The sequence below is a fragment of the Nipponia nippon genome, unplaced genomic scaffold (assembly GCF_047370975.1).
Source record: "Nipponia nippon isolate SJK-2023a ecotype South Korea unplaced genomic scaffold, ASM4737097v1 scaffold_2, whole genome shotgun sequence".
NCBI classification, from domain to species: Eukaryota; Metazoa; Chordata; class Aves; order Pelecaniformes; family Threskiornithidae; genus Nipponia; species Nipponia nippon.
The window spans coordinates 22,626,231-22,770,409 of NW_028262336.1; the positions used below are offsets into that span (position 1 = coordinate 22,626,231).

A 144,179-nucleotide genomic window follows, 5' to 3' on the forward strand; every position below is an offset into this window, starting at 1 on the left:
TAATGCTTCCCCTCAGTCCTCTTTCCTCCAGACCGAGCAGGCCCTGCTCTCGTAACCTTTTCTCAGAGGTCTTATTTACTAACTCTTTAATCATTTTTGTTGCTCTCATCTGAACTCCCTCCAGTTTTGCTGTCTGTTTTAAAATGTGGTGCCCCAAAATGAATGCTGTTCTCCAAACGAGGCCTAGCTGATGCTAAGTAGAGCAGAATAATTATCTTGCTTGTTTAACATGAGGTATTCTTCAGCCTCATCTGCCAGAGCTTGGTCCTCTCACCTCTCTGTCCATTTGTTATCCTTTATAACGCCACAGAAAACAGGAACTTTCTAATGCAACATTTTTAGGGCAAAGACAAATAAATTAAATCCCAACATCTTAATTACCCCCTTTCCAAAGGAGAGGCACTCTCCTTCCCATCTGCTTACAACATGGAGGAGCACCCGCCAGCCGAGCTGCCAGGTCCCGGGGAGGTCCAGGCGGCTCTGCGGTCCCTCACCCCCCCAACAGGTGCTCCTCGCCGCCAGGCATCGCACCCCCTTCCCCACGCCTGCCCGGGGGCTGTGACCTCCCACGCCTTCCCCTCGCACGTGCCCCACGTGCCCTCGCGGCCGCCCCTGCAGCCGGGACACTTTCCCCGTGTGCTGCTAATGGAGACCAGTGCTGCCGTGACCCGGGGCTGCGAGAGCCCCCAGCCCCAGCAGGTTTTGCTTGGCGAGGAGGTTTCAGCTGGGATGCCCTTCTCATGCAGGCGTGAGGCTGGCAATTTCACTGTTGTCTCCCCACATTGCCACGCAGTTCAATGTTACTTCTCGGGTAAAACCAAGTGCCGAGCCCAGGATGGCTGCTGCAAGCCCACCTCACGGAGCGGGGTGTGGGCAGTGCTGCCGAGGGCCCACCTTCAGGGGAAAGGCACCCCACCATTTTTGGTGAGGATTCACCATTGCTCTTTCGGCCTGCCAGGAGTCAAGCCTTGCGGCTTGGCCATTGGGTTTTCCCAGTCTGCTGCAGCTCTGGAGACCTGCACAGGCAGCCTCGCATGGATGGGAAGGACGGGTCTGGGGAGGGGGGGATGGCTGCCACCAGCACGCTGGTGACAGCAATAGCAGGGTCAGAGGAGGAAGAGCACATTAATTTTTTCAGTCACACCCAGTGAGTGGAGGATATATTTATCTTAATTCAGAAACGGTTATCAAGGCAAGGGTTTTTATTTTGTTTTTGTGCCAATGCCATGAACAGTTTGCTTGAGCATGATTCCTGATACTTGTTTGGGCACTCAGTGCGGAAGATTTGAGGGGTGAGGCCGCTTTGCAAGGGCTGCCCGGCAGCATGGGAGCTGCTCCGGCAGCGTGGCCTCACAGCTGGTGGCTGGCTGCCCCTGGCAGGCAGGCGGGCGCTCTTGGAAGCTCCCTCACAGATGGCAGCTAAGAGATTATTTCCAAATTCTGTGCCAGCTCACACCAGTGAGAGCTGAGGTGCTGATACCTTCAGAGATACATGATCCAGGGGGAACATAGAGAAATACAGGATATCACTCGTAATAGCAGCCACCACTGTTTTGCATAGAGCCTTTAGCAAAACTTGGGCCTCTTTACATTACAATTTATGCCCATAATACAGGGACAGCAATGCTTTCCAAGGAGTGCCATGTGGCATACTTAAAATGCCTGACAGGCTTTGGAGCTGGATCCAGAGCCCTCTCTTTCAAACATCCCCTTTGACTTTGCAGAGCTTGGAGTTGGCCCTGGAGACCCTCTGACTGGAAGGGCTGCTGAAGATGATTACTTTTTTCGGAGAGCAAGACAATACCTGCTGACAAACTGTTTTGCCTGCGAAGAATCAAAAACTCAGCAAATGAATTCTGCATAAATGTTCCAGTCTCAAACTTCAAGGGAGAATGCAAGTGGTAAAAATACACCCGGGTCCCAGGCTCTGTGTGCAGCAAAGGCGCTGGGCCAGAGCTTCAGCTTTGCTGAGTCCACATTTGTTGAAGAGTGAGAAGCTGGTTATGGCTTCCTAACTCCTTGCCTGGCTGCCAGCCCACAGCCAGGCTGGAGCAGCCAGGGAGCTGCTCTGACATATAGCATCTAGCGGCACCTCTGAGGCCTTAGCCACAATGAATATGGATGGACAGTGGTGTAACCTGGGCACATCCCCTGTGCCCTTCTTTCTCCTTCTCGTCTCTGCCTCCCCTGCTGACATGCCCCTTTGGAGCAAAGGTGGCAAAAGAGCAGCAGCGCGCTCTGAGGGAATGTTTCGATGCTGGCAATCAATCATGAATGCAGGTAGCACAGCTTTTCTCTTTTACCTCAGCACCTCTTAAGTGATGCAGAGAACGTGCCCACAATTTACGAGGCTTGTGCTGAATGCAGCCAGCATCATTGACTGCTACATTTTTCCAGATCGGTGCACCAGTATGCTGCTTAATAGACCTCTGGCATAATGTGCAACAGTACCGAGCTCTGTACCTTAGAGCTAAAAATGAGGAGACAGGAAATGATGAACAGCATAGTTGTTTTTCATGCCGCACAAAGTGAAATTACACAGGAAGTAAGGCACGTCCTGAAGAGACTAGACGCAAGAGGAGTTATCTTTCTCAGTTAAATTAAAAAGAATTATTAAATTCCAGATAGTTAGAGCACATATGGCAGACACTGCACAAGTGCTTTTCTTGCTAAGAAAGTGACCGCATAAGTTACCAACTGACTTTAAAACGACTGAAAAAGTGTAGTTGTAAAAATTGTTACTGCTAATTTACCTTCTGGCAGGAGTGGGAGAAACCAGCTTTCGCTGGGCATATTACTTCATACAGTATTAAAATACTGCGGCTTGTAAAGAGTGCCTGAACATGTGAGGACATGGTGTCTGGGTTGCTCCATGCTTGGCTGATGAACTTGCATGGCCCTCACAAAAGCTTCACATATTGAGCAAAGGACTGTGAAACCCAAACCCAGCTGACTGCATGGTCTGCCGTCTCTTTTGGCTTTGCAAAGGTATGGGACACTGGAGCAAGGTCTCCTCAAACCTGTTCTCAAATCCAGCATCTCTGTGGCATTTCTTGTTAGCCAGGGTCAATACACCTGTCAAAGGAAATCTGTTTCCCAGGGAATTTCTCTTGCTGTCCCAACACTAGCCTTGTTCTGCCTCAATCACAGCGGGTAAGCAGGACCAGAATGGTCCCTCCAAAGCGTTAGAGGGTTTTCAGCACAGCCTACATAGCAAATATCTCTATATCAGATCTTGTACCCAAGGAAAGATTTTTTTTCCATCTTTCTGATTTTATCCCTTTCACTTCTTACCAGCTTGCACATTACTCATATTTAAAGGAAAAGTGCAATTGATTTTAAACTGTCCCACTCTGTATCAAAACCTTTCCATTCATCTCAGCAAATGTTGGCAAGTTGTAAACCTAACTACTAAGGAACAGTCCTATAGAGAGAAGGACTCATCCCATCTCTAAGCTCTGATTCTGGACTTCAGCAATTTTCTCTTTGTGAAGATTTGCCTCCTCCAAGAAATATGTGCATGAGTATTGTAATTGTTTGGGGCTTAGTTGGAACTGATCTCCTGTACAAAACCTTCCTCCACAACCCTAGTTTCTTCATAAAGAGGAAAGAATTGCTGCATTACAGCAGAATAAAATTGTTTGCACAGAGACCTGGCGCAGTATTACTGCCCCACGTGGGCTATTTCATGCAATCAAGCCTTAAGTTAGGACCTAACACCTACGGGTCTTTCAGCTCCCCAGTCCATGGGAAGTTTGGGGGAATTTCTTCATAGACTCCTGCTCTTTCAAACTCACAGCCTTACCACAGATAGTCTGACTCAGTGGAATAGTAGTTAAAAATAAAGGAACGGGGTGTGGACTCATCTGTCTGGTGTCCCAGGCCGGAGAGAGAAGCGGAAAAACCTTATTATTCAGATCAGCAGCGTATAAACTCAGTTCTTTCCTGCTTGTCTTTCATTACTTCTCTGATTGCTGTTTTGAGGGCAATAAGGAAGAATACCACAGCCTAACATTTTGAGTTGATATCAAAAGCTAACCAAGCCAGCTTAGCCTCTTTCTTCCCCACCCTTATAAATGATAGCGATAACCTTTATAGAATAGGATAGGAAGGGATCAAACAGTTGTTATTACACCTTGCTCCTTTGAAATATATACTTCCAGTTGTCCGTATCTACTTTGCTACTGAGCTCCTAATAATGTGATAGGCTATCTATAACCTTTTTTAAAAATGATCTTTAAAGGATGAGTGGGACAGGAAGCCTCTCTGTCTTTTAGAGACCAACCCCAAAAGCAGATCCCTTCTAAATCCAGCTATTCCAGTTAATAGGGCTTGGCACAGCCACTATCCCAGACCTTAAAATGTAATTTATAACAGAACTTTGAATGTTTCCTGGCTCAATGCATTTTTTAATATACTGGATCATTTGCATCAGTGTCTCTGTTCACCTTATATTTCATGAGTAAGTAAATTGTGGAAGGTTAACCTTTTCTATAAAAAAATAGGACTTTATGTAGAAGTCAATATTGGCACAGTCTGTAGAAGAAATGCATCTCAGCTGTCTGGGTGAATGTTTTTTCTGGCCTTCCTTGCAATTCTTTTGGTTACTCGGTTTTTCTTGCCTCCTCCCTTCCTCCCTTCCTCCCTTCCTCCCTTCCTCCCTTCCTCCCTTCCCTCCTTCCTTCCTCTCTCTCTTCCTTCCTCTCTCTCTCCCTTCCTTCCTTCCTTTCTTTCTTCCTTTCTTTCTTCCTTTCTTTCTTCCTTTCTTTCTTCCTTTCTTTTCTTTCTTTCTTTCTTTCTCTTTCTTTCTTTCTTTCTTTCTTTCTTTCTTTCTTTCTTTCTTTCTTTCTTTCTCTTTCTTTCTTTCTTTCTTTTCTTTCTTTCTTTCTTTCTTTTTCTTTGTTTCTTTGTTTCTTTCTTTCTTTCTTTGTTTCTTTCTTTCTTTGTTTCTTTCTTTCTTTGTTTCTTTCTTTCTTTGTTTCTTTCTTTTCTTTCTTTCTCTTTTTCTTTCTTACTTTCTTTCTCTTCTTTCTTCCTTTCTTTCTTTCCCTTCTTTCCTTCTTTCCTTCTTTCCTTCTTTCCTTCTTTGTTTCTTTCTCTTTCTGTCTGTCTTTCTTTCTGTTTTTCTTTCTTTCTTTTTCCCTACAGCTAAAAAAAGAAATTTAATAAACTAACAGTATCAAATTCTTTAAATTGTCAAGTCATACTCTGGCTAGCTTTTCCTCCTATATAGTGCTTCGCGCCATGATGAACATTTATGCTTACGGCACATCCCTTCTTGAGTAATTTATAGCATTTAAAAGCTTAGATGATCTTGTGGGCTTCTTGGTTCCTTGGTGCTTAAGTGGACTCTTGGCTCTGTAGCAGTGATTCCAGATCTAGCAGGCAGCAGTGTGCCACCACAGTGCTTGATTGCTACCATACTCATCCAAGGACATAACTAGCAGTATGAAAGATTTCTCCAAAGACTGATGCACACAATTAACTGAATTACTTCAACAGGGTATAGATAGGATAGATTTAAAGTGGAACCTGTTACTGTGCCAGTGGCTGGATGAGGATCCTGCTGTGCCAGTCGAGGGGGAAGAAAATCCTTCTTTGCCAGTTCTCAATGAAGAAGTTCTTGCTGTGACAGCAGATCTAGCTCACACGCTTGATTTAATGCCCTCAATTACCATATCTTTGTAATTATCATCCATGTCTGATAAGTCTTGTGGAAACTATCAGGTCTTGAGTAGAGGATCTAGGAGTCTTGTAAGAATATAATGTCTTGAATTGATCTTTCTGTTTAATGTTTCATCACTCTGCTAGCGATTGATCATTCTTTGAATAAAACGATAGCATAGCTGTATGCCAACACTTGTGATTCATTTTCACTTAGCTAATCAAAATGTTGTTTCACAAGACCCTGATGATGTTCAGGATGCCTTTTAGGAGGTATTACCTTACTTCAAGCTGGCTGACTCAGATGGTCTATTTCTTATAATGATACCAGACCAAACCCCATGATTTATGAGGCACGTTTTCCTCTAGCAAATAGTTCTTACGGGGGTACAGAACCATTTCATTGCAAAGTTTTTCAACGAGTGAGAAATCAGAGTAAATTTTTTTTTCAGTTGAATGAACTGCAGCATCTTAGCATATCCTGAATCAATAACTGCACGTTTTCTCTTTTTACATGAAACTTAGGGATTAGCAGAAGATTTCTAGCCTGGTGCATACAGATTAACCATTCATTGTTAGCTAGCCAAGCCAAGCATCTGTTTTTGCTCTGTCTCATGCTGAAACTCTAATGCTAAAATTCAGACACTGACTTGTTTTTAGGAGGGCTTCTTTTAGCAATGTGAACAAATTAAAAGAAAATTTTTTGCTTCTTCAGTAGTCATGAACTGTGTTCAAGTTTGTAGCTGAATTTTGAACACACATACCCATCAGCCAGGGATGTGACTCTTACTTTGTTATGAAGAATAGTTACTCTTTTTACTGATGTAATCCCAGGAAGTTAAACAGTGTAATGGAGTTTGATATTTGCTAGAGCAATGAAGTGGTAAGTAAAGATCACCTTTAGGAAGGCTTAAGCACTGAAGTAGGAAGGAGCAGTGGGTCAGGATACTCTAATGTAGTGAAGAGAATCTGTAGTTCTCAGGCTGCAATAGTAAGCAAGTGTTTCATAGGCCTTAGGGACACAGGTGAATTTACCCAGAAAACTAAACACTTTCCTACAGTTTTATGTCCGGTATAATTATGTTCTCAAGTTTTAGCATATTTTTTTATATTCCACGAGCCTCAGTAGCAGTAGCATTGGGAAAATTACACTCTAGCACTGAACACTGTCTGCCTGCAGCAAAGACGAAGTTCATAAAGGACAAAGAAAGCACAGAGCCCCTGTTAACCTTCTGTGAATGAAGTTTTGTTAGCACACTCCGAGAAAGCAAGCTTTTTTCCCCCTAGGTCTTTGTACAGTCTCGTCTGTTTTCTTTTTTAAAGAGAGAAGACACCACTGTAGTAATTTTATAACTATCATCAGCTTCCAAAAGACTGTAGAAGCATCTGGTAAGGCCAGAATTGTGGTTCATGATGTCAGCCACTGCCTTTCATGTTATTTTTTAAGAAGTGAGTTAAACTGCCTCTCGAACACTGACAGGTTAAGAAAAGTCTGAGAACACAAGCCTTTCTCTAAGTCCAGTGATTCACCTGTATTCTTATGAGTGTGATTACAAATATTCTCATCAAGTGTCATGCATATTCCTCCTTCACAGACCAATATGTCAGACTTCTAACCACTTGCTTTTGCTTTCTACAACATTGATGGTCCTTTGAGTTAGTGATGCTTGTGCAATTCCAGATGAGAGCTCCCAGTGCTCACATGGTACCATTTCTTCCTGATTAAGCAGAGCAAGTGAGCACCCGATTGACTTTTGCCATAAATGCTGACATTCTGCAGCCAAGGGGGAGAGGGGAAAAAAAAATCTGTGATAATGCTTAAAGTGCACGGGCCATTTTCAGCAAGGATTTCCATTTCAAGAGATTTGTTAGTGTAGTTTTGGATTAGTGTATGCATCAAAAGTTTTACTTAGGAAGCTTTCCATCCTTTGAGGCACACACATACCAAAGCTCTTTGTTGTTCTGAATCCATATGATCGTATGCTGAATAAGGAATATTTTTAAAAGCTTTATGCAGCCTCACTGTGACACCTCACAAATTTCAGCCAATCTCATTCTCTCTTTTTTTTTTTTTTTTTTTTTTTTGTCATTTCCTAACATAAAACTTTTAGCAAAGACTTTTAGCAATTTACAAGTTCTTCAGTGCCAGGCAACTGAATTGCTGAGATGCTGATTTTTTTTTTTTAAAAAAAAAAGGTATCTTATGCTGATTTTGTTTTAGAAATAGCTGACTAGCTACAATTGAGGTTAATTGTCCTTTATAATGGATACACAGGACAGTACTAATGCTGTATACATAAACTGCAAGTTTATTTGAAAGCAAATTGTGTTAATTGACATTCATTGTGCATCTTTCTGTTGTTTATTGCTAGTTGCTCATGTGAATAGTTTGTTGATATTATAGATAGGACAAACATTTGTTTCAGATAAATAGGATTTTCAGTTGAATAGGTTTTAATTAAATGATCCCCTGTACTCAATTTTGAGACTGTGAAGTACTGTACTGTATGTAGCTAATCCTGTTATCTAGGATCTTAAATTGTTGAATTGCATCTCACACAAATTTGTTTATTTTTGGCAAATAATGTCTAAATTCTCTGCCAGTTGTGCAAGATTTAGGTCTTTCTCCAGAGTAAAACATGAAATTATGATGCTGCAGAGACTGAATTTAAGCAAGAATTATAGGTGGTTGGTTTGCCTCACAGGGCAAACCACTGTTGTATTAAGCACCCATTCACTGCTATATTAAAAGCATAAGTCAGAGTATATACAGCTTCTCTCATACATGGGTCCTGTTCTCCTAGACACTCAGACATTGTCTTTCCTTTCATAGACCTCACTAACCAGCTGTAGGGCCTGGCCAATATAGCCATAGTCTTAATGCTTTTCACAACATATTGTATGGTATTTTGATCCCTTAACTGAGTTCTGCATGTCTACAAATTCAGTCCAAACCAGTCAATTTTCCCTTTTTTTTTTTCTAATGAAGGGAAGACATAGCTGACAAAGTCACTAGTCACACAACCACTTCTAGTAATGATGGCTTTCCCTTCACTCTGAAAGCAAAATGAGAAAGCAACCCCTCCAAAGCCCCAGATGGAAGCCTTTTCTAGGTTACAAAGCACGTTTTGCTTAACAAAGTTAAAATGATCAAAGATTGCTAATACATTTTGTCTAAAAATAAAGCAGAACTAAGAAGACAAGTAGATGTCCTGTAGGCATGGTCATAGCATTAATTGAGTGGCGCAGAGCTATCAGTTACGCTAATAATCTTCCAGCTCCTTCTGATACTTCAGCTGTCTTTAAATAGCCATGTAGCTAGACATATAGGCGAGGTGGTAAAATAAGTATTTACTCTATATTTTTACCACAAAGGTATTTAAAGAGAAATAACTGTTCTTCCAGTAAGTTACGTTTTATTTTAATATGCCAGCACAAAGAATGATGCTAGTCATTCACCTCTTATGTTAGAGATGAGAGCAAACTTAGGAGGCAAAGTAGTTAGGTAATATACAGAGAGATTTCTTTGAAAGCATGCAAGTTCCTCAGTTTTGCTGTATTCATTTTTCTCTAAAGCATATTTTCCCCACATGAGTGGCTTTCTTTTTTCATTTCTTTTACATTTGCACTCTGTAAAGTGTAAGGTTATTGCCAATAGTATTTTAAGAAGTGCTTTTCCTGGAGGATGTTTTTTTGATAGCTAGCAAGGGACTGCTCTCCAATATGATGGTGAACATTTTAGAGAGATTTGTGATATAATGTGTGTCACAGACACAGCTTAACAGGTACCTTGTTTCTTTTCACTGAGAAGTGGCAAAAAGCTGGCTATGGTGATAGTGCCCCTGTACTCGGCACTGGTGAGGCCACACGTCGAGTACTGTGTTCAGTTCTGGGCCCCTCGCTACAAGAAGGACATCGAGGTGCTGGAGCATGTCTAAAGACAGGCAACGAAGTTGCTGAAGGGTCTAGAGAACAAGTCGTACGAGGAGCGGCTGAAGGAGCTGGGGTTGTTTAGTCTGGAGAAGAGGAGGCTGAGGGGAGACCTTATTGCTCTCTACAGCTACCTGAAAGGAGGCTGTAGCGAGGTGGGAGTCGGTCTCTTCTCCCTAGTAACAAGCAATAGGATGAGAGGAAACAGCCTCAAGCTGCGCCAGGGGAAGTTTAGGTTGGATATTAGGAAAAACTTCTTCACCGAAAGGGTAGTCAGGCATTGGAACAGACTGCCCAGGGAAGTGGTTGAGTCTCCATCCCTGGAGGTATTTAAAAGAAGGGTAGACGTGGTGCTCGAGGACGTGGTTTAGTGGTGACTTGGCAGTGCTAGGTTAATGGTTGGACTCGATGATCTTAAGGGTCTTTTCCAACCTTAATGATTTTATGATTCAATGATTTGCACTCAAGGTAGCTATGATTCACAGAGTTTGGCTCCTTCTGCAGGAAAGCTCAGGCTTGAGTATGATTCAGGTTGAAGTCCTCCCACTTCCTCCCTTGGCAATATGGACATGACTGGTAGCCAGACAGTGTCAACCAGCTTGCCCATAATCTGTCAAAACTGCCCTATGGCCTCACGTGCTCTTGACCTGTCTCCATGTCCTAATGCTAGGTTGCACAACATGTCTACACCTTTGATGTTCCACCCTAAAAACCCATGTATGGCACACAACAAGAGAGCCCTTCCATATGTGGAGAACACCTCAAGAAACCATGACTGAGAAAGGGAGACAGGAACTCTGGAAAACCTGGGTTGCACAGCTTCTCTGATGGGAAAGTAATGGGATAGTAGTAAGAGTGCATCTAACCCTCACTCACTGCAGGTATGGAGGAGCCATGGAGGATCAAACTTCAAAATCTCAGATCTCTGAATGCAGATTGTTTGAGAAAGCCCCGGATTTGCCACAGCCCTACATCAGAGCACCAGTGAGTAGGAGGGCATTAATGTAGTTGGTTGGCATGGGGAATGGGCGTTAGGAGGTGAGGACATGTGGGCTCTGCCCAGGGAACACATGCATTGTGGGACACTGTCCAGGGTTAAATTAAACAGCCAAGGTATGTGAACTGATAAGGAACACCACTTGCTCTCCAGCCCTCTTGTCCTTCATTTGTGCATGACTTCCTGGCACAGGCAGATTTTCTATGCTCTTGCTGTCAGCAGACAGATCTCATGCCTAGCAGAGATAACTAGGTGTATCAGACCAAATTCTGCCTAGCCACAAAAAATGAAATTACCATCTCAGATCCCCCTAGCCTGTCATGGACCCCCTCCCACCTATTTCCTCCTTCTAGAGAATTCATATTACCCAAGAAATTCAGGTTCATTGCAATGACTGCTGTTTACTATGCATACATGATGTGACTCTCTAGATTTAACAGCTGTGTTTCCCTGAATGTATTACTATCCCCCATTCCCTTTTGCCATGTGCTTGTAGTGGCATTTCTTGGCCTTTCTGAGACAGGAGTAAATAGAAGGTTTGAGCTAACTTTTGTTGGTCTTCCAGTGAACAGACAAGTCCTTCTTCTAGGACCAGGTAAAATAGAGAGCTTGACAGAATCACTGGCTGGTTGTCAGTCTGTGGCAAGGACACTAACTAGTGCCAGCCCTCTGGCCAGCCCTTAGGACTTTAGAGTCAGACAAGGAGCTACGGGCTGATGGGTTCATCAGGTAAGACAAATACTGGAGACATACAAACTGAATGCTCTATCCAGGCATTTTACAGCCTCTTCCACATTCTCCCCTGAGTTGCAGGGAAAAATCTGCTTGTTGCCTACCAGGAATCAAAGATCAGGGACGTAAGTGAACACCTCATACAGGAGCTCTTAGACCAAAAGAAGATGCTTATACCATCCTATGTAACATATTCCTGGAACTGACCAAAGAGTGCCATTGCACAAAGCAGTAGTACAGCATACACAACAAGCAGACATCCATGTGACGCAAATAGCTTCCTCAGTGGCTGACGTAACTGAAAACCTCAGCTTCGAGCTGTGAAAAAGCAGCAGGATTTGCCATGCTGTTACTAGACGTGATGGAACTACTTCCCTCTGACATGAAAGGCTCAGCCATCTATGATGACATGTTACTCAGTTGCAAAACTGCCATCGAGGCTGTCTTAGGACAGACACCAAGCTGCTAATGTGACCCAAGGCACTGAAAGTCTGTGGCATATCTTCCTTTACACGTTGACTCCACAGATTTGTATGTACATGCATGTGTATATCTGTGGGCAGAAAGAACTGTATTGACCTTGGCTTGATGGAACAGCTAATTTCCAGGGAAAGGGGCAGGTTGTACTCATCCTGTGAACCTAGTGACATCTAGAAACTGGCCTGTCTGGTTCACAGCACCCAAGGTATCCTTTTTTTCTTTCAGTATTGCCTTGTGCCCTCTGCACCAGCCGCCTTTTCTAATGGCTCCACCAGTGTGATGCAGATCCCCTGACAATGCCAGAAATTATTTTAATTGCCACTATCTGGGAGCAAGCGCTATGGTATAAAGGCCACTTTTGTATCATAGCTAGTGAGCTGTGGGCTTTCTCACATCACAGGAGAGACTGGCAACTCAGTGGTAGTATTGGTGAAGTATGGGATGGATAACTCGGTGGTAAGGTGGGTGGAAAATTGGCTGGACAGCTGGGCTCAGAGGGTTGTGCAAACACTGCAAAGTCCAGCTGGCAGCCAGTAATTAGTTGAGTCCCTTGGAGGTCAGTCTCCTCCAGAATTTCCACAGGTATGCCCATGTTCTCCCTTATGCTTCATGTGCTCATTCACACCTCAGTTAAATGAATGCAAAACCCTCCTTGTTGCTAGCCTCTACACTGATGCATTTACGCCCATTGACTGTCAGAAGTTTTGTTAGAAACCCTGGAGAGCAGGATGCTGACTCCCGGGATCTGCAGACTAGTCTGTGTGGATCGCAGAGCTGTGTACTGTAGGAGTGAATCATAGAATCATAGAATGGTTTGGGTTGGAGGGGATCTTAAAGATCATGTAGTTCCAATCCCCCTGCCATGGGCAGAGACACCTTCCACAAGACCAGGCTGCTCAAAGCCCCAAAGGCACTCTGCTACCTTCTTTTGCAGTAGAGCAGCCCTCCTTTAATGTGATGCCAGCTGTGAACAGCAGTCAAATGAGGCTGAGCATGAGGCAATGCTGCTAAAAGCGACGTTAACTTTGACCAGAGGTGGTTCTTCCCTGGGGACGAGGGTGCCCACCACCACCTGAATTTTTCTGTGGGTCACCTAAGTGTGAGTTTCCGGCTTTCTGCCATGGGCAGGCGGCAGCACACGTGCCAGCAGCCAGCCCAGCACCGCAGCCCCGGGGGAAGTCTCTGCACCTGCACCATGGCCTTCTGCGGCAGGGGAAATCCCCACCAGCTAAGGGCTAGCAGGACTAGCCCTGTTAGCTTTGCCTCTACTATTACTGACTGGTTTTGCATCTTTCTGTACGCTTTGTAACTGCAGGGAACAGTGGGCTCTTGGTTATCTCCAAATCAGAGTCTTACAAACGTTATAGTCCTCCTTAATCATAGAGGAAGGTTAATAAAAATGAAAAGGGACATGACACCATCAAGTCACAGAAAGGAACAAAACCTCTGCTGCTTGCTTCTCTTCCCTGTCTTTGGACATTTTAAAGATTCCTCAAAAGTAGCTCAGATGTCCACCAGACTTTCCCCAACAGTTCCTAAAATTATCTTTTATTCAGATTACACAGCACTAAAGCCAGTTGGAGAACTGTTTGTGCTATTACAGTTTAATCCATGATTAGTATGATTAACGAGACCACTGAGAGACGATAGAAGGTTGGGTATGCTTCTTGTAGGAAACACGCATGTTTTTTCTTTGTGGTACTAAATTTCCTCATTCTTTTTCTCAGAATAGCTCGAGACAACGGAAGTTTCTCAGTTTGAGATCTAATCTGCTCTGCCTTCACAGGAAGTTGCAAATGTCTTGAATAATCATAGAATCATAGAATGGTTTGCTTTGGAAGCGACCTTAAAGATCATCTAGTTCCAATCCCCCTGATATGGGCAGAGACACCTTCCACTAGACCAGGCTGCTCAAAGCCTCATCCAGCCTGGCCTTGAACACTTCCAGGGATGGGGCATCCACAGCTTCTCTGGGCAACCTGTTCCAGTGCTTCACCACCCTCACATTAAATAATTCCTTCCTAATATCTAATCTAAATCTACCCTCTTTCAGTTTAAAGCCATTACGCCGTGTCCTATCGCTACGTGCCCTTGTAGAAAGTCCCTCTCCAGCTTTCTTTCTCTCTTGCTTTCAGGTACTGGAAGGCTGCTGTAAGGTCTCCCCAGAGCCTTCTCTTTTCCAGGCTGAATAGCCCCAACTCCCTCAGCCTGTCTTAATAGGAGAGGTGCTCCAGCCCTCTGATCATCTTCGTGTCCCTCCTCTAGACTCACTCCAACAGGTCCATGTCATTCTTATGTTGGGGGCCCCAGAGCTGAACGCAGTACTCCAGGTGGAGTCTCACAAGGGCAGAGTAGAGAGGGCGAATCACCTCCCTTGACCTGCTGGTCACGCTTCTTTTGATGCAGCCCAGGTCATGGTTGGCTTTCTGGGCTGCGAGTGCACATTGCTGAGTCATGTTGAGTTTCTCATCAACCAACACCCCCAAGTCCTTCTCCTCAGGGCTGCTCTCAATCCATTCTCCACCTAGCCTGTATTTATGCTTGGGATTGCCCTGGCCCATGTGCAGGACCTTGCACTTGGTCTTGTTGAACTTCATGAGGTTTGCACGGGCCCACCTCTCCATCCTGTCAAGGTCCCTCTGGATGGCATCCTTTCCCTCCAGTGTGTTGATGGCACCACACAGCTTGGTGTCGTCAGCAAACGTGCTGAGGGTGCACTCAGTCCCACTGTCCATGTCACCGACAAATGTGTTAAACAGCGTTGGTTCCAATACCGACCCCTGAGGAATGCCACTCGTCACTGGCCTCCACTTGGACATTGAGCTGTTGACCACAACTCATTGAGTGTGACCATCCAGCCAATTCCTTATCCACTGAGTGGTCCATCTGTCAAATCCATGTCTCTCCAATTTAGAGACAAGGATGTCATGCGGGACAGTGTCAAATGCTTTGCACAGGTCCAAGTAGATGATGTCAGTTGCTCTTCTTTATCCACCAACACTGTAACCCCATCGTAGAAGGCCACCAGATTTGTCAGGCATGATTTGCCCTTAGTGAAGCCATGTTGGCTGTCACCAATCACCTCCTTATTTTCCATGTGCCTTAGCATAGTTTCCAGGAGAATCTGCTCCATGATCTTGCTGGGCACAGATGTGAGACTGATTGGCCTGTAGTTCCCCAGGTCTTCCTTTTTTCCCTTTTTAAAAATGGGGATTATGTTTCCCCTTTTCCAGTCACTGGGAACTTCACCAGACTGCCACAACTTCTCAAATATGATGGATGGTGGCTTAGCAACTTCATCCTCCAGTTCCCTCAGGATGCGTGGATGCATCTCATCAGGTCCCATGGACTTGTGCACCTTCAGGTTTCTTAGATGGTCTCGAACCTGATCTTCTCCTGTAGTGGCCAGTTCTTCATTCTCCCAGTCTCTGTCTTTGCCTTCTGCGACTTGGGCAGTGTGGCTTTCAGTTGACACGAACAAGCCTTCAGTTGACACATTTTTCTAATAAGAAGCCCTTTGGACAAAGCCTTAGAGACAGGAGTGGTTAAACCACAGCTCATGCCCATAGTTACAAACTAGTTAACCTTACACCTTTATCCTCTTGCCATCAGTCCAAGTTACACAGGGTTTGATTCCTGTAAAATAATAGCAGCTGTTGAGTATTTTGCTCTGTTGAAAGCTTTGCCTGTCTCACTGTAACTAGTTAGGGAGCCCTATTTTCATTTGCAAACCTATGCAAATAAACATTTCTCAGAGTATTTGTATCACAGTCCATCTCTGGTCTCTGTGGTTGTCAGTCCTTGACCCAGCTAACTTATCTGTTTCTTGACAGTCATAATGATATTTAAACTCACCTCAACATATTTTTACAGGTTCAGCAATTTTACAGATATCTAGACAGAAGCAACCTGATGACTAAGCACCTCCGCTGCAAAAGCCAACAGATAAGTCCCTTTTAGAGGAATTCAAGCTGACTGTAGTCCTTCTCTAGAATGAGGAGATGATAGAAGCCAACCCAAATATATTGTGTCAGAAGTTATTAAAGACATATTAAGTAAAGTCAGTACTGCGTGTCATGACACACTACTGGTTAGAAAAGCATTAAGAAACAAATATAGCTGCTTGATATAAGCTCTCACATACTTCATCCGGGCAAGGGATTCTGCATCCCCACCATGCCTGGCAATACGGGGTCATTGCTGCTAAATGATGACGATTGTTGCCAGCATAAAAAGTTAAAACCAGAAGCAAATCTTAGCATCTCCCATTCCTGTTTATTTTTCTAAACAGAGTTTATTTACTCCAAATCTTTGAAATCTAGTTAAGGCAATTTTCTAAAATCACCATTTTTATACTATAGCTTTCAAAGTAGATCTGTGTATTAGGAGTCTGACAGCAGTAGCCATTTGAGGGGTCATAAAAACTACAGAAAGCATTTCCATTGGGAAAAAAAAAAAAGGGAGAAAAGCTTTCCGTTTCCTTTTAGCTTCTCCAGAGATATTCTTTTTGGGGTGGAGCTTTCCATGTTTCATCTCTTCTGAAGGTGATTTTCTTTTAAGCTGTCAGCAATATGTGGAAACTTTTTAACATAAATGCAAAATGCCTTAAATTATGAAAATTGTGTGATTAATTAGTGAGCAAAAAGTTTCTCTATTGATTCGATACACAGATTATTATGCATGATAAAAATACTCTGTGGAGTTGCCATTTACTGTGTGAGTCTTAGAACAGAGCAGTCTTTGAAATGTAATGACCACATTAAAAATCAAGTAGTTTTTAAAGGGCTGAAACACGTGATTCTGTTTATTATTGAAGAAAGTACTCTAAAGGAAGACAGGCAGTTAAAATGTGTATTCCAGTGGAAAATGTACTGGGAAATGACAACAAAATCTCGTATGAAAGATAATAGTGCACAATAAGCATATTAGCTTCTGAGTTTTGTGTACAAACGAATACTTTATTAACAAACTTCACACCACGCACAAAAGGAAAGAGCTTCACAAAAAATGATCATAAAAGTATAGCATTGATACTGTTTTTTTTTTTCTCCAAGCTTGCATTCTCTGTATAATGCTTGGGAAGAATGAGAACAGGTGTGAAAATAACAATAAAGAAATTTCCAGTGCATAAGCCATTCAGATAGCTATGTTTTCTAAAAGATAGTGGGCACAGAGAGCTTGATTCAGATTCACACTACAGTTCTTTCGTACCTCCAGGATAAAGTGTAGGAGGGGACAGTCTACTTTAGAGCCTGTTTTGGAGAAGAATGGTGTGAAACATCTTTAATATTAATGAGAATTACCTTGGTACTTTTCAAAGTAGGATATGAATGTATCCACCTTTTGATTATGATGACATGTCAATGAAAATACATTATGTACAAATATCAGCAAAACACATCTGAAATAACTTTTTACAATATCTACAATATTCACATTTTGGACAGTTCCAGAAATGAACATGTGCAGATTATATACCACTACTTACAACAATTCTCTATTATTACAGAAAATGCATTTGCTATGCAAATATTTATAAATACAGATGTATAAACTTTTTCAGTGTAATGTCTGTGGATTCATTGAAAAGAAAAGTATGACATATTCTTATTATCAGCTAACATTTAGCTATCAAGTGTCCACATATTAAACATTCTAGAGCATCATACATCAGACAGAAGTAGATTTTCGGTGTTGAGAATATTTTGTGTTCTGCTTCTGTGCCATTATACCAGCAAATCTGATGATTGTCTTTTCTGAAAATCTGCAGAAAAGCAGGACTGAATCAGGTTGACTCAGTGATTGTTATTGACTGCACCATGTCAGACAGGGTTTCTGGGTCTGCTTCTTCTTTACCATTGTCTGAATTTTCTGATGAGATGTAACAGCCAGAATCTCTTGGGCAGTCATTTAACTGTGATTTGTCAAAGTCGTGGTGAGGGCTTAAGCTCGGCATCTCCTGACTACCCTCACTTTTCTGCTGTTGTTCAACTAGAAAGAACAGAAAAAGAAAGAAAAAAATTGTCAAAATAAGTATCCTGGGAAAGAGTTTGAGATAGCAACCTGACTGATCTCGAAGAACTGTAGAAACAAAGCTGGTAATATACACATGACTAGATCAATATCTTTTGTCTATCAGAAACAGAAACTTCAGCATCAAAGAACTAAAAATATGATCACATGAGTATAACAACATCTAAGTTGATGTTGAGGTTGGCTTTGATCCTGCAGTATGTTGCTCAGAGATGAATGCCAGAGACTTTGGCCTTATCCTTTAGACTAAGGTCCTTTAGGCTGTCCACAGGTACAATAGTCATCATGCATGGTCACCGTGCCCGCAGTAGAGATGGCAGTTTTTACTCTCCCGTATTCATGTATTCCAGAGCCTGCTCATGCAATTAATCATGTAGCCTACTGCGCCTTGTTTATAACCCATTGCATTATAGATGTTGTGTCTTTTGAATGTAACCCCCACCATTTTACCTACTCTGTGCACTCTGTAGTGAGATATAATGGTCTTCAGAAGTGCTCAGCATAAAGATGTGGTAATCAGGTTTTCTAAAGCACTGAACTTTTCAGTGGGAGTAAGTGGCTGATGGAAATTTCCTAAGCTTAGCTTGATATCCAAAAGGTTATTTTCCAAAACAGAAAGGCCTCAGAGAAAGCTAAGATGCCTAACTCCTGCTGTATGCTTTTTGAACACTGTTCCAAAACTAAGTAGAAGCAAATTATCTTGCAGATAATTTGGCCTTGTTTAGCTGCTGTATGACTAATCTGCTCAAACCCAAAAAACTGCAACTCAACAAAAGTATCAACAGACTTCTCAAAAAAAGCTCAACAAGCTGGTGCCTTGCAGACAGGATATATCTGTATATCATGAATCTAATATATCTTGTGGTTAAAGTGAGTGTTCATATTCTCTGGCTGTGAAATACATATTTTTTCACAGTAAATTTCTTGAGAAAACAAGTTACGAAATAAAATCTTTCCCTTTCTTACTTTTTTTTTTTTTGTTATCGCCCTCCTGTAGCTGTATTTTTACCTCAAACTGTGGCTTGCTTTCCAAACAAAGTATAAGGAACAAATCTCACAGGAAACAGATGGGTTTACCCCAGATTTTAGCCCTTCAGCAAAATGGAACCTTTTTGCTTTTGCAAAGAAAGTTCTCTTATTTCACTTTACTTGTTACTCCATGGTTAAATAATTAGCTTTGAATCTTAGTCAGATTTAAGCTGTCTCAATTCAAGTCCAGGCAGAATGGAAGTTCTAATACATGAAGGATTTCATCCTTCGTCAAAATCTAAATCTAGTTTAGCTCCCAGAATTATAAAATTTCTACAGGGAAAATTCATACTGACATTTGTTTCAATTGTTGGAAGTTATAAGATTTGGTAAGATGAGAAAGATTTTAAATTTGGATTTTTATTTTGTGTTGTATAACAAAGAATAAATTAGAAATGAAAAATTGAAATGTTTCACTCTGAAAATATTGGAAAGGAACAGCAGAAGAGTCAGTACCTTTCTTCATTGCGTGAGATTTCAACGACCTTATTTCACAAAGCATTTTGATATATTGAGAAACATTTTTAGGTCTTGATGGAAGTAGATCTTGTAGATTTGTTTGGACTGATTAATTCTGTTTAATATTTTCTGACTTTCAACTGCCTAATTAAGTTAATACACTAAGCTGATTTTTGAAGAAAAGAATCCAAAGTCTCGACTTAGTAATTTTTTCATTAAGTCTGAGGTTATAGGCATAACCTGATGTATTTAAAAAAAAAAAAAAAAAAAAGATTATTTTAAATACTTTCCAAGGAATAGAAGTCTCACCTTGTTCCCAAATAAATTAATGGTTAATTGCACTTGTGTGAAAGAGTACACCTTTCTGTAACTGTTTGATCTACTTCTCACTTTACAGAACACAGTTTGTCATGTCAAATGTTATCTCCCTTTGCAGGGAAAATATTTGCTCACGTAGGGTCCAATTGATTTCTGATTTAAGTCAGGAAGGAATTACAAAATGCATTACACCAGTGAAGGCATTACTGCTGCTATTAGTAGCAACAGAAGTAGTTTAGCACAAATAACAGCAGATACCCCAGTAAAGCCTTGTCTAAAACTGTGTCATTAGCTCCTTGCACCCATCCCACCGGTGCCAAGACGACCCAGGCCTTGGTCGCTGTGGGCTGACAGAGCTCAGCCGGTGGCTGGGTGAAGTCCTCCTGCACGGCTGCAGGCAGGCCTCCCCTGCCCTCCGCTGTAATCCCCTCATCAGCCTAATGCTGCTCGCTGGTACTTTTATTAGCTTCTCTAGCATCATCTGCTGCCCTGGCAAGCAGTGACCTAAAAAGTGTTAATCCTGTTTACATTTTCAAGGTCAAAGAGGAACCTCCATTCACTTTGTTTGTTTTACAATGGAAAGAAGACCAAGTAACTAGTGGATTAAAAAGAAAATGCAGTTTCAGTCAGTGTATTAGTACCCTGTAACTAGTTATGATAATCTGAGTAGTTCCTATGTGAAAAACAGATTCTAAATTCTTTTGTAGTGATGTCTTTCCCTTGTGTGTTTCAGGGAAAAAGACACAGACAATCCTGGAACTGAGATTTTTTTAAAATCTGAATTTAGGTCAGTTAGGAGAATAAGAAATTTCTATTTAGAAAATATACAGAAATGTACAACTTCTGTCTCTTCCCATAACACTAGAAGAATTTTTTACATGAAAAACTGAAAACCAAAAATGTTCAGGTGTTTGAGACAGTAAAAATATTATATTTTCTATTTTTCATTCTGAGCAGAAAAAGTTGAAGAACACCCCACCCCCCCCATATTTAAGAAGACTGAAAGCAAACTTTGGTGCTTTTTTTTTTTTTCTCTCTTTAAAGCAGCCTTAAATATTATGCAGTAACTACTAAACCACTTGAACAGGATACTGAGTGTTATAAATATATGTAGCATACAACTTTAGATGTTGCTTTATGAGAAAAGAAACTATGCTTTTTTTTTCTTTTTTCTTTTTAGCTTTTGGCTCTTACATTCAGTTCTACTTAATTCCTTCCTCTAACATGTACATGTTCAAGTTCCACATTAGTAAAGGTAAGTTTGCTGTCTTAATCTTCTGGACATCAGAAGAAAGATACAATGCGCATGAAACCGGAATTGATAAAATTAAACTGCCGTTACACATTGCAGAATCATCAGAAGTAACTGTCTTATCAACAAATGGAGGTCCTATCATTTTTCTACAGTAAAGCAGTTTCATATAAGATAAATAGCTTTCAGTCACTGTTGTCTATGATATGGCCAGAAGAGTCCAAGATATGCATCATTTTGACACATATATTCTAATACTACTTTAGACGGTAGGATTATATTGAGACTTCTGAAAAAAACGTGAGGCCTTTAGCCTTGGTAATAGATGTGTAATGCATACTTATCTTCCTCGCTATTTAGATCTTTGAAATGAATATTTGTTATTCAAATACATAGATATGCGTGATACGTGCAGGGATAGATCTCTTTTTTATTTCACCAGCTTTTTTCCCTTTTTTAATGAGTTTAAATTCCTCACTAGGAAAGCACTTTAAGCTTAGGTTTAAGGCAGTTCAGCTCAAGAATGTACAGAGGTCACACTGACTCCTGTGCGGTTATGTCAGTTCAAACCAGATGAGCGGCAGGAAGCTTGGATTTTGTCTTGGGAAAAAAGGGTCACCCAGCAGCAAGCTGTACTTCATGAATGTGTGCTCTGAGAGTTTGCCTTCGTGAGTTTTGCCCAGAAGGAGAACTGGCCTAGGAGCACGATGCTTTGGGCTGAGTCACTTGCGTGCCTTCCTGGAAGGTGCAGCGGTGGTGTACTGAGCAGCACCATACAATAACTAAGTAGAACAAAGTCTGTCTTCAAGGCTGATGTTAGACCTCCTAGGGTACGTATGAAGGTTATGTATCAACCTGTAGTGCCTGAACCAGTTAGACCACCTAAGTGTTAAAATGAAATGAAAACTCACAAAGCATCAAACTCAGAAAGGATCATTTTGAGGCAGTAAATGGAGATACTTCTTGAAAAAGAAGCAGAGAAACCTGAAGTGGTTCTGTACACACATGCAATACTTTGGGGACCCAAAGGAATAAACCTTTTGTGGATATTTACAGACACGCAACTTAAAAAATTGCACTCACTGAAGTCAGTGGCATAGCTTTTCTGGGAGGGATACTGAACTGATGTGAGAAGATAGTCTATGGTGAAAACAGAAACAAGAAGCTTTTTTTTTTCTCTAAAACCTGGAAGCAAACCGATGTGCCTGAAAAAAGGTGAAAAATACTAACACTCATGCAAGGATGAGCTTCCTTGGGAAATCTGGAAATATTATGTCCAGGTCAATGAGTTGTACCACAGTACAGAAGGGGAAATTGTCTTTGAGCACTGTTTGACCTTGACATGATATTGTGTAATCCCACGTACTTAAAGGGACTGCTCAGTGTAAAATGGCACTATTGATGCTAGGTCCTCACATAAGGAATACAACTGAGAACTGAAAGTCACGTCCTCAGCTATCTACTATCTTGCTGTCCAAGTACAATAAATAAGGAACAAACCTTATCTGGTACTGGCAGTGGAATTTAGAGTATTATCTGGCACTTAAATATGAAAAGTAAGCTAAGGAAGTGGATTTGGGGAGATAAGTGTAAAATATTACCCCCAAATTGCCCATATGCACCTTTTTTTTTTCTATAAAATGAACTGTATGCACATATCCAATGAAGTCTAATTCTTCTTCAACTCAGAATAGCTTCGGACTAATGTAACCCACCGAACTTCAGGAATGAACCTCTTGACTTACATCATCTAAGTGAGAAGAGAATCAAGGCTATTTTGCACACACAAAAACGTGTGTCCTGGGAAGCAGTCAAGAAAAAAGTTCCAAACTTCTTTTATTACTTTATTCATTAACCATCCAACAACTGCTTCACTTTAAAAATAGCATCCTACAAGAGCACAGACATCCATCTCCTGTCTAGAAGCCATCTGGGAGCAGAATGGAAAGCTATTAAGAAATACTTTATGAAAAAGAGCTTTTTTTCCTCCCCAGCCATGAATTCATGGAAACCAATCATTTTGTCCCAAATATATAGGTCTGATCAACTTACAGAAAATCTAAAAAGAGATCTGGGAAGGGGGGGAAGGTTGTGAGGAGCTTACAAGATCTTGCCATTCTAGGATAGCCTTGCTATGTGAAGTACTTGAAGATGGTGAATTTGGGCCTGGACTCCCAGGAAAGGTAGAAAGAAGATAGTGCAGTACCAGGAAGCAAAATCTGCTTAAAAAACACTATGTGGTAGCATTTGCTAAATAAAACTTACTTTTTAATTCCTGCTGTAAGATGGGTAAAGTTTTTCCTTTCAAATTCATTCAGGTCTAAATCAAATGTAAGATGAAAAAATTCTCACTGCCAGAAATCCTACGTTTTAGACAGCTTTAAGAAGCATATAATGTGGAAACTATTTCTGCAGGTCTTTTGGTTAGAAAACTCAATAACTGTTTATTTTGCAACATGAATTATACAGTCACAGATATGCAGCATGAAGAAATCACTCAGTATAACATACAGTAAATGTTAAGAAAAAGCCAAGGAAAGAAAAAGACAGTAAAAGTCCTGTAAAAAAATCTGGACATTTCACAACATCAGATATCATAATAAAGAAATATTAAGTCTTGTTTTACTACATTTATAATAGAATCTAGTAAAATGAGGCTATGTTCCAGCACGCTTGGCTGTTCTGAATAATAGCAGAGTCACAAAAACTGAGAAACCCTTGCATTTCAACTCTGGACTGTACCTGAGACTCCATCCATTAATCAAACACGTGCTTCATGGAAGCATGAATGTAATGCAAAGACATGGAAGTCTTCCAAGCTCTGTGAGAAAGATGGGCTTATGTGGGGAAATAACGGAAGACTGGCAAGGAGGATTGTAAACATGCTCAAGTAACTTGCAGTTGGGGTGTCAAAAACCAGATATATCATACTAATTGTTGTTTGGCCTTGTGTGTTGGACAAGTAGAACATCTGTGTTTAGATAACGTAGGCCTGTGATAGACTTAGAGGCACCCTGTCAAACATGCTTGAGATTCCTGCCCTGCCATGGAAAAGAGCACACTGGTAAATTACTCCTGTGTGAACCCCTGAAATACAAGTGAAAACAGCAGGTTTGGTGATCCTCTAGCATGGACCGAGCTCCGTGATGTCTGTGTTGCTGCTTGCGTGCCTCTGCCTGGGTGCTGCTTCAGGGATCCCCTGATTGGCCAGGCAACAAAAATAAATTTACTCTTTGCATTTCATCTGTGGTTTTGTGGTTGTTCCTGTGTTCTCCCTGTGCCAGCTCACACAGCTTAGAACAGTAAATACGGTCTATGGCCTTAGTATATGTTTTCACAAAACTTATAAAAAGAGAGAGCTTTTACCTGGAAAAGTGCTGAACCTGTATCTAGAATACTCTTGGCCAGTAAACAGATTACCTTGTAGCTGTGGGTAATTATGCTGATCACTTCTAAGCAATGCAGAAAATAAATTTTAATTAAAAAATCATTTATGCTGGACTAAGTCATGCCCATTTAGGAAAAAAAAAAAAATTGACCTAGGAAAGTTCAGTTTAGATGCAGAATTCAGTTTCGCAGTGGCACCCAGCTCTTTCAACCCAATTTTCCAATCGGATTGACAGAAGGACAAAGAGGTCAAATGATTCGGACGAAGTCAGACTCATGCTGAGCTTATCCCCAAGATCATCTTGACTCCCTGTCTTTCGTTATAACGACTTAACAGATAGCTTCTACCAATTTTAGTCTTTAGTATCTTCCTTTTTAGAGCAGGTTGTTAAATTCTGTTCTGTCCCTACCAGTCACGTGACAAATGCTATGAACCTTTGGCAACCAGACAAAGCAAGGATTTGATTCAGTCCTGATACAAGACAGTATCCCAAACCAGGAAACTATTTATGCGTGGCTTACCTTAACATATACATGAGTCTTATGAAACTCAACTAGACTTAAATGAATGCTTATAGCTGGCATGGTATATAAATGTATGTCTTTGTGTATAAATGTATGGTATATAAATACATGTCTTGGTTTTGGTCCCTGTGAGTATTCATAAATTCTGGGATTATTATTTTATTGAATTTGAATACTAGAAAGACTGGCTATACCCATCTAAAGTGGATGTGAAGCAAATATTAATTTCATCTGTTGATCTAAGACTACAGTATCATCACTGATTTTGAAGCATGGGCCACTATATAAGATTTAATGTTATTGTTTCCAGAACCATTACAAGAATTTAAACTATTAGACTACCATACAGAAAACATCAGGGACACTGTTTTGCCTGGAGAAGTGACCTAATCCCATGTTGCCAATTAGGAAGAACCCTGTTTGGATAATTAAGGTAAATTTATTAATTTTCAGTGTACGGGACATGTAAGGTCCTTGTTAGGTTTGGTCCTTGCATGTGGAATATTAAGTGTTAAGACACCTTCAGAAAAAGAAAAACTTGGTTTCATCTTCCAAAAAGGTTAGGTGTCTAAGGCTGCTTGCTATGCTTTTTGTTATATAAGGAATACAAATAGTAAACCATATCCTCACTACTTCAGAATAGTTTGACACTCGCGTGGTCTGTTAAAAACCATTATGTTTTGGTTTTGTTTTTTGCACTGATGCAAAACTGCAAAATTACAATCTAGCATTTTTCATTAATTTTTTTTGTGTTAAATATTGATATAGAAAAACGTACTCAATAAATGGTGCAGAAAGTGCAGCAAGGCTAGTTACCAAGAAGTATACACAAATATACACAGTTTAAGGGAAAACTAGGGAAACAAATGTATTTTCAGATTATTTCCAACTAGATCCCTACAATATAATTTTTGGAAAATGTAGCCCTTTTTTCCTGGATTCATGCTTTCAATCACTACTTCTACATAGACAGCCCTTCAAGAGTCCTTTTCTAGCCTGTCATCTCACAAAGCTGTAGACCAGAAAAAACTACTGAACCTGGTGGGCAAAGAAAACCCTTTTAATGCCTTCCCAACATGTTTGCAAGAACCTTACCTTTCCTGGAAGCTGACTAAGAACAGGAAAGACTGCATGTACAGATGGGGTCCCAAAAAAGCCCAAACGTACAGTAAAAAATAATGTCAGCAAAGACACGAAGAGGGATGTTAGAGAACATCTGCAGGGAAAGCTGAAGGATGAGGAAGCCAAAGAGATGCTTAGAAATCCAGAAAGATTTATGTACTGAAGCACATAGGGTATATATGTGCATGCTGGTGTGTGCATACATATGTACATGTGCTGGAGTAAGAATTGGAAAGCTACCTACTGAGGAGATAAAAAGTGGACACCTGACAAGAACTGATAATAAAATATCCCAGGGAGACATTGCTTTTCCAAGTCTCCTTTTCTTTCTTTCAGATGCTTCTCAGTTGCGAGTGCACGTTTGATGAAATGACTGCTCAGCATAGGGGTGAGTATGCACGAATATTAATGAAGAGGAAAATATCTCCTGTTTTGTCTGAGGGTCTAATTAAGTAGGTGCTTAGCTGTAGTTTCTAGGAATTTGACATAAATTATTTAAAATTAGAAATCAGGCTGGAAAAATCATTAAAATATCATGAGAACAGTATTTTCTGTTCTGTATCCTAGCTTTTCCACTCCCAGTGAAAGGAACAAGTGAAGAAAACATAGTGGTCATCAATACACATACATATACACACACGGTATGATTAGCTTTCGGAAGCTCACCAGAAACTTGAGTCAGATTCATTCTGAGAAAAGAATGCAAACCAGCTATTAGCATATATATATATATATATTTTTTTTTTTTTTAACAAAACCTTCCTACAAAACAAAGGATTTAAGTGTGGGATGAATTGAGGGAAGGAAATACTGTATTCTGCAGAATGCTGTTTAAAAAAATTTAAAGAAAATTCTTTACTGCAGCTATTTGAAATAAGCTCTATTTTGGTTAAGATACTAGCGCAGAGTCTGGGAGTTTTTATTTTCTTCTCTTGCACAGACCTTGTGACTTTTGGAAAGTCACTTAACCTCGCTAGGGGTTGGGTCCCCAACCATAAATAGGGTTGTTCTTAAGCAATAGTTGCTACCAATCTCTAGTGTAGGACCTATAAATAAGAAATTTTAAATCGTTCATGTATTGCCAGTATAGTAATCATATACATATCTAGAATAGATGTACGGTTTGCTAGGTGAACAAATCAGAAAACCATCTGAGTCCACGTTTCATATTTAAAAGAAAAATCATTTAATGGATCAGTGTGAGAATCACTATTTCTTTAAATGTGTTTCTTCAGTTAAAACTTTCACGACTCTTAACAAAGCTTAAACACTTACTGTCATAATCCTGTAGATTTTCAATTGCTGATAAAAATCTTGCCCTGTCTTCTGGGTTTGAAATATTTAATTCGATCAGGTGGCTCTCTTGTAGATCCTTTAAGTCCTCTAGAGTTTCATAGCCATTTAGCAAGAGGGTTGAGGCATATTCCTGCATAAAGAAACAAGCAAATCCTCTCATGTAAACAAGCACTATGCTTAGTAGAGGAATAGGCACAATTTCTCTTTTACTTTTTTGTCCGGTTGAAATGGGCTCCATTCTCCAGTCTGATTGACTTGCCTTTGGCACAAAACCAGAGCTGGAGAGCAAGAGACAACAGAGGTGGAGATGTCTGGGGGTCCTCCTGGACATCCCAGCATCTGTGCCTGAGTTGTCTAACAGAGTCCAGCAGCAATTGGACCAGGACAGAGCTCTGCCAGAAATGATTTAATCTGCCGAGAGTCTGGACTTCTGTGGGTCACCCCTTGAGTGCCTCCCATGCTGGGTCCAGGAGGGCTTCTGAGGGAGGGTGTGCTCTGCCTTTGCAGAGAAGGAGCCCTTCAATATCAGCGAGGGTGAGAAGCTGAGGGAGCCCTCAGGCGTGCTGTGTCACACATGGTCCCCCTTGAGCTGTGTGTCGATGCAGTATGAAACTGCGCATACTCCAGGGAAAGGAGTGTTTGCATCAGCACCAAAGCAATAACCGTTATTAAAAATGTTACCTGTAAATCATGACCTAATTACGCTTTGACAGTCGGTTAAGAACTAGGGTTGCAGAGAGGGAGAGAGGTGCAACATGAGCATAGTGCAAAAAGACTATTGCTCCCTAAAGATCACAAGAAATTAGAAACCCAAATTCTAAATGTTGGCATTAGAGTCAGACTGCAGTCCTGTCCCTGAGGTGTCCACAGTCACACACCTCCTACGCTTAGGCACACAACTGCAGTCAGGTTACGGTGACTTGACAAGTAACCACTGTGCCTCTTTGCATGGAGTCTCTTAGCCTAATCAAATGATGTGGTAAAATGCAGTTCTACAAGCCACTCACATCAGATAAAAGACAGACACGAAGCTTTTTTGCTTTGCTGATGTCAAAACAGCTGAAACCTGCCTTTCTACTTCTGCCTGTAAATGACATCCAAACCTGAGCACAGAGAAATGAAATGTCTCAAATACAGATGGGAAATGTGTTGGCTGACCTGCAGGTGGACATAATCCAGGAGCTCTTGCAACGTTTTAGGCTTTGTCCTTTTGCTTCCTCTGTGCGGCTTTATCTTTTTGGGTGCAGCTTCCTCTTCCAAGATAATATCCACATAAATGAACTTGAAGTTTCCTACTTTGTTGTTCAGCATGCCTGTCCATATGCCCATGGGGGTTTTACAGATGATATCTATAATGTCTCCTTTCTAGAAAAATAAAAAAAACCATCTGGTTTGTTATATGTAGCTTTTCCTCTGTGGACCAAAACCAGCACAGACAGCACAGAATCTTAACTAGTCAGTTCAAAGGAACTTTTAAAAATTACTTAGATTTAGCTCCTTTGCTTTTATAAGATCCCAGCAAAATAATTACAGAAAATGGAGTTAGTCCTTATCTCCAAACCTCTGTGATGGAGAGGTGAGCATAAGCAGCCCCTCTCACCATTTTTGTGCTCCACTTGGTCCCTGAAAAGGGATAGGGTTGCATCAGCAATCAACTTCAGCCATGGATAGTGGGCATAGCTTTGGCAAAAAGCGAGGCAACACTGTGAGGTTATTTTCCAAATGTGTGCCAAACTATTTACACAATAATCTTATTATGCAGCAGCTCAAGGGTCTTCAAAAACTGATAGCTGAGCTATGTGAAAGGTGGACTCTTAACCATTTTACAGTAAAAAACACTGGCTGTATTTCTCAAAGGCAATAAAGAACGTTTAACTCCCTTAATATCTTCCTGTCTGTCCTTCCCAAAGTACTGACAAATTTTCCCACTATTATTAACACAATTGACTGAGAAAAGGCACCTTAGCAGACAGATCTACAGGCTTCACTCTCCACACTTGTGCATTCACTCACAAATGTGAGTTCAAAAAAGTGACCACACAGCTACTTCAAGATGGCTTTTTGGTAAAGGTGTTCACAGCCACACTATGGGAACTAAGGTCTCAGCTCAGCAAGACAGTCACTGAGTAATTCTTGTAGTAACAGGCTCCCTTGTAAGTCATACCCCCTACACAGCTTGCTCCCATGGCCTCAGAATTGAGTCCTCTCTGCTGGGCAGGTACCACAGAACTTACAAAAATGTTGAAAGTCCTTTAAAGAATTACCCAACAAATCCCCACGTACACACTTCATTTGGCATTCTGTTACAAAGTTAAAAATCAAACTCAGCTTGTTAAAATATCTGTTAACAACTCCAAGACTGTTGAATCTTTTCTGGTCTGGTCAAGAAACTGCAAGTAAAGTGGTCACTCTAGTTTTGGTACAAACCCAAGTGTGAAATTGACTGTGGTCCAGTGACCTGGTTTTGTTAGAATATGGAGCTCAGAGCTATGAGCATGTTTGAAATGGAAACTAAACAAACATTTGTTTAAAGCTCTATAAGCACAAATATTATTCTACACACTCATGGAGGCTCAGGAACTTCAGACATGGATGCAGATCAAGATTAGACAGTGGCTCTAAGCCAAGCTGCAGATGTACTTTGAATTTAGGTTCAGGGTACTGAAATTTTGTGAGATAAATTTAGGGGATTTCAACCCTAAGTATTAGTTTATAATTCTAAAATACACCACCCCAGTGACTAAAAAAGGAACCTATGTGAGCCAGCAGACATCTGCCATTTTGTGACCAGTTAAACTGTTTTGAAAGAAATGCCCTAGATGTGGGTGGAAGTGGAGGGCAAGTGGTGAAGACTGCAAGCACCGGCAGAGCATTGGCTGTAATGTAGGCCAGAGAGGAGGAGAGGGAGGCTGCAGTGAGATACAGATGAGAATTTTGACAAAAAGAAGAGGCCGTGTAGAAGAAAAGATGCCGAAGTGTGAATATAATCTGGATATGAAGGTGTTTACAAAGACGGAAAAGAAAGAAGTCCAGATTACAGACATGACTAGTCTGAGGGATGATGATATTGAATGTGTCTGTGCACGGAAAGAGAAGAAAAGGGCTGGGCTTTTTTAGTAACGTTCAGCTGGGCCCGCGTCTGGAGCCCCTGCCATGTTGTCAGGGCCAGAGAAAATTCATAGTTCAAAGACAGGCTTAAAGAAAAGCTTAATGGAAAGGCGAACTGTTTTAATTAAAGACTATGGGTGCCACTGAGCTTTTGATATATCCTAGTCGTGACTGAAAAAGCTGGGGAGGCAACTTCGCACGCCATGAGACTCAAGTTTTTCTTACTCCAGAACTAGTATGTGGGAAGCAACATGTATTTTACTCTGAGGAAAGCTGTGGCATCCAGGTAGATACCACGATGAGGTACCTACCTGGAGTCTATGCCTTAAAAAGCCTTTAGCAGCAGTTGGCTTTGCAGCATTGTCTGAACTACGTCCTTATAGAAGCATTGCAAAACTAAATTGGTCTTGCTTTTGGAGTGTAACACATGCTTAACAGTTAAAAATTAATTAATAAACATATTCTTCACATGTAAGAAATACCCCCCTGGCATTCTTACTGGAAAAGAAGAAATCCTGGTGGTTGCCTTACCTTGATTTTCAGAGAGTCGGTGTCATAAGGACTTGGAGTGAAGTCGGTGTGAACTTTGGCTCGACCGCAGAAGGGCCCACTGTAAGGGACTTCTTCATCAAACCGGAGGCTGTCCCTGTTGCTCGTTCCGTCTGAGCAGCTGGTCACCCCACCTTAAAGAGAGTCAAGTTGAGAGATCTCCTGTACCAAATGCCCAGGTATGCAATTCTGCACAGCAGCCAAGAGGAAAGTGTTCAAAAGCACAGAATTAGAGAACGAGTGTACTCTGTGTGGGTTTGACATATTCCAGGAAAAATACATTTAATAAAAAGCATACTACAGAGACCGAAGAAAATAGGTAGGAGATCTTTCATTAACATCTTCCATACAATAATGTTTTTCTGGTGATGATACTAATAGACTACACATTTTACTTACAGACTTTTTGAAATATTACCTCTGCAGATTAATAAAATGTACTCTAAAAGTGCAATTTAGGGAATTAATTCTGCTGAACTTCTCCTGTTTATTCAGAGAAATGAAAACAAGTACTGTAGAAGTTATTTTATTTCATTACAGGGCTAGCTGAAACATCAAAGGAACCTGCATTGCAGAGGGAAATTTTAATCTTATCAACATTTCTGCCTGTCATTTTATCCAAGTTGAGCAATAAAATATCAGCAGAGTAATTCAAGCAATTTTGAGCAAGCTCTGCAATATCCCATCCAAATATGTTTTTAGATAAGAGCAGCAGTGTGTTGAAAGTGAACTCCCATATACAATTTTCACAAATCACATCACAGAAAATGATCATAAAAATGGTTTTGTTTGAGGTGATTGCTTAAGTGCACAGCTCCGTCTCAGGGCCAGATTAACTACTAAGTGCAAATGGTCTGGACTGCATCTCGAGTCCCCACTTAGGGCTCATGTGGTGCTTGCAGTGATGGCACAGCAACGTCATCATGGACAGCTGTGGCCTGCTGCCCAGCAAATGTCCACAGCAGAGCAATGGATAGAGAGGTGGAGGCAAACTCCACTTCTCATCAGAGATTCATCTGCCCTGAAACTGAGAATACCCTGTTGGGGGAGGGTTTTCAGTGGGTTTGCGGAGAAGCAGACTGTGTCTCTCTGCCTCATGACCTGAAGCCGCCGGGTCAGGCCTCATTCACCCATCATCTCAGAGAGACCTCTCACTTTGTCTGCCTCACGTCTGCAGGGTGAAGGATGGACTCACAGCCACTACACCCAGAGAGGATGCTTATGTGGCTGCACCCAGTGATTGCAACCCTATGAGTGCCCGCACCATAGCAGTGGTAACGCCAAAAAACATTTATGGCATATATACCAGCAACATCCCCTGTAATCCATGTTATTTTTTTGCTTCAGTTAATATTTCCACTCTTAGAAACACTCAGCTTATTTCTGAAGAGAGGTATATCTACCCTAGCTGTCACCCATTTAATGAAATGACACCTTTGTCTGCCAGACTGAAGAGCTCTCTACTATCACATTTTTGATCACCAGCTCTGATACCTCAGACTTAAACAATAACAATATTGACCCAGTGACTGAATAAGAAAAATGGATATCTTGGACTTACTAGATGAGCTCTGGCCACTGTTGAGACTATAGAGACTTTCCATAGAGTCACTGGCTTTTAGGGAGACCTTCTCAGTGTGTATTCCACTGCCAGGATCACTGTCATCTTTTCCTTCTTCATTCTTTAATACAAAAAGCAGATGTTAACCACCAAGAGATGTATTTTAGACAAACATTTGTTTTTTTCTTTTAAATCATCATTGGAGATTAACTCATCATTACACTTTATTAAGAACCACTCTGAGAGAAAGCATTTTAGAAGTTGATGCCTGGTACTAAGGATGCCCAGCACCACCCCTACCTAGCACCTTATGATCTTGGAAAAATCCCCTGTCTCCCCTCTGCCCCACTCGCTTCATTCCACTCGTTCTCAAGCAGCTAAACTGACTCTCCATCTCAGAAGACTGCAATATACCACAGCAGTGACAAAGGCTTGTAACGGGAAATTCGCAGGTAGCCAGATAAGGTGTTTTTTCTGGTTGTCTCAGAGGAGGAGACATAAAGTTTAATTCTGGAAGCGCACAGTGGAGTGCTAGCTGATGCAGCTGTATTTTGCACTGAACTTCTGAAAATCATGGGCACCTGGTGGCGGGCTGGCAGCCAAGCCAGGGCGTTCTGGAGACAGCTTGCACACACGTGTGGCATCAGTGTGTTCTAACATCACGCTCACCACATTGCCCGACCTACACATTGGCCTCAAGATCCAGTGCATTTCAGAATTAACAGATGCATGTTTCTCTCAGAAAATCTAATGGTGTATGAAATTGGCCCCTCTATCACAGGTAAGTTAGGAACAATGTAACAACTAAATAAAATAATGCTGAGCTTTCAAAGGAAGGAATTTCTTCAGCAGATTTCATCACATCAATGTGCATGATATTTTGATGCAACTGAAACATCCTGCAGTACTTAGGATGCTACGTTATATTTGGGGAAATATTAATTATTCATCAGTCAGCTGATGAAGTCAAGCAAAGATGACAGTGCATGTATGAAGGAGAGACCCATACAGGTATGTATAAGGTGTAACATTGAAATAAAAGTTTATATTGGATTTCAACAAGGACAGTGCTTGTTACACCCGTCAGCAGCATAACCCATAGATTAATCAGTGGGCCGGTATTGATTGTCATCATCTCCTGCAGGAATGAAGATTATGCTACATGTGTGTCCAACCAGATAATTCATTGAGTTTCTGTCATGTGAATTGTTGCTGTAAATGTGCAGAAGGTAAATACTGAAATTCTGATTTTTCTTTCTTATAATATAAAAATCATGGATTGTAACCTCTTGAATTTTAGCAAAAAATACAAACTAAACTAATGAAATATGAATCCTTGCCCTAGACCTCCAAAAGCTGTCTAAAGGTATCCTGTGAAACACTATTTTCTATTTGTGAAGCTTCTTATTTATTTTCCCTACTTATTTGATATTGACACATGTGTGAGATAGGATGCAGACTAGCTAGATTTTTTAGGATGATTAAGTATGACAAGTCCTTTTTCCTTACTTTTTTTTTTTAAAATTTGGAGCTCACTGAAACAACATATTGAGAAAACAGGGTTTGCACTATGTGAAAAATTATATGGTTTTTATGTTTAATAAAGGTAGGTTCACTAAGATTAGATAAAGTAAAAGCAGATAAGGCATATGAGTTGTCATGCTCTAGGATGCTGGCTGACCTCTACAAAATGGACTTTGGAAATAATTCTTGTATTGAAAGATAAATTCTTCTAATGAAGCATTTCATACAGGTCGAGTATCAGACTGCCGATGGGGTTCATCCAGTACTCCCTTGTGTCCACATCAGGAGATTTTTTTTGTGATGCTTATACAAATGCTCCTTGATGAGAAAGCAAAATACAATTATGTAAAACTCCTGTGGCTATCTTGGGCCCTTCCTGTGTGATGCTTTAATTGTATATGTGCATGTGTGCGTACATTAATATGCGCATGAAAGAAAGGATACATACTAAAAGCTGGTTTAATTCAGTATGTGTTACCATGTTTTTATGGATTGTCATGACTGATGACAGTTGAAACATGAACAGGAAAAATGCATGTAACATTTTTACTTCACATGTATTATCATCAAACATGAGATTCTTAAGCTGTATTTACCATCTCCTCAGAAAGTGCCTTGATGTACTTTTTACCCATCTTTTTCTTCATGGTAAGGGAAATGGCTCTCATCTTCTTACTCAAACTTCCTCCATTATTTGCTGCTTTAGTTTGTACTGCATCTCCAATGTCACTTATAGTCTCCAACTCAGATACCTGATTTGAAATAAAAAAGTAAGCAACAACTTACCATGAAAATGAAATTCAGTGTAGTGGAATAGGAATTACAGAAAAATATTAAGGACACCAATGCAATTAGGATGACAAAAGTCAGTCATAGCCATTTTCCTGGTGAATCATGTACTTAAACAGGTTTGCAGCACACCACTGTATGTGTGAATGACAAAAAGAAAATATATTTTATACTAGAAAATGTTGTTTCCCATTGTTTATTGTCCTCAATCCAAACAAGAATTGAGGGGATTTATGCAGGTTCTTGAAAACAAAAATGACGCATCTGTGGGTTGCATACATGTGCTGGTTACTTTGGGCAGGCACCAACCTCAAGTGCACTTTTGTCTTTTTGAAAAATTGTTTCTAATCTTCCCATCATAGTACCAAAGTTTAGGTGTGATTCTCTTGTTCGTTTTGGCAAGGGCTCAATCACCCAAACAGATCTAGGTACACAGGCAAAGTTCTCATCGGTGAAAAATTTACACAATAGTTTCCCAATGTTTTTGCATAACTGTCATGGGAAAGTGAACTGAAGAAAGTAAAACACTGTGTTATACAGACCTCAGCTGAATCATCTGTCTTTGATATTGAGTGATGCCTGAAACGGTCAAAGCTTCCAAAGCTGCTTGTGCGCTGTAAAAAAGAAGACAAACCTTGACTCACTGATGGTGTTTTGTTCTGTTATTAAGACTTAAATACAACTGTCAAGTCACCTGTTTGTGTTAAAAATTCCTCCCAGATCAGTGGACCATGAACTGCTACATCCAGCCAGAAACACACTAGGAGGTGACTATAGGGAAAAAAATTGTGACTGTACCGCCAGAAGCAGAAAAATGAATAAGAAAAGCAATACTGCTTCAAATACTAACTAGATCATGGATATGATTGAGTTCTTCTACATCAGTTTCACATTAATTATACACAGATATCTATGAGTTACTTCTAGGCAAGATTGCTGTCCGCGAGCTTAGAAAAAAAGGTGTTTCCATAAATATTATATGAGTTATAGAATCGGTTATGGTGGTATCAAATGTGGCAATTTATACAGTTTACTTTTGCAGCTGGAGAGACTGTTTACAGTTCTTTACCAACAGGAATCAGCAAGGACCACTGAGGATTATGAATAAATTTTTTCCAAATGCGTATGTTGTGGAGGGAGTAACAGAATAACCAGGCGGACCCTGTGTTTTTCTTTCCAATCCCCCAATTCGAAAATCTGATTTTTAAACGTACACGGGTACAATTTTTCCCTGTGCCACAGCACATAAGAAAGGCTACATCACCTGAGCTGTGCATTAAGAGACCATGAATGGATTGCTTTTACTTCCTTCTAATTTTCACCCTTTCTGTGTGTGGGTAATTGCCATGGTAAGGAGGGAAGTGGCACAGCAGATTTTTGCAAGAGAGGTCACACAGAAATACCTGCCAGACATGCCCAGGCAGAGTTGTCTGACATTTCACTGCCCATGGTGGCAAACTGCATAAAATTGGCATTGATGACAAGTCAAAGGGCCTCTAAGTGTGGCCCTAATAATAGCCAGAATTCGGACATTTATCAACTCTACAAAGTATTTAAGAGCTTGTTTTTATATCTTCACCAATACTCAAAGCTAAATCCAGAACAACCCTTTTTTTTAAAGTTCTTCACTCTTCCATACTAAGTGAAAGTCTTTTAATGCAGTATTAGATTTCTTAAAGCAGGGTTTACTATTATATACTATGCAATATCAGCTCAGTATATTTCTGAGTATTCAAAATCCCCTCTGGAGGGAAAAAACACGTAAGTGATTTCAGACTACCTGGTTACAGGTTTTCCTGTATTTATTCATCCATTTACCTTGCCCACCTGATTTCAGCCTAACCAGTTCCTTGCTCCATTGCTTGCTTTCCCCCAAGCCACACGAGCCATCTTTTTATCTCCCCACGGGTTTCTAAAGCACCCATCATGCCCCCTTCCCCTGGCATCTCCAGCTACCTCCTTTTGCTCTCCATCCTGGAAATCTCTTGGTGATGGTAAGAGGAGCAGAACTGCCCAAACACTGAGTGCTGCAGGGAACGCTGCCCTTGCTGCGCCCGTCCCCCAGTTCCCTACCCAGGCAGCAGGGTTAGTAACGTTGCGGGAGTGCCGTCCTCTGGAAAGCTGGAAAGCCAAAGACCTGTTTGAGCCAAGACCTAAGTAACAATTTCAGCCGCTGGCAAGTTTCTGAGTGCTGGTACGTCCCCGTATGTGTTCCTCCCACAGTTACCAAGCTGCTGTTTGCTGCTCTGTCTCCTTATGCTCTCCTTTCCTGGCAGCAGTTAATCCTCTGTGGGACTCATCAGTAACAACGTCAGGCTCCTGATGCAACACAGGGTGGTGAGGTGGCATTCAGGCTTCCCAACCGTGATCTTAAGGAAGGAGTTCATCAAAATGATACCAGCTACGCGGAGCACACACATACCTCCCCTGGGTGTTTCCATCCAGGAAGAACCCCATCTTATTCTGTCCCTGCTCATAAATCACAGGGTTACTATCCATATTAGCTCCTCTCTCTCTTATACACAGACACTTTTAAACTAAAAATAGTTTGCAGAGGGAAAAAAAAAAATGACAAAGAAAAGCTACGGGAAACCACGTGCAAATAGTTTGTCTTAGTCTCAATTTGAGAAGATGAAAATCAGCATCCCCTGGAATACAACTGAAAATAAAAGCTCCTTGCTGTGTCATTTCCCTGTTTTCCCACATTTATTTAATAACCAGCTCCCCCCTCCAAAAAAAAAAAAAAAAAAAAAAAGTGGACATAGCAGTGGGAGAGGCCTGAGCACAGCCAGATGGAAGAGGAAAGTGTGCCCACATTTTGGGTCCATGTTCTAACCACTGCAGCTTAAGAGAAAAAGAAGTAATGTAATTTTTTTTTCCACTACATTTCTGGGCACATCTAACCTGAAAAATATTTCCAGCCAAAGGTTATTTGAAGAAGCTGACCCAGATTTCTGAATATTTTTGGACAAGTAAAATGACATTTACTATTCACTGAGGGGAAAAAAAAAAGAAAGAAAAAAATCACACAGCTCTCCTCTTAATTGATTGTAATCTCTCAGAAAATCTCTGTTGGCTAAACATTGTGGTTTATTTGTTTGTTTTTACCCTGTGAAATTGAAAAGGACAATTTGGATTGTACACTTTAATTTCATCTAAAATTCCCATAAAGAACTTTGCTATTAAGTAGATGAACAATATCCTGTGACAAGGGGTTAGCTCAATAGTATGATATAAAAACACAGCCCCAAGGATTATGGTTCTATTAGACAGGATTAACACCTTTCACTTGATTGTCAACCCAGCCAAATGTGCCCTGCAGCATGGAGCAGAAGGGATAGAAAGAGGGAGGCTGGAATCCACAGCAATATTGGGAAAGTATCAAATAGTTTCACACAGCGATCTCTAAACACACACTGACCTTTCTGTTGCATTCAATCACTTCAAGATGTCTAGTAGGAATAACTGTATATTAAAGTGCAGATGTGCTGTAAATACTTTAAAGGGAACAAGAGGAAAAAACATTGTTTATTATTGGTCTTACCTATAAACAGCTTGAGCACAGGGAAATCAGTTATTCTTTTTTGACCCCTGAAACAACCTTATATCCTACATGTGCAGAAGCCTTGGGCTATTTTTTAGTGTACTTCAATGTTGCTTCTTCCCTATTAAATATTAATAAGGGTTACAGGATGAGTTCCACTATTCTAGATAATGGTCTTGTTGCACTGGAGAGCACTAAATAGGGCTGCTTCAGCAATTCTCTAAACTAACTTTTTCCATTAAGTAATCAATAGCTACCACCTTTAAAAAATGTATTCAACCCCATTATACTGATAACAAAAAGCAGATTTAGGAGCTGTGGGCTGCAAAGGGAACAGGACTATTACTTTCAGTAGTGTCAGTCAGTGCATTAGTGTCAGGGAACACCTACTTTGGGAAGATATGCACAGGCCTTATTTCCAGGTGAAGGGAAGCTTTTAAAGTAAATGCAAAGCTACTAGGAGAAAATATGCTATTGACTTTTGCTACCAGGATTCAGCATCCTATAAAGTTAAGTGATTTTTCTGGCTGGATTCATGCAAGAGCTACGCATAGATATGTTAAGCAAATACAAATTTGTTCAGTAAAATCTAATGGAGGCATGGGCAGGGGAGAAACACTTTTATCTTCCCACACAAGGACCGATCAAATAATTTCTGCAAATCAATGCATTAACTTTCATCCCTTCCCCTTCAGTATACCAAATTAGCATAATAGAAAATATCAAAGATATTTTTCAGTATTTTAAATCCTTCTTCCATCTTTTCTTATATCTTCAACTCCCTGAAATCCAGGAACTTTAAATAACCATTTTAGAGTGGTAAGTGCTATGTAATTGCTGTTTATTTTAATTTGGACAGTCTGCAGTTGGTGGTCTGGTTTGTCTGTAAATAGCCTAACATTTTCCCCAGAAAATGGTATGGTATACAACTAGAAAAACAACAAGAAGAGGTTCTGCAATCCGTGTCTTTCTGTTATAAAACATCCTTCCCTTGTACAGCATATCATAGAAGTCAGTTAGTTCTTATGATAAACTAGTCAGAGCTTCTCAGTGTCTAAAGACAACCTTTGAGCCAAAACTGACAGCAGTTATGCCGCTAAATAATCATTATGGGTGATATTCATCTCATATTTTCCTTTGGACAATTCACACTACTCAGAGATCTGGTTCCCTGCTGTGAAAAATTCTGGCCCATTATGTTTTGCTTCAAGTCCTATTCAAAATAACTTTTAAGGCCAGCATGACGCAATGGCTTTGTACAGACCCTATCGCACAAGTAAGTCTCTTCAAATTCCTCCATGCATTTTCATTTTTAGCTTCCATTCACCCTTAGACTACCCAGACCGTGTAAGCTGTACAGGGGCAAATGCGGTCATCGAGAGTAACAAAAAGGGAGCTCAGCATGCTGCCCAATTTCCTTGCCTGCCACAGATACTTCTATTCTTCCCTCTCTCCTTGGAAGAAGCCACAGCAGCTCCCAAGAGGACAGTCTGTGCTTGCTGCTTTGATAGATGGAGATGTGGAGCTCAGGACTTGATTCATTTCTTCTATTCTCTGATGCTCCTAGTCCCTTCAGAAGGAGGAGACTACTCTGAGAATAAAATTAAGAGTTACCAAAGTAGGAATGAATATTGCCACTCTGCTAGCTTATCTTCTTGAATAGATAATCAAAGAAATTGTCTCCTACTTTCCCAGAAGGCAAGATAGCAATTTTTAGCTCTTGGGATGTTCAGTGAAAAAACAACAACATCAACAAAAACCCCCTCACTTCTGTATAAAGAATGAGAATTTGCGTACAAGATTCAGTAACTCTCTGAAGAGTAACAGAGAAGCAAAAAAAGAGAAGACATCATGACCTCCCTACCTCAGGGATTTTTTCCTATTTACACATATAGAACTTCTGACCACTAACCAAGCTATTAATATAACATTATAGCCCACACGAAACATGGCCTAAACCTTGTACTTCGCCAGTCAAAAGCAATTAAAAAGATACAGCTTGTTTTTCCTAACTCAGATAGGGCAATCTACTGAAATGACATTTTTAACTGGCTTAAAAATGACTCTATAAAAGACTGGTTGTTATTGTGGTCTGGTATTCAGTAACTGCATGGAGGTGGGAAGAGAGGGGAGCAAAGTGATCTTTGAACAAAATTGCCATTATCAAGCCTCAGAGCAAACACCCTAATTTTAATGACAGAAAATGGCTGAAGCTGTATAAAATAATGAGTTAATCGTACTTAACACTACTCTGGGTCAACAAACTTTGGTCTCCAAAGTAAACACTGAGCGGCTGTTTTATCCGTACTGCAATCTGGTACCAGCCTCAGTCTCTCAAGCCTGAACCAATGCTGACACGAAACACGTAGTTCCTGATAACCCAGCCTGCACGTCAGAGTTTCCACTAGAAATTCAGTTCTTGAGTGCTTTCAAAGGGCACCTCGCGCAGGGCAGGTGCCAACACGGCTGAGAGTGAGGGGGAAACTACCGTTCATGAAGTTAAACAAGGGCGAGATGGGTTGCAAGGTCTGTAAGTCTTCCTCAGGAAGAGGCAAGCCACGTAGGAAGTCTGAGCAAAAAGGCGATTTCATCTGACAAAAAATGTGCTGTGTTGATTAAACAAGTTTGTGATGAACTAAATAAGGAAGCAATTTAAGAAATGTTGATCTTAACACTATGAAAGTTTTTGCAACTGAGTGTTGCAAAATGTGCAAGGGGGAAGGGATCTGACTCCTCTTCCTTTAAATGCACATTGACCCTGAATTTTGAGCACCATGGTACCTGGCCAGTTACTGAAGAGCACTCTCAGTTCCCAGTGAGAAAAGTCACTCCAAGTGCTCTTCTGGCAGTCTGTCCAATTCTGGGAGTGCGCACACAGGTATTTGCAATAACTATGTAATTAAGACTTTATTATTTATATGACATTTAATTAAAAGTGACTTTCAGTGGCACACAAAACCATGAAAAGAAAATGACTTTAAAAGAAGGTTAAGGATGTGTGACAAACTTAGAGGAGCTATGAAAATGACAGTTAAGGACTTGGCATGATGTTCACTTCTGCCGCCCTGCTATCCCTTTTTACCCTTCATTTACACATGGGCAGAAACATCAAGGGATAAGCCTGGAAATCCACCCTCCACAGAACCCTGACTGCAGTCACGGGGCATGCTGTCTGAGCAAAGACTGGTTAAACACTACGTAAGCTTTGCAGGCTTTGATCTTTAATCACTTAAATACCAACATCTTTCCACTCCTGAAACTTTCTCCTCTCTGAACCAGATGAATTCACAGACGAATTCTCATATTTTAAAAATGAATCACCTTGCTTCAATTAAAGTCCTTTCCCTGCTTACTTGTACAGCATGATTTTATTAATGCTGTGTGTTATCTAGGTCCTGACTTTGCAGGGTTCAGCTGAATTTCTCGTGCAAGAGAAATTACTCACATGCATGTTTGCAGAATGGGCTTTAAGTGAAGATGAATATATATATGCCCAAAGACGAGCCAAGAAGCATGTAGCCCCCAAGGGCTCAGTTTTAAAGGGAGGCTCATGCCTGTCCAGCACACACGGAGTGGGGCAGCTGGCCCGCTCCCCCAGTGGAGGTGGGAATCTCCCACATGCGACTACCATGAATGCTCCCACGCCAGAGCAGAAGTGGCGATAAGGAGCCTACCGCCTTGTCATGCTATACATAGACCGCATGCAGAATAGCGCGAGGAGACACAGCGTGTCCAAGGGCTTTGCTGTTACTTTCGGTGAGCCTGAGAAGCGGCCACAGCTGCCGACTGCAGTACGCTTGCCTGCCAACCCCGGAGCGGAGCAGCAGGGAATAGGCAGAAAATACTCCTGCCTGGTGTGACAGTGTTTTAGTCAGAGCCTTCGTGACTCAACCGTTGTACCACAGCCATACGAGATCCTTTACAGGGGTTATTTCAATGGCAGCGAGAGCCTCCTTGCCTATCTTATGCTTTGTTCATGCATGATGTGGGAGCTGGTCCTGCTCCCAGGGAGTCACTGAGAATGAAAGGCAGCTTCTGCATTCCTTGCTAGGGAGAGGCACGTTTTCAGTGGAAGGTGTTCCTTCAAATGACCTTCCAGAGGGAAACAAGATTAAAAAATAACCTCTAAGTCACGGTTAAATCTGACCATCCCAAAAGCTCGTTTGTTTTTTCTGAAGAGTAAGCAAACTTCAGAAAACCCTTATACAAGTTTTACTGCTGTCCTGCAGTCTTATCCTTGACAACAGGTAATGACCAACAATAAGCTAATTCTAAGAAACTTGGGGGAGGGGGGAGAAAGAGAGTTAGTTTTTATTACTTTTAAATGAGTGTTTGATACATCATGTTGGTTCCCCTGATTAATGTTCACAGCAAACTCAGCCATTGGAGTTGTAATGTTTCTGCAAGCTTCCCTACAGCAAAGCTTAGCCATTAATTCAGTGGCATATGTCAGCTCAGCAGAGCAAGGTCACTCTTCTCTTTCAAGGGGAACCTTTTTAGAAATAATAAAACTGACAGAAAGTTCTTTTTTGCATGCTTTATGTCACCTGAGGTTGAGTGCTGCAGTTAATATCACAGAGCTTATAAACATTCCCATCTTCAGCAGTCTCCAATGCCACTGGGCTCTTGGAACGTCAACTTTTTTGCGTGTGTGTATTAAAGTAATATAGTGACAGCTTTATGTGGGGCAGATATACAGTATGTAATCCTAAATGAGTAAAAAATGAACAAATATTTCTTAGGCTCTTTAGAGGAGAGATTTTGGAAGGCACTAAGAGACTGCTGATAATGCAGTATGCATTTAGGATGGTAGTGCTTAGAGAAAAAGATGTAGGATTAAGGACTTTGTCTCTGTGGATGCTTGCACCTTTAGCTAAAAAGGAAAAAAATCTTAAAATCCTACTGGTCCACCTTGTTTCCATTTCTCTGTTAACTGATACTGCAGGCTGGAAATCTGTATAGGCATGCGATGTAAAGAGAACACAAAGTTAATTGATCTATTTATGGAATAATTTTGAACTTGTAAGTAGATAAAGATGTGTTAGTCATCTGTTATGATAACTAATTGCGACTGGAACTTATTTATCGGGATACAAATATTATGGAGCATGATAAACAAACTAATTAGCTGAAGAATAAGATCCAAACAATAGGCCAATTTTTTCCCCCTCATTATCTCCCTTCAGACATCCTGACTACACTTGATTAATGAATCCATAGTGAGATTAGCTGAAATTGCCTTAATGGAGATGCACTACAGCAGAGAAGCAAAATTCAGTGCAGTATCTATCATCAGTCACTGTGAATTTTAGTGTTTCATCAAATCTATATGTCTGTTTATTTACATTATTTTTATCTTAGAAAACAAACAAACAAAAAAGACTATACTCATTACGGTGAGTTAACTTTTGACTCCTTTAAAATGATGACCAGTGGCACCATTTTTTCCCCTAAGTGTATCCTCCCTTGTCAGAAGGCCAAGTTCCAGTGTTGGCTTACTGCCATCAATGGGCCAAAGTTATCCCTATTGCCCAATTGAAGAAATCACACATGGCATTTCATTGCAGCGTTGCAGGCCGCAAAAACTGGACATGCTTGCACAACATATGCCTGGGAATCTAAAATATGCTCCTTGGAAATATTGAACTCATAAAATAAATTCAATAAGCTTTTGGTTTTGGACCAGTATGGAAGCTGAGAGAAGGTTTCCAGCTCAGCGTTTCCTAGTGATTTAGCACTGCGTAAGAATACTTCTTAGTGCAGAAGTTATGATACGTTAAATTCTGGGGTTTTTTTGTAGCATAAGTTCTATAACTGTAATCCTAGAAAAAAAATCTAGTCATCTGAAGACAAGATAGCATCCTGATTCTGTTCAGGTCACTTTTATACCAGAAATAAACGAGTACAATCAACAGGTCACTGTGAGTACCAGGTACAGCAAATGGTACTAGTCTAGTATAACGTTGTGGTTCAATCCCAGTCGGCAACCAAGCATCACACAGCCACCTGCTCACCCTCCCCCCCCAGTGGGATATGGAAGAGAATTGGGGAAAAAAAAAAAGTAAAACCAATGGGTTGAGATAAATACAGTTTAACAGGACAGCAGAGGAACAGGAAATAAAATAATAATAATAAAAAAAATAATAGTAATAATGATGGGATGTACAAAACAAGTGATGCACAATGCAATTGCTCACCACCCGCTGACCAATGCCCAGCTCATCCCCAAGCAGTGATCGCTGTCCCCCAGCCAGCTCCCCACAGTTTATATACTGGGCATGGCGTCATACGGTATGGAATAGCCCTTGGGCCAGTCTGGGTCAGCTGTCCTGGCTGTGCTCTCTCCCAGCTTCTTGTGCACCTGGCAGAGCATGGGACACTGAAAAGTCCTTGACTAGTGTAAACACTACTCAGCAACAGCTAAAACATCAGTGTGTTATCAACATTATCCTCATACTACATCCAAAACACAGCACTATACCAGCAACTAGGAAGAAAATTAACTCTCTTCCAGCTGACACCAGGACATATGGGCCCATCGATTCCCCTCTCTCCATTCAATTATCTCTGTGGCATGGGAATATTGCAAGCACAGCTCAGTGGAAAACTACAGTTCCATCTCATGAAAAACAAACATGCTAGATGTTTGAAATGTGTTTTCATTCTGACACACAACAAAATAGAGACTAAGCTTTTCACCCCAACCCTGCTCCACAAAAACCACACGTAGTTGAGAGACACTCACCAATGAGATGATGCTACCAAGGCACAGAGAGCAGTGAGGGCTTTGAAGCCCAACTTTTGCCAGCTACAAGGTGTTTAAGCTTTCATGAATGGGTAGGAACATGTCTGCTCTTCCCATTACCTCAAATACTAACCAAAATCCCAAACACATAGTTTTCAAATATTTTACCCATGTAGACACAATTACCAAAGAGACATTAATCAAGCAAATATAAGCTCCATTAGAGACAGAAAGAAAATAATGGAAACACCCCAACAGACAATATCAGAAGAGCCTTGCCAAGTACTTGTGACTAGACCTGACTGCCTGCTCTACCATCATCAGTCATTTCATGCACCCTCTACACAGGCTCTGAGCTGCTCATCCATCAATGAACCGTGTCCCCTTTCTAGCTCTGTGAAACAGTTTTTGGACTTAACATCTGACCTTAAAAAGGAGGCAGACAGACAGAAGTATAGGAGAAAAACAATGCAGCTGTGGCGAGTGAGAGCAATTAATGAGTGGTAAAGCTCAGCATCCATTTTGCACAGGTGAAGGCAGCAGAGAGTCAAGCTGCATGAGCTCATTCAGCTGTCTTGGCCACTTTGTCATCTCATCTTCACACATATGGTTTTGGCTGTGCTGTTACTAAGTGAAGCCGATTTCTTTGTCTCATGGCTGCTTGCTGTCAGTGACAAAGCTCGGTCTCTATCTCAATCACAGTCGCAAAAGGAAGACATGAAACTGCACCATAGTCTTTTCATGCTTTCTGGTTGAACAGCACTCCTCTACTGCTTCTCTTCTCCCTGAAGAAGCCATGAGAACCCCTGCAGAAAAACCTAAAACTGAGTACTCAAGTATTCCAGTAGCTCCATATCTCACTTACCTTTCAACACACCTGAAAGAACAGCAAACCTACCACACCTTCTGAGTGAGGTCAGCATGACCAAGTAGAGGAATTTACAACTTCCTATGGTTCTCAAGGAAGTAACCTGTCAGCATCCCGTGGAAATCAAGGACAGGAGTGTGAGGTTACTTGGTTGTTCTTGTGAAGATTATAAAAGAGATGAAGACATAAAAGGGTGGGAAAGGGACTAAAACTCCATTCAGAAGACATAAAGGTGCAAAACATTAGGTGGATGACTAGATCTTTTTCCCAGAAAAAGCTTCTTGTCATCCTCAATGCTGGGTGGTGTTAGAGATGACAGACACTTTGCTGTTGACATTCAGCTTACCAGAAAGATACCAGTAGATGTTACAACTGGCAACTAAACAGTCTGCGTACTGTACTGCGTACAGGTGAAGTCGTTATCCAGCTTTCTGTGTATCCATGGAATAAACCAAAGAGGTATGGGGAAAAAAGTGGCAGTATGGTGTATAATATGTATAGTTGAAGAAGCAGCTTCCCTGAAGCCGTTCAAAATCTCCAGACTTTTCCCTAGGCTGGAATTTCTGTCTCAAGTTTGGGAAGAACAAAAAAAGGAAAAACATGCTCTTGTGCACACTGTAAGTGCAATAAGATGTAAAAAGCTAGAAAGGTAAGAGCAAGCAAGTATACAGGAGAGATTTCACTGGGGGAAAAAGGTAGGTGGTCATTCATCTTCCTGTGGAATATCAAGACACGTGCACACAGATGCCTTCATCTGGTGTACGAAACAAAGTTTTCCATTAGGATGGTTTAAAGGACATATGACCTGCTAAATATTCGGAGCATATATAATCTGTAGCCTGGTGCCAAGCAGCAAAATGTCTAGAGCAAAACCACTGACATTGCTAATTTGTGGAAGAGAGTATAACTGTTTCTAAGAACTGAAATAACTCTGCTGTCTCTGTTCCAAGGTTTCAGAAGATAAAGGGCTATTGTGATTACAGAGGCCTAGAAGACTTTTTATTTTCTTTCTCTGCAGTGGGTATTGCTGGGGGGTTTCTGCCCACACATTGAGAGGCCGAGTCTTCTGGATAAAGTGTTTGTAGCCACCCACAAATTGCTTATACCAGCTGGCCAGTGATGGCTTTATAATGACTTCAGTCTGGATTTATGCCCTGACACAGATTACTAGAAGAGAGTTGAAACCTACCGAAAACTGTAGGCCACATCCTCTGCCTGTCCTGCCCGCACACAGTTACTGCTTTTTTCCAGCAATGACAGGTATCCTGGCCAATGTTTAATTTGGGGTATTTTGAGTTTCCTAGAAACGCAATGTTGAAGTAAGTCAACTGCTCTATAAAGCTAATTAAAGAATTAGAAGGCAACTAATGCTGATTTATGTCACCTTGGTAGTTGTGCTACAGTATTTATCAGAGAGTAGTTATAAATGATGTGGTTGATAGTCTGGATTCTAAAAATGGCCAGAGAAGGTGGTTCATCTTGAAATGCTCTTGCTTGCTTAGGAAATCAACAGAGAACCAAACTGGGTTTGTTACTCTAAGAAAAATTAATATTAATGTGAAAATATTCCCTTCAGGAAATTTGCTCTGACTTGTTTTAAAATATTCTGCTATTAAGGACTTAAGCCTGGCTAGTGAAGGAAAACTAAGACAGGGAAGAAGTAAGAAATGACCTGAATTTTGCTCAAAGTTGGTCAACATTTAAAAGGTGCTGTAATCAATGGAACACACAAAAGAAGCCAGGACCGGACTAGGCCACAGATGTCATTTTTCCTTTGGCACACGAGCTATTCTAGAGTTGTGTAAGACCTCAACAAGCCTGTGTGCTGATCTGAGCATCAAAATGTGAAGTCTGGACATCCTAATCGGCCTCCTGGCAAGGGGCAGGACAGAGACAGCTGTTCTTTCCCCACAAAGACCCTGGACCCTTACTTGCTGGTGAGAAAACAAAATTCCTCAAATTTCAAGAGCCTGGACCCTTACTTTCTGGTGAGAAAACAAAATTCCTCAAATTTCAAGACCTTACTAGAAGAGATAGGCTAACATATATGTTAAGACGCAAACAACTTTCTGAAACTGCTGTTGAAAAAAAAAAAAAAATTGGTGATGATCAAGAAGCAAGATGATAATATAAATGCAGAAAAAATACCAGAAGTAAGAGGAGCAGTAGTATGATTGTAGAGCCTTCCACTCACACAAGAAAAATAACGCAAGGTTAACTCTAACCTTGTTCTAGTTTTTTATGAAGCCTGAGGGAGACAGGAAACACCTTCTGAAGTGTCACCTGCAATCCCTTTTTTTCCCCCATCTACACATACATGGTTATTACAAGTATCATTTTTTCTTTCTCTGAACTGTCCCTGATAAAGGCCCATAGGTATTTCCACTATAAACCAGGTTCTTAAAACTACTTCCCAGATGTTGTCATCCGTTTCTGCTTATTTAACAGAGTTCAAATGGATTTTGACAAACAGTCTTTCTGCAAGAGGCAACGCAGTAAAGACCTTTAATGACAGAACTATGTGTCATCTTTGCCTATAAGCATAAATTTGCACAGCGGGCAGGACGGTGAAAACAGCTTATCATCAACTCATCACCTCTCATCATTGTTAGAATGAAATGCAAATGGAAACGAACATCACTTCAGTCATGGTTGTGAAAACTAGCATCTGTGACATTAACAGTGGCTCATTTATTATGCACTCAAAATTTCAGGGGGAAAGAAAAGAACATAAAACTTGCTGTTTTCAGAACTCTACCGGTCTTTACCTTTGAAATAAAATTAAAACCCTCAGCTTTCCCCACTCAAGGATAAATCCTAGTTAATATTCATTAACATTGAGCAATCTCTTCACTGCAGATCTTGTCCTCCAGAAGATCTAATTATGTCTTGAATTATTTTTGGTGTTTAGGTTTACTGTACTTATTTTCTATTTTCTTTTCTTTAATAAGTATTCACCATTGGAGAGTCACGAGCCACTGTCTAAGAAAAAAGCAACACAAAAAACTTGCTTATAGCATCTGTCTGCACTACAGGCTCCAAACACTTAGGCAAGCAATAAACTTTTTACTCAGATGACAAATCCCATTGAAATCAATGGGATCACAGCTAATTTATTCATTTAAGTGTTATCAAAATCAGGATCAGGCCTTCTGTGAAGAATATATAAAAAGGGGAAATCCTGGCCTCAAGTCTATGGCAAAAATGTGCATTGATTTCTGTCAAGGCAGGGTTTTTCATTTAAAGCTTATAAAAAGGAAAATTATTGGTATGAAATAGAACAAAGTTGCACATTAGAATATTTCCTCCCATTGGATTTGACACTATTTTCTCATAACCCTGAAAAAAAATAAAAGTTTATCACCTAAGTAAGTGAATATTGATTTAATTAGAAGCTCGGACATATTTTTGCCTAAACAAAATGCACAGGCATTGACCCTGAATTGTCTTACACACCAGAAGTAAGCTGAGTTTCAAGCACCAAGTGCATTTGGAAGCAGAATAAGGAAACAAAAACGTCTCAAACCTTTAGCATAAACATAGATCAACTGTCATATAGAATAATGACACAAGACTTTCTTCAGTCAAGCCAGAAAAAGTGGCACAAAGTAGTCTTTGCTTCAGCTTGAAGTAAAGCCAAGAATCATCAGGCAGTTCTCAAGTTTGCTACGTCCATAGGAATTTGAGAGAGAAAGAAATAGGCTCTACCCAGCACATTATGTCCAGTGACTGGGGAAGACAATGCGGGGATGTTTTACAGATTATTTGCAACTTCCGTTGTCATTTGCTCCTGATCAAATGTGTAAAACAGTGCAAAGTGGAATGCAGAGTAGCTGCGAAATGCTGTACTGGTGTTTCATTTGTATGGTGCCAGGATATGGTGCTGCTTGAAGCATATGAAAAAGAGAAGACTAGATCCTGTGTAATTTCTTAGAATGTTTTTTCTTATCATCTTTCTAAATCTGCTTCATGCCACTCCCCAGATGCACTGACATCTATAACGTCACAAGGGCCAAAGAGGCTAAAATCCAAGTGATTTTAGGGGTCTGTTTCATCCTCTAAGTCAACTGCTCTCCTACCCAGCTCTCCAAGGGGTGGTGGGACAGACTGCACAAACTCATAGCTGAAACACATCTGGTAAACGCATCCTTCCCTCACTTGCTACAGTACTTTCCTGCTCTGCAGCTAAAACTCCAGCAGTGCAGGAGACACATGCTCTCCCTGCAGTGAGCTGATGGAGCTGGGCTGACTCCAGCCATCAGCATGACCACAAACCTCAGGGCTAGGTGCAAGACCTTGTTTGTCTGACCTCACCTGCCCACAAATTATACTGCAGCTCAGAACAGCTATGCCGTGTAAACCAAGGCATGTCTAGTCTGACAGAAAAGAAAGGGGGGCAGGTGAGAACTGGAAGGAAGCGCTGAGAGAGAGCTGCCTCTTGGTGGGTGCCCTGACGGGAGGTGCACAGGCTCTGTTGTGATAGAAAGTCATTTAAAGTCCTGGATAGACAGATAAGTTAGATTAGACAACCTTGAAATAGAGAGCTTAGCCCTTCAATTGGTTGAATTTCTTCAATATTAGGCAGGATATTTTTAAGCCTTAGGACTTTTCCTTTATAGTTCAACTACCTGGGTCCTCAGCTGATGTACAAGGTATAAATGTACAATTCCATGGCAGTACATGCAGCTACAATAATAAACATTGGCAAAAGATCAGAATCCTTCAAGTATGTCTTTTGAAAACATTTCTCTCACATTTTTCTCCCTATTTTCTCTAGGATGACACCAGGTGTAGATTTTTTTTTGCCTAGCAACGAATGTTTGTTTATTTGGTTTACATACAAAACATACAGTAGTTATATGCATATCCATGCATATGCAAAAGCTGCCAGATATGCAAAGAAGTTATTAGCATGACTGCAGCACTACAGAAATCCTTCTGTGTAACGAAACAAACTGCAACACTACTATTTCATGGCAATGGACAAGTATCAACCCTTTCACAGCAGACACTGAGAGTTGTAAGATGCTACTTTTTGTCTGTGCAGCACCTAATGCATCTGCAGAAGTCCCTTAAGCAACACTGTAATCAATAAAGTAAAGTAAATTCATTGCACACAGAGAACTGGCAGTTAGATACTGAAAATCGGTGTTAGTTCTGCATTGGTTGTTGTTGACTTGCCCACCACTACTAGAGGCTTTATACAGGGACAGTGAATTGCCTGGAGAAGGGTTTTAACACCAGCCTTGCATGATATTCCTTCATCTTTATCAAAAGGCACAACTGGATGCTGATATTCTTCACATTAGAAAGTAATAAAAACAGAAGGATTAAAAAGAAAATCCTGGTGAAACACTTGAATTAATGCACAGAAGTTAATCCAATTGTGATAAAGACATCTGGTCACTGTGGGTAAGATTCAGTTACCTAAAAAGATCTTTCTGGTGTCCTTTTTGAGGACCTAAGGTAACAAACCTGGTTTTCATTTAATAGTCCAGACTTTATGGCTCTCCCATAGGTCTTGTGTCAGCCCCATATGGATGTGTTGGAGACACTGGGACATCTAAGATGCCTAAAGGCAAGGTGAGGTAGCCCAAGACCTCCACCGTGACAACGGCATCCTTCTCTGGGAGCATGAGGAGGTACCAAATGTTGCTGTGCAGAGCAGGGGCAGCCAGGAAGTGATCAAGGGAAGTCACTTGTGAAATCCTGTAACTTCTGTCGGGAGGTAAGGACCTGTGCCCCATGTTACATAATTCAGTATTAAGCAACTTTAGTATTTGCGTTACTTCCATGGGGCATATTTCAAAACATGCTACAACAAGCTAAGATTTCCATTCTGTGTGACGTGGGGCTGTCTCCTCTCATGCCCTTTTTGTGAATAGCACATTCAGCAAAAGCATTCTCATTGTGGAAAGTTTATACAATTCTGTGCAAAAGTGGGACTACAGTAGGTGAAGTGTTTCAAAGCACTCTACTGAGGCAGAAAGACATCCTGAGCCACTTCACCAAGACCTTTCCATTTTTGTAAACATTTACAATAAGACAAAATCAGCACAGCAAATTCAGCAGGTTTGGCACTCAGTCAAGTGGTTAGACTCTTTTTATCCCTGCTTTACACATACAGTGAATCAAATCCATGGCCGTGATATATATATATATTTTTTTTTGAGAAGCCACAATGCCAGCATTTTAATAGCATGGAGTGCATTCATGAATGAATAACTAAGTGGGTGGAAAAAAAAATAATAAAAAAAAAATCAGACTGTTGTTAAGGAATGTATTATTCTGGAAGAAGGAGTGACCAAAACTTGCTTTTGAAATTATTTAACAGACAGGAAAGCAAAGCCCATCCACAGAGCCTCTCATGGTCATTTCTTGCTTAACCTATAGTGTAATTAGATATTAATTATACTTCTGCCCTGTCTTTAAAAAACAGTATGATGATTGAACAGAAGAAAATACATATCATACCAACCAGTGAAAGGCTTAAAAACCCACTTAAATCCATGGGAAAATGGGTTTAGAATTGTTTCAAATCCATGGAAAAAACATTCATTTTAATTGTTAATGAGTCATAGTCTAAAACTGCAAGTGCAATACACAAAAGCCAATGATGAGTAAAACCAGAAAACATTCCTGCTGAAATAGTGTCTGCAATAATATTTAGGACCCAGAAATCAAAAAGTGAGGTCTATTCCCAAACAATGAGAAGATGTGTCTGTAAGCCAGAAAACAGTGAGTTACTGAGAGCAGAGATATACTAAAAGGCTTTTCTAATCTCTTATTTAAATTTTCAGCACTGGCAAATTGAAATAGAAATGGATACTGATGTGCTCAGGTCTAGCAGTAGCCATTTCTCTTCAGGCTTACAATACACTTGCAAAGGTCATTCTGCACCCAGTCCAGGGACTGAAAATAAATTTCTAGCACAGGACTCATCCTTATGCATCTTGCAAAACTCTCACTTTCTTTCTTGCAGTTCCAGATTGTGGAAAGTGTCCAGTGTAGCATATTAGGAATTTATTCAGAGTATTTATTTCAGGCTGAAAGTCTAATAATTCCCAGAAAAATAAAGATGACAAACACTGATTGCCAAGCACCCTCTCCTCCTTTGCTTACGATGATGCAGAAGCAAACTTATTAAAATAAGGAACAAATTTAATAGCTTTTCTAATTCCTCACTGATTCTCACACTCTTTTGTGGGGCATCATCAGTTTATCATAGGTGAAAGGGAGGGAGGAGATTTTTGTGAGCCTCTCTGTTCAAAGCCGATGCAGAGCATCTAACAATAGACAAAGTCCAGTAACAGGACTCTCTAGCACAGCTCTAGCAGCTTCACAATGATGGTTCCTTGAATTGGATCATTACTTTTATAAAGTGAGTATATACAAATAAATTCCTGAGATTATACCACTGAGGCACTTGCTAGCATATCAGGAAATCCTGAAGCTAGGATTTAAAAGGAAATCCTCCTTTTAAAAGTTGTTAAGAATTCCTGTAATTATTCATTGAGAATGAAAATGAAACATTCTTACCTTTGGCTTTTGACTTTTCTCCTTATCAGACACGTTAGATGGTTTTCTCTTCAACATTTTTAATTCAGATTTATCCAGCTGATGTGCTACTGCTACCAGCTTGTAACCAAACTAAGTACAATGAAGCGTACTGAACAAGCGTACATCGGTTACGCAGTTCCTTTTTCTATCAGGATGTGACTTCACACCACTGCTTTGTGGCACGGGTGAGCAAGCTGAAATCTTTCTTTGGGGAGGGAGTGAGGAAGGAGGGGAGGAAGTGATGGGGAAAAGAAAGAGAGAGGTGCGCTAAGGAGATGAGTTGAAAATGAGGAAAGGGTTCAGAGTGAGAAATGCTTTAAGATTTATCTCCTTCTGTGTCACCATCAGGCCTCAGTAAGACTTTGGACAACCTCAAGAAAATCATCCTCTTCCTCTCTCATTTTCTCTCACTCAGCCTTGTGGCACTAACTGCACCCTTCATTTCAAGTTCTGCTGGGACTCGAATGTGAAGAAGGTATGCTGCTGTTCGGAAGACCTAGGGATATTATCCCCCAGCAGATTCTCACTGCGCTGTGGTACATGGTCTAGCTGGTCCCTAATGCTTCCCTTTCTCTCTTGGCTCTACAGTAATGCAATAAAAGCAATGAGATTGAAGGCCACTGTTGGCAGAGAAGGGAAGTTTTCTAAAGCCATCTTTTTCTTTTGCATGGTGGAATAATTTTTTGCCATTCATCACAGAATTTGGACTCCCTGAAATAGCACTTTTCAGTCCTCCACTGTCCTTGATTTTGTGACAAAGTCACAGGGAGAAAAAGCAAGTCTAACAGAAGGCTTACAACAAAGACACAGAGGAGAATGACAAAAGTCCTTTATACCCTCTTGAAAAACAGCCCAGAGGCTAAATGAAAGTGGAGGTATTAAGATAGCTTTGAATTTCTGCTTCATTTTGCTTGATATTATTTGCCAAAGTCAAACAAACAAAAGTCTTGAGTATCCTAAGTAAAATTTATTTGTTGTCAATCACAGGCCACAAAACCTGTAGCCATGAAAAATTCCCAACTTTTTGCTGAAAGCAAATTTCAAACCCCAAACTTTTGGGCCACCCACAGAGCTTCAATTAAATCTTAATTTAACATTAATACAAGTGAAAAAGAAATCTATTGCTAAGTAAATTGTGAGAAAAAGGTTCAAGAGTGTCAAGAAAAAACTTTGGTAAAATTTTTTTTTCCAAATTTTGATAACATGTTTTCAAAATTTTTTTTTTCAAGAAAATCTATTCTAAGCAACTTTTCCTCATAAGTTTTGCATAGATAAAAGCTCTTTTAAAAAAGTAAGTCATTGTGGAGGGCTCTTGCACCAAATAAAAATTCAGAAGTCCTTGACAATCCAAATACTCAGTGCCACGGACCTTTCTTTCTCCGTCATTCTTGTAATATGGTTGAACTCAAATTTCAAGGAAAGCTAACACAAGAAACCATCGAAACTGAAAACCAAAAGAACCAATGGTTGAAAGCTGGTAAGAAATGCACAGGTCTTGTTTCTTAGAATTGCCTTTCACAGTCCCATAAACTCTTCCAACTTTTTGAAGCATCTATGAGGAGACAATGCTAGGTAGGCAAGTAATGTCTTGGCTGAATTGCTCTCTTCTTCCTCTGTTATATGAATACTCCAAGGAGGCATAAGACACTGCTCATCAGATGAATTCCCATTTGAGTTTGCTATTTGGACTTCTATTTAAATGTTTAAGAAAAGTTTTGGAGGCCACCTTGGATTCTAATGGGTGGGCAACTGAATGGACTGAGACTGTCTGATGAAAGAATAATTATTGCATGCTAATGGTATAGTGAGGTTTTCCTTTCCAGACCTTCTAAGAACCAGGTTGGTAAGAAGAGGAGGAGGAACTGGGGTTAAGGTGCTGAAATTCTGCCAAATGCAAGATTGTTCTCTAGGTTGTTGGATTGCAGTGGAGTACGTGTTGAACTTCAACCCATTAACCAAGATGTTTCACTTCACATTTTAAGTAGAACTACACTCATCTAGAACAGAGTTGAATTTATTATTATTATTATTAATAATGACACATCAATCAGAGCTCATAATCATGGTTATTTTTAATAATCAATAATTAATTAATAATAATTATAAACTTTGAGAGATATATTTCTTTCATATATCTGATAACAACACCTGAAAAGTCCATTTAAGTTTCTAACCATAAGGAGGTTTTACCATGGATATTTAATTAGCCTTAGTAATTCAGTAGGGCCATATGTTGTTATAAAAGCTGTATGTATGTTTAATAGTAACTAAACCTGATTATTTATCTACATAGATGTACGTTGCAGTATATTGTTTTTCTTTTTAGTCTGATCCAAACGTGAGGATTAAGTCAGACTCTGCTGATCATTAGACTGTGATTTCCTGTCTCAGGCCCCTGTTAAAATCTTCATGATTAATAAAATGGGAACTCATCTGAAGAGTAATATATGAGCTTCCTTTCTGTGGAATATTTATTGTTAAACAGGAAGAAAGAGGCCATTTCAAGAGATATAGTACCCACCCATATCTATTTCCTTTCCTCATCCACATATCAGAAAAATTATAGCAGCTTGAAAGCTGACCTGATTATATTCTTGCCCTTGGAAAGTTGACCCACACTAGTTTTAAAAAGTAACAAAGTGAAGAAAAATCAAACATATATAACATTAAGTTCATTTAATTTAGTTAACCAATACATTTCAAAAGAAGCTCTTTTGAATTAAAAATTAATAAGAAGCTTGGTGCTTATATCCTCTGTATTTGAAGCTAATTTTTCAAAGGGGACTGAATATCTGTGTAAAACTAAAAGAAAAATTCTCATGCTTAGTTTTCTGTTGGACATGACTGCAGGTAACTTATTCCATTTCCTTGCTGGTCTTTGAACCTGATCCAAACCCTGGTGAAATCAATAGAAGTTTTTCAGGTGAATTTTATGGGGCTAGGATTGACTCCTTCATCCTGAAATACCCAGGCAATGTCACTCTTCTCTCTGCAAAGTCCTATGGGGAAAAAGGCTATCCACTTAAAAATAATTAAGATGACCCCATGAGAATGATTCCCACTGTCATTATATTTATAAAAGGCAACATACCTTATAGCTTATTATTATCATTATTCAGTTTTAATGAATGGACCATGATGAATGGTCCTGGGTATTCAAGTGCTTTATGTGCCTCCCTCCCACACAATATTAAGTGCTGCAACAGTGCCATATTCCCTCAGTGGCTCCATCCAGTTACCTTGCCCTGAAAGGGGAGATCACTTCCAGTCTGAACTGCAAGTGTAAACTTATCCTTTCAATACTTGATTATTCTGATAAAACTAAAAAGTAGATTGCAAAGTAGATTGAAGGCCTTATCATACTGGCCACCTGTCAAAAAGCAAATGAAATGAAACTTTTTTCATATTAGCAACTCATTTTTCATTGTCCATGAGACAAATCTGGTCCAAGTTTAACTGGAGACTCAGAGATACCTTGGGACTGTACATTGCTTTCCCTAATGCTAAGCAATCCCAGAGTGTGTTAGTCTGTTTATCTTAATTAAAATAAGACTGGTATTTTGTACAAGAAAGGAATCATGCCTTCAGCCTCTGCTTTTATGGCCATGCCTCTCCCTGTATGATCTAGCTCCCTTAGATATTGCAGAAATCTCAGAATAGCAGGTGGAGCCGAGTGAATAATTTGCAGTGAATAATTTACTTAACAAATTTAAGCTTTATTTCCTCAAGGAATGTTCATGAGCAGAACACAATTTCCTGATATGTATTAATTATGGGCTAGAACATAGCTAGATACTTCCCTCTCCTGGTCTAATCTGAGCCACGGCCAGCCACAGTTACAGTCACTGCTACTCCTCAGCAGAGCTGTCTCCATAAACTTACCACAGCAAAGACTCTACAGAAACTAAAAGGAACAAGTGTGAAAAAGTGAAGTTAAGCCTCCCTCCCCTGCCAACAACCCATGAAAGAAGCCAGATGTTGCAGGCTGGGCTGTCTTTATAACTATTTAAACTAAACACTTTTAATTTTAACTCCAAAGATTGAGGCTGTGATTTTCCATTGGGTTGCTAGGAAATGGAGCTAGATGCTTAAGGTCCCGTCTTTGAAACTCCCACACTCACTGCAAACTCATCACTGCAAGCATCCAGAACTTAGTACTGAAAACTGGTCCAAAATGCTTAGGGGCTTCATGCAACAGGGTGTGTAATTTCCTATTGAATAGGTTCCTATGTGCTTTTTATCAGGAATAAAAAAATCAAGAAGCTACAGAAACTCAGAGTAGATTAAAGAATATTTTAAGCTTACACCCTTGTTTTGGCAGAGGGTTGACACTATATCAAGAAGACTCCTATCCTGTACAAAGTACAATTCTTATGAAGCCTGCACAAACTGGCTATTCAGCAAAGCGAGTAATTAACATCTGAAGTTAGCCTCAAAAACTTCATCTTTGCTAAGTAATTTATGTTGGTGTGATTTTTAATGCCATACATCCACTGAAACGGTATGAGGGAACAACAGAGCAGAGTCTAAGCTTGTTTAAGCAGCCATCAGGGTGCAGAGCAGCAGGAATACCCTCATCATGCAAAGTCCCAGAAATTGTGAATTCGGCCTCTCTCAGACTATTGGGCTTCCTTCGCTTCCTGAAAAAATATTTTCGTGATTCTTCCTTCTCTTATGCTAATCCTTTGCCACTAAGGTCAATGGAGTCACAAAGAAATATGGCAGAGACAGGCTATAGAGCATCACTACCAGAGCTCCTACTGAATTTAAAGATGTGTCTGGTACAAAAAGCAGTTGCTACTCTGTGAGTAAGAAAAAGTGTCTCATTGCCAGGCCCTCAGACTGTGTCCTTGGCATGCTCCCAACACTGCCTGGCCTAAAGGGAAAATGAAGTACCAAGAACTTATCTCAAACTTTGATCCCAACACATTCTCTTGCATTAGCAGTAGATGAACAGATCAGTCATGCCTACACTATGTCAGGTTAGCACTAATGCTAATAAAAATCTATACTATTGTGACAGAAGGATTCTCAAGGAGATTGGCTTTCACCTATTGAAAAAATCCCTTTCTTATTACCTTGAAGAGTAAGAGCCAAAGTTGTACCTATATCTTCTAGGTATTCCTGTTGGGAAAACTCAAAGTCAGCAAGGTTGGTGTCTTGTAAAACACAGCCACAGGCTTATCCAGCATCCGTGTAATAATTTCCAACAGAAATATGTGCGTCACTGGTGGTTTTCCTGTACAATTTATTGTAAGCAGAATACACTTTACTGTCTGTGATGAATAACAGAAAGTAACTGGCAGGAGGATGCTGCTGTGGGTTCAGGCATGTAAGTGAACAGCACGCTGTTTCTCGGAGTGAATGTTAAAATGTAGCTCAAAGCTACATCGCAATGTTCATGCCTAGAACATCTCAATGGATTCTGTTAGTGAACACTGCAATTACTAATCAGCTACAAGGGCATTTTATCCCACATAATTTGCAGGTTTATTTGACTGTTGTTTTAGTTATCCAGCTGAAGCTCAACCTGCCAGAAATGCATTTACAGATAAAGAGTGACAGTTGCCTTGCACATCTATTCAGAAAACCCAAATATGAGATTTTCGATAAAGGGAACTGATATAAAAATAAATTTAGGCTCTCTGTTTTAATCTCATACACAAAACATGACATGCTTCATTCGGCATTTAGAAGACCAGCTTAATACAAAATCACTGGCAGTGCAGCAAGGGATTTTTTCAAGGTATGTACATGATGTCTGCCTGCCTATCTCTTATTAGAATCAAGATCAACAAAAGTAAATTCTGATTAACTCTAATGCGCAGCCTGCTGTCAGGAAACCCTTTGTAGTTTGAGCCGTCTTTTACCAGTAAACATCTCCTGCTGAATTTCTCCACTGATGTCAGAGTGTCAAGTCGCTGTGCCATCACAGCGTTAGGACTCCTGTGCAAATGCTAACACGAAAAGGAATAAAGTGTGGTGCACTGCGTATTCACTTGCAGGGCTTCGATTTCATTTTGCTTCTAGAGGAAAATGGTATTCTTCCTTTCTCCTTGAACATGGTTTCAAGTGGGTGAAAATCAAAATTTGGAAGGGACAGAGAGGGACAAGATGGCTTTATTTGTAACTCGTTTTAAAACTTTCTTTCTACTCATCGAACTGATCTGATATCTGATCGATAGCCAGCAGAAACACAAAAATGCTTCATCATCGACAACAGGTGATTAGTTTCAATCTTACGCTTGATTTTCTTTTCTTAAAACACTCTGTACCAGAGCTGTAGGCTTATCTGTTGCAACAGTGGATTCAGGTGCTAACATTAATGGCAATACTTTCAAAATCAAGCAGGATGTGGGTCAGGCTAGCTCCATCAGCAGACCTGCCATATCACACATACTGGGAATGAGACTTGAGTTGTCGATGTGCTCTCACGCTCACTTCCAGCCTGAACCTTGCTGCTGGGAAGTCTGGCTCCCGCTCTGTACGTGTGTCTGCCAGGTGTAGGTGGTTACACCAATCGGTCAGCCACTTGTTCCAGTGCAGGGGTGACGGAAGGTGGGCAAGCTGCAACCACGCTGAGCTCCCCCATAAAGAAGAGGAGGCACTTTTCTTTCTGGATTTTGGCACCAAGTCCCTCACTGGGGATGACTGGCCAGGTGATTGCTGCACCCTGTGCCGATCATGGTTAGTGCCCTGCTTGCCTCACTTGGGGCTCTATGGGATGTTTTGGGCTGGGGCTAAATGGTCACGATTGAGCAAGTTGCCCCAGGTCAGCTGAGCTTCACTAATGGGGTGGTAACATGCTCTTAGCCCATCACCAAGATGAAGTGAAGCACAGTCACATGAATTTATTTCATTAAGGTTTTAAGATAACATGCTTTATCTCAGGCTGTGGGCTAAAAGCACTCACAGGGACAGTCACGGTACTTAGTAGGTATAAGGTAATTACTTATGTGTCAGTAACTTGTCTTTGGGAGAGAAGGGAATGGGAAGGGGAGGCTGTCTCTGAAACTGTGCTCTGTGGAAGAGGGATGCTTTGCCTCTTCACAAACACCCCACTTTTCTTCAGAATTCCCTCCACCAATCTTGACCTTTTTTCATTGTATTATCAAACTCCTTCCCCTCTCACTTCCCCACAAAGTATACGAGTGTTTGACTCACTCGTTGCATACCGCTTCTCTAGAGAGTCTTTTTTTACCTCTTACTCTCACCTATCCGATCCTTTTTACTTCTTTCACATGTATTATCTTATGTGTTTTCTGTCTCCTTTGCCTTGCTGCTGCCGTGGAAAACAGAGGTTGATGAAAAGGCAACAAAACTTTTCCCTCCAACAGCTCCATGATCTGCTAAAACTTCTACTGAGCTACAGAGAGCAAACTGGAGAGGAGTCTCACTCCAGCAGCAGCAAAACTCTGAAAGCTAGATATAGGCCTCTTAGTTTACAGCAAGTAATTTTTTTAGTATATGTACAAACTGGTGAAGAGAAATGTTGATATTATGCTCCTCTAGTTTGGGAGGTGAAAGTTCACAAAAATCTTTGAAACATCTTTCGGCTCAAACACCCCTATAAACCTAAGTAATAATACCTAAAACTCTAAAAAATAGCACCATCACATACCATATACACACAAACTCATTAGATTAAGAAAACAAATTTTAAAGCCAAGGGAAGGCAGAATTAATGCTATCTGTGATACCTGAATCTCACCCCTATGCATGTATGTTTTATGATGCGGTTTTAATGATGCAGCTTTAATATTTGCCACATTTTCTCTACTGAATGTCTGTCTCGTTCAGTGCAAAGGATGAATCTGAATGGAGGTGTCAGAGCCTGCAAATAAACTGTTTGAACTCCTGCCCTTCTGGTGCCCAAGTTGGTATGTGTATTCTTGCTCATGCAACAACCATCTGATGTGTAAAATAACATACTATCCCCATTTTGCAAATGAAGCCTGAGGCAGACAAGATAAGTGATTTGTCTAATATCACACAAGAGGTCTGTAGAAGGGCAGGGAATTGAATCTGCATTATCTATATCCCTAATCACTGAATCATGATTCAGAGAGTTAAGGAAGCTATGCTGCTATGAAGAACTGGAATAAGGATTTATTTTGTCATTACAGTTCAGTGAAATGCAAAGAAATTTTGTTAAAAATTATTTACTTTGCAGTTGATCGTTAACTGCATGTAATCCTCAGTTTTTGACCCTGTCGTTAGATGAGCAGAAAATTTGAGCAAATATACCTGCAAGTGAAGTTTTGGGAGTTTGCCTTCAAGGCTTTCAGATTAAAAAATCTGAATAATATCTTGCCTATCTTAAAATGGCCACCAGAATTAACTGATTTTGCCCTTTTACACCTGTACACATCTTGCTGTAGGATGTAAGCTGTCATCTGTATTTATCTGAGAACAAGTACTGTCTTGTGAGCTAGCATGGGAGCTAACGCACTAGTCCCCTGTTGCAACTGAGGCCACACATATTGCTGTATTGCCATGCTGATTAATTTTTAGGGGAGTTATGTGGAAGCAAGGATGATCTGTGGGGAAGGAAATCTAGGTATTAAAACACCTACACAATCCAGAACTAAATATAGAAACCCTCAAAATAGCTGCAAAAGTTTCTCTCTCATGATCTTAATCTATCTGAACTCTTGGTTTTCCCATTTCCCACGCACTGTCGTCATTTCTTGTGGTATGCTATCAAACGTAAGTTGTAAGTAGAAGTGAACGAGCAGTTTCATGTCATTTAACCTAATTAATTTGGTCCTTTCACAAAAAATATTCAGCCAGATTTCTTCAAATGGATTGGAGTGTAAGCACTTCCAGCAAGAATTATGTTATGTTCAAGTTTCCAATTTGCTTTCCTTATGTATTAGGGAAGGTGAACTTCTTCAATCAATTAAATGTCTACAGAAAGTCAATCCAGAAATTTCATTAACATAGGTGAATTCCTTTCAAAATAAAGGAGAATACTCAGATACAAATCCTTGTCCAGTTCTTTCTGAAAAGCCCTGGTCTTTGTCTTCTAATGATCTGTTCATATAGCTGAAAGTATTTAAATAACAGAATTAGAGTGTGTCCACTGTGTGTCCATTGTTTCACTTCCAATCTTATTTTTCAGGCCCTATTCTTGTTCATTTTACCCACAGTTATTTTTTCAAATCTCTATGAAAACCCAGTATTCAAATTCAATTTTCAGTTTCTAAAAACAAGTTTGAAATTATGCAAGACATACCCTGCTTTTGGAGAATGTCACAACAGAAGTACTTCTTTTACTGGACTTTGAAACATATTCATTATAATAATGCTGCAGCCCTGGAAATCTTAATGCCGCAGCCCTGGGAATCTTAATGACTTTCTGGCACTGAAAATCCTCACTCTTCCATTTATGCCATTGTTGAGCACTGATATCAAGTGACTTTTTCTACGCTTCTATGTGAGGGAGATGAAAACAGAACTAATTTCTTCTGATTTATGAAAGGCTTATTTCACAAATAGGCTTTACAGGAACACTTTAAAGCATACAAAAATGACTTACCGAAGAGAATAACTAGCTCAATATACACTCACAAAACAAGCAAGCAAACATAATCAGCTCCTGAGCCAGCTCAGAACTCCCAGAAGATTAATGTTCCCCAAAAGAAAAGTCATTTGAATTAGCTAGGGTAGAAGACAAGGAGTATCAGGCATTGTTGTATGCACTGCTACCTACCACCTACCTATTCTTGTCACTTAAAGTTGGTAAGGATCCTTGAGTCATCTTAGGTTGTGTCTTCCTTACCGAGTCCTTAGCCTCAAAATCCTTACCGAATTAGTCATGTGAGTAGCACTTTAATTTCAACTTCATCAGGGACACTGAAGAAATCTGAAGCTAAGCTTGCTTTTTCTCCTGAATAAAGATGAGCACACATGAAAGGTATACTGAGCTAATGCAAGCACAGTGAAGATTAAACATTTTGACTACAAACGGGAAGCTTGTCACCAACTCAACAAGCACAAGATCAGGCCAAAGTTTAGGTTTTGAAAGCGAATCTATGCAGAAGTAAAACTGCATTACTTAGTGTAAGGAGATAAATTGTACTTAAAAAGTTGCAGTCTTGCATAGGCAGATCCCAAGGCATCTGATGGCTTCATTGGTCAAAATGGTCCTGCCAGCACCAGCAGCTAATGCATTAGCACAACACAGGATCAAAACACAGCCTGTATTAGCTGATTCATTCGGCAGGAGCACTGCTCAAGCAGAGTAATGTATACTTTTTTTGCTTTGTATGGTGTATGGGAAGAAATGATAGCTTTTATATATTTTTTTTTAAATACAAAAAAACAAGAAGAAAAATGTCAATTATAAAATACTGGACTGACAGCAGATCCACAGAAGGAGAATATTATCACAGTGTACGTATATAAAGCAGCAGACAGACAATACAATCTATTTCTTTTGGTATGCAAAAGTGCATAATTTTGTCAATTCTGAAGGATGCTAACAAGAAGTCATCCTTTCATCACACAGTTTGTTATCAACAACTGCACTCAGTTTAATTATATTTTGACTCTTAATCATGCTTCATGAAGTAGGTAGCATTCCTTTTTTCTATTAAGAATTCATATGTCATTTACAAAGAATAAGTACATGAAATGCACAATTTTCCCAGCACTTTCAACAATTATATTCCCTGTCATACTACATTCATGACAGTAATCCGAAATAACCTTTCATTTCTCTCTCTAGCTGTAGCTCTGCAGTACCTAAAAGCTATGTCAGAAGCAAACCCATGAAATCTGCTGAGGCGAATTGAAATGTTCTTCTGCAGTTATGTGTAACCATATTAAAGATGTTGTGGTATTTTAAAATATCTTTTGCTGCAAATAAATTCACTTAATTATCATTCTGCCTTATATGTACTAGCAAGTACTAGCAATCCAACTTTACAGAACAGTCCAGCAATGTTTGGAGGGAAAAGTTTGGAACTGTTAAGCTTTTAGTAGAGTTAGGTATATGTGCCTCTACGATTAATGGAAAACGTGACATAATTCCCTATATAGCTATGCAAATTCCAGTAAGGTATTAAAAATATAAAATAGGACAAGAGTTACCGTAGTGAAGAGCAGCGGCATCAGATTTTTCATATTTTTTAAAACCTGCTTTGAGACTCCATGGTCAAAGTCACCCCAGATGAAGACAATAAATTTCTAAATTTTTCATATTACTGTGCAGGAAGGAGTAAAAATCACCACAGAATGGCAGTGGCAGATATTTGCTATCAGCACAGTGCAATGGTGCAGCTGTAGTGAGGCTGGACGCCCTCCCAGGCTCCTCTCTTCCAAGCACAAAGCCTGGGAGATGAAGCCTGGTGCTTTAAGGGGTGATTTTCTCTCACTTTTTTTATTTAACTGAAGCAAGCCATACAATATTTACTAACTTCCTGATGTAATAGTTTCTTAAATAAAGCTCCCTGTGACAGGAGACAAAGTAAGAGTCTACAGACACTGAAGAATCAGGAAAATGAGTGCTCTGAAGTTCACTAGTGTTTGTATCTTTTTGGTTGAGTCAATATTTTGCTTGGTATTTCCAGGAAAAGTAAACACTGAAAATTCGGTCATGGATCTTGTCTTTTCCCCAGTTTTAAAACCAAAGCTGTCCAAATTTCACCCGCATTTGACTACAACAGACATGTATAAACATCTCTCAATCCTCACCCCCTCACAAGGCTTAAAATTCAAAATAAGCTTTCGCAATGTTCTGAGACAGGGTTTGAACCGGGAAAAAGTGAGTGCCTTTGAATTTAACCATGTGCTAGATTTAGTTGTAGCACTGTTCCTTTTTGTCTATCAGTTCATGTATCTTTGAAGACTAGGGAGCATGGGGGGAGTTTCTAGCTATCTCTACCTTGCAAGAGAGGTGCTGTGTATACAGGGTGAAGGCCTGAGCTGGTGGGCTGGTGGGGAGAGCAGGGTAACAGGTGAAATTAGCTAGAATTAGTTATAAAAAGCAACAGGAAACCTGTCAGGGGGCTTGTAAATGAAGATATGATAAGATGAAAAAGAAGCAGCTGGAGACAGTTTCATATCTTAGAAAACAAACCCTGTTTTCATGTCTCAGCCACAGCTTATCACCTGAAGACCCATCATTATGGTCTTGACTGCTTTGTTTACTGCCACCCTTTCAGCTGCTCTTCATTTCTTCCCTGGGCAAAGACTTTGAGCCTCAGCTTGGGTACAGCTGAGCAGGGCTTCCTAACACCAGTAGAAAATAGATTTATACTTGGCGAGGATGTGGCTTCTTACCTTGTCACTGAAATAGGAACAAGAGCTACAGCTTTTAAAAGGACCACTTACTACTGACACTGAAGCAGCTAGAGTGATCAGAGCAGTTGAAAATTGGTGTCTCAGAAAAGCAATTTGGGGATTTCCAGGCATTCTTTTTAGTGCTATATTTGTGCCAAATGAGGGTTCAAAATGTAATTGAGAAAGCTCTTCTAAGGCATGTTCAGGTGTCTCTCAACAGAAAGACATTAGCTGAATAAAGAAAAAAATGCAGAAAACAGTCAAATTGCTTAAGAAAACTGAGCAGCCAGACAGTCCATTAAAGCCCACAGCATTCTAGTGCACAGGAGAAACTGCTGGCTGAAATGAAGTGGAAATCTTCCCGCAGCCATTCTCTGGGCTGTGCAAATGGTCAAATGCAGCTTTCAGCTTTGAAGCACATTTTGCTAGAGAAGAGCACTCTCTATCCTGTTTGTTCATTACTGTCCATACTCTTCCTCCCCACTCTGCTAACCTAGAAAACAATGATCAGTCACTGGTATCGCAAGAGATCCAATAACCTGTGTAAACCTCAAGGCAATATACAGCACCTCTTTGAGAATCAAGATGATCAGGAGCAGCAAAGGCAGTACAAAGTGCAGGGTAAGAGCAATCATAGCAAGCAAGCAAGCAAGGCTGTTATGGGGCAACCAGGAACCAGAACCTATTAAGCAGAATATGTCAGGAAAAGTTAGGACAAGAAAATGTCCAAAAATAGAGCTGAAGAGTGTTTCTTCAACAAACAAATGACTGTCAACTAGACATGTCTACTAAGGGTCAAAGGGAGGTGCTGAGAAATGGCTTGTCTGGCAAGAAAGCAAGTCAGAACAGGAGGAAAGCAAAAAGCCACAAGATTACTGAAATGGCAGAGAACCATGGCCATAATAGCAGGGCTACTGTAACCACAATAAGACCATAAGACATTCCTGAGAGGAATATGGAGGCAATGAACACAAGCATTGGCATAAAGTCACTTGCAGTTTTCCCAAAATTATTGTTCATTCCACCACAATGTAATGCATTTATATTGGATAGAAACAAAACTTTTGAAGCTTTCTACTCTGCTCTTAACCTGAAAATGGCAAAGAAAAGATATCTTGCTCCGCAGCACCCTTAGATTTTTTTCTTTCTCCTCACCAAAATCCGGGGTCTTCTCTAGTCTTGGGAAATGACCCTCGTCTTTTCATTCTCACTGAATACCAAACACAGGTTGCAACATATAAATATTCTTATGGTATCAATAACTAAATCCTTCTTCTGTTAAACCTAACCATGCTTCTAAGATACTGCAAGAACAGAAACCACTTCCAGTAGCTCTCTGCTGATTTGTCTCCAACAGGAGATGTGGTCTCCTCTTCTTTTCCTGTAAAGGATGCCTGTGTCATCCTACAAACACAGCTTCCATATTGCACAGTTATCTGGGAGAGTGGATGGGTCAGCCAGTGAAGCAGCATGTTAAAGTATTGCGGTAGAGGAGAAAGGGACTCATCAGCTTTTCTCTCTCTGTCTCAGGCTGTCCAAGACAGCCTGGGAACCCTTTTGTGAAGAGGACCCCTCAGTTGTGACCCCACTATGTGCTCCATTCTGTGCCTGTTTCAGGGCCCATCAAGCTCCTGTACTTTCCAAGCTTCTGACTCTAGACTTGCCATGCCTTACATGCGGTTACAAAAGTCTTATGCAATTGCACAGATTGAGTAAAAGCAACAGAAGGCTGCAATGGCTTGTACAAAAGTCACATGGACATGGCACTTCTAAGTATACTACTTTGTTAGAGTAGCGACGATGTTAGCATACGAGTAGCAGAAGGGCAGCTTCTAGTAACCACAATTTAAAAAAAAATGAGGAAAAAAGTGTGAGACAGACAGCTGAACTGTTGCTGCAGGGCTAAGCTTGAGGAATAAAAAGAAGTATTAAAAACCAATAACCTTTCACATTAAGGTCAAGTGGTTGTTAAAGTGGTGTCTGGACAATCTTTTCTTCCATCCTCTGCCTGATTTTCAGCTGATTCATAACATTACAAACACCGGCCTGGATCACTCATTTCTCTCCCCAATATACTTTGTGGTAATATGAAAATATGCAGCATAGTAGTTTCTTTATCCAGGCATATTTTTTTCTTTTTGCTGAAGTATTCAGTATTTTCTTAAATATATTCTTATACTTTCTAAGGAAGAACTATTTACAAATTACATCTCCTTAGGAAGAATATCAGCAACAATAATTTCACATGGCAATCTTGACACACCAAAAAAAGCAATGCTCTATGTTGCCCCTAGCAAAATTTTGACCAACCACTAATTATATTGTAAACAGCTGAACAATGCAGAAAAAAGTGACCTATGTCTAAGTTAACTTTGCACAAAGTTGCTAACAGTGGCACTGTGGCTATAAAATGGTAATGCAGCACATTCAATTCTGTATTTAATTAAAGGACAGAAATGCAGGCTTCTAAAATGTTTTCATAACACATGAAGGTGGGCAAGATGGGTGAGGTTTGAGTTATTGCCAATGTCCCCATGCCAGAGGCAGTCAGCTAACACAAGCATTTATTGTGCACTTAACTGGGGGAGGCTGAAGGAAGAATAGCTGGAGGAGTTTGGTGAGCCTGCTGTAGCTGAAGATGGATGTGACTTTTGCAGTCTGTTCTCACAGTTCTTGTTTAGGTAACCAGCTTGGATGATCTCTGTCAGCCTTTTTATTGTTTTAGGTGAAACAAACAATGGCAATATGAAGCACCATAAGGGAGGCTGTGTAAAGTGCTGAGGAGGAAGAAAGGAAGAGGAAGAAAGGTGTCAAAAGAAGAAACTGGAGGAAGGGAATTAGGATCACTCATATTTTGCCTCTCTAAACAGCAATCTCATGAAGAGATACAGGTCTTTTTCCTTGTGATTTCAGGAGAGCACTACTTAATTTATTATCTGCAATTCAAGCTTTAATTAAAGCTAGGCTCAATCAGCTTTGCGTATGTTCCTGAGATGAGTCTGGATATGTGTCCAACCTACATATTCTTCTGTCCCCCAAACCAGATCAGCCACAGATTGCTGATGGAATAGCAGAGTCTTGGATCTTAGTCTTGCATCTACCAGTTTTGTCTGCCTCAATTCAGGACATGCTAACTAGCATTTCAGTAGCATATCTCAGGCTATCTCCTCCACATCATGCTGCAGCAAAGACAACAGAGTAGTAGCCAAGCCAAGATCAGCTAAGAAAATGAAGTGATACTTTACTCATAGAATCAGAAAGAGTATTATAGAATATATTGGGTTTACTCTAAAAAGTAAATCAGCATCAGAAAGAACATCTGCATCATCCCCAATGTCTGATCCCCTCATAGCAAAACCACCAGTGTTGGCTTGTTTGATTCTTAAAAAGCAGAACTGAAAATCCAGTCTTTGTAATCTTCAATTGAGCCAGCTGGTAGAACGCAAATGCAAAGAATGAGATGTCTTGCCATTGCCTGTAATTTAAATCTAAAGACACTAAGCCCACAGAGATACATTAAAGTGAGGGAGCCCATCAGGAAAGCAGATGGCAAAATAAACAATAATGCAGAAAAAAAAAAGCACTAAACCTCTTGCTGGCACTTAAAAGTAACATGGGTAGGACAAATCTCACCAGGGTAGAGAATGTTAACAGCCTGTTGTGACAAAATGAAATAAAATTATTTGAATTGACACTTATGCTCTCATAAATCTGACCGACACATCTATTATTACTATTTTGCCCTGGGACTTCAGCCTTAGCTTGGGATGCTGAAAGTTGCTTTCATTAGGAGCAGGCATATGATGGAGCCCAGCATCTCTGACACAATTTGGTTTGTACCGAGTCCTATTTACTGGCAGACAGGACGACACACCCGACAGAGCATAGTCTTTGTTCACAGCTCCCAGCCTATTTCTGCCAACACTCTGCCCTGAAGGTCTGTCTCCAGGGGCTCTCCCTGGGAGTTTGCAGTGCTGAGGCTGTCCAGGCTTTCACTGCTGCACCTTTCTCAGCTTTTTTTAAGGGTAGCTTGCTTTCTCTCTCTTCTAATTACAGTTCCATCAATCAAAGCTTTAGCCTTTCTGTTTTCTATGTCAAATCCCAGGAAGATCTTCTGGGATACATTCAGCTAGATAAATCCCAAGTTTCAGGTACTGCCTGTTGTTATGCCAGCTACTGAATTGAAAAGAAACTGAATGACTACTTCCACGTATGCAGAAATGTGGATGCTGTATTGACCCACACATCTATGCCTGTGTACCTTTCCTAATGATATATGAGCACGTTAGAGAAAATGCTGTTTTCAGCAGGAGACTCTCTGATATAAGGCTATGGTTGCTCAGGTCTCCATTTGAACACTCAGCTTGCAGGTTTCAGCAGGTATCTTGCCTCCTGTGGTTTAAGTGCATGTTCTTGGGTGCTGGCCTTATTGCACAGTGAGAACCAGCTCTGTCCCTGGAGCACGGTAGAAGGAATGGGCATAAAGGGAAAAGAGGCTACTCTTTACTTCTTCCCTGATATATTTGAGTCAACCAGTCACCCTCCATGTGCTTATCACTCTGTGGAGTGCCAGAAGACCTGCTCTGCCCAGTGAGGAGAGGGAGAAAAGCCTCATTGCAGTGTCCATATTTTGCATATCTATCTCGTCAATTAAAGTTTTTCTTGTTTTTGTTTTTCTAGTTTTAAATAGCCCTCTAAAAAAAGCCAGCAGTTAAAATAGAATAGCTTCCTCCCAATAGCTATGCAGAAAGATAATTTCAGACCAAGATTAAACTCTGCTCCTTTGTATCTGGCCCTAAAAACTTCTTGCTGCCACAAAGGTAATTGCAAAAATAGGCTCCACCAGCTGAGCTGAACCAAGAAGGCAGAAACACCAATGCTTCTTCAACCTCCGATATTTGTCTAAATAACTCTAGTGTACTTTACTAGTATTGCAGTGACCTCTAGGGGCCTGATCCAAGCCCACTGGCTTCATTGGCCCTTAATGAATGACTTACCCCAGATTTCCAGAAGGTTTTCTAAGCCTGGAAGGATGAGTATTTAATGTACAGATGAAACAAACAGCGTGTCTGATGAGAAACAGAATAGCCTAAAGCCTTCTGTCTCAATGCTGATGATGTCTACGTGGTTAAAAATGAACTACCTAAGGTTATATGAACCCCTGGTGTTAGCCTGAACAATGCATTCACATCCATTTACCTGAAATCTAAATTTGGTTTATTGCATTTCATAACCACATGGAAGATGACAGCATCTCTTTAATGCTGAATCAGAGCAAAAAGTTTCCACTTTTTATGCATATCAGCACAAAAGAAACCATTTCCACTTACCCAGGAGTACTGTAGATCCATATCAGTCAGGGAATATGTAAGATGTGGCTGATGAGAAGAGCAAGTACAGTTTTCCCATTCTTCTATTTTTGAAATCAAGAAGTCACAAGGACAGAGCTGGTTATCAGGAAATGGCTTCCAGTCACTCCACAGGTGAAATTCGGTTTCTGAATGAATTGAGATAGTTCCTAAGTTATTAAGCCTGGAAGTGTATGAGCGGCCCAGAGATGCAGAAATAAAATCTGCCCTAGTCTCAGTCTCTTCTTTTCTCTTCACGTTGTCTTTCCAGGTCTTCTTTTCCTGAGGTTTTGTCAGTTTCATGCAAGAAGTTAGTGCTTCTTCGTCCTCTTCAGAGAGATAAGCATCTTCTAATGTATCTTTAAAAATGCAAATACTTCTGTTATAATACGTTGCAATTCATAGAGAAAATAGCACACTTCTTAAATGCTGTCTGTTGCATTCTATAGAATGAAAAAGCTGAAGACTCCATAAAAAACAAATAATAATGATAATTAGGGAGATGGAAAGGATTTTGTACTGGGTCAGATGTTTGAGCCAAAAGCAAGATTTATTCTCCATTTGGTGAATTTGTCTTGTTTCCTCAAAAGCCTGGAAAACTGCACTGGTTCTGCACTGAACATGAAAATTTGCTAATTAAATGTCATATTGCTGCATAGTTGCAGAGAGCATGAGTTTAGCTTAAATACTGGAAAAGCTGGGAAAGCTTTTCTGGATAATTCCTCTCCCACCCCTTCCCAGTATGTACGTTGTAGTTATAAAGTAGTTGCTGAAATCTAAATTTCCTCATGTGTTTCAGCCCAAGCAATGATTTGGCTAGAGCATTAGTTCATCAGATAGTTTAAACTCATTTTGCTAGTATTGGTTTAAAAATAATCATATACACAAATGCATTGTACAACAAATGCATGCACTGTTAAATTAATGTTGGCAAAACAAGTTCAGATGAAGAACTGCTGCGCAGTCAGATCAGTGATCTGTAGGAGACTTGAGAAAATAACCTGAGCTCAGCATGAGTTTAGTAGTCCTGTGTCTTATGGCCCTAGGCAATCAGGTATGATGAGAGGCCAACTTGCTTATCATACCACAAACCTTCTTGCGTTCCCAGCTGCTACTGACTCATGGATTAACAGTGAAAGTTATCTCTGCATTTGTGAGTTTTGCCTTTCTAATCTGAAACATGATACAAAACTAGGAACTACTCTAAAAACAAATTGTCCCTGGCACGGAGGCCCCACTGTTATACAATTCTATTTAGCTAAAATCCCCACTTGCAAGATATACTGTTACAAAACTCAAGCTCGTGTGACAGGAAACAGGTTTTCACACTATGAGGAAGTCAGCGCTAAAGTGGTATCACAGTAACATCTCAGCTGGGGTTTGAAAATCGTGGGTGGTGAATGACAGACCAGGACAGGATTGTTTACAGTTACGTTCAATACAGTGTCATTTGCCAAATGTTGGAAAGAACACTGATATGATGTTTTACTTACTGAGGGGGAGCAAAACATGTTTGACATCCTCCAAGCTTTGTGTGCTCGTTTTTTTGGTTCGGACCAATTTCTGCAATCGTTTTAATGTTCCCATGGATTCTGCTTTATCATCTAGTTCTGTACCCTGGCAAAAAAACCAAAGACATTAAAAGCATTCAAACCCTACAAATAAAAACTAAGGGTAACATGGTGCTTATTTTGAGAATTCCAAAGTCCCAGATTCAAAGAATTAATCATCTACACAATGCTTTAAAAGTTAGGCACTTCCTTGCTTGGGACCAATAGATACAAAAAAGGAAAAAACACAAGTCACAAGAGGCATCAAAATTAGATCAGTGTTCATATTGCTGTTTACATATTATTTTTCTTTAGTACCCCAGTATTACTTAATACTTAATTCCAGATTAGTTCCAGAAAACATTTTGATATATGCATCCACTACATTATCCAGAAGCATTTTAGGTATGCACATAAATCCCAGCTGTGGCGAGCTACTGCATTTAAATGTGTAGGGGAGTGTGTTCTGAAATACTTATGTCTTCCTTTATTCAAGGCCTTATTTCCTTTCCTAAATTAAATGACAATAATTTAAATGACAATTCAAATCTGTTATTGTGCATTCCAACAATGCCCTACTGGAGAAATTCAGGGTTTGGGTACCACAGGCTCCTAGAGCAGGAACTTTGTGAACATGCAGCCATCTCACATGCTTTCATTTATGTTAAATCAGCTGCTATCATGTAAATCAGTCCAGAAACACTTGAGTTCACTTCCAGTCTGACTCTGAGCTTCTCTGTGAGTTTCAGAGAGAAATTTCATACTTTGACAGCAAATAGCCTCTCTTCCATAGACATATGCTGTGTTTGACATAGGATATCTTCTTTTCATTAGAAACAAAAAAAGTAAATACATTAGAAATTAGTAAAACCGCAATTCACCAATGGCTACTTTTTGGAACAATACTGTCTGGCTTCTGTGGATGTTCACCTATTTACACTGATAACAAATTTGGCCTGTTGTGGCAATGCATCTTTGGCAATATTACAAGTGGATTAAGTGCTAGTGCTGATGTTATCAGAAGGTAGAAATGCAGAGACCTTTATTGCACTCTCCCCAACAATTAGGTCACACATCATAGATCCTTTCTGCTTCCTCATATGCATAATCCTCTGAGACAAAGTCATCAGGGAGCTTGCTAGCACAGTCTAATGTATAGTGGGCAGGTTGCTTAGGGATGGGTCTCAAGAGATTCTGAACTCCTCAGCTTTCATTTGGGTTGAAGGCTCTTTGCAAAGTCTTAGCATGAAGCACATCTGAAGCCCCAGCATTCACATATTACAAGTTACAACCATCCCCTGCAGCAATGATAAGGGAGAGGGTGTATGTTAATTTCAGATTTAAAAAAAGACCACTGTTCACTTGACAGATAACTGCTTATAAAGATGCCTGTCCTTCAAGTGCCAAAGGTTCAGAAATTTTTCTATGAAGACATGAGGTTCTGTAAGCAGAAATAGAAGTCCGAGACTTCTATGCCCAAGCAAAGGACATTTTTGTGTGTGTTTAGTTAGTTTTGTGTCACTAGACAATTGTGTTAAAATAAGTCGAAGCAGAGAGTTAGTGAAAGCTACGTGATAATAGGTGGGATGTTCCCCTGTATATTCAGATGTTTGATTTCAAACCTTGAAAGGGTTTGTACCAAATGATTTACACCACCAGTTCATCTTGGTCCAGCTATAAATTGACATGGAGATTTAATAGCCTACAGAATCTGGTATATCCTCCTCATGTAAGACCAATGGACTAACAAAATATCAGAAATTGTCTTGAACCAAGCATGACCTATTGAAATACACATATATCCGCATGTGTAAAATGACACACAAAAAAATCTGAAACTATCATCTTATTCTTTCAGGCATTGTTCTGATGAAATGTGTCAGCTATGCTGACTTATTTCCTTAAGGATAGGACCTTAGGAGTCCTCCTTTTGCTAAACACAGTGAGTAATGCAGAAGTTCCCGTGGTGGACAACACTTGGGTTTAGACTCCCTTCTGCTCAGCAGCATGTTACATTCCTTCAAGACTGCAGACTGTCCTGAGAACTGGGACTCAACCACAGGAACACAGCAGAAAGCCAGAGCGTTGAATTTAAATACCTTTTCATGTCTCCAGTGTCTTTTGTAAGTTATGGCTATGTTAGTATTTTAGTTTCAATCAGGGGCATATATTTGAAGTGAATTTCAAAGCTATCCTAGTAAGCTGAGTTTTGGTCTCAAAGTGCCACAAACTGAACACATAGCAGATGAAATTAAGATGAAAGATGCTTTCCAGAAGTTCAACTGATGAACTCCAGCTACTATTGGATCTCCAACAGAGAGGATCTGAACATAGGTAGATCCCCCATAATGCATATAGTGTGGACATCAGCTCATATGCACCAACTGTTCTGCTGTACCAATACTCACATATTACTCTATGCTAGTTACTAATATAGACAAAAACTATGTGCTTTCAGTCTGCCATTTGAAGAATTAATTATTTTATTTTGCAGACTAACAAAACCTACTGGTTTTGAGTTTAAAAGCCTTTAGGTCTTCTTGAGGATCTTCACTGTGGATCAAGGTCTCAGCAGATCCAACTTAAAAGTCGTCAGCTTAGGGCTCTTTTACAGCTTGTATCTAAGTATTCATCATCCACTGTGGGCCAAATCCAAGCATCCTTAGATTAGTCACATTCTGATTTGTATTTCAAGCCCCCTCTCCCCTCTTCCAAATTTGAGACAGTAGAACTGCAGTGTTAGCTTAGCTAAAGAGAGAAATCGAGGTGTAATTTTTCAGTCTCTCATTGTGAGATGTCTTTGCAAAATAAATCACAGTGGGTTTAAAATGCTAATATTGCTCTAATATAAGATCTCTTGTAATAATAATAATTTGTTCACTTATAAGTAACGATACAAAAACAACACGATGACTTTGAGTTACGATCTGGGATTTCCATCATGGAGACATCAAGATAAACGGAAGATAATCTATTCAGATAATTTTATTAATGGCAAACTCTAATCCTCTTTACCTTAAAAGCACTCATTTGGTGGAGTCTATTGTTAGTGAAATGTCATAAGGGCTTAAATAATAAATACAGTAACCCCCTTTTATGGAGAAAAAAGCTCATGCAGTATCAGTTAGTGATGGGACATCTTTTAAATTTGCAGTATTTTATTTTGGTTTACCTAAGCGTTCAAATCCAGAAGTTTAGCTGCCTATCCAAACAGAGGTAAAACATTCTTTGATATAGAAACCAGACAGACTAGAAGGTGAACTGACCATCCTGGTCTCACAGTTTTAGTGTATTGTTCTGGCAACCCTCACCCACAGCTTAGTGAAAGCATGCATAAAAGTGAGAAAAAAAGGTTAAATGTTATGCTCTGGTTTCAGGCAATTTTGTGCTTACTGGTTGTGTTATCTGGACTCTGGTATCTCTAGCTGCTGCTGTCCAGGATATGAGAGAAGGAAGTGCAGTGACAGAATGTGCCATGCTGCTGGTTAAACCAGTAACATACACTAATTTGGAGTATGCTGCTTTCCAGTACCTTCCTTCTCTGTGGAAGGGGATTTTCCAAAAGGAACTATGGGGGAATATTGAAGACCAGTGCACAGAGCAGTAAGTCTCCGCTCATAAAAAGGTGTTCATTTAAAAAATATTTAAAAACTTTTAAATTTCCCCCCCTCTGTGTTCTAGGGTCAGAGCATTTGCTCACTTGAATATTGTAGCTGTGCTTGTGTTTTGCCCAATCTATAAGCAAAGCTATCTATAAGGAAAGAATTCCCTCATGAACAAGAATATTCTTTATTTCCCTGCTTAATAGGTTTTAGTAATGCAAAATCATGTCACACCACAAATAAAAATGAATTGTGTAAAAAAATAAATCACAAGCTGCCCTTTAGTTGCAAATAATTTGCATGAAGTGTGCATGAATACTTATGGACAAAAAAAATATGCATTTTAAAATACACTTATAAAAATGTATTACAGAAAAAAAAGACCCAAATTGCGTCTGATAAACTGTTTCCAGTTTATCCTAAGATATTCTGAATACCTTAGAAATCTTTGCTCACTGAAATGTTATGAGGATTAACCTGGTGACAGAAATACAGCAATTTGGAAGCTAAGTGTAAAACACTCTTGGTCAGATTCCAGCAATCTCAGTCCTGTTGAGCACTCTCTTCCCTGGGTGTAACTGCATTAATTTCAATAAAAGTACTTGCACAGCATGTCACTTCTCAGCATAAAGAATTCAGTCATGGCAGAGTCTAATCTCTGTGATTTTTCCTCAATTGGTTTGCCTTTCCCAAAGAACTGCAGTGATTTAATCATGATTACCTATGCACTTAAATTCAGAGCACAGTGTAATAGTAAGAAGCCAAAAATTACAGTATGTTTACTGTGTGAATGGTGCTATGACTATTTTACCATAGAAATTTTTGGAAATTTTCAGTAATACCCTTGCTGCACATAGTGAATATTAAAATAGTACACGATGATAGAGAACTTTCTGCTCTGTTTATACAAAGAGTTAGTTCTGTAAAATGCACTGAATTTGTATAAATTTTATGTTAAAAAATGTCAGTAAAGTCACAGTCAAGCAGTATATAGACAAGCACTGTACAAACTTCTTTCACGTGCTCCTGCCCATACATATCTGACCTTTAAATATTCCCATTATTTTAGTCTGGTATTCCAGCTACTCAAAAATGACTGCAGAGTCAAGCTAAGCAGGCTGGGATTATAGGCAAATTTTCTCCTGGGAATCACAGAGCAATAATAAGATATTCTATAAAAGATAAAGAGATATCATGAATAATAGCATGGATATGGGTAAAGATATTTCAGCTTTTGGGGAAGAAACATACAGTAAAGGAAATCCTACAAAACCAGCATGTTCTTCCAGGCTGCTAGCTGCTGATGAAAAAAAATGAACGATTTTCATGGCAACTCACCATTTCATTGTTACCAGCCACACTTGAATTGTGTACTCGTGGTGGAATCCACTGCTCATAGTTTATCACCTAGATGGTAAGAAAAGTAAAATAAAAAACCCCAACATAAATAAGATGAATAAACATAATTAGTATTGTGTCATTGAATACAGATTGAGAGCTCAGCAGTCTTTCAACCTGGTACTGTATGCAGATAAAAGCGAAGGCTGACATAGACCAGCTGACACTCATTGAAATCAGTTTGATATTGAGCTGTCTTAATTTCCTTAGTTATCTGGGACTCAGTAACATCTTGGAGTCATCACAGTGTATGTGGTAAAGTGGCAGAGCCATGCATTATATCATGGGATGCTTGGGTCTTGTCCTAGAACTTGGCTCTCCTTTCTCAATGAGCAGGAAAGCCATAGAAGACTTCCTCAACAGCAGCCCCCCAGCTGAGGAGCAAGTGTCACTGATGCATTTCTAAAAAGAGTCTTGTTCTTGTGAACACCTCATTTTGCCTGGGATATTAAGCCTCAAGGGTATGAGTTTGAATTGGATTAACAATGCAGAGAAAATGGGAGGATCCTCAGAACTAAGCAAAGACAAGACTATATGCACTTTCATCATCTGCCCATAATCCATTTCTTGGTCACAATGTCCTCGTGATAGGAACACCATGAGAATACACTTTCCCTGGGGCACTGATGCAGTCCCTAGTGGGCAAGCCTGACAGTGCTTGTAGCTTATCAGTGAAAGTAATGAACACTAGCCTTTTTTCTTCATGAATATGAATGACACTTTGAAGGCTGAATGCAACCTAAGAATTTACGTGAGAAATGAGGCATGAAACATTTTTGAAAATGTATTAGCCCAAAGACTGTATTACTTCATATTTTATGTCCTTCCCAATATGCTACAAAGGGTTTGAGACATCAAGGGAGCCCTGTTAGACAGGAACAAACATGAACAAAGATATGAAAAATAAATGCAGAATGTAAAGCTATTTTTTATGGTAAGGTACAATTATTACAGTGTTGCTCAGGCTGTACTCCTCAACCTGTACTTCTGTTCCAAGCCCCTATTTTCCAGCACTTACAGAATGAATGGAATGAAATGAGTATCTATTTAGGAAATGGAGAAGGATTAAAGTTTTTGTGAAGCACTCAGGGAAGCTTATTTGCTTTCGTTTTTTCTTTTTTCTTAGCTGTTTGGTGTCTCATAGAATCACAAACTCACACTGACCAGCTGAGGCAGGAAGACACCTCTAGGGATTGCCTAGCCTAACTCCCTGCTCCAACTCCCTGTCCATGTCCTGACAGGTTTTGAGTATCTCCAAAAATGGACTTTACACAGCCTCTCTGGAAGTGGGCATTATATCAATGTTATCTTGATGATAATGAAGGCCAGAGGTAACAATCACTAAAACTCAAAATAATGTAATAAAATATGAAATTTTTGAAAAGCAAGCTGTAAAAGCCAAGTGCAATAGGTCTTAAATTGGTACCAAAGCTTGGGGGTATCTAAGTCTCTACAGCTTGTTAGTCACGTGTCCCAAAAAGCATCTTCAAAAAATTAGAGAAGTCAAAATTAGAACTTCGCTTTTAAAATGGGGCAGATGGTTCATGGGGAGATGCTCTAAGAGATTTTAAGGAAACTTATACTTAAAGCAAACATAGGCCTTATTCTTTATTATTTCTTCTTCCATTTTTCCCTCTGTATTCTGTCATGTCTGGGGAATGGCCTCCAGGATATTAACCAGGAGTCAGCCCAGAGGCTGCCATGGCAGGATAGGGGCAGAGCCAGAGGTCCCTCGCACCAAAGGAAGAACTGCTGTGGGAAATCAGAGAATAATCTGTCTTCTTAATATTTAGAAGGCGAAAGGAAGAGAACAGAAAAAGAGAATGAGAGATGCAGAAGAGAAAAGAGTTCTTTTCTCCTTTCCTTCCTCCGCAGCTACTTTTTGGCAGTGGGGAGAGGAGGTAATCATTGGAACAAACTAAAATACAAAGACAGATAAAACCCTGAGGGAAAGCAGGAGAAACCTGGAACATACTCGCTTTAAAGTCACCAATACGGTCGTCTGTCCCCTGATACACAGATCATTTGACTTGTCTTCTTTTAAAGCCAGATCATGTCTCTGGCCTACACTGGAGCTGAGCACTGCCTAAAGTCTGGGTCTTCACAGCTCTCTGTCTTATCTCAGATGCCTTCAGGGTGATGCATGTACAGTTTTTTCTTTCTTTTAACTTAAACATCCAAAAGGACTCCTGACATTGTATAGAAACAGCAGAGGAAACTCAGCTTGGAGCCTTTTATAAAGTTTAATATTCACCTTCAATGTAATATTCTTCTGTAAAGGCAAATTTACCAGATTTTGAGCTTTTAAATAATTTATTGTATTAATTCCTCATTTAGACACTCACACATATATAGGTGTGTGTTAGACACTTTTAGTCAGATTGCCAAACTGGGTAAACTGTTGTGTCGTGTGAAATCAGCAGAGCTAAACTGATTTGCAGAAGATATTAATTGGCCCTTTAAGTAACATATTATCAGGGCAAACATTGGACTGGAAGTGAAATAAAAAGCAAATGCCAGTTGTTCTAATTCCAGAGCTACAAGTCTTTCTCCCCACCTCTCTGCTGCTCACCAGCTGATGGGTTGTTACCTACTTTTATGTTCTTACTATTCTGCAAACCCAAGGGTCAGAATTCCTTAATTGGTCACACTAGCAGGATAACTAAAGTAGTATTATGAAGAGGAGATATGGTATATGTTTATAGAAATTCAAAAAGCATTAGGATACATATGCCAATATGGATCATGCAAGACTGATCTAAACACTTAGTATAGATCTTGCTAGACATAATTCCAGTACATCGATTTAACAGAAATGTATTTGCTCAGGGAAAGAAAAAGTTTTCTAAGTATTAAACCCCATATGGTCTGCATAATGAAAATAGTGCATAACTCGGGCAGGCACCAGAGACTTCTTTTAAACTCAGCTTCTAAAATACACAAGCATACTGAGTATGAAGTTTAGGCTAGGCAAATACTAAATGGAAGCAAGAAATGTGCATTTTATTTGAATGAAATTATAGATTCTGAGAAGAAGAGTAGTTCTTTCACCTGACATGTGGTTTCTTCTATCTTCTTTCCTTGCAGCAAATGTATCCCATCACCAATAATATTATCTTCTGTGAATTATGACAAAAAAAAGAAAACATGCTTTAAAATGTCCTGTTTCAAGTTAATCTGAGGAATATCATTTGAATTGCACTTGATGTTTTGAGCTGACATTTTGACTCTCTGAACTTAATCTTATATCATTTAAGCATGCATTTTATCTCAAACTGCTTTGAAATAAGGCTACAGAACAAATTGGCAAACTGACTCACATAAAGAAAACTCGTTCATGCTTAGTTCATCTGTACTTAGACCTCAGTTTACTAATCCAGCATCCCATGAAGTGCTTCCTCTTGCCCTGCTAATTTACAGCAGAAGAGTGTAGAACATTCATATAAAAAATTAAGGCCCTGGGCAAAAATGATTGTTGCAATTGAGATCTGTTTAGTTTAGATTAGATTAGAAATTGCTTTCAAAGGATGAACATAATCCCATTTCTTCCAATAAATTAATGTTTTGCATGGGAAGAATATTTATCTTCAGTACAACAGTGAGCAATAACAGGTCAAACAACTCTTTGAAAAGTTTACTTTTAGTAAGTCTACTTTGAAAGGTCTACTCTTAATTCCACTCTTAAGGCAAAGCATCCACCATTATACTACTGTAGAAGGGCCCTAGCAATTAGATTCCATCAACACAGATATCAGAGACACTGAGTTATTTTTCAGGAAAAAGAAAAAAAAGAAAAATTATCTGCTAATCACAGCCCAAAGTGCTAGCCTATTTTTCCGAAGTTACTAGAAATCACTAGGAATGTGTTCGGGTTTTTTTCTCATGAATCTTGACTTGGCCTCCTTATTGCTGCTGAGGAATACTTTACTCCACCCGTAATTCTCCTGTTTGCAAAAGGATACTTAACATACAGATTCACAAAGGCTAACTGTAGGCAGGTGAGACTGGTTGCATCGTTTTGTCTCCAATCAACAGAAAAAGAAAGATTAATTCAGTGAATAATTCCAAGTGACTGAGATTCTTCAGCTCTCACAAGAAAAAAAGTGTTTGAACATGACCATGAAAATTTATATTCAAAGAGGTAAGTAAAATCCCAGTCCTCAAAAGGCCTATGCTTATGTTGGAATGAAATGAACTCACAATGTGTGTAAAGCTAGCCAAAAAACCCCCAAACTCATGTGAGTGAAACAATTAAAGGGCTGCAAGTTAGCGCATAAATTTTCATATGTTATTTTTAAAGCAAATTCTGAATCAAGAGACTTTTTTAGGATTCTTATTTTTCCTGAAAGAAAATCCTCTGCAGACAAAAATTGTAACACAGTAACGAATAATCTTCCTTATAATTTTGCAATTTAGATGTTGTAAGACTGGGTTAAAACTCACAAATTACAATCTGAGCATCAGACAAAAAAGAGCAACACTCTTTTCATATCCTAGTTCTTCCTTGAAACCGTAGGTCAGCTGCACTGAAAACCCCATCAAACAATTTCCTTTAGTTGCCATGTGCGTCAACAGGAAGAGGAAAAATGAGTCACACAAAATTTTATTGCAGGGGTTTGCCTTTGGAGGTTTCTGTAAGAGCTTCTGTGATTACAGGACAGTGCCCTTCTACAGACTTGATGGTTACAATTAAACCAAAAGCTTTTCCAAAAAGTATGTTATATTCCAAAATCTAATGTGACTGACCAGATTTTAAGATGTCTCAAGCACCTGTAAATCTCCTTGAAGTCACTGAGGGCCACGTGTCTGACAATCCAGTTGTTTAAATATAGAGCTAGCTGGTCTTCTAGAAGCAGCATAACTCATGTTAAGCAGTGCTTATGCAACACCAGTTTCACATAACCGGGTTGCTTCTGGTCCTCAGGCTAATTCATTTTCATCTCCTGCAGGCATCCTGCACACTGTGGCCCTGTGCTCTGTAAGGCTACTCTAAAACTTAAGTCTTGCAGTGTTCAGTCCTGTGCCCATAAGTCCTCTTACGGTCACGTCCAAAATAGTATTATTTGGTAGCTGTTTGCAGCTGAATCATAAAGAACTGTGGAGCAACATATAATGACCTTAGTCTGAAAGACTACTTACAGTGACACTGTTTTAATGTAATTTTGGTCAAAACCAAATGAAAAACAGCAAGTTATTAAAGCAAACCTTAGTGGTCCCCCCAACTATGATCTCTTTTGCTAGCAATAATAACATGCATCTGCAGTACTCTTAAATCTTGCTTAAATCAGCTCTCCAATCCACTGAAATATGGTATAGGGTATATGGGTTAAAAAAAAAAAAAAAAAAAAGAAAAACATGCAAAAGATATATGTAAGCCGCAGTGTTCTTTTCTTCCCAGTCTGGCAACGGGTACCTGTCACTTTACAGTGGAGTGAATTAGGAGCAGTGGAGAATTATGTCCACTGACTCTGAGAGGTGTCAGCTCTTTTCTGTTTTTTTTTTAATACTCTTTAATGGAAGCCCAATGACTGTGACTTGCATAGTCAACTTTTTTGACAATGATACTTTTAGGCTGGCAAATCTGGTACTGACAGTTTCGGTTCGGGCTTGTGAGCAAAGACAGGTATAACCTCTATTGTGTCTGTGGGATATATATGTTGTTACCACCTTATCAGTCTGGAAAACTGATTTATGTAGAGCTTATACACACAGCAGCATTAAGGACCCAATCCAAAGGCTACCAGCATCAGTGGATGTCTTTTCATTGACTTCAGTGAGATCTGGATCAGGTCTGTGAATACAGCTCTGAAGTAAGCAGAGAGGTCTATGCTGGCCACCACACATGGCTTATTATATCTGACAGAAATTCATATTATGCAACAGACTTGCAGACCTTGAAGGATTATCTCTGTTAAGAGAAAGGTTAGATCAATAGTGACAAATTATCTTGATCAATAGCGATACACTGTAAATCTCCTTGCAATAGTTTTCACCACTGTGTGAAGGGGACTTCCCTTCAAATAATTTTACTGCTGTAGGGGAAAGGGAGATTTTTATTTAGCTGCCAGCTTTGCTTCCTGTTCCCCCTGGGCCCCTGCCCTTCAATTACAACACTTGTCAGCTTTTAAAATGTGCACTGCTTCTTTTGCATGCTTTGGATATTTAAAAGGGTAAAAAAAGTCTTGAATAGAAAAGACTCTGAAGGAAGGTCAAAAAGTTCTGTTTTCTCATTCAGCCTTTTTCCACCTCCAAACTGACAACCTCTGGAGTAGTTTGAGGAATCATTCCAAAATGTTTTTTTGTTAAAAGTAAGACTTGTCTGGAGAGAAATGCCTCATTTTTCTTTCACCTATCATTACAACCTTTTCCCTTGCAAGCCAATGAGACTCACTGAAGGTCCCTTTTCCCCTCATCAGTTCGTCACAAGAGCAGAGTGCCTCTAAATTTTCCTGTCATCTCTTCTTTCTGGTTCTGGTTCCAAGAAACCCAGTTTGCCCCTACATGGCAAATACGTGCCCATACATGGGCAAATACTATAGGTATTGCAATTTCAGATCTATTTTCAAGCATTTAAGAGTTTATCTTCAAGCTGTGAAGTGAATGAAATCCAGTCCTGTGCTTTCTTTGGCATATCTGCATAACAGTGGAATCTCCTAACAGTGGATAATATCTGGATGATTTATACAGGAGATATTAAAAGTTAAGACAATGGCCATCTTCCCACTTTGTTGGCTTAAGTAGAGAACAAAACATGCATCCACTTTAATCTCACATATCTTGGTTTCTCTTTCTGCTGAACCTTGTCTGGTTTGGTCTGATTAGGCAACTATAATGGATCTACCTTGGCTTTAAAAAGTACAAATACAAATTCCATTCCTGGAAGCAACATTAAGCAAATTATCAAAGCATTTTGATTTTTAAAAGTCCAGTTTATGTTTAAATAGACAAGGTGACTGCTCACTTTTTATTTCTCATAGTTGTTTTAATGAATTTATAGTGATACACTCTTAAACAGTTTCACTAGCAATTTCCCATATATTAGCTGTAAGGTAGTTTCAATAAAGTTGGTCAAAACACGTTTAGAAAGAGAACTGGAAAAAACAGTTGCCTACAAAATTTTGCCAACTCTCTTTTTTACCTGTCACAAGAGTTTTTTCCTGGGAGAAGTTACTGTTTCCCTGCTGGATACTGGGAGCAGCGTAAAGCATACAGGGAACATGGCTTCCTACTATAGGCTCATATTACAGTTGGCAAGCCCTATACAACATGACTATGGCAATGTACTGTAGTGGAAGTCGTCTTTGGCCTGTGGACTACAGACTGAATTGCTCACAGTGTCTGTTCTTAGCTTCCCAGTTTCAAGGTAAGCTTCATTTTAACTGCTTTGTTTTTTCCCCTTGAGGACAAGATAAGTCTCAAAAGGACCTGACAAATTATTTAGCTCAATTATTGGTGAAAAATGAGAAATTTTCCTAGGTGCCCTTTAAAATACTTCGTGGAAAATGCAAAATCAGCTGAAATACGTTTAGCAATTACCTTCAAGCTGACAGTGCCTTCTGATGTGCGAATCATTCTCCGGCTTCATGGAACCCTGCCAAAGTGTGCCATTCACATTTTTCCTGTCTAAAATAAAAGCATAGAGAGCAGTCACCTGAATTCATAGCAAACCTGTGAAATAACAGGAAAGTCTATAAAAATAGCATCAGAATGCAAATCAAACAAGCTTGCAGAACACTGTAGCGTCTGCGCAAACACAGAAATGAACTGATGATTTCACAATATAGGAAATTTGATGGACGGATGGTATTTATTGTGGGCATACTTCAAGTTTTATCATTATTTACTGCTGTCTAATATCTCATTTAACACTATTAAAACATGATCAGAATTACTGTTATCTTAACCCTGGTTTTAAGACCTAGGAGCCCACAGAACATCTGTGCCTTTATTTTGCTTCCAGGAATTGTATAAATATTATATAATTTTACAGTTAACCAGCTAGCACGTTAGCGAGAAATAGCATCAAAGATGCCCACATCTATGTCACACACGCTCCAAGGTGAGTACTGTCTCAGCTTGAATGGGAGAAACTAGGCTGGCTTTGAGAACAAGATGGCCATTCTCCTGTTCTCTCAGTGAACTTCAAAGCAGTCATTCTTCACAGCATATTGATAAATATTAAGTTTTTGTGCTTTTTGGTTTTGTTTGTTTTTTTTTTTTTTTTAATGTTAGGATTCACTCTATGTCAGAAAATTTTCTTTGTGAAAGCACTTGTCAATTCTGTCAAGTGCTGGGAATTCATTACAGCCTGGATGCTGCAGACCAAATGATACTATTCTGCATGAAAGTCTTCCCAGTGCAGGGCTACAGAATGAAGTCTTAACATAGGGGAACTTTCAGCTATCTATCTGAGACACATTGTTATGAAATATAGCTGCATTGTTACAGGCAGATATAATAACCTTTTTACTCAGTAAGGGATAGATACGACAAAACCCAAACTCCAGAGAATAAATAACAGAATGTTGACAGGAAGCTCTCTCTTATTTCCTACAAAGGATTTACAAAATAGAACCTGTTGAATCACAAGTGTGGATAACAGTATGCAGTGTCAGGACAGGTCGAAAAAAATTTTCTTCTTTGGTGAACTTGTTTGTGAAAGCTGAAGCAAAGTAGTTTAACATGGAAATGGGCAGGGACCTGAATTTGATTAGATCAGAGATATTTCAATTTTTTATTGAAATGATTAAAAGAAACACTGGACATGCTGAGTATTTCTCATGCTGTCCCATAACAGGTTCTTTAAATCTCAATTTGGTTTCTATGTTTAACTAGTTTGTTTTCAATATCTACTTACAAATGTGTCTGTGGAAAGCAGGGAGTGGGGGGAATATATCGATAGGTTAACTGTTTTTTTTTTTCCTTTCCTTTGCATTTGCTCCAACAGCTGTAAAGCAAATCAGACCCTTAATTAAAGTTGGCTGTGTGAGATTAGCAAGTATACAGTAAATGATTTAAGCAGTTACTAACCAAATGCTTCATTTTCAGACATGGACTTCTGGATGGATCTAAAAGAATTAAAAGAATTTACCATTAGCTGAAAGTCAGAATGAAAAGTGAAAGCACATTTAATCAAATATGGATATTTTCAACCTAATTCTTCAAAGCAGGGCACAGGGATTTAGCTGTGCAATTCCCACTGGCTTTAATTGGAGTTACTTGACTTTTCTCATTCACCCCATCATCTACTCCCACATGCCACACAAAGCTCTGAAAGCTTCTGAGTTTTCAGTCTGTAAAAATACTTTATTCCAGTGCCTTCTTGGTATGAAGAATTCATGACTGAATCAGGGAGCCCATCAGGAAGAAAATAAGAGATACTTTTCTTTAGACATGATCTGAAGTGTCCTACAACTTTTAGAAATTAGTGTCTGAAGTTTGGCGACATAATAATGGATTGAACCAAAAAGCTACGTATGATCATACCATCCCCATGACCGTGAGTGTCATTATACTACCCAAATAAACCTTGAGCTTTTTCCACATTTACATCAAGGAATAGTCCTAACTGATGCTTCCATCTGTGGTCAGTGGTTTATAGATGATGACTTAAAGAATATACTGACTTAACAGAAGGAAAAGAAATCTTTAAATTAACAAAGATTTACCCTGTGAATTAATTTGTTTCACTTTATCCATAAAAAACCCAATGGACAGTAATTTATGAGCTAGAGGATGAAGCCAGAAGATTATATTAGATGAGACCAGAGACTTTCTAATCTGTGACAATGATAAGCAGAAGGGAAAGAGCACAAAAATTGAGATCCATCTCCCAACTTCAGGCACGTAGGTGCTGAAGGGTTTCCTGAGCAAAAGGGTGCAACTGAACTAATGCTTTTTTAAGGACTGGTCTGTAAGCACCAGTTCCTTTTGAAACTACTTGGATTTTTTTGCTTCCAGAGTTCCACAATTTAATTCTTACTGTCTACACAAGGCATACTTCTGTTCATTTTATTTCTGCTACTCTATTTCATTTGGTGCTTCCTTGTTGCCCCATTGTAAGAAAAACAGAATGATAATTCCTCATTCACTTTCTCCATATCTACAGAAAAGGCCAATGTGAAAATTTCTGCATTATCAGTAGGCGTATCGTGCCAGGATAGTGATGGCTGGACACTCACAACAAAATAATTTTCATTACAAAATCTTTTCATGTTGAGTGAAATTATTTTCATCCAGCTTACTCATTTTTTATATTGATCAGTTAAGTGATCTAGACAACCCTTCTAAATTCTGATAATTCATTTAGAATAGGGTTAGGTTTAGAATAGAAGAGTTTTATTTGCATTGTAAGATTTGACACTGTAGCTGTAGACTACTATTTCTATTCCTGGGGCAGACTTAATTCTGATCTAAGCAGGAGACTCTTAGGCAGTTAGGTGACTGCATCATATTTGGTAGAGCTTGGTAGAGTAAAACTTTGGTAAGGCCTACACAGTAGTTTGACTTCCTTAAAAGTGTTAAAGAATGATGAGAAAACCAAGAACAATAGCGTTATGTCCATACTTTAATTAATGCAATTTTGGGACCATTTTCACAGGGCCCTGGCTGGTCACAGATAACTGAGATCTTACAGCTCTGAGTGCATACATCTCTGTGTTTGCCATTGATAAGTTTACTAGTGTTTTTATCAGATGACCAGAAATAGATTAAAGCTGCTACTTAAGACAAAAGAGCTCTTGATTTTCTTTGAAATCTTTGTCTATTTTGACATTTCTCAGCAATAGACATAGATAACACTGATGTTCTGAATTTAGTGGAGCTCCGCCTAAAAATGAAAAAAAAAAAAAAAAAATGTCCAGGGATTTTCATATCTGTCACAGCCAGACAGATATGATCTGTCTCTATCATTCCATTAGGCAGGATTTCAGATTTCATCTGACGGGGACCACTTCAGTAATGCTTAGCTTTCAACCTGAAGCCAAAAAAGAATTTTCAAAATAAATTCTTCTGCTTACTAATATATATTAATCATCAGCCCAAACCATAGCATTGTGTCTTAACGAATGGCTGCAAAGCATGCTGCTGTCACAAATATACAAAAATACAGTCTGACCTGCTTTATCTGAATCATTTTGCAAACTAATTTTTTACTTGGATTAAAAACACAAACAAAAAACTCTTCAGGAGATTATCAGGTCAATGGTGCAAACATGCTATAAAATAGGTTACCGCTTCAATCTTTCAGAAAAGCAGACATATGGTTAAACCAAGCTCAGATTAACTGCATTTTATTTTAGCTGTCCTAGTTCTGATATTTTGGAAGAAATCTTTATGTAGATGAAAAAATCATGGCAAAAAAGCTTTAGTAATGCATTACAAGCTTGTTACTTGCTTTCCAGCTGCAACATTAATACATGTACTCTATGAGAATTAAAGCAACATTGGAAAACATTAATAAAACAACAAGGATGAAAGGTACAGACAAATATAGTGGCACTGTGTAGACCCTGAACTGGTCTCAACTTACTTTCTTTTTTTGATCACTGTGTTCTCAAAGTCAGGAAATTCCTTTTAAAAAGATAGAGAAAAAAAGTCTATGAAAATCAAAAATGTTTAATCCAAATACAATATTTTCCTCACTGGAAAGGCACTGAATGATGTACTTTTGATGCGTGTTTTTAATACTCAGTAACATTTTCAGTCTTTCTTTTTTGAACAGTTGGAGCTGTGGACAACACAGTGCAACAGAGAATATATGTAGTTATGTGTCCTGATTTTAGGAGGCTTCAGTATCCATGGCTCTCAAGAAGTTGACAACTGTAATACCCCTGAAAAACCAGAGAACAAGACTCTTTTACCCCAAGAATGAATATTGTATTTCTTCTGTAGTATGATTCTTTTAAAATTTATGAGGATAAAATACCCACACATTACAATGGCATGTGGCTTTCTGAGGAACGCAGAAGGACGCAGACTCTGTAACCCCATTACATGCAGAAGAATGTGGAAGAGAGCAGGAAACTCTGCAAGTAAAATTGAAAGTTGTGCAAGTTGGCCTGGCAAAACTCTGAGGGGTACCAAATCAGAGTCAGCCAAGTGCTGGCCTGGAGGCAAGATCACACAGCCCCCAGGGCCCAGGTGATATGTACCCTGACAAGATGTGGGAAGGAAGAGAAGAGTTATGTGGGTGTTGAAAGAGTGAACAAAAGGGTGCCTCACTCTGCAAGTGATGCCAAAACATCTCACTGCATCTTTGCTGTCACAGTTACCCTGGGACTTGAAGTTAATTTTAACTTTAAGAAAACCTGACGATGTCATGCTAGGACAGAAGAGATCTCTGATCCCTATACTATTTTGATATCTCCTGAGACAGAATATCAAAGCACTGTATCACTTTCATATCTATTTCTTCCAGCCTGGAAAGCAGAAACTGGGATAAAAATGCCCATGATGAATGCCACTTCAATCTGCTGTGCAACAAGAGACATTAAAAAAAACCACCATAAAACCATTCATTATTTTATAAATATGAAAACTTCAGTGTATGGAACTATTTCTCATATTCTTATGTTTAATTTATTTCCTTCGTGTAATACTATCTACATCTGCATGGGTCTGACCACAGTAATTTAAAAATGTCATCCAGGTTGCATGATGAAAAGCCAAAACATGTACTACATAAAATGATGTAAGTGCATAATTGAGCATTTTATATTTTTCCCCTCCTCTGAGCAAAACCCATCATAGATTTTTTTAAGGTTCTTCAGGACAGTGCATTAAGAAAAGGTTGTTTTAATGCACTGACGTTATTTTAGCTGAGTGTAGGAGGTCCTGTTAGCACCTGGACATTTGTGAATGCTAATAATTGTATGCAGTTTCCATATAATTTTTTTTTGCATGTGTAGATTTGTTCACAGATGCTGAGTGCAGATCAAAAGAGTATGCAGAATTTATCATCTCCTTTGAAATACTGCAAACAATGTAAGATAAATTTCTTGCTGAAAAGAAATTCAGCATTTTAGTCTTGGGACAAATCTTTTCAGTAGCTCTAAAGAAATTACTAGGTAAAGTGCACAGGCACACAGAGAAGTTGAAAAATGTTGAAAAATTGATTTTAAGGCTCCTTTAAAAGGGTAATGTCAACATCTCATTAAAAAATATCAAATATTTGATTTCAGAGGCTTGTTAAAGGAAGCATTATGCATGGAGGTCAGAGTCCAAAGAATATTGTAAGTTAGAATCTGTATATGATCCAGGGAAAAAATTGGAGACAGGGCCCTCTCTAAACCTCAGTGTGGCCATATACCTGGAAAGACTATTAATTCATATCTTCACATGCCAAACACCTGGTGTGGAACATGAAACATAGAATTGTAGGTTTAATCTTTTGGTCCACAATTTGAAACCAATGCTTCAGTTTCTTAAAATCCAGCAAAAGACGAATGTATAGCATTACATCATACATTGAGGTGATACTGATGTGCGTTCACTGAATATCATGGGATGCAGTGCCACAGTGAAATATGACAGTGGGTTTAAATGGCCATTTAAAAATGACACCTTTTGTTCAACACACCTCTTCCTGCTATGTCTGAATCAGCTGGCTAAATTAGGGTACAAGAATAAATTACTCTTGTTTGTACTTATTTTTTTAAGTATCTTTTCAGTATTTGACTACGCTTAAAATCATAACTAACTTTAATCTGAAACTAGAAATTAAACAGTTTTAAAAACATATTTTATCTTAGAATGTAAATTAAGGTTCCTCTAGACTCTACTCTCCACATTCTCCAAAGTGCATAATTACCTTGTTTATGGGAACAACTCTGTCCTTCCCTATCCCAAATAAGAACAATCTGTTTCCTAAAAACAAACTGCATATGTGGAAATTCAGCATTATGAAATTATTAATAAATTCCTTTCCTCCCTGCTTTTATCTAGTAACTCTGAATTAAACAATTGAATGAGTGCCTCTGGTGTTTACAAGCTGGCCGAGAAAGGTAGAGCTCCTGTGTCTGTTAAGCCAGGAGTCTGTTAAGGCTTGTAAACAGGGAAATGATCATTTCAGATAACTACCCCTCTTCTTTCCCTCACTGGAATCAAATGCCAATTATACCACTGCAGATTAAAGCAGGTATCATGACTGATTGTGATTTTCCTGGCAATAACTTAGAAAGACTGATAAATTATTTGGCACTTTTCTGATATACGGGGTAGTCGATCATATCACGGTCAGCAGTTGAAAAATACGTGGATCTCATGACATTTGGTGATTGCAATCTGACAGGAAATATATGAAAATAGTTGTAATACTGAAGACTCTTTTCTTGAGAAGCTTAAGACAGCTCATGAGGTAGAGGAGTGTAACACTGAGCTACAAGAGGTAGAAATTCAGCTTCCCAGTTAATAGCATAGTTAAGGCAAAGAACACCTATGTGATTCATTACTGTTGGCTACCAACTGTTTCTGAGGAAGATCCTATTCAGCTTTGCTATGTATAAGGTTCAAAACCAATCCAAAAATCTATTTTTGTTCTTTCTGTCTGAGAATATTACTGAAGCTGAGCAACAGGCAAAGTAACCAAAAAGTTAACAGGCCAGTTCCCTGAGAGGATTAAAATCAAAAGGCAAGTGCATATAACAGGTACAAGACTGTACCATATGAACCCAGACTGGGAACATCCCAGGCAAAATATTTTGTATACTAAACAGGTCTTCTAAGTTATGTGAAGAACAGTGTACGTGAAAGAGAGATTATTTTTCATCCAGGATGTGCCGTTTGGGCAGATATTTGGCCAGGAGCAAAAATAATCATGGTTCAAAAAGGTGCCCAAAGAGTATGTTCACTGAATTATGTCCTACACAGCTTCAGTGACCACAGTACTCTATATTTCCCACGTCTCCAGAAGAATGTCACAGCCCAGCTATGATTAGGACAAATCACAACAGACAAGATAACTGCAAGAAAATAACTACCTTGCTGCAGTATAAAGAAAAATTTCCTCTAGCACTAGCCTCCCTTTTTTAAGTTGAGGGGAGCAGACCTTGAGCGCCTGCCCTGTTGATTTCCAAAGCTGTATAGAAAAAAGCAAGGGGGAAAAACCTCCTAAGAAGGAAATGTGCTGTGCCAGGCTGCTCCACTCTGAGGAGATTTAACAGCTCTGTGGAATCTGCATGGCCATGGTTCAGCCGACCATTTAAACATACACTCAAGCCCATACCTACTTAGCAGTGCACTTAAGTATGTGCATTACTGAATAATGATAGATGGCTGAATCAGGGCCTGAGGGAGCCAATAATGTTCCGAATTTATCATGCTATGGGGGCCGCCCTGCAGCCTGGAACCAAGTGACGGAATTAAAAATGGGAGAGAAGTACAAATGGGCTCAGTTAATAAGCTTAACGGCTTCATCCAAGGTGTAGGTCTAATAACTCACATGCTAGAAATAGCAGATAAGATTACACATAGTACTTTGGCCTTAGCAGCATTTTTCCATAGGTCTTACTGCTGACACGTCATCACTAATCTTGTTTTCCATTTCTAGAGAGTATTTTATAAATAATCATGTTGATTCTACAGCCAGCACAGTGACACAGCATCCAACCGTTATTCTAAGTGCTGAGCTGAATATTCTCTCAAAACAGAACAAAATAAAACCCACAGCCAGTGTTAGGAAGCTTCTTGTTAATATCTAGTGAGCCAACAGTTTGTTTACCCATTTACTGTTGCTTTTATTGATGATGAAATTTAAATTTAGTGATGAATAAATGTGCCATCACTAAAATATCTCCTTTAGGAAGACAGAACTGTATGATAAGAGTTAGCAGAAACCAAAGTGCTAGATTTTTCTATTCATTGTTGTACACATATCTTCATGGACTACGCAGTGCCATCCCACAAAAACAGCACAGAGCAGTGTGAAAAATGTTTTGCCGCAATTTGTTCAGATTAACATACAGGATTTTCTAATCCTACACTAGTAGCAAATCTGCTTCTCCAGGCTGTCTCAGTGAAAATAATGTTCTGTATTGAATAGGTTAATTACTTTTATTTAGGTGAAAAATTTATGAAGCCTAACTCTATACTAATATAATGAAGAGTCTTAAGTAATGCTGTTAAATCAGAAAACAGAACAAAACAAGAAAAATCAAGAAACAAAAAGCCTGAGGTAAACTATCACTGCACTTTTAATTCTTAGTCTTACACATTGTGAAAACCTGGTGCTGGGGATGTGTGTCTACCATACCTTGAGAAGATAAAGCATAATTTCTAGTAATTACCTATTGTGAAGTATATTAGGGGGTCATATGTCACATGCTGGGCACAAACCAGAAAACAAATCTGCTTTCAGTTTTTGGTTTACTTCATCTGAATGCTGTTCCTAGCAGATAAACATCTATTGGACAAAGAAATAGTAGTGTAGTTGTCATATTAACTGTTAAGTTGGTTTGTAGTCACAGCAGAGGGGAAAAAGACTGAATAGATGTAGGAGCTGAACTATAATGTCTAGCTTTGTTAGTAGAATGTCATGTTTCAATATGGTTGTATAACACAGCCCTAGCCAAATAGCTAGAGCTTCACACAACTGAAATACTGCAAGTATGCTAGGATCAGGTTACAGCTGTATTTCACAACCATGATTAAACACACTTAGCTGGAACAGAGTAGAGGTGGCTCATTTTTATAGTAACAAGGTCGCCATCTGATAATGGGGAGAAACCTGTCACACAGGAGAACATCTACCACCTACTACAGTAAAATTATAATGCAGGGACATTGCAGAGCCCAGGCTCATAGATCTGTGGTGACACTATGAGGAATCATCTTGAGATCTCTGCACTGCTACGCTCTCAAACCAGGACCATTATATAAAGGACCAAGGTGATTATCTGGAAGAGAGAGACATGTGCGGAGTGAGATGGTTGCAGCAGAAGCGTCTGAGAAGAACAAATTATTTCTGTTCCTCTAGGAATTCAACAAGTGCATGCCGCAATTCCCCAGCCATTCACCTATCCCACCAGCCCCAGCACTCTCTCCACACAAATCCTGTGTGCAAACCCGTTGTGTGATATTGCAATACCATAGGCCCAGCAGTCTTATAGGTACCCAGTACCTAACCCAGAGCACAGATGGGTAAAGCCTGGCATAATTTCTGAAGGGAGGACTGTCTCTCTTCTTTGAATAATGAACATCCTTGTTTTCTCTTTATTCCTTCACCAGACTGCAACATATGTTGCTATAGATAGAGAGAGTCATTATAAATGAAGGAGCATTGTAAAGCAGAGAACAGAGATTATGAAATGAAAAAGATTATGAAATTTAATATACTATGTTAAAGTACTTGTCAAAGCCTCAATGATATATTATACCAATAACATACCAATAATAAAGGATTAAGTAGGGTAACATTATTTAGGAAGAAAAAAATCCAGAAGACAACCTCCTTCACATGTTTACCTAATGAGCTTTTGTAAAATGTAAAGGTTATTCCAGAGGCCATTAGTTACAAAATTCATACAACTCACACTTTAGAAATGCATTTTTTGTTAATAAAAAGGACCATCAAAACCACCAATAATATATCCTCTACAGTACTAATATCTGTATCCAGCATTTTCATATGCTATTACTTGCAAAGAGAAATTCCCTCTTACAATGAAGCTGCACTAATCTCACTTTGCTGCTAGCTGTATAGAAACTCATGACCTGTTTTTCAAGTGTGCTTGTTAAGACTGGACAGAAATCAGGTCATTGGCTACAGAGATGAGCTTTGAACAGTGGCTCTAAAGAGCCTAAATAGTTCAAACTCTCAGTTAAGCCAGCTGAACATACATGTGCCTGCCTACAGAGTAATATTTTTTTGCAAAATACATTGCATACTTTGCAATTAAATTTTACTTACCAAAGATGTAGACCTATCAGGTGGTCCACAGTTTACATGCGTGCTCACTGGAGTGCTAGCCCCCCTGTCAATAGTAGTTGTATCCTTGGGTTCTTGATGTTCTGGGACAGGCTCATACAAGCTGTCCATTGAGCCCTCCTAAAATATATTTAAAAACAGATTTGCAAAGAAGAACACTTGTGAACACATTAAAATAATAGTAATTAAAAAATCAAGCAGTTTCTGTGGTTTACAAAATAGAAAGAGTGATTTTCCTCCCCTATCTTTTGAAATCCTGTATTTACTTCTTTCTCTAAAAAAGCATATAGAAATTGGTTATTCTAAGTACCCAGATGCTGGAGTTCACAGTATTACAGTTTGTCAGAGGTAAAGCTGAGGGTACAACAAAAATGAACATTAACCGCTCAGAATAAGTAAAATCAGGTGTATATCTCCACCTGAATATTACATGAAAATTCCTGTGAAAACTATGAAAACTATAAACCATGAAAATTTCCATATAAACTATAAAAATGTTTTATAGTTAGTACTTCTTCTTCATGGGAAAAAGTTGATTTGATGCAGAAGGGTAATCCTATTCCTTAGAAATGAACGGCAATGATGCTGCCAGCTCCCAGAATTTGAGTCATGATTTAGGTCCCCAAAATAATGAGAATTGCTAGAATTAAAACCAAATTCCATTTGCATTCAAATTTTTGAACTCTGTGTTATAATGCACATGTAAGGGTTCTTTGTCTCCAACCACCAAGAATATAAACATTTTAACAGAAACTAAGATTTTCACATTTATCCCACAACTCCAAGAGCCAGAATTACATATACACACTACCAATCCATAATTCAAGAGTTAAATGAAAGCAGATAGTAAAACTAAAGACACTCTAACTAATGATCCTAGATTTTAGATGTTGCCACTTTGATCTGCACTGAATATTTTTCAAATTAATTTTGATTACTGATTTTAACTGCATTAATTAAGGAATAAGTCAAATTTATAGCAATATGACTTACAGCAGAGCAACACAATTGAAATTACCATGGCATACTATTATTTAAAAGCATTTGTTCCTCTAGTACAGAAGATAAACACAGATGTATATTTGAAGTTATATTGTTAATATGTAGAGCTTTACAGGCAATATTATTGACTGGTGAAACAGCAGTTCAAAGACGTGACCAATTTTTGCAACCACAATGTTTATTTATGGATCTTTATTTGCTTCAGTCGACTAGAGCCTTGATAAGCAAAGATAAATGTTGTGGGAGAAACATTAAAAGTTGAACCTCTTGAAAATACTTGAGTTATATACTGGAATTTATTCTAGGAAGTAATGAGTTAATGCTTCCTGGGAAAGTGGTGCATGGCTTATGAAGCACACTACACATGGCTTGGGCTCCTAACAGCCAGTTGAGCCTGGGTTTTGACAGAAACTGCTTTTATTCATAAGCATTTTTTTTTTTTTCTTACTGTTTCTTACTTCAACTATGTTGCCATGTAGCAATGATGGTTCAGGCTCCTGGTCTGAAGTTGTGGATTGAGCATTTCTAGACAAAAATGATGAGTTTAAAACCTTGTTACATGCTTCCAGGATTCTGCAATGTAAAATGTAACCATATACTTCTCCCTCAATAGGGAATAATACAGAATTTTGGTGAAGGGAGTATTTAATTAAGAGTTGGAAGCATAAAGGACAGCTTGTGTGAAAGAGAGAGCATGAGAAAGAGAAAAGGAAGGGGAAGAGAGGGCAAAGAAGAGTTAAAGGAGAGAAAAGGGAGAGGAAGAGAGAGGAGGAGAGTAAGAAAAGGGAGGAAAAGAAGACAGAAAGAGGCAAAGAAACCTATGTGAAAGAGAGAAGGGAGGGAAAAAGCAAGAATGAGAGAGGGGAAAGAGATGGGAAGAGAGAAGAAGAGGGGAGAGACAACAAGAGAGAAAGGGAGAGAAAGCATAAGGGGGAGCATGTGAGAATGAGTGCTTAAGAAAGGGAGAGAGGGAGAGCGTGAGAAAGCTCAGACAAGAGAGAAAGCTCATGTAAGATGGAGCACCAGAGTGCAAGAATGAGCAAGTGTGTAAGAAAAAGTAAGTACACGGAAAAAGAGCAAGTGCACATGAGAAAGTGAGGGCATGAGAAAGAGGATGCATGCAAGAAGTGGAGCACATGAGAAAGCACAAGTGCACATGAGAAAGAACACAAGAAAAAGCAAGTGCACAAGGAAGAGCAAGGACACAGAAGAGAGAGCGGATGAAGATGAGAAAGAAAGAGATGAGATAGGAAGGGGGAGAGAGAGAATGCATGAGTGCAAGTGAGATAAACCATGAGAGAGAGAGTGAATGAGAGAGTGTGAGAAAGAACACATGAGAAAGGTCAAATGAGAAAGAGAAAGCTCGCCTGAGGAAGAGTGAGCATAAGGGCATGGGGAAGGGTGAGAGTGCATGAGGAAGTACATGAGTATGTGAGAGAAAGTGCATGAGAAATAGCAAGTACATGTGAGGAAGAGCCAGGGAATGAGAAAGAGTGAAGGCATGAGAACGAGGGAGGGCACCAAAAAGACTGAGGGCACAGAAAGGGGCAAGGGTGTGAGAAAGGGGGGGCACTCAAGAAAGAGGATGCACAGAACGTGTGTGAGCATGGACAAAAAAGTGAGCAAGAGAGCAAAGGCATAAGAAAGAGTGAGTGCATGCATGCAAGAGTGTGAGAAAGAACACACAAGAAAGAAATAGTGTGTAAGAAACAGAATGTGTGAAAAGGTGCAAGAAAGAGATGGCATGAGGAAGAATGCGAGCCATAAGAGCATGGGAAAGAATGAGTGCACAGTTGCAGGAAAGGCCACAAGGTTGCAAGGAAGGGTGCAAGCTTGTGAGAAAGAAAGTGAAGGTGCAACAAAGAGACCAGGCATGAGAAAGAGAGCGAGGGTGTGAGAGGAGCGGGCATGAGAAAGAGCTTGCCAATATCCAGAAAGAGCAAGTGTGCAAGAAAAAGTCATCATGAATGAGGAAATAGTATAAACATGACAGAAAGAGAGGGAGAGAGAAAGAGCGAGAAAGCAAGAAAGAGCAAAAGCTAAATAAAGCAAGGAAAAGTGAGAGAGAAAGAGGGAAGGTGAGATCAAGAAAGAGAGAAAGATCATTTGAGAAGGAGTGCTAAAGAACAAGAGAGAGAAAGAGTGTGTGTAAAAGATCAAATGAGAAAGAAAGCCCACATAAGAAACAATGAGTGTGAGGGCACAAGGGTGGGATAAAGCACTTAAACATGTGAGAGTGTGATTGCGTGAGAAACAGCAAGCATGTGTGAGGAAGAATGAGGGTGCAAGAAAGAAGGAGGGCACCAAAAAAGCAAGGCCACAGGAAAGGGGAAGCACGTCAGAAACAGAATGCACAAGGAATAAAGAGGAAGACAGCACAAGAATCATAGAATCATGGAATCACAGAATCATAGAATGGTTTGGGTTGGAAGTGACCTTAAAGATCACCTGGTTCCAACTCCGCTGCCATGGGCAGAGACACCTTCCACTATACCAGGTTGCTCAAAGCCCCATCCAGCCTGGCCTTGAACACTTCCAGGGATGGGGCATCCACAGCTTCTCTGGACAACCTATTCCAGTGCCTCACCACTCTCATAGTGAAGAATTTCTGCCTTATTTCTAATCTAAATCTACCATCTATTAGTTTAAAGCCCTTACCCCTCATCCTATCACTACATGCCCTTGTAGAAAGTCCCTCTCCAGCTTTTTTGTAGGCCTCCTTCAGGTACTGGAAGGCTGCTATAAGGTCTCCTCAGAGCCTTCTCTTCTCCAGACTGAACAACTCCAATTCTCTCAGCCTGTCTTCATAGGAGAGGTGCTCCAGCCCTCTCATCATCTTCGTGGCCCTCCTCTGGACTTGGTCCAACAGGGATGCAGGAGGAAAGACAGAGATGGATTGAGAAAGAACACGTGTGTGAGACAGCAAGCACAAGGATGTAAAAAGGATCTAGCAGAAGGTTTTGAGAAAGGGTGTGAGGGCACAAGAAAGTGAGGGTGTGAGAAAAATCAAGGGCACAAGAAAAGGAGAGATCATGACAAAGGAAACCTGCATGCAAGAGAGGGAGCATGTGAGAAAGAAAGTGCACATGAGAGAGAATGAGAGAGTACAAGAGAGAAAGAGACAGAGAGTGCACGTGAGAAGGCATGCTCACAAAAAAGAGAGAGCTTACCTGACAAAGACCGAGCAGGAGGGCATAGGAAAGGGTGAGTGCAAGAAGGGGCATGGTTGAGGGCAAGAGAACACAACAGCACAAGAAAGTAAGCACACAGAAAAACAAAAGCACAAGAAAGGCAAGAGCATGAGAGAGGGCAAGTGCTTGAAAAAGGGAGTGTGAAAAAAAAAGTGCAAGTGTGCGTGAGCAAAGGTGCAAGAAAGCACACATGCAAGAGAAAGAAGGGAGAGTGCAAGAAGCGGGGGGGGAAGAGAGAGAATGTGAGAAAGCGAGTGTGCTGGAAAAAGATGGCATGCAAGGAAAAAAGCATGCATGAGAAAGCAAGCATGAGGGCATGAGAAAAACAGAGTGCGAGGGTGCAAGAAAGGTTGTGAGGTCACAAGAAAGGGCACGATGGTGTTAGAAAGGAAGCACTGGCACAAGAAAGGATGTGATGGCCTGAGAAAAGGAGCAGGCAGAAGAAAGGAAGTATGGGTGGGAAAGAGAGTGCCCATGAGAGAAAATTAAGGGGGAACAGAGAGGCACAGAGCAAGAGAGAGGGAGGGGGAGAGGGAAAGAGTGGGAGACATCACAAGACAGTTTAGAAAGGGGGAGAGAGATCCCATGAATAGTACAGAAAGAGTGTGTATGAGGAAGAGATGGAGTGTGAAAGAGCAATTGTGCAAGAAAGAAAGCATGTGCAAGAAAGTGAACGTGGGGGCATGAGAAACAGTGAGAGTGAGGTTGTGAGAAAGGGGGTGAGGTCATGAGAATGGGAGAGGGGGTGTAAGAGCGGGTGCAAGGCCATGAGGCAGAGAGGGTGTGAAAAAGGGAGCAAGCAGGAGAAGGAGCAGGACAATTTGTGAGAAAGAGTGCAAATGTGAGAAACAGTGAATGCGTGCAAGGTAGAAAAGGAGCACCTGTGAGAAAGCTCTCAAGAAAGAGAGAGAGGGAGTCCAAGAAAGTGAGCACAAGAGCCTAAGAATGAGTGACAGAATGAATGAGAAAAGTGCAACAAAGAGAGTGAGGTTGTGAGAAGAGAAGTGGGTGAAAGAGCAGGACCATGTGTGAGAAAGAGAGGGCACAATAAGAGGTGGGTGTGAGGGCACAGGAAAGAGAGCTAATGTGAGAAAAAGCAAGTGTGCAAGAAAGAGTTTGAGTGTGTGAGAGAGATGGCAAGAAAGAGATAGTCTCTGAAAGAGAGAAAGAATGAGGAAGAACAAGGGAAAAGAGGAAGAAAGGGGCAGGGAGGAGATAAAGCTCAAAAAGAGTTTGAGAGAGGGACCACACCAGAAACCAAGAGACAGTATGGCAGAAGAGGAGAAAGCACACATGAGAAAATGAGTGTGAGAGCATGAGAAAGAACAAGGATAACGTTGAGAGAAAGGGTGTGAGGTCACAAGAAAGAGCATTATCAACTGTGAGAAAAAGCAAGTGCATGTGAGAAGGAGAGCTAGATAGAGGGAGAGAAAGATACAGAGAGAGATAAAGGGCCCCCAAGAAAGAAAGCTCTCAAGAAAGAGGGACATAAAGCTTGCATGAGAAAGAGTAAGCATGAGAAAGGATGGGCCTGAGGGCACAAGGAAAAGAGCCAGCACACAAGAAACAAGGGAGAGCAAGCACACAAGAAAGAACAAGGTTGTGAGAACGAGGAAGGGTAAAAAAATTAATAAGGACACAAGAAAGGGAGGTGAAGAATGAGCATGTTAAAGAGTGATGGGGAGAGACAAAGGGGGAGACAAAAAGGGATAAGAGAATATGAGGAGAGAGGGGGAAAGAAATAAAAAGACGACACGAGAATAAGAGAGAGAGGAAAAAGAGGGGGAGAGGGAAGGCATAAGAGAGAGAAAGAAGGGAAAAAGCAAGGCAGATAATGAGGCAGGTCATGAATGGGTGAGGTAGGGATTGTGAGGGAGACTGCACTAATAAGGGCGTTTAGGAAAGAGAGGTGGTGTGAGAAAGTGAGCACAAGGTCATAAGAAAGCATGAACAAGGTTGCGAGAAAGGGTGCAAGGTCACGAGAAAGACGGTAACATTATAGGAATGGGGGCACAGCCATGAGAAAGGGTACAAGGGCATGAAAAGGGGTGCATTGCTGCAAGAAAGAGCAAAGGCATAAGAGAGTGAGTGAGCATGGAAAAGCATGATCATGTGTGATAAAGAGCAAGTGCATGTGAGAAAGTGCATGTGCGCACATGAGAGAGAATGAGGTAAGGAGTGAGAGAGAGGCATAAAGCAAGAAATGGAAGGAGAGACACATGCAAAGAGACCAAAAGAGAGAGGAAGATAGAGAGAAGGAGACAAGGATACAGAAAATGAAAGACAAAACAGTGAAGTGGGAAGAGAAAGAAAGAGTGAAACAGAGAAAGTGAGAACTCAAGGAAGAAGGAGCGAGGGAGCATGTGTGCAAGAGACAGGGAGAGTGTGGAAAGGATAGAGAACATGCACATGAGAGAGTGAGTGCAAGAGCATGAGAAAGAGTGAGAGTGAGGTTGCAAGAAAGAGCATAAAGGTACAAGATAGGGTGCACGAGTGCAAGGAGAAGCATGGATGTGAGAAAGGCAGTGGCCACAAGAAAGAATATGATCACTTGCAAGAAAAAGAAAGGGTACACAAAGAAGAAGGATAAAGATGGAGAGAGGGAGAAAGAGAGAGAGAGCATGAAAGAAGGAGGGGAGGGAGCAAGAAACAGGGGAATATGGGAAATGGCAAGAGAGCACAAAAGAGAAAGTGCATGCGAGAAAGCTAGTGTGAGTGGGTAAGAAAGCAAGCATGAGTTTGCAAGAAAGGGTGCAATGTTGCAAGAAATAGTGCAGAGTCAAGAGAAAGGGCATGAGATAACAAGCACACATGAGAAAAAGAGAGCATGCACAAGAAAGAGTGCACATGACAGAAAGAGAGAGAAGGAGGGAGAGGAGTCAGTAGGAGAGAGAAAGAGAGAAAAGAGAGGAAACAGGAGAGAGAGGTAGAGGGAGAGCAATAGACTGAGTGTGAGAGTGGGGGAAAGGGTGGACACAAGAGAAAGTGAGGGCAAGGGTGCAATATGTGTGAATATGTGAGAAAATGCAAGTGCAAAAAACAGAGAAAGCACATGAGAAAGTGAGAGCATGAGAAAGGGAGAGCACTTGAGAAAGGGAGTGCAGAAGAAAGCATGAGTGTATAGAAGAAAGGGAACACAGGAGAAAAAGAGTGGGGGCATGAGCGTGCAAGAAAAGGAACAGAGAAAGTGAGAGGATGTGAGAGAAAGGTGGAAAGAGAAAGAGAGAGGCACGGTGCAAGAAATAAAGCATATCTGAGAAAGCAAGCATCAGGTTGTGAGACTGAATGTGAGGATGGAAGAAAAGATGTGAGGTTGTTAGGGTGCAAGGTTGTGAGAAAGGGCATGCAGCTGCAAGAAAGGGTGTGAAGATATGAGAAAAGGAATGGGCATGAGAGGGTGTGCATAAGAGAGAGAGAAAGGGGAAGAGATAGTGTGTGAGTAAGTGAGTGAGTGAGAAAGTGAGCAGTCAAGAAAGGGAGAGAGAGAGCATGTGAATAAAGAGAGTGTGCTGGAAAGAGATTGCATGAGGAGAGGTGGCATAAGAAATTGCATGCAAGGGCATGAGAAAGAGCAAGGTCACAAGAAAGGGCACAAGGTTGCAAGAAATGGGGTAGGGACATGAGAAAGGGCACAAGAAAGGGAGTAAGGGTGCAAGAAAAGGAGCGGGTGCAAGAAAGAATGACTGAGAAAGAGCAAGCACATGAGAGAGACTGTGAGAGAGAAAGAGCAAGAAAAATAAAGGGGGGGAGAGCTTTCGAGAAAGAAAGCTCTCAAGAAGAGGGAGGAGAGAGATAATGTATGAGGGAAAGACAGAGATAGCACAAAAGAAGTGAGAGAGCATAATAAAAAGCTTGTGCAAGAATCCAAGCATGGGTATGTGAGAAAGAGTTAGTGCAGGGTCACAAGAAAAGGCATGAGGTTGTGAGGACAGCGAGGGCATGAGACATGGAGCAAGTGCACCAGCATGTGAGAAAGAGTGGGCATGTGCATGAGAGAAAGAATGATTGAAAGAGGGATAGCAGGATGGAATGAAGGGGAAGAGAAGGAAGGGGAGGGGGGAAAGGGGAAGGGAGAGAAAAAGAGAGAGAAAGGGAGAGAGGCCATGTGAGTAAGAGTGTGCAGGAAAGAAAGACATGGCAGAAAAGAAAGAAAGCATGTGCAATAAAGTGAGGGTGCGATAAAGAGTGAGAACAAAGTCACAAGAAAATGTGCAAAATAATAAGAAAGGGGTGTGAGAAAGCAGATACAGGTGTGAGAAAAGTGCAAGAAGGTGAGTGAGAAAGAGAGTGAGGTCGTGAGAAGGGGAGTGGGCATTAGAAAGATTGTGACCATGTGCAAGAAAGAGCAAGCATGGGATAAAGAGCAAGTTCATGTGAGAGAGAATGAGAAAGAGATAGAGCGTGACAGAGAAAGAGTGGACAAGTAAGAAAAAGAGAGAGAGCGCACATGTGAGAAAAAGCAAGTGTGAAGGTGTGAGAAACATCGGGCATGAGAAAGGGCGTGGGAGTGAGAGGAGGCATGAGCATGTGCGAGAGAGCAAGGGTGTGCAACAAAGCACATGAGAAAGAGCTAAAGCATGAGAAAGGTAGTGTGTGTGAGAAAGCAAGAGAAAGAAAGAGTGATAGAGAGTGCAAGAAAAACAGAGAGACTGAGAAGGGTCATGAGAAACAGCATGCAAGAACAAGAGAGTGTGTGAGAATGAAAAAGCATGAGAAAAAGCACCAAAAAAAAGAATGTGAGAATGAGAGAGCTTGAGCAATACAAAGAGTGAGCGCAAGCATGGGCTCAAGAAAGGGCTAAAGTGTGGGAAAGAGTGAGGGCACAAGAAAAAGCAAGGGCACATGAGAGAGTGGCCTCAAGTAAGAGCAGGCACAAGAAAGAGTGAGTGTGCACGAGAGAGGACGTCCAAGAAAGTGAGTGCAAGAAAGGAAGCATGCACAAGAAAGCACAAAAGACTGGAAAGAAAGCATCCAACAAAGAGAAAACGCACCTGCAGTTTACAAAAGAATTTTCTTTGCTGACTGGTTTTATACTTTGTAGGAATATATTTCCCTTGTAGAAGGTAAATACTGAAAGAAATAACTTTCTTTCAGGGCAACTCAAAGTATTTAAGCAAAAATGAAATTTTCTTGTTTTCCTTTTTTTTTTTTTTTAAGTTAGGTCTACTTTTATACGAAAAAACATAATGTCAGTAGTTTTCCATTTCACATATCAACTCCTTTAGTAGTCCTGATCACACTAAATAGCACAGAGCAATATGAGAGAGAGCAGAAGAAAACATCGACTTAGTTCTGGAGTAGTTAGTACATTTCCTTTCTTCTCCATGGGATGAGAAAGTCTTTTGAAGCCCTTTGCCTCAGGACTTTTATGGGAGAAAAGGTCCTAGTTCAGATCTAGAAGAAAATAATTGTCTGTAGCTCTTTTCTTTGCATATTATTATCATGGCATGCAGAGACTAGATCGATCATAAGGCCAAGAGAGATGCATTTAGTAGTGCAGTCAGGTCATTCTCGAGCTCAGTGTTTCAATGTGAACTCCTGTGTATTGTGGGCTGATAGCAATCCAGCTAAAATAACCAAGGAGTATATGAAGATGATTACATGGGAAGCACTACAGAGCTCAACCACTCAGATCTCTTCTGCTCACACTACACTTCAGAGAATGGTCTTTCCATATTCAGGTAATCCTTCTTTGTTAAAACACATGTTTTTAAGTCAAATTCATTTCTAAGTAACATTACGCTCCAATAGCCACAGCAGCATTAGCATCCTTCTATTTACTCTAGGGTTTCTTTAACATATGGAGGCTCCATCTAATTAGTAATATATCTATTGCACCACTTTTATTAATACTTACTTTCACTGCATCTTTCACCATAGAAACATTAGTTAGTGCCAAGGGCTGTTTCAGTTTATAACATTAGATGTAATGTATTTTACATTGTGCTGTCAGCATATCTTTAAACCAACTATCAAAATAAAATATATAAATAGTTCAATGCTACTGAAAATGGCTAAGACAATTAGACTTTCACTCAGTACTTAACTTTATGTTTTACTAGCAAAAGTGGTGGTTAGAAAACTACCATATGGAAGAGAAATAGACAAATGCAAGGGATCTTATTTGGCTTAAACCCTAAGATCAGTGCTCAACTTGAATAACTGATCTGAGCAACCCTGTGATTAGGAGTGTTGCCTTCTTTCCCTACTGCCCTTCTTGCACAGGTTTCTGATATACAAAATGTCGGCACCTCTTGAGTATCTGAAATTCTTCCCTGTCTTCATTAGTTCCATTACTAATGCTACTGTTCACGGCCAAAGGTGGCAGGATCTAGCCTTTAAGTATTGCCTTGTGTAAGGAAGACTTTCATGCCCCTCACACCCACGCTCTTAAGAAAACTTTACTGAAATACAGTTTTTCTTTGAAATAGAAATACATCTGACTGTACCTCTCTTAGTAAATGGAATGATGGACAAGAATGAACCAGGCTACTGTAACATGATCACCTGCACTGGTGCCCCCTGCCAGAACAGTCCCTGGCCCACACTTGTCTTATGTCAACTAACAGACATCCAAACGACTCATCAGCAAAGTTGTTAAAACACCATCAAAACCCTACTTGACAGGCAGGTTGCATGCAGCCACCTTGTTTTGGAGGGTTTGCTAGAGCACACACAGGTTCTTGCATGCTAAGGAGGCTCAATGCCTGGACTTGTTCCTGGATGTGTGTACTTTTTCAATAGAGTTGGAGCCTCTGTCTTCCTTGTGAGTCCAAAAGTAGAGAAATATCTGAAAAACCTGTTATTTGGGCTAAGTGTACAACCATGGTCAAAGACGGCCCCATCCAAAGAGACAAGTCTGCTGCTTCAAGGAGTAAATGCTACGAAACCAGTAAAAGTATACCCTATCAGAAAAGAGAATAACCCAGGACAGGATTAACTAGTAGTATTCCAGGTGAATTGGCACTAACCCCACTGTGTATGTCCTCAATATTGGAGAGTTGATTCAGGAAAATAATGTAAAAAACCCCCAAAACTCTACCTTAACTAAAGGACTTCATGATTCAATAATACCTTTTATTTCTCAGATATATAGGAAGCTGCCATTTATTAGGCAAGGTATCAAAACAGATGGTTTGGTGACATAATTTCTTGCAATTCATACAGAAGCAATGCTTGATTTGGGCAACTCTCTGTATATTGTCCATAATACAAACAGTATTGTTCTGATTTAATTGTCTGACATGCTAAGCACCATAAGATAGAAAAGACACTGCAAATTCAGTGTCTAATGTTGACCTTTTAACATGATATGTCTACAAAAGAAGCGACATTTATGCTTTCGATCATTTTGTAAATGGAAAAGGGACACAAGGTTTTGAAGGCAAGTCTAATTTGTTTGCAAATCCCCTGAGACCAAGGCAATGAGTCTGATACAAAATTAATCTCAGTTGAGAAACCAAATCATTCTGAAGTCAACTCAGGACACAAAGTACTGCTGGGGAAAGACCCCATGCTGGAGCACAGATACTAGGAGATCAAAGGGCTCTCAGGTGGCAACAGAGGGCTTCAAAGTTGGCAACAGATTGGAGTAATTTCAGTCTGCTTCCCTGGGAAGGACAGAGTCCAGTCCAGGCTCCAAAGCCCTTACAACCATCTTGTGACACTTGAGTGTCTTCAGCCTCAATGTCACCACTTGCTAGACTGGCCCATAACACTATGTTTCTCATGCTAAAAATATGTCTCAGTTTTATGGACAGGTATGGAAGCAAACCCAAAGAGAGTCAAATCCAACAGCATGAACTGATGTTCTTTTAACTACCACAGTGTTCCACCACTTTGGATCAGCCAGAATTCTGGTTCTACTCTGTTTTTAAACAGAATGCTCTTGTCATTCCCTCAGATTGTAGCTTACTTTAACCACTATACTCCGTAGGGTAGAAAACTATTGTCTGAGCTATAAAACAATGTACTTTAAAAATATATGCATATGTACACACACGTGTACACACAAGCACACAGTCATTGCAGTCAGAAATCTTATCAGTCAGTCTATATGAGGAAAATACTTCCACAAGAATACTATTTTTTTGGCCAGCTCTTTTTGTTCTGTCTGCCAATAGTCTAACATGTCTTCCATGGTTTCAGGTTTAGCAGTTACTGCAAATGTTCACCTGATGTAAATCAGCAGTGACTTCTATTCATCAGTGGCTATTTGCATCTACTAAGGAGCTGGCTCCTCTAGTATCTTTAAAAGTTGCCTTTAAAGCCTAATTATTTTGTTGCTGTGCATTATTTCTGACTTGACTCTCTTGAAGAGAAAAATACCCTTATATTGATACTTCAACCACTTTGTTGCTAGCCTTTTCACAGTCACAGGACAACAGAGTAAAAGTAGCTAGTGTACATACTTGGATCACTAGCTCATTTCCAAGCCAGACAATCTGATTACAGAAAGAAACTGCACTGTGTCGCATGCATAGGCAGGACTGCCCAGGGCTCTGAGTTTTATGAAATACATTAGTGACCTATGAATTAGTTTTAGATTCTAGTAACTTGTGAGGTGTTTTGCTAGGTGCCTAAAAGATTATCAAAGCGGACAGAATGGCTTCCATGGAAAGCTTGTAAAGAACGAAGGTTATCTTCTTAGCAGCATATCTTTAAACAGAACTAATTATTTCATTACAGAAACTATCACGGCACTAGCTTTCACTTGTCGGAACCATCCATTATTACTGCAGACATTACCTGCCTCACAGAAACGCCAGTTGCTACATACCCAGTTTAACAGAGAAACTGCAACTTGACCTACTCTCAGCCACATAATCTACCTCACATTTTGTCTAAATGCTAATTTCTCAGCTGATCAAGGCTCAACAGCTTTTTAAAAAGTGAACTACATAGAAAGCAAGAAGCTGCCCCAATGAAACAATAAAATATCGACAGAATAGTTCTGTCCCAAAGAACTTCAGAAATGAGTCTTTTCAAGCTGTTATAGACAGTCCCACAAAGTCCTCATTAACTTTGAACAAATACACAGGTATTCACATTAAACTATGATCAAAAGTGTCATTGAATTCCCAGGGAATTATTTTTTATGAGTGACTCTTGTCACAGAATCCTAAAATACCACTGCATTTTACTTTAAGTACTCCAAAACAGGTTTTAATCCTTATGATCTGGAGAACACCAGTACTTTGCACTAAGATAGCATTAGCAATTAGAAACAACAGTGAACACAAAGCAGCTCCCCTATTTGAATTTGTATCAATGCAGTTTGAATATTGATTTTTATTGTCCTTTCTAAACATATGGGGAAGATATACTAAATATCTGGACAAAAGATGAAAAATGGGCAAACAGATCTACTGTGCTATGTAAACACAGCAAATATACTCATCTGATTACCTTTACTAATACTGAGAATTGGTATTGGCAGATGGTTAAGCTTTGAAAACAGAAAGAGTTTCCATGGATTCCCTATCCTCATTTACCTCTTCATTCTGACCAGTTGTCTTGGGGCAAGGAAGGGGGGGGGGGGGGGGAGAAAGTGAAAAAAAACCCCAAACAAAACCAAACAACTGAAGAGTGTCTTAAATCAGCTCCTGTCTGTGAGTAAATATTGCCATATGACTGGATTAGCCCTGGTGACTATGTATTCATGCTTGGCTAATAGAAAACTAATGCTTGAAAAGTTCTAGCAGTTCTCCCAAACTACTTAAGAAGGAAAACAGATACTAGTATCTCAAAAAAACTAGCTTAAAGCACATTATAGCATACATATATATTCAGTAATTTTAAAATACATATGAGGCATTTTACTGTGTTGGGGTCAAATGCCTCATGTTTAAATCTACATGTTTTTGTAATAGTCACAGATAGTGCACAGTACATTTATTATGTTTTTTGCTTCATCTTATTTTTACTGAATCATATTTTGCTATGTATAATTTCTCATACATAAACTCTTTCATCTGTGCTAGAGAGACTCGCTGTTGTTACACAACCCTTGCAGAGTTTGTGATACAACACCTTGATTTTTTTTTTCATCCAAACACACACCCACCAGTTCAGTTTATCAAATCAGCAATCCACTAAATAAAAACATGTGTGTGTACACTTACCAGAGAAAAACAGAATAGATTCATGTTGGTATTGAGATCCACTCCAGCACCCCACAATTCTGCTCCACAAACTCCTGCTGCACAATGCAGCTCCTCCTTGCTCTCCCAGCTGTTTGTACATTTCTCCCTGGAGATTACTGCAAGATAAAATCCCTGCAATAATCCACTGGATTCAGAGCCCATTATCAAATGAGACAGGCTTCCCCAGCCCAGTACAAACTGTTTTCTGAATTAAAGAATGATGTTTACCAACAAAACAAAAGCATGGTCTGAATGATTATGATAGACTCGGGAAATGCTCTCTTGCAGGCTGCTGTTTCCATTTAGTTTATCATCTACTAGAAAGAAAACTCTTTCTGCCTAAGACCACTGGAACATACAGCTAACTCCAAGGCAAATCTTGTCAGCTTACTCAGATTATCAAAAGACAAACAGAAATTCTTGGAAAACACTGATTTTCTCTACAGATGGATTAATTTACAAAATTCAGTAATTCTTTTTGACTATATTTTGAATGGAAGCATCTTACTTAGGGACCTTGGAACAGAATCCTGAGGGTCACAATCAAATTATTAAAAAAACAAAAAACAGAAAACAAACGAAAACCTCACACTCTGGGCCTGTACACTAAAGAATAATTACCAAACTGAGTCTCAAATTGTTTCAGATTATGAAATACCTGAAATTAGACTGGTTTTGGAATAATATTGCCTCCCAACCCACAATTAATTTCCCATAGCTCTTACGTGAATGCTGTGATATTTGGTTACATGAGCAAGCAGCAGTTGGTACCAAAGAGATAAGCTGAAATTCACCACAAATGAAGAGGTAGTGTCATTTTGTGACCAAGATCTTGATTTCCTTTCTTTGAGCCCAGAGCTTCATATTTGTAAATGTCAAGCATCTCTTTCATTGCTCATACTTCTGACTATTTCAATTTATTCTAGTAATTTTGCAGTTTGATCCTGCAGCCCAGTGAATTTGAAAGGTACATTTTAACATAACTTAGTTTCTACCCCGAACAAAACCCAAACAAGGCTCACACAAAGGCATGCCAACAAACACCAGAGGACAGATAAGATTCAAGATTTTAAAACGAAAAGACCTTTAGTATGCAGATTTTCTATTTACTGTGAAATATATAAAAGTCTTTTTTGAAGGGTTTTCCCAGGCCTCCTTTTCAGTTATAATTTCGGGTTAGTTTCACATATTAGAAAAGTAGGGTTGGCTATGAAGAGCTTCATGAAAAATGTTATGGTTTAGAAGCCAATTAACAAGAGATTTCTCATTTACTCTTCCTACAAACTTGATGAACACTAACAGATTTTGTCAATTACCACCTAGTGACACTTTCCTAATGTGATTATACAAAAATAGACATCTGAGAGGCCTAGCTTGCCACACATGGGCTTGCATTTGCTCTGTGGCTCACTTGCTAGTTTCCTTGTAAGGGGGCAAGTTCTCATCCTTCCTGTGCCTCAGGTTCTCCAGCTGGAAAAATTGAAATAGCAGGACAAACCTCATGTGCAAAGTACTATGAAAGTAATGATCAAAAGCACCCTGTCCCAGCTATGGAGAATTACTTTTTTTTTTAAATGCCTATTTACAATAATAGCTATCTGGAAAACTCCAGAACGACTGAAGAGCTAGAAAAATGACATGATATAATAAGGAATCAACACCTAAGTAACTCAGAAAGATGTGTTTTTCATTCAGACTGATTTAGTCTCTTGATTTTGGGTTGTGGCTTTTGAGGGGGTTTTGCTATGCATATTTACTCTGAAACATTTAGGAAGAAGTTTCTTGATTTTATAACACAGATCCTCAAGGTAAGAGTAGCTAAGAAAGCACAGATCTTATACTGAGCTATTTGGTTTTCATTTTGCTTATATTTGCAGACATGCAGAAAAGAGAATAATTTAAGAAGAAAAACAAATTAAAAGATAAAAAGTAGCCTGTATCTACAGTTACAGACATACACATATATGGCAAGTAATTATGTAGGAAGGCAAAAATGCAGAGCTGTACAAGACAACCTTTTGTGAAGAGAGATAAATGCTCATCCGGAAATTTTTTAGGGCATTGGGCCAACTCTTGTTTCAGTTGTTCTTGCTTCACCATTTGGACAGATGCAATTCATCACATCAGGCTTGAAATCTCATGAGTTAGGCGCTACTCTATTGAAATAGAATGTGAAAACCAGAGGCAGGCTTTTTGCAAATACAGAGCTGAAGATTGAAACTGGGAGTCATACTGGTTTAGAATCTGTGGACGTGCCTCCTGAGTGCATGCCCCAGATGGCTTGTTTGACTTCCTTCATTCTCTGAAAGGCAGACCTCCAGCATTCAATTGCTCTCATTTCGTATCCTGGTGCATTCATCCTTTTGTTTCCATCTGTATGAGCTCCCTGCATGTATCTATACTGAAGGCATTATGGTGACAGTACCGGGTGAAAGTTATTCAAATCAGGTTTAAAATATTCAGTTCAAATACCCTGGTTGAGAATCAGAGAAATTTAACCCACTCTGATTTCCATTCTGCTGGGCTAAGAGCTTTACAAGAAATAGCCTTCGGTGAAGACTTCAAGTGGGATCCCAAAGCACTGCTGCGGATGTTCTGGATGCAAGTCACTAAGACCCTAAGACTAAAGACTGCAAATTTGTTATTATATGTTTTTGAGTACTTACATTGTTAAGACTCCTCTTATGAAAAGGTAACATTTTAGACCTCTACTAATTCACTGATATAGCCATCTGTAAGGGTCAAGTTTGTTGATAGGCCTAAACTATAGATAACATTACCCATCAGGTTCTGGTCCTAGACTAATGGATAAATTACAAACTGTGAGGAAACACCTACTGTAACAACTAAATAAGATGCAACAGCTTATGATTGGTCGATCTCCCTTCTTTTTTCCCTCCCACAGCATATCTATCCTTAATGAAAATGTACATCTGCTTCTCCTCTGATCATCATCTATGTGTCATCTGAGCATCTTCATACAGATTTACAACTAAAGAGCAAGAATGCTACTGCCTGATATAGTATGAGTGTTAAATATATAACTAATCATATGCTAAGTGGTCACATTTCTCTATTCACTCCACATAAAAGGCTGAACTACTATTTTATCATGAGCTCAAGGTAAACATAGTGCGTTGCTACTATGATCCACAGGCTATCCTGGTGGAAAGTGGGAGATTCAGAAATTAAGTCAGTTAGAGGCTTCCTCTTGGCTTTCTGTTGTGGTTTAACCACACAGCTGCTCGCTCACTCATCGCTGGGATGAGGGAGAGAATCAGAAGAATATAAAGTGAGAAAACTCGTGGGTTGAGATAAAGACAGTTTAATAGGTAAAGCAAAAGCCATGCACGCAAGCAAAGCAAAACAAGGAATTCATTCACTACTTTCCAGTAGCAGGCAGGTGTTCAGCCATCTCCAGGAAAGCAGAGCTCCACCACACATAACACTTACTTGGGAAGACAAAATGCCGTAACTCCGAACGTCCCCTCCTTCCTTCTTCTTCCCCCAGGTTTATATGCTAAGCATGACGTCATATAGTATGGAATACCCCTTTCGTCAGCTGGGGTCAGCTGTCCCGGCTGTGTCCCCTTCCAACTTCTTGTGCACCCCCAGCATACTCACTGGTGGGGCGGTGTGAGGAGCAGAAAAGGCCTTGACTCTGTGTAAGCGCTGCTCAGCAATAACAGAATCATCCCTGTATTATCAACACTGTTTTCAGCACAAATCCAAAACATAGCCCCATACTAGTTACTCTGAAGAAAATTAACCCAACTCTATCTATCGTCTCAGCCAAAACCAGCACACTCTCCCATTTCTTCCAAAAGAGACCGTGTGTCTACTTTCAGCAAGTGCCTACTCAATACACCACATATTCTCTAACATGTGAAGTGAACCATGTATGTGGCTCACTGGATAAAACCCCTGCCTCATTTAACCTCCTTCTGTTTACTTACAATAGGCAGATGACAAAGCAGTTCTGTGCAGAATGTTTTCCTTGTTGACCTGCAACCCATGACCGAGTGCTCTATGAGAAGCCACTATTTAAACCTAGTAAACTGCTATTATAAAACAAGTTTAACATTTTGTGTCATGAACATCCCCTGAAGATACTCCAAATGGTAGAAAGCTCCGTTTCAGACCACAAACACAATAGTGTCTCTAAGACAGAGCTACTAATATTTGATACTCCTGAATCAAATGTTCCAATCACTGGCTCTAAATTACATCTACTTAATAGTTTGGAAAGGACCCATGAAGTACTAACTAAAAATCTGATTCTTTAAACGTTATTGATTTTTTTTTCTTTTAGAATCTCCTTCAATTTAGAGACAGCTTCTTCATTTCGTCCTTTTACATTCAGCAGCTAATTAAAAATTGGTAAGGAAAAAGCTTCACAAGCCTCCTCACCCCTGCCAAATTGCAGTATTCCGTTCCTCCTTTGAAAAGACAATTTTACAGACGCAATGATCAATTCAACTCAGCAGCTTTTACACCTTTGCAACAAGGATTTGCAACAGAGTTTAGCTCCGTTAAAGATTATTTTAAGCTCACTCAACATAAATAGCCATAACATTTACTTTAGCCCAGAAAATCAAGCAAATAAGGACACGAAGAGCCAATATTCTATAACTCAAAATCAAACAGGCAAGTAAAATGCTTTCACAATTTCCAGAATCCCAGGGAAGGTCTGTGTCTATTAAAGTCACTGGCAAAATTCCCATCAAATTCAGTGCAATCAGAATTTCATGCACCTTCTGCTAACTGATCACATTTAGTCATAACATCATAAGAGCACATGGTATTTCCCATACAATTCATTGTAACATTCAGCCATGCCTTGAAGCTAACATTCCTTCTAGGATAAATAATCACATTGTTCTTTCCTTTGTCCCAGAATATTTACATTTTTTTCAGAGCATTTATATTTTAATCAAAGGAAAAACTGCATCTCTGTTCTAGAGAGGAAATGTGTATTTCCTAAATGGGAGGACCAAATCCTCTGCTCTATAATTTTACTGAAACTCAATGAATCTGGCCCACACATTCTTTATTGCTATCTAGCACTATACTGCAATTTAGAGTGACAACAGCTAACTTCTATCGTCAGTCCAATTTATGTATTATCAGGCAAAACTGACGTCTACAGTGAATTATGGGTATAGGAGTCATTATCTTCCAGAAGCACCTTGAAAACGAGATGTCTAATCTTAATAATGTAAGTTTCCTAGTTAAATAAATCCCCTGTGCTTAGTAATTCTATGCATTTATAGAAAAGATGTCAGCCCCCCCACCTCCTTAGACTTTAAAAAACATTTTAAAGCCTCAAGGGGATTTGAATCCTCACTAAAAAGAATTGATTTCTGTACTTACTACTTAGTATTCTTAATCACACAGTTCATGCATTTTTGTTATGCAATGGATTGGGAAATTCAAAGAACCAACCCATTCTGCAAACATTTAGCTTCCCATCACCCCACTTCCCTTTGATGGCTTTTTTTTAATATCAAGATGACAATCTTATTAAGCATACCCTGCTTGAAAAAGCTCCAAACAATCAATGCTGCCCTCTAAGTTTGTAGCCACCCAGGCCTTGCGTGAACATTTAGGAACAGAACTTGGAAAGGCCAGCAGAGGTTTTCCAATCCACTCTGCAAGAAAGATTGCCTCTCTGCTTTTGCCTATGAGAATTCAGGTTAAGGGCTTTAGTCATTTATTTCTTCCTTGAGAGCCTGATCCAAAGTTAAATGAAGCCAAAAGAAATCCATCTATCGATCTGAGCACTTCTGGCAACTTGATTCAGAGTTCCTCTACCAATTTATACGCTAAGCTGGATACAGCCTGAGGACAGTCTTTCTAACCTAACTAACTTGCACCCACTGCCTGTGCCCCAGGCACCCATTCCTGTTCCCACACACTGCCTTACCACTGGGAGACACCCACAGAGGGCTGCTGACAGCACCAAGCTCCAAGTGAAACAGAAAGAGTCAGCTGGCTCACACAGCCCCCCACACCTAGATGAGAAGCTTCTGAGCAGAATGTACTATTTTGTTCATACCGCCATTTTATCTGCAGTTTTCTGGGCTGGAGCTGGTTCCCAGCCAGCCAGTTCAAACTTGCATCTGCCTATATTTGTAGACACAACACCAGATGATTAAAAATATTCTTCTGTCCTTCAGGAGTCTACACTGAGACTCTTGGGTCCTGTCTCTGCTCTCACTCTCATACAAATCAGGAGTAACTCACTGGAAGACAGCAAAGGCACAGTAGCATCTAGAATAGAAAAACTAAATCCTGACAATTTCATTGGCGAGCTCCTGGCTTATGTTTTAATTTTCTTATCAGGTTTGTGTGAGTCTCACTTTTTTGGAAATCAAAATTAGGGATTCAGAAATTCCCTACTCAGTTTTCATATATCTCTTGGATCCTTAGCTGATTTTAGATATGTACCTGCTGCCCATAGCCCCTTCTTTTAAAAATCACTCCAAATAAATTCTGCTCTACAAGCATCACATTTTGACCACACTAATTCTAAGTTAGATTTACTAGCTTTTCAAAACCATCTTCCTGGTAAAAAAACAATTCTTTTATACAACCAGAGAAGACCAGCAATCCATATCAGTTGTACATTAAAGGCTATACAGTTGCTGTTGTGTCAAATAAAGCTTTTCTCTAACACTCTGCAACTTAAGTTTCAATCTGTACTTAGTAAAATACAGTGATAAAACCTAATGTTCTAGACCAGTTCTGAAGTGTGAGTACCAACACATCCAGGAAGTACAAAATTTGCTTAAAAGACAATGGTCTAAACACTTTAAGGCTGCAAATATAGCCATGAGCTGGAATCAACCACATAAAATAGTTCATGTTGCAACAAGAAATACATGCTGTGACACAGAGCACTTCTTCCCACCTTATTGTTTTACATAGCTTAACAGCTCCACACTGTTTGGACAGACCCTTTATATTCTTTGGAAGTTACTCTGGATAGACCCTTAGTTGGTAGATATTAAAAAAGCTTCATATTTTTCATCTGAGTTATGCCAGCTCATCCAGTGTCACCAAACAGTTTCACCCATGTAGCTAATTTTTGCGACAGTGCTATTTTTTAGAGGCAAGGATACATCAACTGACACAGTGGCAATTTGAGCTGTTTACATCCCTGTGCATGTGATTGCAGAGCCTCCAGCTTGGAGTGTCCTCATTTTTGACTATCCATGACCCTGCTATACCGTCTTACTGCCTCTCCATGTGTGTGTGTCCTTCACCTCTACAAACATACCATGCCATGTGAGAGACGAACTGTATTTGCCTCTTAGTGCCCCTTTAAAAAAAGTAGCAGTCCTCATGCTGTATTGCAACTCATGCCTTTATGTACCTGCAAAATATGCCCCGTCTGTACCCACTGTTACTGGCTTTTATTAAGGTAATCAGATATGCAGAAAAGGCTGATGTTCAGGGGAAGAAGTCTGTACACTGCTGTCAGGACGTTGCAGGAGCACCACATAGTATGTCAGTGTGTTCTAAAATATTTAGGGAAAACAAAGTTTAAATTTGATTATCACACGCCAGTTAAAAATTGCGTCAGCTAGACACTGTCTGCACCAGTCGCATTAAACCCAGGCTTATACAGTGGGAACTGTAGATGCCATCTGCAGCCCTAGAATAACCTTGGCAGCATACCAGCATGTATTCATTTCTGTGGAGAACAGCCTTGCTTGCTGTAGCTGAGTCCTCATGGTACCTCAGACTGCCAAATTGTCTCAGAGCTAGTAACTGGATATTATCACTCATTTAAATCCATCCTAGTTAAACAAGATGCTTGGAGTTGGCAATTCCTGAAACTTTATTAAAAGTTGAGTAGGTAACCTTTCCTGCCTGCCCCCCAGCCCCCGATTTAGCAGAAAATGATTACCTTAGGCAACTCACCAAAAGCCTATGATGGATCACTTGAAAACTGGAACATACATGAAAAAAACAGCAGAGAAAAAAAAAAAAACAAACCCACTGTTGAGGAAATTTCAGTGTTGTTCTGCTTTAGGTAGAACAGAGTCTTTCAACAGGACAATTAATACCATCCTAATGAATTATAGACAGATTGAGAGGGGAGACAGAGGGGAAATGGCACAGCAGTATTTCTGTGTTTGCATAGTAACTTCTACGTGGATAGCCTAACTTCTTTTAACTTATGAGAAAAAGGAACAATCAGGACAGTTCTTGAAGACGACTGGCATCCAGAGATCTGCAAAAAGGGTACAGACAACAGATACAGTTACAGTTCAAAGACTTGTACATCAAAGAGTGACCCATCCCACTGTGACTCCCCCTGCTCTTATTTCACTCAAATTCTTCAAAGTAGGATTCAATGGAATAGATGACTTTTTTATCCTGAATAACCATGGAACAGCCAAGATTTACCCTAACTCTATTGAATCCAGATGTGGTTCAACAACCTGTTATCCTAATAACACACAAAAGAAAACACTGCTGTATGCAGAAAGTAATGTCCATGAATAAGCTCCAAATGTCCATCAGGAATAGCTTAGTGAATCACACACATATTGGTTTAGTGCTACCAACTGCTAGAAGCAATTTTACCCAGTATAGTGTATAAGTAGGATTTCAAAGATGGCTCTCCTAGACATACATTCCCACCTTCATCGTAGGCACTCACATGGTACCATTATTACCAGATCTAGAACTTAACAATCGTTAGCACAGTTATCCTTTGAATATCCCTATGACAGGGAATGTGGTACTATTCCCATGTTATCATACAGTTGAGCTTATTGTCTGTATCACTAAAAGGCATAATCATATACATGTCATCTAGCAGTCACTGATGATGGAATGTCTGAATCCAAACCACTGATTTTCAAATCTGTAGTTTAAGTTGCTTCCTCACTCTTAAGATGCTCAAAGATATTTAGAAGTGTAAAGTCTGTCTGTGAAGAAATCCAGATACTGCAGAATTCTTGACAATACTGAGCAGCTAGACAGCTACCCTACATTTAAGTTAAATAAGGATCTATAATTTATGCATTCATGTTCTTATGTTACCTCTGTGATTAATCTGATTACTTTCCTCAGAGCAAACTTACCCAAAGAAGCTCTGTAGAGGATAAGGGTAAAGGAGTGGACAGGACTTGCCCCTCCTGCTACCTCTTACCTGGCAGCCCACCAGTCGCAGCCCAGCGATTGCAGCATCCTTTCTCACTATGGGGATTAGGGTTCAAATTGTCTTCTTGGTTTCTGTTGTCCTCTTCTATGTGATTTCTCCAACCAGCAGGTGAAAGACTTTCTTCTTCTCCAGAGCCTTGAATTAACTGTTCTAGTTTATACAGACTAATTATATACGAGTTGAGCTAAGGGGGGTGTGTTTGTGTGTGCATATGTTTGCATGTGACTTTCTGGCCTGGTTGACAGAGCAGTCACTTGACAGGGGATACAATTGGATTCCCCAGCCCCAGCTCCAATAAACATTAAATATTAATTTAGTTCACTGGATCAGAAATGAAAATTGTCACAGCAAGTAAAATAAAATGTTTTGGAGGACCAGCTATAGGTACTCAGGCAAGAAGTCTGCAGAAGACAGAAATCTGAACCACATGCCAGAGTTGTAAATTTGTGTCCTGAGCACACAGCGAAGATACTTGCTTGTCCTCAGAATGGAACTGGAAACAGTTTAATCCTCCAGTTAGTTTGTAAACTGTGCAGTATATATAGTTCAATTGCCAGTCTCTAATTTTATTATCTCTAATGCGTGACCTCTGGAGGGACAAAGGATGACATACATCTTCTTACTCTGCCAGCTCCCTCTGCTCACTGCTTACCTCCTTCCTCCAATCTCTGGGAACTCAGAGGAAAGAAACTGTCAGAGTGAGGAAGGAGCCATTTCATAAAGGCAGTGGGAAAGCCAAATGCAATGAGCTGATTACTAGTAACTTGCTGCTGTTTGTAGCATTAACCATAGGGAAGTCAGACCTTTGTGTCAACAGCACCTTGCTGTGAAAACCCACTTGGAATGAGTGGATATGGGGAATCTTATTTAAGAGAAAATGATGATACTATGTGAAAATTGAATAGGAGAGGATAAATGCATATACATATGTCCTAGCCCAGAACTGGAAACTCTTACTGCTACTACGAGTGGTGTTAGCCGCAGCAGAGCTTTGCTGGGTGTCAGTTTACACTTACTTAAAGAAGACATATTATTTATCTCACATACAGCAACTGAGGCATAATATATTATTAAGGGATTAGATAGTCAAAAAGAAAAAAACGCAATATGAGGGCTGGAATTATTTTGCTGATTATGACTAATAACAATTTCAGTCACTGTTGGAGATGGGATACTCATCCATTCTTGTCCAAACATATCAGTATACTGAGCAGTATGTCTGCTCATGTGGTCTTAAGTACTCCAGAGATGTTTTCCCATTTTCAAAAGGTATCCTACATTTGCATGTTACCTGTTGATTTTTTATTAATCCTAGTAGCAGAAGATAAGGTAGAGTCCAGCCTACAAAAAGGCAATGGGAGCAAAGATGAATAGAACAAAAGCTGAGATGAGAAACAGATCTGTAGCAAACATTTTCAGTGGAAACTGAGACAAAAATACCACATAACAGAGAGATTCAGTGCAGCTGTCTATGAGAGGTACAGGCTTTCACACAGAAGTCCTACTGAATTTGACAGAGAAATCTTATGGAAAATTTTTAAATCAACTTACCACTTTCAGGATGAAATGCATAGTCTTGAGGCGGAGAAGTATGTGTGTACATATAAATACTGAATTTCATAAACTGGTTTAAAATAACATCTAGAAAACCCACAAGTATAGATCTGCTGCTCTCTTTCTTATTAAAATCCATGTTATATTAATGGGTTTATTTACAAACTGAACAAGAACTCTGTGATGTCATCTATTTTACAGAAAATCACAGTAAACTTGCCACTTGAGCATTATAACTTTGGATTTGTAGAAACTCAGAAATCATTGAAAAACTAAAGCAGTCATAAATGTCTGCTAAATCTAAGTGCACAGCTTAAACAGAAGCGTCTAGAAAAAATACCAAAGCATACAAGTGAAAACAAACATGAGGGGGATATAATTACAAGGGATAACGAGACTTTGGTTGTAATCTCTTGCATGTATTGGTATTATCAGCTGAATCTTTGCATAGGCCTGATCCAAAGTCTACTAAATGTTAATGAGGGTGTTTCTTTTGATTTTAATAGGTTCTGATCCTAAAACATCTGATCTAATCCTAAAACATTTTGTTTTTCTGATGTGAAGCACAGGGTATGAAGACAAACCTTGTATGACATGAAGTATCACAAATAGTGTCTCATTATTCTTTACTTGTAATGCAGCAAAACCAGCCTTTTTAGAAATAAAAACTGGGGAAAATAAATTTTTCAGCAGTGCATTTCTTGGGTCCATGCACTTAGATTTTGGCTTAGAGGTACTATGATCAATATTTCCAGGTGAAGCAATTAATTTCTTCTGTTTGGCATGTGAATAAAACTCTTGCAATGCAACTTTGACTTTCATTTTAGTTGCAGTCTGTTATTGCTAATGAAAAAAAATACTTCCTAGCTTTTCTAATGTATCAGCTAGATAAATTGTTAACACTTAAGAAGTCCCCAGGCAGTAATGAATGACACAGTTTTCTGTGTTATCCCTGATAAAGTTTAGGATATGGAAAGCAGTTTAATCCTCTTTCTATACTCTCCCATCTGTGCTTTAGAGCTGCCGTAGTAAATTACTACATACTGAAGCACTGCTTCAGATGCAATTTCATATTTTCAAAGCTGAGATAATTTTACTCCACAGTGTATTTTTTAATCTTTGTAAAAAATGTAAAATGTTTAAGGAAGCCAGGTCAGATAAAACTGTTGAATTTAAGAGATGGATGTTAGTTTTCAGTGAAGTAGACCTTTCACAAAGGTTGCTTGGAATAGAGAGTTAAGCCAAACTAATCACTTTGTTTACAGAAAATCTGCAATGCAAAGTGTTAAAATCTAACTCAATTGTAATCTTTTGTTAATTATAAGACACTTTATGAAGGAATAGTTGCTGACAAATATGACTTGAGGCACTCTTTTTATTGTACCTTAAACATGCTGTTGCCTATGCCTAATGTCTTTGATTCTGCTTTCATATTGCAGAATGAATTTACTTAGTACAGTTTTGCCATTAACCTGTTCAGTCATGGTTAGGGCTCATTTCTTTCTCTGTGAGGGAAGCTTAATTTTTGTGTTGGATTTCTCCACATTTTATCAGATGTTCATTTTGCTGCTGCCTAATCATTACGGATAAAGGGACTGATTTAGTATCTGTTGGAATAAATTGACTGACTCAGTTTAGAGGCTGAGCGTAAGCAGCTGCTCCAAGAGTAGAAGTGAATACTGAGAGAGAAAGACACTGATTTAATAAACTTCTCTATCTTGCATTTTTCTGCACCCACATAAAAACCTACATTCAATAACACCACAGAAATCCAGTCAGTCCAGTGTCTTGCTCAGGTCACCATATGGTTGTGGAACAGCTGCTTAATGTTAAACCTTCACAAAATTGAGATTATTCTTACAGGAAGCAGCAGATATTTTGAAGAATCTGCAGCCACAGTGAGGCATCTAAGACAGCCAGCCACAAATAATCAGAGAAACAGTTCCTCTGTAACCCTTTGTTACTTTGAATTTCAAAACCACATTCTACTACCTATCATGTCCTGGGACTAACCTAAAGAATATAGCCCATCCCACCTGATGGCCTAAACCCAGCTAAACAAATGTCTGTCACCTCACAACCAGATTACAGCAACCCAGCGCTTCCTCTGAGACTTGACAATTGCTTCTAGGACTGCTGAATTGTCACACTTGACTTGAATCTCCTGAACTCAGGATGGAGAAGAAGGTTCTGTGGATTTTTCTGTGAGGGCAGGTAACACAGCCCTGCAGAGGATAGCCTGCTGACATTGAAACAGAGCTGCTTCACGCTGCATATGCCATTAAGAAACTCCTCCCTTTCATTTTATTTTCTCTAGGTCTTCATTGCCACATGCCAGCTGCTGGGATTGTTAAGGAAGAAGTTCCCATCTTCACCGCCCTACCCACACGTATCTGCTCCTCCAGTGAGGTGTGGGGTGGGTGGTGAGCAAAGACCACCTCAGCAGGCAAACCTGGATTTGTGCTCACCAGCAGGAGAAGTGACACATGAAGTTGAAGACAGCTTGGTAGCAATGGAAAACTAGCCATCGTGGCTAAATTATAGTTACATGTTGTTGAAAGAATAGTGAAGTGGCACAGCTATGCTACTGTAGAGATGCAAGTTTCAGAAAGCTCTTGAAAAGATAGAAATACCTGAATATAAAGCATTCATGTGGTCTTAAGTTTGCCCCTTTGGGTACCTAGTGTGATATTATCAATATTGACAGTAATCCAAGGGATCGTGTAGGAGAAGCAGGGAGGGGGTCTAAACTCTGCCTCCGGGAGGGAAGGAAAGCTCACTTCAAAGCTGTTGCCTCAAGAGGCAAGAGAATGAGTTACCTTGAGCCTGAGAAGGTCAGAGAATAGGGGGGAACTGCTGGCAACGGCCTGGTCCCCCACTTCCCTCCTCAGCCTTGCCCCAACGCCCTCCCCGGGGATGCGGATGACAGCCTGCAGGGCTCTGCCTCCGGCACAGGCCAGCTCCCCAGAGGCAGCATTCGGCTCCCAGCGCACCCCAGGGGACTCCAAAGAACAGGAAGGGGAAACAAAAAAAGGAAGAGGAAGAGGACCTGGATACCCTTCTGCTGTTTAACCTGAACATCGTTTCATAAAATTAAACAACAGATGCTTCTCAAGGGCATGACACATTGTGGAGGCCTCTTTGAAGTAAGGGAACTGCTAAAGCCTTCCAGCTAAGGCTGACAGATTTTCTGATAACAGAAAATGAAGCAATCTAAAAATATGCTCTTCCAGCTACCACTACAATCAGTTACAGGTAGATCATAACATGTTTCATAAATGCCAATGCAAGCTGTCCTGACATCATTAGTACTTTATTTAAGACACTGATAGAAAAAGAAGAGCTAATTATTTATGAATATTCAAAGTGCTATTAGGACAAACAAAACATGTAAGCAGATTGATATGAACCCTTTCAATAAACTGATCCAAAGATAATTCATGGTTTCCAGTCCTGACTTTTTTTTTATTTTTTGTGGCTATGATACTACTTGACTATGTGTTGTTTATTGTACTGGTCTGTGCAATAATGATTTAGAAGTATACAAATAGAAAGCAGGCAGGCTTTTGAAATGGCTAGATAAAAATTAACTAGTTTTTATAACTTGTTGATAAAACAATAGAAATACTATACTTGGTATAGTAGAAATTAAGTTTAGGCCTCAGATACAAATATAGAGCAAGACACATGGTTTTCTTAATGCAACAATAAAATTAGTTAGCCTTTTAGTGAATTTGTGTGTTAGGTTGGAAATCTTTGTAAACAAGGTAACCGGGATATTTTGGAACTGAGCATTCATATAAACTGCTAATGAGTAATGCTGGGATTTCCGAGATGTGCAAAGTTACTGCTTGAATAACACTATGACTCTGCAAACACCATAATATAGGAGGGATGTAAATAAAATACTAAGTATATCCGAAATATTAAGTGTTCAAAGTATATTCAAAGTATATTGTGGACCACCAAGCCAACGGATGGGGCACAAGTAAATGTGATTTAGGCATAAAAGCAAGCAGGGGGTTCAGTCACAGGAGGATCTGTTTCTATAAGACATCTTTGTCAAGTCTTATGAAGCCACAGAAATCCCGACTGAGATGTAGGGGTCTTCTTAATAGTGAAGAACAATAATAATAATAAACAGTGTTTATCTTATATGTCACTTTGTCTACCATGCAAGTGTACCGTATTTCCTACTAATTTTTTAATAACATTCATGGAACTGTTTAGAAGGAAGAGCTGCATTCAACAGCCGTCAGAGAGATTTACCTGACCTACCATTATCTGACAATCAACATCTCTTCACTGGAGCTTGGGATACAGACTACCAGAGTCTCATTGTGAAACCAGAATGTATGACATGAAAAGCTGGAAGAATGTTTAACAGTAGGGTAAAATGACAGGTAAGAAGGTTTTGATAAAACTATGAAAAGAATTCTTTGTTCTTTTTTTAAAAGAAAATTTGTGCTTCCCCTCAAAATGCTTTCCAGGAAATACTTATTTCCTAATCAGCTCTAATCATAAGTTATTATTAAGGGCACTAGTCTTTTTTTGTCCCTCTGACAAGAAAAAAAAAGCAATTAAATGACACAGATGTCACTTGTTCTCATGAGTGTGTCCAACTGTGCCAAAATAGTATTACCTATAAAAGACAGTAAGAAGCATTTGAAAATATTAGTGTAGCCAGCCAGGGACAGATTACATTCGGGCTCATAAAGAACAAGAGCAACAAGAAGGAAAGGGAGGGTAGGGGTGTTAGAGGAATCAGGAGAAAAGGAGGATACAAGAGAGCTTCATTCATTCCCTGCCTTGAGTTCGCTTGCAGACACAAGACCCGGTCTGTTTTCTGCAGCTTTGTAGAAATGTCAAGAGTGTTGAAAGCAGCATCCATCATTTCACCAAAGGGGACAGGGATTTGACCCTATTCACTCATGCATCGGCCCACAGAGCTGGCTGCATATGTAAGCTGTATATGTATATGCATTCTATTAAGAAGACTCTGTCAGAGGCTACCAGAGGGCTTTCAGGAGAACTGTGTAATGTTCTCTGAATGATTCCCTCTGTTCTTTGGAGATGAGGTGTCAAAGGGGTAGCTAGCCCAGATGGGCCCAAGAACCCTTGAACAGCTTCATGTTGGTTAATGCTGTGCTTTCTACATAGCATGTATAGCCAGTCTATACACTGAGTTAAATAATTGTGGTTAATCGGTGACGGCCTTAATTAAACTTTTGCCAAGCAAATTTAGTTAATCGTTCAAAACACATTTGTGAGATTCTGCAAAATGAGCAGCTTACCCTCCACCTTTGTGAAATTACTGTTAATCATTCACTAATGTCTGCATCATCCTGTTTAAACCTTTCCCCTGTGGTTTTAGACTTCTTTCTGCTTGCTAATCCACCACAGGGGAGTGATATGTAAACAGGCAAATACATTTTTATAGGCTTTTCCTATTTGTGGTGGTAAGTTCTATCAAGCCATATTTATAGCCTCACCGAGAATTATTTATAATTCATTCGTATCACATTCTGTTGAATTAATTTAAAGGTATAATTCAATTTAACAAACATGTAGCTCAGTGTACTAAGCAGTGAGACATACTGCGGCTGTTTCATGCATGCTGCACTTCACCCCATTTTTCTGTTTTCAGTCAGCCTCCTGGGTCAGTGGTATTCTTATATATCAAACCAACTACCACACCAGAACAACAATGGACCATAACAAGACAACAACAGCTTTTAAACCTCCAAGCTGTGTAACTATTACCTAGCTGTCCTAAGTTTCTCTGAATTCTCTTTCTCCATGAAGAGTATGTCCTTTACTGTGCAGCTCTCTATTATAAAATCCTGTTGATATGAACTATTGCACTCTTGCTCCTAACTCTGCTGAAGTCCATTATAGACAACCCTTTCCTGTGATTTACGCCTCATTATAAAAATCAAATTTCTTGGTTGTCAAAAGTAAATTGACTGCAGAAAGCTGAAGGAACTAATTCTCTGACATACAGAGCCATCACACCAGTCTAAGGGTGTAACTTCAAATGTGATGGAAGGATATCCTATAAATACAGAGCTCTCTTAGAAAGGAAAATGAAAAACCGATTATCAGGTTGAGTGAAGAAAGTGCAAACTGTCTCTCTTCTAACCTTAACCCTAACCATCAGGATGGGCTGAGACTTGGCCCACACTCAGAAGCCATCACCCATATAAAAAAGCTGTCAGGAGAGAAATTGTTCTGCACGATACCACTCTTCTTGCCAGCCATTATGCAGCCCCACTACAGCTGGAGATCTAGGCATTGTCTCTCTCCTAACACTAAACCTAATCTTCACTGTACTTTTAACCATAAGCGTAAAATGTGTTGTGCTCTGAGCCATAGCCTGGAACCCCCAGCCATGGTTGAGGTGAAAAAGTTATTACAGAATAAATCTTTTTGTAGCCAACCCCTTCCCTTGGCAGCCCCCATGCAGCCTCACTCCACCCAGATGCCCAAGATCTGTCTTTCACCTAACGCTTTCCCTAATTATAATGTTAATCCTAATGGTGGATACGGACTAAGCTTCACCTAAGGATGAACAGCAGTGGCCCAGAAAATAAATAATTTGGCAACCTATCCCTTTCCTTAGCAGCCTCTCTGAAGCCATACTCCAATGGTGGATATATGCTTTGTCTCTCTCCTAACTCTAAAGGAAAGGATGAGCTGAGCCAGGATACCAGTAATGGCCCAGATGAAAATGGTGTCAAGAGAGAAATATTTAGCAGACTAATCCTACCCTCATCATTCTCTTTGCAGTCACACTCCAATGAAAGCTCAATCCTTTGCCACTCTCCTAACCCTAACCCAAAAGTTAGCCAGCATCATGGTGCTCACCCACCACTGCCCTTGGTAGCTCCTTTCCAGCCACTTTGCAACAGGCAAACAAGATTCTGTGTCTCTCTAAAACTAAACATAACCCCAGCTATTTAGTTTGGTCTTAGCTCGGCACTAGCCCAAGACCCCCAGACATGGTACAGATTAAAAAGTAGTCAGGGTAGAAATCTTTTTGCAGCCTACCTCATTCCCTGGTATAGCTTTTGCACATCCACTCCAACGAGTGCTCTAGGTTTTGTCTCTAAGCCCAAACCCTAACCTCAACCTTTTTACTTGGTCTTTGCTGAACCTTAGTTAAGGATCCCCCGTGCACGGCTAGATAAAAAAGTCAGGAGATGATTAATACTCATCTAGCCCACCACCTCCTTTGGCAGCCCCTTTGCAGTTTGACTCCAACAAGAGTCCTAGGCTTTCTCTCTATGCTAATGCTAACCCTAACCCCAACCTAAGGACTGGTCTTTGCTCAGCACTGACCTGGCAAGCCCGGTCATGGACAGAACTAAAAAATCAGGGGAGTAAGGTTTTTGTAGCCCACCACATCCCTTGGCATCCCCTTTGCAGCCCTACTCCAGCACTGGACTTTGTCTCTCTCCTAGCCTCTCCCCTAAGCTCAGGCTTGGGCTGAGCCTTACTCCAGGACCCTGCTTTCTAACTCTAACTTAAAAGGTCTCTGTGAAAAACAAAGAAAATTATGTGTAACAACTGTTGTAATTGCCAAGTAAGGTTGCATTTTTGTTTTGCATGTAAACCATTGATTTTTATAGCTAATTATTTGCTGAATTAAAATAAGCAGCACAGTACATATTCAACAGACTCTTCATTATATCTTTCTTCATTGATCTAATCAATCATTCCTCATCAGTGCTGAAACCCTACTTGTATTCCAAACTTCCTTCCAACCATTGGCAATCCTAGCAAAAGAACAATTTCTAAATTGACAAGGATATACTGTATGGGCCATACATTTAAAATAAAACAAAGGATCCATGTTTATGTTTTTCCTTAAAAAAATAGAGATGTAATCCTAAATTTGTTTTATTGGAAATTTTTCCATTAAAATTAATGACACTATTTGACTGCATAAGGACACGTAGTCTTTCTTACACACATACATAAATATTACAGACTCTAGCCCCCAGCACATTTCTCAGATTTTCTTAATTTTCCTCAGCTATTTTGAAATCTTTTTTTTTTTTTCCCTGTGTATTGTCAGTTTTAAAACATTATTTTCTTCTTCTATTTACTTTGAGGGCATGCAAGTTAACTGTTTGAATGCACCAATACTATTAGAGGTCCGTAGGCTACCCCATATATCCTGAACCCTTTGTTTCCAGAGAAGTAAAGTTACACCAGCTTCTGCAGTGTATAGCACTGAAGGTATCATATAAGAGAGCTGCATTTCTGACCAACTTTGACTTCCCCATGCACATGACTAAGAAGCTATTGTCAGTGAGGTTAGCAATAGACAGCTTTGGGGCTGAATCTGGAACGAGTTATGAACTCACACATCTAGGTCTGCAGTGAAACACCTTAGCTACCTCATCAAAAGGTTACAATTAAATTAATTTTGCTTAATATTTTAAAAAGTGTATCCTTATGCTGCATATATTAAATGACAGTAGATGACGTAGAAATTCAGAAATTAAATTTTTCCTACTATCTTTCTGTATGTAGGAAATGTTAGCAATTTACATTATACACATCATTGTCCTTTTTCCTGTACTTCCTTTCTCTCTGTTCATGCACATACACATGAAATCCTTGACTAGTTTTGGCTTCATTCTTTTCTATTATTCTTTGTCATTATCAATCTACCTTAAAACTTGGACAAAGGCATGTATTACAGTTACTGCTCTGTGTATCCCATACCAACAGAGCAACCTACATTATCAAAACAAAAAAGCTGAATATGTCAAATGCATCTCATGAACCAACTGAAAAAGAAGAAAGCATTTTCTCTAAATTTTCTGTTTTGATACTTCTAGACCTATTTATCACAATAGAGGGGACCATATTTATACCCTGAAAGGTGATTCTTAAGTTGACATGCCCCTTCAAGCTTTAAAGGCAACCATCCTCTTAGCACAGATTCTGACTTTAGTAAAACCTGAAATTAGCAACTATACCGGGCTTTGGACAAAAATGGTTTATTAGTGGTCCGTCCCCCACCCTCATCATATCTGAAGAATGTCATGGCCTTACAATGGCACGCTTTTTGAACCCTTTCCAATTTCAGATATTTCCTTTCTTTTTTAATACCTCATTGCTTTTGCATCAATTACAGCCTGACCTAAAGCCACACTGGCAGTGAATGTGATATATAGTAGAATCCATTTAAATGAATTTCTGATGAAAGAATAAAACTGTTAAAAGAATAAATTTACTGCACAGATTTATACAAATCCTGTGTATGCACTGAAATCCTCTTAAAGGAAAAACTGATGAAAGATTAAAATGTTAAATGAATTAAAACCCAGCAACCTAGTGAAATACAATGATTATTTGACCTATTAAATGAACAATTCCACTGACCATATAATGGTAAGTATTCAAATATATGTCAATTTTAAATATGCAGTGAAAAATGTAAAGCAAACAGTGATCAATGGGAATATCTATTAAGACAATAAACTTACAGAACAGCAGTGAAATATTCTTGAAAGGTCTTTGTTCACACAGGCATGAAGCTAGAAAGTCCTTCATTTCTGTTGAAAAGAGACATTTTTAATGATTATTAAAAGTTATTAATTGCGCAGCATAAATGTAATTTTTCCTTTGCTCTAATTTCAACATATTAAAATGTCTGAGATAGCCATTCTCTTCCCTTCCAGCTGGACTCTCCACTCGTGGCAAATTTTTAGGGATCTGTTTTAAAAAAGAGATTGCCCAACATCTGCTATTAGGGCCGTCTGTATTCCATTTTACGGAAAGTATCTTTTAAAACAGTGCCAAATTTGTCATCACCAGTGAAATATACAAAACCATAAATGTTGGGAGCACTGTAACATTTATTTAGTTTTCATCATTTCAATGTATAGTCAAGAACACAGCATATAGACATATTTCTGATAAATATTACATCCATGTATTCCAATGCTAAAAGAAAAATTAAGCATTTTGTCTTTCCCCATCAAAAGCACTATTTTGGTAACACTAAAATCCTGTGAAGTGATCCCATCTTGAAAAAATGTATGCTTTATCTGTATATTTTGGCCAGCTCTTCAAGTAACTGTCTTTGAGTTTAAATCCAAGATTAAACCACTAAAAACGTGCACTCTAAATCCCCTGGCAATGAGTTGAAAATGACTTTATACATCGGCTTCCTACCTGAGAAGAGTTGAGTTCATATTCAGTTTAGGTCATAGGTGAAATGAGTTTGTCAGTCGCAATCTAGTCTGTAATGAATTTATATCTTGATCACAAAATTACTGTACTACCCAATTAAATATTGCCTGAAGGTACTGTTCATTAGAGATGGAGACCCAACAATGGATATTAGAGACTGAAGTGCATTTTCAGTGTATGAAGAACTGTAAATCCCTAGATAGTCCTGTCTTGGTAGCAAGATGCTATGCATGGAAATGGCATCCTTCTTTCTGTCAGGTCTTCACATTTACACCATTTTATATGACCTCACAAATTTCAAAAATTTCATACCAAGAAATACTATAAACCTTGAGTCACAGCTTTCTCTGCAGAAAATGCTTTGTAGAAATTCAAGGGTGTTTTTTAGTGACTAGTTATGAGACTTTGATTATCCTTTTGCCATTTAGCTAAAAGCCTATATTCTTGAAGCATGTATAGATAACGCAAAGCCTTTATAGGAGGGGTCTGGCTGGCAGTGAAGCATGCTGAAAGCTACAACTTCCCTGTACTGAGGGAACAAAGAGCATGTGCGAACGACAGGCCACCAGAAGAATGCACCAGAAGAATGCAAATGTATCAGTCCTTTCTTACAAGAGATGTCTTCTGCCTGTACTCCTCCTGAAAGCAAAACCAGATGGATATGAAAGGCCAAGAGGGATACTTAAGCTCCCTAGGTGCGGTTAACTTCAAGTCTGTCGTGGTTTAACCCCAGCTGGCAACTAAGCACCACACACCCGCTCGCTCACTCCCCCCTGGTGGGATGGGGGAAGGGTAAAAGTGAGAAAACTCATGGGTTGAGATAAAGACAGTTTAATAGGTAAAGCAAAAGCCGCATGCACAAGCAAAGGAAAGCAAGGAATTCATTCCCTACTTCCCATCAGCAGGCAGGTGCAGCCATCTCCAGGAAAGCAGGGCTCCATCACGCGTAACGGTTACTTGGGAAGACAAACCCCATCATGCCGAACGTCCTCCCCTTCCTTCTTCTTCCCGCAGCTTATATACTGAGCATGATGTCATATGGTATGGAATAGTCTTTTGGCCAGTCTGGGTCAGCTGTCCTGGCTCTGCCCCCTCCCAGCTTCTTCTGCACCTGGCAGAGCACGGGAAGCTGAAAAATCCTTGACTAGTGTAAACTCTACTCAACAAAAACCAAAACATCAGTGTGCTATCAACATTATTCTCATCCTAAATCCAAAACACAGCACTATACCAGCTAATAAGAAGAAAATTAACTCTATCCCAGCTGAAACCAGGACAAGTCCTTTGAGTTTCCTTGTGAGTTTCCCATGAGCTTCAGAAAACTTGGGGAAGGGAAAATTTGACTGCCTGACTGGCAAAATGCAAGGAAAATATGTCTTGGGAGATTTGACAGTGGAAACCTTTCAAGGGAGAATTCCTCCTTGAATTTCCTTTGCTATAGGGGCGATATCCCCCTTGTCTTCCACTCACACTGATATCTGGGACTACAGAGAAATTTTTAATTTACCAAAACTCCATCCACCATTATGTTCTGATAATCAATACACAATAATAGCCATAAAGAAGAAAGCTGGAAATAACCATACAAACACACCAGTCATCCCTAAAATTGTGTTCTACTGTACCTTAGAGAGCAAAAATGTACACTGAAAATACAAACAGATGATAATAGAGAGACATAGAAGATTAACTCCACAAATATAAACATATTGGGTCAGGGTTTTGCAGATTAGAAGTTTGATGAAGAGATGATCACATTTGAACTTTGACGCTCATGTTAAGATAGTCTGTGAGACTACCTTGTTGAGAAATGCAAACTAGTTGAGAGCTGGGAAATAAACAGCTCCTGTTGACAAGCTGCTAGAGACACCAACCACTGAAAAGAGCAGGAGATGGCTGTATAAGAAACGGAGTACGCAAAACCAATTAGGAGTCAGCAAGCCTCAGGTGAGAAGCTGCATGAGAAATATAGTTACAGAACCCTGTTCTGGTAATGGTTTTACTGGGTCAGACAGAAAGAGCACTTTTTCTTAATGGTGTAGTGCCAAACTAGATGAAGTGTGGAGCACATTCCAAGAAGCCCTTCAAAGTAAGGATGGAAAGGATGCTGCACATACATGCAAGACTTAAATACCTTTTGAGAGATATATAAGTGTTATTAGCTTTATGGGACAGCAGAAAAATGTTAATGTAAGGGAGGTCTTGATTGTTCCTTTGCCACACATAAATAACAGCTTGCATAATCCAATATTCACAGTAAAATCTTTGGCCACACTCCAGAGAAACCTGCATTTCCATCCTCATCTCTTGGGAATCCTATTCTGAAAGACTCCTCCTTTTTAACAGTTCGGCCCACATCCCTTTCTATTAGTATAAAAAGGAGAGTCAGCTCACCATAGCTGATTATCCTTCTGATTGAACACTCAGATCAGGTAGCTGCAACCTGTCCTTTAACCCCTTCTTTGCCAAACTCTTCTCTTAAATCTGTGCTTGTCACAGTGGTGAAAAAGACTGAATCAACACAAGAAGGACTTAAACATCTTTTAGCTTCAGGAAAAGAAATAACTGAATCAGGATCCGAAGCTATGAATGATGCTTACCGGGTTAATCTGATTTAATCCAAGAAAATCAGACTCAAGCCATGCTCATTAAGAGGACTTTAATTTTGTTTTGTGTTTTTTAAACAACCTAGGAAACATCTGACCTCCCTGCCAATAAATTCTCTGTACTATTTATAAGCATTTTTGAAGGTGCTGATTACAGCGCTGAATGTCAATAGGATTCTATCTACTATTAACGTGATTACTATTACTGTAGTACTTAAAGTGGCAATTATGGAGCAAGGCCTGACTGGGCTATAGGCTACACAGATCCAGAGTAAAAGACAGTTACTGTCACAAGTTATTGTTCACAAGAACAATACGAGAGACGTTAATAGTTAACATGAATCTACATAAGGAAAAATGTAAAACAGTGCTGGTCAGTATGACAGAGGGGAGCTGGATCACCAATGCCTTTATTGACAAGGAGAATTTTAGGGAAGATTTGAAGCATGATAAGATAATAAACATGATAATTTTTTAGATATTTATTGGGATCATTGCCTAAGAATAAGATTCATCATGAGAAAGGTTTGATATGTTTGATACTTTATATGAATATAATTGATGTGTCAAGAAGAATGAACACTGAGCAACAGTTCTGGGCACTTCCGAGAGATAAGTTTTTAGTAAGTTCAGTGGCAGAAGTCTGATAGAGCAAGAGGGAATGAAAAGTGAGGCTATAACTGGAGAACTAGACCTTCAGAGTTCTAAATAGCACTTTCAATTACCCAGAAATGAAAAGGAGAAAGAAAATGGAGAACATACTTGTAAAGGCACATAAAGCTAAGGGTGCATATGCAATTCGTATTAAGATAGGAAAGACTGAAACATGATTGTACTGTGAAGAGAAAAGCTCGAGCATAGTAAGAGAAAGGACAGGGTAAAGGAGGGAAAATGTACAGACAGAAGGCAGATTGAGGACAAAATAGGATGGTACTGAGGCAACTGGATGTGATTAGAGAAGGAGCATGACTCAGGAACTTGCACCTGAATCAGGGGAGAAGATGACACTTGCAGAACAATTACAAAGACTGTAAGGCAACCTGGGATGGGGCAGGGAGGTCAAGTGGTCATTTCATAGGAGAAAGGCATATACAGTTTTGACTGGAATAAATTGCTGTCAACTTGTGCAGAAAAGTCAAGAGTAGGGGTGTAGAAGGTTTCAAAATGGGATGCAAGGTAGGAAAAATGTGACTGAGGTTGTAGGCATGGGGTTCAGCTGAGCTGGAAGAGAAAAACTGCTTAGTCAGGAAGACCGTAAAATAAAAATAGAAGAGAAATTCTTTTGCAGTGGGGGGAGACAGGTGTGGAGAAGCAGCTTTCATTGAAACACTGCAGTGTATATGGACAAGTGCAGGAAGTTGAATGCTGAAAGTGATTCCGAGTTGCAGCTTAGTGGGGCAGACCACGCAATTAGAGAACACATTGGAAGAACTAATGGTAAAAGCGAATGGAAATAAAAGAATGCATCAATGTATAAGTTAAAAAAACCCAACCAACAAACCAGACCCACACCCCCCCAAAAAAGCCATAATAAACCCCCAAACCAGAAAAAAGCCTGAGAGTGGATGAGAAGTTATCTGCTGTTGGCTATAAGGAACAATGGGGAAAAACACCAAGCAAGAAGGCCTGTGGCTGACACTGACCTCAGTATCTTGAGAATAAATACTTTCCTACCATGTGTTCTCCAGGGTGGAGGAATTCCACATTTCAGATCAATTCTATTGATGCAGAACAGGAATGTGTAATGATTAAACAGTTTGTGTGAGGTGACACAGAAATCAGAGCCAGACATTGCCCTCAAGACCCCTGAATCCCAGGTCAGACAATTTGTGAGCTGTCTGTTGGCTGGTACAGACAGAAGTCTGACATCCCCCTACTCTCTGCAGAGCCTCTCTTTCTTTTCCCAGTATAAGTCTATTAACAGAAGGGCATCTTAATTAAGATGCTACTCAAGTTAAACAGCAGATTATGTCTCAAAATACTTTGCCTTTCTCAGTTTTCTGTATTCACTATGAACTCTGAAATAGGAGGAACAAAGGCACACCCATAAATGGCTTGGTTTTTTATCTGCTGATAGGTGGACAGAGAGGAAAGCAAACTACACCCCATCACATCATAGAGTTTAATGCTTCCCATAGCACAGAGAAACAAAAGGTAAAAATTCACTACTTGTGAAGTATCTGCCTATGCCGACAGCTAATTTAGACCCAATATACATGCTATGCAGTGAACATAAATTCTTATGACACATCAGGTCTGAAACCCAGGGCAGCTTGGTAGTGATACTGAAGCGACACACTGTTTGCATACTGATTTCTGTGGTACTGCTCTTTGTTTTGAAAAAAACCATATTTATGCAGTTTCACTGGGAGCATAGGTGTCATATCCAAACAAATGAGGAAATCCAGCCAGAGCGACTAGGGTGTTAACAGCTCATTCTATAGATGGGGAGAGATGCCTTATAGGGTTTTGGTGTTTGGATTCTGTTTGTAAAATAAAAGTTAGGGATACTCTTCTTGTTCTCCTTTCAGATTTTGGAGATTTAAAATATCTCCTTGTCTATTTTTATAGATTCTGTGTACCCTGTGAAGTCATTTAATGTATAATTTTGATCTACTGATAGTTCTCTGAACATTTAGAAACAACATAATTCACTAGCTTCTTGTTTTTATTTGAAGGATCTTTGAGACTTTTTATCTGCTTCTTAGCTAAGTACTTCTTTAACCCCATGCGTTCAGAATTTTGAGTTACTTTTAATAGATCTGATTTTGCATGCACTTCATCTGCAGAACTCCTCCTCAAGAAATCTACAGCACAATAAACAAATAAAAGAACTTCACCTCAGTGTACATCCTCAGTGGTTTTGCATGACTTTTACTTCACCTCCTGAACCTCTTCAACACACTGTCAAACTGACTGTGCTCTCTGCTTATCTGAGATTACTTTCTCCCACTGAAATGCAGTTCATTACTTTCTTCAATGGAATTCTAAATCTGTTCTCTAACAGATTTCTAATCCTTAGCAAGCCCACGCATTACGAAGCAACCACTGTGCTTGCCATATGGTTAACCTGATTTTCAGTGACCCTGCCACATAATTTTCATTAAGAGCATGTGATTAGGAAAATACCACACCAACAAGAATGTGATTCCCCTTTCCGGCTTTCCCTTATTATTCTGAGGAGATTCTGATTATCACACACCCTCCAGTCTCTATGGAAAACTGTGATTGTTTCCCCTCAGAAATCTCCTGTTCTTACTTTTAAGTATATTCAAGAACATCATAAGACTTTGCTTCTCAAGCTCAGAGTGATGGGTGCACTCTTCCCTGGACATTTGTAGTTCACTTGCTTGTAGAAGAATCGATAGATCAATAGACTTTTGATCTGTTCCAATAAGGATGGCACTATAATAGAAAATATGTTTCCATACTAGCACACTCTTAAAATAAAAATGTTATGTGTTATTTTTATCCTATTTCTGACCACGCAAAAAATTCTGACCACTTGTGATCATAAATAATCTTGTACAGCTTTTCACAGCAATAGAGGACTTCGTCAAAATGTCCTTGGAGAATTCGTGCTCATATAACTGTATATCACCTCACTATATCCTTATTTCACCAACAGTGGGTTTCTACCTCATGTCCTGCTCCAAACTGTCCTGAGATTATACTGAATATTTTTCAATAGCAGCAATGGTTAACCTCCAAAGTATAGGAATTTCTGTGTTGGAAGGAGAAAAAAAAATATATACACATTAGAACATAGTGATGCTTAAGTATCTGTTGCAATATGAACACAGTAGTTAATCTGAGCAATTTCCTTAGTACTCAAAGAAAATGAAGTATCTAAAAATACAAATTAAGGATGTTCAGAATGACCACATCTAGCAAGTTTTGAGATCTTTGGGTGGAAGATATATAAATGTTGAAGATTTCAGGTTTTGTGCTATGTTTTCTTTATTGGTTTATTATTGTATGGAGTTTTTTTGAAGTAATTATTTTAATAGTCATTTTAGAGCTACTTCCTAATGCTAGGCTATACCAGGCATCTTGGGAATGAGACCTGCTGAAGAATGACATTTAGAAAATAATTATTAAGTACTCAGGTTGGTAAACATATTGTTCTTTTCACAATTAAAACATACAGAACTTGTTTTCAATTAATATTCTGTTACCACGACAGAACAACTCCCCGTTATCTTGTATATACACTGGAGTCAGGACTAACAGCCCCATAGTAACAGTGGCAAGAATCAATCAGGGGAGTGTACAGGCAGCTGAGAAGAGGCGTGACAACAGTTCCAAAGCAATGACACAAACATGTCATGATGCAGTGCTTGAATAAACTTCTCTCTCTGCATTTTTTGCATCATCAGCTATTTATTTCAGTATTCTGTATGTCATCAGTACTTTGGCAGACAGCCCATTCTATTCATTTTAATACTCCTTTTGTATAAACAGCACATATAAAAGCTCAGTTTTGGAATAGCTCATTAATCTTCACTTGTTAAGGGCTGGTTTGTCAAAATACACTTTGTAGCTGCATCATTTGTGTTATGACATCATCCCAACTTGTGATGGTAAAAACCATAAGAATTCAAATAAAGGTGTTATAAATCTTACATTTATATGTTTGACCAAAAATTTCACAGTGGAAAAATATCTGGGTCATCACTTTCCAGAGGCACAAGCATCTGTGTTTCTATTCCTGGTCAACATTAGAACGCGTTCCAATGCCTGCTTGCATGGTGTTTTCCCTGCTGACGTAACTAGCTAGACAGGACAGAACTATAAATGTTATAATGAGACACAGTGATTTCCATGTGGGAGTAGGGCTGATAAGCATAAGCTACAAATTTCAGACTGTTTTAAACTACCGTCTTTTGGCTCAAAGAAACCACCAGTGCTTTTATTATACTCTCTTGATTTAGCTGTTTTTGTTGAAAGGGCAGGCTCTGACCTGCTACGACCAGAGGCTCCAGTGCTGTAAACAAGCTGCATACAGGCTTTTAAAGATGATCCCAGTTTGGGAACATGCACCAAATCTATGTCAGCAGCTCGGTTAACCTGTAACTTCAGTGGGTGAAAACCAGCCCCAGACCATTTGAAGTGGCTCAGTTCCATGTATTAAAGTGAGATTGAAAACTAGCAATGACACAATTCTTTCTGTGCCTTTGAACTGACTATTGATCTCAGAAAATAGCACTGACTGTAGTGAAGGAGGTTCAGGCACTAAAAGCTGGTTATTGAGAACCACCTCCCTTAGAGAGACAAGAACTTTCTTCTGTCCCTCCTTGCTTCATGAACACTTCAGTGAACTCAGCTGGGACAAGGGCTTCCAGAGCCCTCTTGCAAAAAGTTTTGCCTTTCAGGACCTGACATTTCCCAGCTGGAACTGTATCTGTTTCTATGAAAATCAAAAAGCAGGTGTATCTCATGGCTATTAAATTCTAATTTTTTGATGTGCATCCATCATTCAGTACCTCAAGGGAGCCTGCAAGAAAGCTGGAGATGGACTGTTTACAAGGGCATGTAGTGATAGGACAAGGAGTAATGGCTTTAAACTAACAGACGGTAGATTTAGATTAGATATAAGGACGAAATTCTTCACTATGAGTGTGGTGAGGCACAGTAACAGGTTGCCCAGAGAAGCTGTGGGTGCCCCATCCCTGGAAGTGTTCAAGGCCAGGCTGGATGGGGCTTTGAGCAGCCTGGTCTAGTGGAAGGTGTCTCTGCCCATAGCAGGGAGGTTGGAACCAGATGATCTTTAAGGTTCCTTCCAACCCAAACCATTCTATGATTCCATGATCATTCACGCTGGTGACCTAATCCCTGAGAAGTCAATGTGAGAGAAGGAAAGAAGACAATTCACAGACCCTAAAAGACCCACATGCCCATTCAGAAGTCTTCCACTATGCTCCTTGCAGATGAGTTAAAATGTGAATTATTTGCCAGAAAAATTTGACAAATAATTTAAAGCAACGAACAGTTGAGAAAACCGTGACCTCTTCCACAGACAGTTCATGAAGAAATGAACAGAAAAAGAAACATTCATAATTTACATTATTCATGAATAATTACCCATCCAGCTCTCTTTTCTGTCCATCCACTGCCAGTGAGGAACATGCCATAACCACAACCACAGGTTTTCTCTCGTTTAATAATTTTATCTCCTATGTTCTTCAGAAATCATAGAATCATAAGTTGTCAGATTCGCAACCAGTGCAAGTAGGTATCTCTCACTGACTTCAATTGAGTTATGTGATTTACACCAGCCAAGGACCCATGTCCAGCTCTGTTTCTCTCCCTTTTGTCTTCTTCTACTTGCATGAAGAATTTGTTAACTTACTTACACAATCCCACTGAATTATTCACCAGAGTAAGTGAAGGTTACATGATTAGGCTCTCTGATTCAGATTTCTGATGTGAATTTAGTTACAGACTTTTTTTTTTTTTTTTTTTCAAAAAAGTGTATGGAAAAGGAGATTCATACTGCACAAGCATATTCTAAATAGCCATAACCAGCTGTTCATCCTTCCTTTTTCTCCTTTTGCTCTATATCCAGCCCTCCTGACTGATGGCAGCTGTGTGTGTGGAATCATTTAGATTCACCTAGAACCTGGGAGAAAAAGGATCCTTTGAGTCCTACATATTTAGTTTGAGGCCTTGAGCTCTGTGGATATATCAATATACCCAAACTATGGTACACTCTGGAAATCATGACTCACCTCTCTACCTCTCTGTATCTCTGGACACCTGATAAATACATGTAAGTCACTCATAGCATCAGTGCTCCTTGCAGGACTTTCTTTCACCTTCCAGGGAACACAGCACACACAACATTCATAAAATGGATGCCCCCTCCCCGTCATGCCTACTGACACCAGATCTGCCAGCATATATCACTATACCTATAGCACTGTTGCCACCTGACCCCTGAAGAGCACATAGCAGCCTGGGTTCAAAACTACAAAATGCTGCCAGCTGCAGCCAGCTGAGCTCAAGATGTATTTCACCTGCAACATTTGATGCCCTTCCTCCTCATTTAAGATGCATAAAACCTCCTAATAAACATCACTTTGAAAGATGGGATTTTTATCTAACTCTCTTGGGATAATTATCCATCACTTGGAGTCTCTGAAAACATCCTGTCCTATGAACCAGTAGGCACAAAGAAGCCACAGGTACCAGAGGACTAGACCTTCAGGTTCGTAAATGGTGAGGCCAGAAAGAGACATTACACTAAGGAGGGAACCCCCTATTTAGGTCAGATAACTACCCATGGTCATTAAGCTATCCATGTGTTGAGCCCCTCCATTAACACAATTGCATAACTGCCAGAAACGCGCTAAAACATCAAGAGATGGTGAGCCCACCGTCCATAGGTCTTGCAGCAGTTACTGAAACTCAGTTCTCAAAGCTGTGCCTTGGTTTCTTTCCCTCCAGCGTTACCTTTGGTGATATTGTTCAGGGAAGAGGATCGCTGGATCAACAGGTTATACAACCAGGAGCTGCTTCAGAAACCAAAATATAAAGCTGAGCTCCAGACCCTAAATTACAGGTGAAGACTTCTCATTGAGCTAGGGCAGTTTTAGGATCTCTTGAAGCTATGTTGAGTTTTTTTCATGTCAGTGTATCTTAGAGCTATTTTAAATTGGAATCTGCCAAAACCTCCAAGGGACCATTATGACAGTTAGAGATTACCAATGAATAAAGATTTCTGGTATGTCGTCTTTGTAATACTTGCTGCAGGGTTGTAGGATGAAAATTAAGGACACTATCTCCTTAAAGCTCTCTCACATTTTCTGACTTTTCAGATAATCTTTCTCTTCTCCAAATCCCTTTATCTTTTTATCTCATTTCCCCTGGCTTCTTCCATTGGCCTCACCCCTGGTTTGTTCTATAATCTGCATCCTTCCCTTCTCATCCTGCCCTCAGCAGCTCCATTTCTCACTGAAAGCCCTCTCCAGCACCAGCTTTCAGCTTTGCCAGGTATGCTTTAGGCCACTGTCAGCTTTCCTCACACTCAAGGCTCATCTTTCTCCCTGCTCCCCATGTCTTCCCCCCTCCCCCGTCAAGTACCATGAGCTGCTATAAATTTTCACATGTATTTTCTTCCTTCACGAGCTTCTTCAACATACAAGCTGCAGTTTCTTTCACTTTATCCGTATTTTCAATAACCTCTGTTTCCTCTTCCCAGACTGTTTGCACCCAGCAGATGCTCTCTTCACCCGTCTAGAACTATTTCTCCTCTGAATTGTTCTTCATCTTTTTTCTTCTGTAGTGATCTTCGAAATTATCAGTTGTCTTGAAACATTCCTTTATAGCCCTACTGTCTTCTGCAATTCCAGTTTTATTTAATGGATCGCATGGTGTTGGTATAGTCTGTATAAACCTTTAATTTACCATTCGCGTTTCAATGACCTCAGTTCTATTCAATAACACCATTTCCAATGACAAATCATGTTCTGAAGCATGCACTGTATTTTTCTTTTCATATTTTTCTTCAAATGTAATATCTCAGCTGTAGAACCAAGCATGTTTTCATATTCCCTTTGACATTAGAGAAGCTTGCACTCCCATTTCTTGTCCTGTGATCTAAAAGTACTCTCTTCCTCACTTTAACTTTTTGTTTGGAGGTAGCTGTCCTTGGAGAAAGTTGTCCCAACAAACACCGAAACAAACACAAGTCACACCAGCAAAAATATGAAAACAAAGCAGACAAATCCCTGCTTACTTAAATACATTAAAAAACAAAACAAAACGAACAAACAAACAAAACCAAACAAAAAAACCTGCTAAATGACAAAAATACCCAAGGAATTCTGTGTGCCCTATGTATCTTAGCTCCTTCTGAAGACCTCTCATTTGCAATGGCAAAATACCTTACAGTAGTTTCCCAAAGGTTAACATAATGCTGCAGTCATATTTTCCTTCCTTCCTTCAGTGGATTTATTTTGTCAATGAATGCTGTCTGCCTCAGCAAAACAGCTTCATCTCTCTTCTCTATTTAGCTCATGTGGGGCTTAATCCTGCAATACTAGTCCCAGTGAAGTCGGAGGGAGTGCTGACTCTGTAAAAACCAGATGTGTCCCACTGAATAATTATCCAGGGCTGAACAAACTCCCAGAAGTTGTGTGTTCAGACAAGCATTCACATCTAAAGGTTGTTAACCAAAGCAGGAACTCCACTAAAACAACCTTCCCCACTTCCTCCCAATAATGTCCTCACTGACCTCTTCAAATAAATATTTCCACTAAAAAAAAAAAACAACCCACACAGATAGAGATAAGATTTCAACAAAGAGAAATGATCCAGTATTATTCAACAAAAGATTGGAGCACTAAACCTTTCCAAGCTGTAAGTCAATTTGATTTTTAAACAGAAGTCAGCTGTTTTTTTCTGCTGTAGAAATACATGCAAAAATTCCTAGTAGAAAATCACTTTCTGAAGTCTTAATAAACCAAAGCATGTCAGAGGTATAGGAAGGTGGAGCTCTTATTAATGTTGAGGAGTATATAGTAACCACGGCATTTAGCAATTTACCTGTTAGAACAGTATCTTATTGCTGCCTAGTTGCTGCCTTATTGCCACCTAGTTTCTAACTTATCTTCCACGTTTTTCTTTCCAGCCAGTGCAGATACATTCTGCGAGAAAATAAGAGAAAATTTGTTCTCCTAGTGAAATCACTGAAGACTTAGTGTCTCATTTTACTAAGAATTTAAAATTTACAATCAAATTGGGTGTTAAAGTCAAAAAGCAGTCTTCAAATTTTAAAATGTCCTTTCTGGCAAAAGACACCATGAACTATGCAAAACCTGAAACAATCAGAAAATGTGTCAAAGATACTTTGACTAACATCTTAGTGATGATGCAACTCACTGGTAGATAAGGGTGCCGTTCACATTTTTTTTTCCTTGTTCTCACAGGAGATGAAATCTAACAACCCCGTAGAAGAACCCTGTGTTACCAATGGGATAGGGGAGAATATGGAGAGAGAAGGTCTAAAATTGTTGAGATTCATGCAAGGAACAAAATCCCTTTTGTAGCCTTTCTGGACAGGACCCACTGTTTCCCACAGCACGAGGCAGAGGGCTAGCCATTTGAGATTGAACATTGGTGCAATACACTTTTGCTTAGGGAAGAGGAACCGTACACCTGAGAATGCTTTTTTCCAAGTGAGAAACAGGGCAAAAATACAGTGTTCATTAAAAGACACCTTCTGGGGCTGTTTCCTAAAGGAATCTGCTTGTAAATTAATGACTTTTGGCTCTGACTTGCCACCCTGAGCCCAGCTGGACACTGTGCCGCAAACCAGAGATTCCTCCAACTGCCACAGCTCTAGTTAAGCTGATGCCTGAGTAACAGCATTAAAGAAAGATGATACAGGACAACAAATCCACGTTGTCAGAAGCTCCACATGGCAGGGGATAAAAGAAGTATTTATTTGCCTTACACTCAACTTTGTTTTTCATTACTGTCTTTCCTGCTAAGCTCATAAGGCGTATGGGTCTGAGCCTGGCACAGGTTCTGATTTGGCTTTGGCCAGGTATGTTGGATTCATTAAACCCAAATATTTAAGCCCATAGAAAACCTGGGAAAGCCCAAACTTATGAACGTGTTCATAATTTGGAAGCTGTCCTTTTGTGTATGTCAGGGGCCTGAGGGTATCCCCCTGCTCACCAGGGCTTGGGCCCAACTGGG

General features: G+C 39.7%; 1 protein-coding gene across 1 annotated transcript; it reads right to left on the reverse strand.

The window, feature by feature from the left end:
- Nucleotides 1–16,597: 16,597 nt before the first annotated feature.
- SAMSN1 (SAM domain, SH3 domain and nuclear localization signals 1) lies at nt 16,598–113,436 on the reverse strand. The gene is made up of 17 exons (XM_009477147.2): nt 113,373–113,436; nt 109,899–110,035; nt 95,564–95,701; nt 89,189–89,229; nt 86,689–86,726; nt 85,195–85,281; nt 80,710–80,777; nt 77,599–77,667; nt 72,602–72,725; nt 71,091–71,467; nt 35,298–35,369; nt 34,563–34,718; nt 32,443–32,563; nt 30,864–31,015; nt 28,383–28,589; nt 27,204–27,354; nt 16,598–17,794 (listed from the first exon to the last, which is right to left on the reverse strand). The coding sequence occupies exons 2-17, from the start codon at nt 109,920–109,922 to the stop codon at nt 17,589–17,591; spliced, it is 2,031 nt and encodes a 676-aa protein (XP_009475422.2). The 5' UTR covers nt 109,923–110,035; nt 113,373–113,436; the 3' UTR covers nt 16,598–17,588.
- Between the last annotated feature and the right edge of the window lie 30,743 nt (nt 113,437–144,179).

What these genes read in the sequence shown, in the direction of transcription:
- SAMSN1 (XM_009477147.2), bottom strand. Translation starts at nt 109,922, where the DNA reads ATGAATCTATTCTGTTTTTCTCTG. An exon ending in GTCTGAAAATGAAGCATTTG is followed by an intron (nt 85,282 to 86,688) that starts GTTAGTAACTGC and finishes CTTTTATTTTAG; the next exon opens with ACAGGAAAAATGTGAATGGC. An exon ending in TGGATTATGTCCACCTGCAG is followed by an intron (nt 27,355 to 28,382) that starts GTCAGCCAACAC and finishes TTCTTTATGCAG; the next exon opens with GAATATGCCTCAACCCTCTT.